This window comes from Mya arenaria, chromosome 16 (assembly GCF_026914265.1).
Source record: "Mya arenaria isolate MELC-2E11 chromosome 16, ASM2691426v1".
NCBI classification, from domain to species: domain Eukaryota; kingdom Metazoa; phylum Mollusca; class Bivalvia; order Myida; family Myidae; genus Mya; species Mya arenaria.
In genome coordinates, this window is record NC_069137.1 from 28,825,389 (window position 1) to 28,969,567 (window position 144,179).

Here is a 144,179-nt window from a genome sequence, read left to right on the forward strand (position 1 = left end):
ATAAAAAGCCATATGTGGCATTATATAGCAGGTACTGCAATTCGCAGTCAGATGTAGGTATTAGCAGAGTAAACATAGTAATATACAAGGAAATCCGTGTTCATACATGCCATATCCCCCGGCGGGGGGGGGGAAATCCCCCGGAATTTCGACCCATCCCCTGGTCCCCCGCCGGGGGATTCATATCCCCTGGAAGGACCATGATGACTAAGTCCAAAAATTATTGTAATTTGAGTGTATTTCTGTATTTATTCTTATATTATAAATGCAGATATTGCGCAAATTTTCGTCGCGTAAAAATCCCCTGGTGTATCATCAAAATCCCCTGGAATTCAGACCAAAATCCGCTGGGAAGCCTCTCAGAAATATGGCATGTATGCGTGTTTGTTACTCAACATTCTTTTGAATCTTGATTGTGCCCGTTGTAAACACATATATATTGGAGACAACTTTCCTGTGTTTTACCAGTACTCAAATATACACAGTACTATCCTCTATGCCGAGCGCCAGGCCAAGGAGCTACCGTTAACATTTTTAACGTCTTTCCGTATGACGCGGTCCGGGATTCAACCCGGGACCTCCTGACTCCTAGCGACTTACTACCATTGAGCTATTTGGGCGGTTATTTTATACGTGAGTTGAGGGGAGATAACTATGAACATTACAATGTTATTTAAACCAAAATTGTTAAACAATCTTAAATAATTAACATTATTTCATGTTTCTGATGCATTGTTCTTACAGGCATTAGTTTTAACGCCCCTGTTTTTGCTTATTGGATCGCTGTGTTCGCCTAGTACAACCTATATAACTTAATTATTATGTTCATGTTCAATCAGTTAACTCATGTCATACATTTATGACAGAATGAGCATATCAATTAACATATTATTCATATAAAGAGGCTTTGGAAACTAAACATTAAGCGTATACTTTTGTTAATATCATAGTCTTAAGAGGATTTCATTACATTTTAACTAGTTAACTTTGCTGACAATCATGAATTTACACAACATCACAAACATATTACATTCTGGATTCAATTTCATAGCACTCTTAAATGACAATGTACTTGATTGTATACATTAAAGATTTCACTGCACAGTCAAACAATTCATTCTTGTTTCGTATAAGCGATGTGAAAGGTTTGCTAGTTGCACCAAGTAACACTAAACCACATTCTCTTTGAGAACATTAGGTGCGCCAAATTTGACCTCATTTCGCGTTCAGTGACGTAACTTAGTGCGATAAAACCGCCACACCTTACTTTCACTTTAATAAATTATCCATTCAGAGCATCTTATATCAAAATGTTTCAAATTTTAAAACAATATTCTGTAAGCATTGTTATAACAATGGCGTGTTTCATTTTCGGTATGGATTGTACAGTGACTGAAAACGGTTGGTTGATGTTATATGATGATTTATTTGCCAATGTTCAATTTTAAATGGATATTTATTGTATTAATTGGAAATAGAAAATGTCAAATTTGTACTGAAAATTATTAAGCAATTTTTTTGAGTCCTTCAATGAACGCAATAAGTCATTCTACACCCGATTTGAGTTGAAATGCATAGTACATATATTTAATATAATATATATATATAGTTTAAATATATAGTTTATTTCAAATGCATAAAGGCCATAGGCCCATGAGCATACAAGAATTTTGCATGTATACATATATCATGACAATTCATCAGTGGTCAAATACAATTTCATAGATACATTATTGTTTATTTATTTTTTTACAATAACTAACACTATATTATTATATAATTCAAACTTTAATATATATATATATATAACACTATATTAATATATAATTCAAACTATTATATATATAATACTATAATATTATCGCAGTGAGGAGACAGTGGCTGTTATACAGATATAAACTTATTACATATGTTAGATATAAACAAATGTATTTCTTAATTCAAAAGCTTTATGTACATACATCGATAATTTTCTACATGTAGCTTTCCTATCACTAGCAATAAGTTCAACACATTTCAGTACATTTGGTCTTTTCCAATAATATTTACTGATGTATTGTTTTCTTAAATCATTATACAATGTACATTCTAACAAAAAATCATCTTCGAGGATATTGCAAATTTGACATTTTCGTTCACTAACAGGTATAGATTCAGGTTTATGCCATCTACCGGCCTCGATTTTTAGTCTATGTGATGAGAGTCTTAACCTCGTAAGGGCTTTCCGAAATTTTACAATATTTACATCACACAAGTAAGATTGTAACTTAAAATCTGCAAACAGCACATATGATTTTGCTCTGGATGAGTTATTAATTTCTGCAAACCAGTTTTGTACATAAACATCTTACAAAATACAAAATGTAGTAACTTTTATAGTTCAAATTTTACAAATTATAGTAATCATCCATCAAATACCTTTCAAATTAAGCATAAATTATATTGGGTCAGTAATCATCAAATTTCTTAATTTAACATTTAACATTAATGGACCTTTAATAGAGCGATGTCGGATGTCTTAAATTAGCAACTAAATCGGTAACTAGTGTTCAACTATATGTTAACACTAACAAAAGTTGTCCTTTGTTTTAGAAATTCACGTGGATAGCTTGGAATGCGTTTATATGATTTATTTGTTTGTTGTTTTCTAGTTTTATTTATTTTCCTCCTTTCTGAACGACGATTCAATGGTTATAAGATTAGTCCAAACCAATTTAATTTTATGTTTAGGTTCAGGTTCCAATTTCTAAATTAAAGTACCATTTGCAGAAACAAACAAATATCAAGAAAAAACAACTGCTTAATTCAACCTCATACCTATTTACAGACTTGTTTCATAATCATTGTGAAATAAATAAATTTGAACTAGACTGATATTATTTTTCTAAATAACTGAAGGTAACTCGATTTTATCATACTTCTAAATAACGGAAGGTAACTCGATTTTATCATACTGCTAAATAACGGAAGGTAACTCGATTTTATCATACTGCTAAATAACGGAAGGTAACTCGATTTTATCATACTGCTAAATAACGGAAGGTAACTCGATTTTATCATACTTCTAAATAACGGAAGGTAACTCGATTTTATCATACTGCTAAATAACGGAAGGTAACTTGATTTTATCAAATTTCTAAATAACGGAAGGTAACTCGATTTTATCATACTGCTAAATAACGGAAGGTAACTTGATTTTATCAAATTTCTAAATAACGGAAGGCAACTCAATAATATCAAAATTCTAAATAACGGAAGGTAACTCGATTTTATCAAATTTCTGAATAACGAAAAGTTACTCGATTTTATCAATTTTCTAAATAACGGAGGGTAACTCGATTTTATCAGAATGCTAAATAACAGAATATAATCGATTTTATCATACTTCTAAAACACGAAAGGTAATTCGTTTTAACATACTTCTTTATAACGGAGGGTAACTTGATTTTATCATACTTCTAAAAAACGGAAGGCAACTTGATTTTATATAAAAAAAAATCTGAATAACAGAAGGTAACTCGATTTTATCTAACTTCTTAATAACGGAAGGTAACTCAATTTTATCATACTTATAAATAAGGAAGGTAACTCAATTTCATAATACTTCTAAATAACGAAGGTAACTCGATTTTATCATACTACTAATTAACAGAAGGTAACTCGATTTTATCATACTGCTAAATAACGGAAGGTAACTCAATTTTATCATACTTATAAATAAGGAAGGTAACTCAATTTCATAATACTTCTAAATAACGAAGGTAACTCGATTTTATCATACTACTAATTAACAGAAGGTAACTCGATTTTATCATACTGCTAAATAACGGAACGTAACTTGATTTTATCAAATTTCTAAATAACGGAAGGTAACTCGATTTTATCATACTGCTAAATAACGGAAGGTAACTTGATTTTATCAAATTTCTAAATAACGGCAGGTAACTCAATAATATCAAAATTCTAAATAACGGAAGGTAACTCGATTTTATCAAATTTCTGAATAACGGAAAGTTACTCGATTTTATCAATTTTCTAAATAACGGAGGGTAACCCGATTTTATCAGAATGCTAAATAACAGAATATAATCGATTTTATCATACTTCTAAAACACGAAAGGTAATTCGTTTTAACATACTTCTTTATAACGGAGGGTAACTTGATTTTATCATACTTCTAAATAACGGAAGGTAACTTGATTTTATACTAAAAAAAATCTGAATAACGGAAGGTAACTTGATTTTATCATTAACATACTTGTTTCATTATCGTTGTAAAATAAATGAGTTTAAACTAGACCTATATTATTTTCTAAATAACAGAAGGTAACTCGATTTTATCTAACTTCTAAATTACGGAAGGTAACTCAATTTTATCAAATTTCTGAATGACGGAAGGTCAATCGATTTTATCATACTTCTAAATAACGGAAGGTAACACGATTTTATCATACTTATAAATAAGGAAGGTAACTCAATTTTATAATACTTCTAAATAACGAAGGTAACTCGATTTTATCATACTAATTAATAATGGAAGGTAACTCGATTTTATCATACTACTAAATAAGGGAAGGTAACTCGATTTTATCATATTTTTAATAACGGAAGGTAACTCGATTTTATCATACTTATAAATAACGGAAGGTGATTCTATTTTATCATACTTCTAAATAACAGAAGGTAACTCGATTTTATCATACTTATAAATAATGGAAGGTAACTCTATTTTATCATACTACTAATTAACGGAAGGTAATTCGATTTTATCATACTTCTAAATAACGGAAGGCAACTCGATTCTATCATACTTCTAAATAACGGAAGGTAACTCGATTTTATCATACTTCTAAATAACGGAAAGTAACTCGATTTTATCAAACTTCTAAACAACAAAGGGTAACTCGATTTTATGGTTGATATTCTTCTTCTTCCTTATAACTGATGCTTACTCGATTTTATGGTTAATGTTATCCTTTTTTACTTGTGTAACTATTATACAAGCTTCAATGATGCAGTTTCCTCAGCCATATACTATATACAAAACAAGATGACCCTGAACATATTATCAATTTGATATGGCCTCAAATAAGAGCATATTTTAAAACTTTTTGAAACTGTGTCAGCAGGATGATCGTATGTTTCCGTTTCGGGTTAGGGTCTTCGAAACACGGTTATGATACGAACATCACCAAACACATTTTTCTTCTATATGGTAGACAGCCTATATTCTGTTGCTCTATTTTGCGATTCCCAACACATTTTTCTCTATATTGTAGAAAGCCAAACCAAAACCAGACGATTCCTTTTAGACCAGTTTTGTGGAGTGTGTACACGGATATGTCCGAATGGTTACGTCTCATCAACTTCTGGTTGTCTACTATGTCAATGCGCATCCGTCACGGTTGAGCAAACAACGCAACAGGGTGTGAAGGTTACATGTAACTAAATTATAACAAATACTCAATCCATGTTTACACTTCTATAGTTTGCATAGCATAGATTTCCTTTCACGCTCTGGGCCCGCATTAGTTTGATCAGTGTTAACATTTGAACATTTATAACAAATTCCATTTTTACCTTATGTGAACCTTCACGGAATTTGCCTTCGAGAATTTTCTCTATATAAAATGATTTGAAAAGGTACGCGGTGAGCTTTACATATTTTCATTAGACAGAACATGTATGTATGTGTATATACGATATAAGAACAGAACAGAACAGAACAGAACATAATTTAATTGATTTAAACCATTACGGTTTCTCATCATAAAGGTATACGAAATAGATAAATACACATGTTAGACAATAAGCAATACACGAGTATGTGTTGCTACATATGACATATCAACAAAGTGATACTTAAATATTAAGCAATGCATGAGCTCATGAAAACAAATCCTGATATTTCATCACCTCATGGATATAATTGGTATAAAGTAGTGTGAATGTATATGTACCCAAACTGTTCATATCATTCTAACAAATGCGAGCCGTTTTAAAAACATTGATATGCTATCCGTTATGTTTTATGAAAAGGGCTTGATAAACTCTAAGTAACAGGATCTTTTTCTCCAATGAACTTTTTTACTTCCTGTCTACAAATGTGTTTAATGCTGTCACATGTGACTGTTGTAATTGGGTTTAGAAACACGTTCTTGATTCTCAACAGGTTATACAATATATATATATATATATATATATATATATATATATATATATATATATATATATATATATATATATATATATATATATATATACGTAATCAACCAAATGTCATTAAATAACAACGCACGTTAAAGACGGTAATCTACCTTTTGTTTACAGTTGTGAGTGGTGGGGTACTTCTGGATAAGCCCTGCAACCCGGCCATCCGCCATTGTAGAAACCAGTGTACTAATGGCTTTAAGCTGGGTACCAACGGTTGCCAGTATTGCGCATGCGCGGACAGTGCAATCAACTCTACACTTTCCCCAATGAATACTACAGCTGCTGCTTTAACTACCCAAGGTATTATTGTGTTACATGGATTGAACTTAAATACTACTGTTGTTTGCTTATGAACTTAGCGTTTCAATAATATGTAGCTTTCACTCCTCCTAAATTCACCAAATGCACATCAGACTGAATGCAAACATCAGTCATTTGATTGGCTCTGCTTATGAACGTCAACTCCGTTAGCGATTGGCGTATACGTATAACGATAACTTGACAACTGGAAAGACGCGTTAAGCGTCAATATATGTGCATTGATCATTGGTGTCACTTTAATCGATCGATTAAATCCTAGATTTAAAACGGTACGGTTATATAACAACCGCCTGTTCAAAGATGCTGCACTATACGTGTTTGGGCGGTACGGATTTAGGTTTTCTTCATTCTTGATTTGCTTAACTGATTGACGACAACGTTTCGATAAGGTGGTTTGCAAACAGTAGTAAGAACAAAGTGGCAGTCCTTTTTTAACCTTTAAGCGTATTTGATTCCTTTCTCGAGTCATTGGCATTTTATTTTTACAGAACGGAGGTTGTTCTTGTTAATGGAGTTTTATTCATGATAAAAAAAACTTACCATGTCAGGACCCAAGTTATCGGAATATCTTAATAGTCTCTTTTTCATGTATTTCATTTAGCCAATTTACTTACTTAAACTTTATTTTTCAAAATATATAAACTGCATTATAACGAGTATTTTAAATTCAATTGCATTATTTAGATATGTATAAAAACAATTGAAAGGAAAAAAAATCACTATTCATACCAAACAAACATGATACGTTACCATTACGTGCTGAGGTGAATCTTGTTGTAAGTAACCTCTTTATGTTGTGGCCATGTCCTAATGGGTATTTGATATGTTTATAGCAAAACTTAAATGATGTCGACAAAATTGATGCTTCATAAGCCCGAATTCATGCGCTTGTGTAAACTGTTTTACTTCAATACTTACACTTGATAAAAAAACTACTTTTTTTGCAAGGTCAGTCAACAGTTACCAACTTAGATACTACGAGTTCAACCCTATCGACATCTTCAACATCAACAACCACGGATACCTTCACAACACAGAAACTAACAACTACTGCGATATTTCCAACAACTTCACAAACACCTTTTATGACGTCAAATGTGACGTCATCAACTACCATGACGAACGCGAACACTTCCATTTCAACTACAAGTGATAAAAATAGTGCGTTTAACGATCCATGTATACCGTCACAAAAAACCTGCGCACAAGGTTGCGATGGAGAATATATCAAAGGTAACTTTTCATGTATAATTATTAATTCTTAGAGGGAAACATTAAACACATGCTAATATTTGCTTGACATATATAAATATGGCAGCTATGACGCCTATAATAATATATAAAACTTACCTACACTGAGAGCTGTGATAATATTATAAGCTTTACTAACACCGAAAGATGAAATGCTACGATACCTATACAAACTTGCAATACACGTCTTGATGCCTATAATCAATATATATTTATGTTTTATTTACGCTTAAACCTATGATGCGTTTATATCAACGCCTTGATGCCCTTATACAATTCTTATTTACACTTATAGCTTTAATGCCCATATATAGCAAGGGTGATTAATCACGTGACTTCAACGGGGTTCTCACATAGGTCACCAGGGGTCACAACCGATGCATTTTCTTCTGCACAAGTAAAATATTTTGGATTTGCTTGTACTTTAACGATGCATTTCTTTGCCAAAATTTCAACAAGCAAATCTAATATATTTACGAACTTTCCTGTTTGTTTACATTGGTTTTGACCCGTGGTGACCCATATGAGAACCACGTCGGGGTCACGTGATTCCTTACCCTCTATAGGCCTGATGCCTCAGTCACACATTCACGATTGCTATTGCCGTCAGAAGTAGTACCATTTTCAAATGAATTTGTCAAAGATGGAAACAAGATCCTGCGATTCGTGGCTGATAATTTAAAAACAGAGCTTTACACATACACCGTCAAGAGCTTTACATACAAGTTGTATATATCTTAAATACAACCAGTAAAGAGCTTTAGACACAGTCGTATGAATGTCCTTGACACAAGATATACAGGTTTTTACACACGAATTGTACAGGCTTAAAACACAAGATGTACAGAGCTTTACACACAAACTGTACAGAGCTTTACACACAAAATGTACAGAGCTTTACACACAAATTGTACAGAGCTTTACACACAGACTGTACAGAGCTTTACACACAAACTGTACAGAGCTTTACACACAAACTGTACAGAGCTTTACACACAAAATGTACAGAGCTTTACACACAAAATGTACAGAGCTTTAAACACAAGATGTACAGAGCTTTACACACAAACTGTACAGAGCTTTACACACAAACTGTACAGAGCTTTACACAAAGATGTACAGAGCTTTACACACAAACTGTACAGAGCTTTACACACAAACTGTACAGAGCTTTACACACAAGCTTTACAGAGCTTCACACACAAGCTTTACAGAGCTTTACACACAAGCTATACAGAGCTTTACACAAAAGCTATACAGAGCTTTACACATAAGATTTACACAGCTTTATGCACAATATGTACATAGTTTTGCACACAAGCTATACAGAGCTTTACACATACGATGTACAGAGCTTCACTCACAAACTGTACAAATCACAAGATGTACTGAGCTTTAAAACCCTATGTTTGAATTATCAAACTAAAATCCCAGTAGCTCTGAAGATTATGGATGCATTCTGCAATTTTCTGGTCTTAAACTCAACACAAGTTCTATGGATAGGTACTTCATAAAACAATCACATAAATAAAATGTACAATATCAGTTTCATGTCTAAATATATGAAATCCTCAAGTATTAATTTCGGAAACAACAAGCTAAACATTTCTTCATATACAACCTGTAAAGAGCTTCACATAAAGAGCTCCATTGGCATTGATATATATACAATGTATGCATAAGTTCCACAGGGATCTGAACATATACTCCATAGACTATGCACAAAAATAATCCACAACGAACTAAGTTTGTAATAATTTTAATTATGTTTGTCTACTTATATTGATAACCCTATTGCTTTTGGGAACGTTTATCGACATATTTACTGTTAAAGTTACTCGCTCACTAATTTTATGGTCGCAATATCTTTTTCAGAAGAATAATTTTATTTCAATTTTATGAAAAAACACACCAATTGACAACTGTCATAAAATCAATTGAACAGAATTTTGTAAATCCAAACATAATATCATTGAATTTCTAAAAGCGTTACTAACCCGCTTCCGGCAAAATTTAGCATATTTATCTCATTTTTCATTAATCATTACCAAAAGAGCCCCCATTTAAACTTCAAGTGATGTCTAAATTCATACAAGCATTTTGTTCCAATTTCGCACAAAATCAATCTTTTTGACGTCCGACCTTACAAGAAACGTTAAGCAGTCTCTTATGTTGTCAGTTACAACACAGTCATGAAGTACTTAATGCATTTTCACGACTGTAACAAATGTGATACAAGAATGTCTCATAATACAGTAAGTATGGTTATTGAATTACAAAATTGGACACAGTTATTCGCAAATACCAAAATTCTCTTTTATTTCCCCCCCCCCCCCCCCGAAAAATAGTAGTAGTACTTTTAGTATGTGAAAGCTATGTGCAAATCTCCACATTTTATTTTTTTAATTTTCCCTGGACTATATTAGATATTGAACAGTGTACGCACAAGCAAATTTCAACGTTCGCGTTATCTCCCTTTGACCTTTCAATGTATTAAAAACATTTGCATTTGGTAACTTGTAAATATTGGTAATAACGAGTATATCCTTTTAAAATTGCTAAGCAACACATGATGAAAATACTTATCTGTAAAATAAATTATAAAAAATGCTTTATAATTATATATAACCTTAACGTACTATTTCAAACGCAATGTTGATAAAAAAGCGTATTTGGTCAAACAATTGTCACCTAAAGCTGGTGATAATAAACAATATAAGTTTAACACTGAAATGTAAGGTAATGCACCGGTCAATTGTAGCCACGCCCCCCCTCCCCCCAGGTCCGGGGGTATACCGGGGAAAGCCGGGGAAATAGGCCGTTTTTACCTTTGAATGCGGTGGTTTTGTTTGTCTTCGTTTTAAATATAGTTGGGAATGGGCCTTACCTTGGGTCCCTGGGGTGCGGGGGCATTTGGCGGGGATTTAACTATCTGTTCGTCTCCGCAGGGCGGGGATTTTAGCCGGGGTTGGCTGGACCGAAAGCCAAAGTCCCCGCTATTCCCCGGACCTTGGGGTGTGTGGTTACAATTGACAGGTGCATAAGCTGACGTCATGGTCACGTCAACGTATGAACATTCTAGTTTCATCACGAATTTATTTAGCAGCTAGACACAGTGTGTGTATACGTGATAAATTACGTCATATATGCTACGTCGGAAGGTAACATTTTACATAAAATGAAGACTAAAATCAAAGATAACTTTTCTTAAACTACACCATTTTGAATAAAACAAAGGGCAGTCTTTGCCACTTAAAGAGCCCCGCCTTCGTTTTATTACAGAAGTTTGATTAGGTGATTAGTTTCATCAAACACTTCAACAAACCTGTTTCCATAATAATGTTTTGACAGTGCTCCGTCAGACGGCCGTATTGTGAAATGGTTTGTCGAAGTGTTTGAAAAAACTAAACTCTCAATCAAACTCTGGTAAAAGACCGAAGGTGGGGCTCTGTAAGAGGCGTAGACTGCGCTATATTTCATCGCAAATGGTGGAGAAATGGTGAAGTTATCTTGTTTTAAATCGTCATTCGAAGCAAAATATTGCCTTCCAACGTAGCATTTATGACGCAATTTATCACGTGGTATACACACACTGTAGACAGAAATGTGTATTGTCCTAAACATGTTAAAAGAAATATTGATAAAATATAATACTTATAAATATATATCAAAAATATTCATTACGGTCACAACAATACATGGCATAATAAAAGGAAAAGAGTTCTTAAGTTTCATAACTCTAACATTTTTCGTACTCTAAGTTGTAGTTGTTTTCTTATGCGATTGATATACATGTATGGCAATATATCTTGTCAACTTCTAGTACATAAAATTTACAGCATATTCCAAACATTGAAAAGCAGGTACGGTTTAACGCAGCAATATCCGACAAAAATCGCTTACTTACAAGTCCAGTGTGTGTATACCACGTGATAAATGACGTCATATATATGCTGCGTCGGACGGCAATATTTTGCTTAAAATGAAGTATAAAAATCAAAGATAACTTTTCTTTTACTACACCTTCTTAAATCAAATAAAGGGCAGTCCATGCCGCTTACAGAGCCCCGCCTTCGTTTTATTACAGAAGTTTGATAACTTCGTAAATAGTTTAATCAAACACTTCGACAAACCTGTATCCAAAAAAATGTTTTGACAGTGCTCCGTCAGACGGCCGTATTGTGAAAAGGTTTGTCGAAGAATTTGAAGAAACTAAACTCTCAATCAAACTCTGGTAAAAGACTGACGGTGGGGCTCCGTAAGCGGCGTAGACTGTGCTATGTTTCATCGCAAATGGTGAAGAAATAGTGAAGTTATTCTTGTTTTAAGTCTTCATTCGAAGCAAAATATTGCCTTCCGACGTAGCATTTATGACGTTAATTAACACGTGGTATACACACACTGAAGTCGGTCCTCCTGATGAAGGCATTTAATGTTCCGGTGCTGTGATGGAAGACTCAGAGCCGAAGACATGGGCGAAGGTCGGTGTGCACGCAGTTGTAACCCGGGGTAGGATTAATTCCATGCGTTGCGGGAACCATGAATAGAAGCGTTCCCTCGCTTTAAACTTTCCAGTTTTATTAAAATTCATTTGGAACTCCTCGACCATTTTATCAAAAACAAACTCTATGTATTTGGACGATTAACATACTATAAAAACGGTACGTTTTAAAAGTCCGCTGCAAGTAGATCGCGTATTAATTTTATTTAACAGTTCAACTTTATGACTTAACTCTTGATAATCTTAATAATGTTTTAAATACTATACTTCACTGGCAATCAATATAAACTTAGATAATAAATAAATACAACTCTAAAACACTACATTTAATTAATGATATAAATCAGACATTTACGAACTACTTCAACTGATGTACCGGCATACATCCGGGTATGTTTGCGATAAAAATGGCCGAGGAGTTCCGAATGATTAAAATGACGCTCGCCCCTAGTTATGTCCCTAATGTGCGTACCCTATAACGTAAACTCCAAGTTCCACCCTTGAGCTTTAACGTATACAAGCGTGTTTTAAACAATCGTGAAATCCACTTCGTAAACGTCTATTTCAGGTCCTGGTGGATGCCAGTATTGTATGTGTTTATCCTTAGTGCCAGTCGAGCTCCGACCAACGACAACTACACAGGGTAAAACATTTATTATGATTGATTTAATCTTGCTAAGTACTTGAACATCAATACAATTGGTCGGTCACTGATTGACTGATTTGATTATGTGTTAGTCTGTCCGCGCTCACTGGCTCTAATGCCGAGTATCAGGTAAGGATGCGTACCATTTTCCAGTGTTCCCCATATTTTCTGCACCCCATTATCTGTTTAGTATCTGCGGACGATTAATCTACTGTTGTACACCATTACTTTTTCAGCACACCTGGACGATTAATCTACTGGTGTACACCATTACTTTTTCAGCACCCCTGGACGAGTTATCTACTGGTGTACACCATTACTTTTTCAGCACCCCTGGACGAGTTATCTGCTGCTGTACACTATTACTTTTTAACACCCGCGAACGATTTATCTGCTTTTGTCTATACGTCTTAGAACACCTGGACGCGATATTTACTACTGTACACGAATACATTTTCAGCACCCGTGGACGAGTTATCTGCTGCTGTACACCATGCCTTTTTCAGCACTCTCGGACGGGTAATCGACTGATGTACACCATTACTTTTCAGCACCCTCGGACGAGTAATCGACTGATGTACACCATTACTTTTTCAGCACCCTCGGACGAGTAATCGACTGCTGTACACCATTACCTTTTCAGCACCTGTGGACGAGTAATCGACTGCTGTACACCATTTCTTTTTCAGCACCCTCGGACGAGTAATCACTTGCTGTACACCATTACTTTTTCAGCACCCTCGGACGAGTAATCGACTGCTGTACACCATTACCTTTTCAGCACCCGTGGACGAGTTATCTGCTGCTGTACACCATTACCTTTTCAGCACCCGTGGACGAGTAATCGACTGCTGTACACCATTACCTTTTCAGCACCCGTGGACGAGTAATCGACTGCTGTACACCATTACTCGGACGATTTATCTGTACACGAACACATTTTCTGCACCCGTGGACGAATTATCTGCTGCTGTACACCGTTACCTTTTCAGCACCCGTGGACGAATTATCTGCTGCTGTATACCGTTACCTTTTCAGCACCCGTGGACGAATTATATGAAACTGAACCCCATTAACTTTTCAGCACCCGTGAACGAGTTATCTACTACTGTTACTCATCACATTTTCAGCACCATTTGACGTGTCATCTACTATTGTAACCCAGTACATTGTCAGCACCTGCGGGTGATTTATCTTCAACATTGGCCCATTATATTGACGAGTTGTCTACTATTATAACCTATAACCTCTTCAGCACCTTTGGGCGAGTTACCTACTATTGTAACCTATTACCTTTTTCAGCACCCGTGGACGAGTTGTCTACCACAGTTCCCCATTACCTTGATATGACCGACACATCAGAGGCGTGCATCATGGCCAAAGTAAGAGTTCAGTTTAAAAAGAATCCTCCACAGATTTTTTGCTAGCAACGATTTTTGAAATGTGTATGAAATTGATTCGTTACATTCACTTTTTTTAATAAAATATGAATGATGCTTTATCATTTAATCAAGTATTTTATTCACATTTTACAAGGCACATCTCAAGTCCAGTACTTCAAAAAATGTATGGTTTTGTCTGATTCTAGGTATCGTGTAATACTACACTGTAAATGCAAGGGACAAACCCAGTACTTCAATAGGCAGTTACTTCTACAATAGGGCGAGAATCGAACTCGGAAAATAAATTATATAATTTGAGGTAAATGACCCGAATAGGTTACTGATGACGAGAGCTAGGATGTGAAGCATTATTTAAAGTATAAATGAGGCTGACCATAACTTGAAATTTCTTAAATCCTCTAGGTAATATGTAACGGAAAATGTCATCAGGGATTTATCAGCCAACCGGAAGACTGTCTTTACTGCGCATGCAGAAATGATACCTTAGGTAAGTAATTCAATTCAGTAAATGCATTGTTCAGTGTATAGATGATATTAACCCAATTGTCGTAATTATCCAGAATTGTTCATTTATCACATTTTAGAACATAACAGCTGAGAAATGAATGCTGAAGTAAATTGGAAAAAAATGTCTGAAAATTAAATAACTGCTTGATGTAGACAATGACTGATTTAGTTTCTACTACATGTTGTTCATTTCAGCTATAGTCAGTAGAAGCCAGATAAAACAACAACACAGGTTCCATTTTGGTAGTCTGAGAAAACGCGCCCCGCCTAAAATATCACGAAATACTCAAATCTCAATCACAACCTCCACGCATTCTATCACATAAAAGCATAGTATGATTAAAAATAATAGTGTGTTTCGACTCTTTTAAAAAAAAAAACCCCACATAATATAGATTATGAGGATAAAAATATGTTGTCAAGATTGTATTAAAAAATTAGTCTATAGGAAAATTTGCACTTGAGTCAAATTTATTATTTTGAGTTATTTCTTAAGAATATTTCGGCTTAAAAAATAAAAAATAAAATTAAATATTGGGAAATGATGTTCATCGACATAATATATTAGAGAAAGCGCATTTTAAAGAGTAAAACCATAGTAATTTTGAACCATTCCATGCTTTAATGCGAAAAAGAAGTTGAGTTTTAGTTTGAAAATGATTTCAGTATGTTCGTGTTATTGGTGCTCAAACCTCCGACCCCTTCTGTGAGAGACCAACACTTATACTCCTAGACCACGAACATTCTCAAATATCGATTTGTTTAGTACATATCTGAATTCGTTAAAATCTCTTCTTTAGAACTGGCAGACGACCTAGACCATTCCGTTCGATTGGAAACACCATGTGTAAACCATATCAACACTTGTCAACTGCATTGCACTTCCGGTTACGTCAAGGGACCACGTGATTGCAGTTTTTGCGCATGCGCTCAACTAACTCAGTTGTAAACACAAACATGTAATTTCAATAATATGTGTATTGGTGTGTGTGTATATTTCCGATTTTGATTTATTAATACTGTGTTAAACCCATTGTACATAACCGACAATAAAGATGTATTCATTACTTTTATAAGTATGATAATATAGTCATAAGTGTATCACATGCGCCAAGCTCTTTGCTGAAAAGCTAAGACATATTGCTAAAATACTCCCGGCACACGTTTAAGTATTACGGATCCGAGGAATCTTTGAATTGATTAATTTAAATCCGTTGTCAATTCTTATCAGGGCAACTAACAATGAAGCATATGCACATTTCCGACAACAGATTAGCAAGAAAGGTCATGTTCTTTATACATTCATCCAGAGAAAGGTGACAAGACTGCAACACTATAGTGCTATTATATGTCTCTGACTAATCTCAAATGTTCAAATATATGTTTGATGTTTTATACACAACTAATGATATTTTTGCATAAAACACTATTTAATATTTTTTTACGCATAACAGTGTTAGTATAATCCAGATTATTGTGTTTTTCGTTTTGTCGTATCAATCATATTGCCAAAAGCATTACACGAAAAAAAAACTATTTGTCATATGCTAATACGTATGACTAAAAGAAAGTTTCATTAACATAGTAGCTCATATTGAAAACACGAAGAAAGTTTCATAAAGCATTATACAACTGGAATTCCATAAACATGTCTGTCCTTATGCTGTAAGCATTAGACAATATGCTTCTTAGAAACGCATTGAGTGTTTTTGGATGCTTAAATTTCTTAGAAACATATTCCATTCGGCTTTTCTTTATGCTTTCAAATAGACGTGTTCAACGAAACGCAGTGGGCATTTTTGGATCCTTTCCAAAAGTTTTTTTAGAAACGTAGTGGGCAAGTTCGGAATGAAGAAGAGGATTTCTGGCGTTGTAGAATTGGTAAACCATCCACAAAAGGCTTCAAAGAAACTTTTTGTTGAATTGGTTATATGCTTTATTATATGTGGTATTATATGTGATATTATATGTGATATCCTCAAAAACGCATAGCCATTGGTCGTTGACGTGTGTCAATTTCAAAAGACGTATTGTACACATGGCAATATGCATTCAACGAACAATTATTCATTATACACATGTATAGGCCCTATAGTTATAGGAGTGTGTTTATTTCAAACGGGATGTAAGATTTTGGGGACATTAAGACTGTTCGTTGGTATGAGTTAAACCATAGAACAGGTAACGAATGTTTCATATCAGGAAGCTCCTACACATTGTAGACTTGTTGTATGAGTTAGCCAATAAAACTACTAAATGACAACAAAACTAAAAAAGGGAAAAAATATTTATTATAGCAGAAGCAATTTCTGAATTCCTTAATACATTAAAGTATTTTTGCTACATGTAAGAAGTAAGAAGACAGAGCGACACATGGCATTGTTAGCACAAAACTAGCAGCAAATATGAAAAATAAAGCAGAAGATATACTGATGATGTTGTTGTTGCTGTAGTTATTGTTCTTGCTTTTTTGTTGTTGTTTGTTGTTGCTGGTGTTGTTTGTTGTTGTTTTTGTTGCTTCTGTTGTTGTTGTTGTTGTTGTTGTTGTAACAGACCGAATATCCGTTAAGCTATAATAATATAGTTTCTAGACGACACAACGATTAATTGCATAAGTGGGAATAGTGTTGGCTGTTGTTTTTGTAAAGTCAACAAGTTTATTATCACAAATTGAAGCACTCAATTAGTTATTTAGTTAAGTCGTAGCAAGTTCAAAACTGAACTAAAAATAGTTCGTTGTTGCAAACGTGAAACAGACAATCTTTCAAACAAAATGGTGTCAGGCTTTACAGGTTAAAATATTAAAGAATTAACAGCGTGCGTTGTTGCAAGTGTAGATTTTGCAATTGCTATTCCAGACCTTGCAGCTGTCTAATGTTGCACATTCAGAGAGTGGAATAAATGTTATTTGTTACATGCACAAAAACATGCAATCACATTATAGTAATATTGTAAGACGTGTTAGTATTTGCAAGCTATTGTTAGTTGCCATAGCAACAAAAGTTAGTTGTTGCAAGAGCAGAACTGGCAATTCCTCGGTCCTGATCGGTAGCCTGACGAACAGAAAATCATGCACGTGTCATAACCCTGGATGCACGGTTTGGTAAGTCGTACGACCGGCTGTCTTTCCACGGGAATGTTAGCTGAAATGGAAAAGCAATCACGTCAAAATCAGGGATGTACAGGTTTTATTGTCCCTCTACGAGAATGGAGGCTGAAATAAAAAACCGTACATGTGTCATAACATTTAATGAATGGTTAAGTAAGTCGTACGACTGGTCATCTTTCAACGAGAACATAGGCTATCATAGAAAAGCATGCACGTGGAATAGACTTGGATAAAAGGGCAAAGATAAAAAAGTACCCGTATGTAAAAAGTGAAATACATTTTCCACTATATTTTATTTAACAAAGGTGGGAGAAAAAACATCTACTATGGCCGCTCGAGTAAGACAAGTTCATCCCACACCTCGCGTAAGGAAAACATCTGTGAAACCCAAAACACCCTTCGCTCGGGTTGGGATGAACCTATAGAACACTCTCGGCCATTGAAAATACATCTAATCTTGCCCACTTGCAGTGGTTAATAAAAAGTACCCGTATATAAAGAAATTAATAGAATACATTTTGACTTTTTTGTTTGTCTGAGGAAGGAGAAAAAGCATCCACCATGGCCGCTCGTGTACGCTAGGTTCATCCCAACCCTCGTTTCCGCAAAACACCCTACGCTCGGATTGGGATGAACCTTTCTGACACTCTCAGCCATGGAATATACTTAAAGTCTCAAATCCTGTTCAAAATCTGCAGATCATCGCGTTTTCATGGATCTCTCAGAACAGTAAAAGACAATGACGTTAACAACGTTATTGACTTTAACACCATTCTGAACAATCGCCGAGTGTTAATACAAGTGACTTACAGATTTTGTACACCTCGTCCTTATCCACGCACATCTCACATTTGTCGTCTGTCATGAAACCGAACGGGTGGCTCAGAGTACAGGTCAGCAGTTTGGTAAAACACTCTTCTTGCGTCAGTGGTTTAGTCGGCTTCGGAGTTGGAGTTGTCACCCCTGGAAATTGAAAAAAGTAAGGTAAACAAGTTATAACTTGGCTACCGTATGAAGGTTCGTACAACGGGAATATGTTTGACATTTCGAACGAATATTCTTCATGTGTTGGTTTTGTTTGTTGTGGTGGCACCGCAATCATTAGATCTGCCGCCAATCACACGTTAATTGTTTTACAAATAAGAATACAGAAGGGAAACAAAGCTTAAAATTCTTAAATTTTATGAATGCAGATACCTACAAGAGGTGTTGTTTTGTCCTTTTTAATTGATAAAGAGACCATTTTCGCAATGAAAGTAGAATTGATCAATTTACAGATTTGTTATTTTTTGTGGCGCACATTAAATTTTCATCACTTTAATAACTAATGGTTTGTGCTGGGTTTATCATAATGAAATATAAATAAATAAATTTTCATATTAGTCCTTTATTTAATTCCATAGTTGATTTCTTGTTGGCATGTATCCAGTAGTTTATGAATACTAAGTCAAAATTAACTATGTCTTCATATTTCATATTCTTATTTGTTTTAACTAGGATAAGTTGTTCACATGTGTATTTCGGCTTGTTTACTGTTTGAAATGATTCAATTGGTTGGAAATAGCCATTGGACAAACATTTACCAAACATATAACATGTTGGATAACTATGATTAAAATGAGAAGATACCCGGTTTTATAATATTAGCTACAGAACCACCACCAGTTATAAACCTGAAGATGCACTCTCACAGATTTACCATTTTGACAACCTTTTTTCGTTTTTTTCTTGGAATGAGCCAATTTTTGCGTAAATATCTGCAAACCATTGATATAACACTGCTAATAAAAGATCAGATCGTAGATTTTCATACTTCCATTCAAAAATTAATGTGTTATAGCTAAAAGCGTTACTTACGGTTTAAGAAAAATGCATGATACAACATTTTGAACTTAAATATGAAAATCTGCGATCTGATTTTTGTCAGCAGCCTTTATGACTGGTTTCCATGCATTTTCGCATTAATGGGTCGTTCCAAGACACAGAATTAAAACAGTCGTCGAAACGTTCAATCTGTGAAAGCTTTGAGAGAAAAAATAGTGTTGTTCTATATTAAAAATAAATTTGTATATTTAACTGTAAATAATGTATATATTGCACTCTAAACATGTATGTGTACAGAAAAAAGAAAGACCCGTTCGTGCTTCGTTAAGATATACAATATAGAACATATAGTTTTGCTGAGATCATGTCACCTGGCATGGCGCATTCACAGTATTGGCACCCGTCCTTCCCCGTTATAAACCCGTCCGTACAGTACGCGTCACACGTTTGCGCCGCTTCCGGGCATGGATTTGTATAACTCATCACTGAAATGAAATATAAAATGTTTTACTTATGCAGTTCGATGACGAGGGATCATCATTTAAATAAAATAAGTAATGTTTTACTTAAGCAGTTCGATGATGGGGAATCATAACCGAAATATAATGAATATAGGATATTATGTTTTTGTATTAGTAAAAGATAATATTTCATCGAGTGAGCTCCCAAAAGCTATAGTATACGAGTGGCGTAGTCACGATTAAAATATTTACTTTTGGTGTTCACGAGGTGTAATATATTGCAATCTCACATTGAAACATAGATTTTGTTATTATAACATGCCTAAAAAGGATATAAAATGACAGTAAATTGGTTTTATTTTCAGAAAAACGCACACAATTGTATGCGAACGTAACGTCATTTCAGAAATGACGTCGTTGAATTCGTGTCCTAGCCATATGCGCGCTGACGTTTGATTTGAATACGGGCCAAAATTTCAAAACAGTGAGAAATATCAAAATGTTATTTTACAGTTCGAAACATTGAAGTGACAATTTGATGTCACAGCTAAATCTCTAAAAAAGCACCGGAAAAATTATAATAAATATTTTTTTACTTATTCAGTTCGATGATGGGGAATGGATAAATATAATACACTAAACTATTCACTTAAACGAAATAAATATTGTTTTGTGTATGCAGTTCAACATAAGTGTTGTACAGTGGGTAAATGAATGCGTATAGTGTACACTGAAAGAGAATAAAATAACTATAAACGTTCATATCATCCTATTTCCTTAAAATACATACGTGCATTTGACCCGACAAGGTCTGCAATGGAACGTTCAGTTTTGATATATTAAATTAACTTTGATACGTCTGGAATTAGACAAAAAGTTTTGAGATATTTAATTAACATTGATAAGACAGTCGAAAATCATGATTAACAGGTATGGATAAAGCAAATAATATGAAAGTGGGCGCAAGTTTTGCTTACTTTAGTCTGAAAATGATACGTTCCGGGTACATTCAATGCATGCCAACTCTACCATAACCATGGGCATTAATTAAAAGCTCACATTGAAAACTGTCCAGGAAGCGCCTGATGCCCCCCACTAGCACCCTCAAGCGCCTGATGCCCCCCACTAGCACCCTCAAGGATCCGCTAGAGATTCGTGATTAAAATGTTCCTTTATACGCGGATAGCACGTAACGGAGATTAATATGGAGAACTTCCCCATTAATACATAGATGGTCGAGTTGAAAGTTTTCTTGATTAGTTTTGATATTCCCGTCATATGTCACATATTTGTTTTAAACTCAATACCGACAGTAACAATTGTAAACAAAGATTTGTCGCTGACTTACTGTTAAAAAAACATTTCAGTGAATTATTATTTGATTAGACGATGTACGTTATTATAACTCTTAATAAAATGTCTGTTCTGTTCTCATCTGTTCTGTTGAAGCTACATCTACACAAACACTGAAAATATATCCAAGTAAAAGTCTGATACTTATTAAATCGTTGAAATAATTTTAACTGTGTGCGTTCATATTGTATCATATTGTATCATATTATTGTATCATATTGTATCATATTGTATCATATTATATCATATTGTATGGCGTGAGGATGCCCTTTGTCAAATATAAGATAAGAAAACAAATCTGTTTTGCAATTGAAATAAAAAACATTTATAGACTAAAAATGTGTTATATAGAAAATATATATATGAAGAAAGAATGAATAATTATATCCCATGTAAAATTAAAATCAGGTCAATAAACGATTCATATGAAGTATAATTGTATTGGGTATAATAAGCATTATGGGATACTATCTATTTACATTTTGTAACAGCGGTTTTGGTAAGTTTGAGAACAAACATTATTGCAGCGTCCAATTTTCTATCTAGAAAATATTACGAGACTGTTTCTCCCAGATATCTCGGCCCAATTTCTCGAAACTTCTTAAGTCCCTTATAACAGGATCAAGCTAAGCTCGCTATTTTGGTCTTTCAATTACTTGCGTAATATTTACTTTTTTTAGAATTTTAACACTTAATATAGGAATTATCTTCAAGATAATTACAATAAACCATTTTTTACCAATCAAAATCCAATTTAAGTATGCATTTTGCCTTCTTGAAATAAGCAACTTCAGCCCGTTAAGCTTAAGAAGTTTCGATTAATTGGGGCCTGGTCTTATTACAAATGCTCACAATTATTGAAGTCAAGTATGAATAACGACTTAGGCAAACACCAGTACAACTTTTCTTTTTGCAATGTTGCCCGGCTTTAGTTGTCATGCCGTCAGTGTATTGGACAAGGGCTAAAAGCGGTATTGAATACCTTACTTATATGCATGTAATAATAGCAAAACATTGCTTCCGTCTTAACTGACCGATACATGGCATTGGTTCTTTGGCCATTAAAAATTGCCAAGCCACAAGCGTATACGCGTATTTAGTTCAATGATATAATAAAATAAATTGAAATGCATTAAAAACAAACTTGAGCAATGTAAAACTGTATTTTATATAATATTTAACTAATAAACAAATGGTATTATTATAAAGTTTGTATTCGTATGAACAATTCAAGAAAGAAATATTAAGATCCTCTTGGAATTTCATAGTTCCAGCAAAAATTAACATGACTCAAATGTGAGCCGCGTGCCTCCTGGTGAGTTGTCGGAGGTTGTTTGTCGGAGGTGGTCAAAGTAATCCATTGCATTAAAGAATTTTGATTGTCCTATAATATTATATAATGCCTGCATTGGTCAAATGTATGGCTAAATGACAATCAGCGCCGAACACTGTTATTAAACTTGAAGAGTCTCTGGGTTGTGGCAAGAATTTTACTAACGTCAGTTAGCCTTAATTTATTTTTAGCAAAAAGCTTTCCTATGATTTTTTTCATGAATAAAAACTACATTTGTTCTTATAACATTGTTTGTTTTAGTTGTAAATATATTTAAACGCTGAATTGTCACGTGAGCTTATTCGTACAACATACGGGTGACTGTACAGTGCCAGGCTGGCTGTGAGCATTCATCTTAAATAGTCATACTTAATACCATTCACAGAATATATTTTAATTAAAGTTTGCATGAAAACATATCAGAAATCTGTCTTTAAACTGAGTCTTATGTATGTTTATTTCTTTTTAAAATCTATTTTTTTGTACTTATTTTTACTATTTTATATTTGTTTTACTTTGCGTAAATTTCGCTAAATGTAGCTTTTAACTTTATCAATGTTTCTATCTAAATGCAATCACTCTTATATAATACATACTTTCTATAATTACAAACTATAAATACCTGGTGCGCTACTAACGAAGTCGTCCAGCAATATAATTCCGCTGAAGAGGCAGCCCAGAACTGCTTGGAAACTCACTTTCTTAAATTCCATCTTTTTATTTTTGTTTTATTTTGATTGATCAGTATTTCCTTTTTGCTTGTGGTTTTATATTTTCTTCCAGAATGCTTCCCCGTTTTGATATTTATAATGTAAATGATCGTTATAAATTTTAATTGCTTATTTCGTTTTTAATTGATTGTTTCACCCACGCGTTTTGGTACATTAAATTATGAGATGTTTAAAGAATGAACTGCACAAATAAACTGATGTATTTCGGGATGTCACCTTATATACAACAAGGCGTATACCAGCAAGATTGACGTGTTTTATCTCTTAAGTATTTACGAGATTTTGATTCACCCATTGACGTCACGGGTAGAATTCGCTTAAATGACAGATTCAAGATTTTCTTAATATCTTGGACACAAAATTAAATCTCTTTGCATTATGGGATCAGATTTATTACTATCTACATCAATCTTACGGTTTATTTTCAATAATGTATTGAGTCTGGCAAATTTGGATGTTATGTAATTGTGAAATTGGTTCTAGAAGAGAAATGATGATAAAAAAGCTGATCTTGTTACTTTGACTAGTTTTAAAATTGTGCGCATATCAATAGATAAATATCATCTCTAATATAATAATAAAGATGTTTTGTAACTTTTATGATTTAAAGCTACACTCTTACAGATTTACCGTTGGAACAACTTTTTTCTTGAACTGAGCCAATTTTTGCGTAAATATCTGCAGATAAGTGATTTAAAATTTATGTTTTATGCCTAAAAGTGGTTACTAACGGTTTAAGAAAAATGCATAAAACATAATTTTTAAATCACTCATCTGCAGAAAATCTGCGATCTGATTTGTTGACAGCAGTCTTATATCACTTGTTTCCATGATTTTTTCGCATAATTTGCTCGTTCCAAGAAAAATAAAAAAAAAGTCGTCGAAACGTCCAATCTGTGAGAGTGCAGCTTTAAAAGGACTCGTTCATGGTTGGTAAATGCACTTTTTATTACGAAGTAAAGAGATTGAGCTTTCCTGGTAGGGCAAAACACTTGCATTTTAATTATGATACTTTTTGATACCAGAAAACAGTATGATTAAAGTATAATAAAAATAACATCGTTATTGGGGAGCGAATCATAAAACGCCAAGAAAAAAAAGAAAACTGATACATATTCACTCGCTAACAGTTATAGATATCTAACGGACATTGTAATAAAAACAAATTCGTAAAAAAGTGCATGAACAAACCATGAAATAACATGACATAACCGATGTGCGTCGGTAACACTTTCGAAAATCTGATGACTCTACGAATATCTATCTACGCAATCTGGCGTGTATCGTCAATTATATATAAAAATCCAATTTGAACGCATTTTGAGAAAAAAATGTCAATTTTTTTTAATCTGTTGAGATATATTTCACTAAATTAATTATTCTTCCTTCAATAACGTAAATGTTCTCAGTTTATTACTGACATGTTTATTAAACTTTTTCAATTAATTTTAATATCTTAACATTTTTTACCAATAATTCGCTGACGTCATTAAACATAAAAAGTAGTGCCCAAGTAAGTCTCTAATACCGCTGTATATACTTACCGTCGAAAGGGTGATAGTGTACAAATTCTAAAAGTGCTTACTTAAGCGCTAAGATAATATTTAAAATTCCAACAGCCTTCACGGCATTAAAGAATGACATTTTATTCATATCCATGAATTCTTCTAAACACGTCATGACAGAAAACAATTTCAAACAGTCCATTCACATGTCAAAGAATCTATGTCAGTATAGACAACCTTTTTGTGAACAGTAATATGTACGTACGACAAATTACTTCAGACGCTTTGATTACAACGATGAGGAATACCCCTTTTTGTCAGAGTTGCATAAACGGTTGATATGCTTTTGAACGAAAATAAAACTTATTGTGTTTTAATCAGGAATGGAATGAGGCTTAAAGATGTTGGTGCATTCTGGTGAATATAAGTTGATAGGGTGCATTCTGGCGAATATAAGATGATAGGGTGCATTCTGGCAAATATAAGACGAAAGAGTGCATTCTGATGAATAGAAGATGATAGGATGCATTCTGGTGAATAAAAGATGATAGGGTGCATTATGGTGAATATAAGATGATAGGATGCATTCTGGTTGGTGCATTCTGGTGAATATTAGACGATAGAGTGCATTCTGTTGAATATTAGATGATAGGTTGCATTCTGGTGAATATAAGACGATCGGGTGCATTCTCATGAATATAAGACGATAGGGTGCATTCTAGTGAATATAAGATGATAGGGTGCATTATGGTGAATATTAGACGATAGGGTGCATTCTGGTGAATATATGATGATAGGGTGCATTCTGGTGAATATTAGATGATAGGGTGCATTCTTGAAAATATAAGACGATAGGGTGCATTCTGGGTAAATTCTGGTGAATATAAGATGATAGGGTGCATTCCGGTAGATATAAGATGATACGGATTATTCTGTTGAATATAAGATGATAGGGTGCATTCTGGTGAATATAAGGTGATAGGGTGCATTCTGGTGAATATAAGATGATAGGTGCATTCTGGGGAATATAAGGTGATAGGGTGCATTCTGGTGAATATAAGATGATAGGTGCATTCTGGGGAATATAAGATGATAGGGTGCATTCTGGTGATTATTAGACGATCGGGTGAATTCTGGTGAATATAAGATGATAGGTTGCATTCTGGTGAATATACGATGATAGGGTGCATTCTGATGCATATAAGGCGATAGGGTACATTCTGGTGAAGATAAGACGATAGGGTGCATTCTGGTAAATTCTGGTGAGATGATAGGGTGCATTCCGGTAGATAAAGACGATAGTGTGCATTCTGGTGAATATAAGATGATAGGGTGCAATCTGGTGAATATTAGACGATAGGGTGCATTCTGGTGATTATTAGACGATAGGGATCATTCTGGTGAATATAAGATGATAGGGTGCATTCTGATGAATATAAGATGATAGTGTGCATTCTGGTGATTATAAGACGATAGGGTGCATTCTGATGAATATAAGATGATAGGGTGCATTCTGGTGATTATTAGACGATATGGTGAATTCTGGTGAATATAAGATGATAGGGTGCATTCTGATGAATATAAGATGATAGGGTGCATTCCGGTAGATATAAGACGATAGGGATCATTCTGGTGAATATAAGATGATAGGGTGCATTCTGGTGATTATAAGACGATATGGTGCATTCCGATGAATATAAGATGATTGGGTGCATTCTGGTGATTATTAGACGATAGGGTGAATTCTGGTGAATATTAGATGATAGGGTGCATTCTGATGAATATAAGATGATAGGGTGCATTCTTGTGATTATTAGAAGATATGGTGAATTCTGATGAATATAAGATGATAGGGTGCATTCTGATGAATATAAGACGATAGGGTGCATTCTGATGAATTTTAGATGTTATGGTGCCTTCTGATAAATATAAGATGATATGGAGCATTCTGGTTAATATTAGACGATAGGGTGCATTCTGGCAAATATAAGACGAAAGAGTGCATTCTGGTGAATATAAGACGATAGGGTGCATTCTGGTGAATATAAGATGATAGGGTGCATTCTGATGAATATAAGATGATAGGGTGCAATCTGGTGAATATTAGACGATAGGGTGCATTCTGGTGAAGATAAGGCGATAGGGTACATTCTGGTGAAGATAAGACGATAGGGTGCATTCTGGGTAAATTCTGGTGAATATAAGATGATAGGGTGCATTCCGGTAGATATAAGATGATACGGATTATTCTGTTGAATATAAGATGATAGGGTGCATTCTGGTGAATATAAGGTGATAGGGTGCATTCTGGTGAATATAAGATGATAGGTGCATTCTGGGGAATATAAGATGATAGGGTGCATTCTGGTGAATATAAGACGATAGGGTGCATTCTGGTGATTATTAGACGATAGGGTGCATTCTGGTGAATATACGATGATAGATGCATTCTGGTGAACATACGACGATAGGGTAGATTCTGGTGAAGATAAGGCGATAGGGTACATTATGGTGCAGATAAGACGATAGGGTGCATTCTGGTGAAATTCTGGTGCATTTAAGATGATAGGGTGCATTCCGGTAGATATAAGACGATAGGGATCATTCTGGTGAATATAAGATGATAGGGTGCATTCTGGTGATTATTTGACGACAGGGTGCATTCTGGTGATTATTAGACGATAGGGATCATTCTGGTGAATATAAGATGATAGTGTGCATTCTGATGCATATAAGATGATAGGGTGCATTCTGGTGATTATAAGACGATAGGGTGCATTCTGATGAATATAAGATGATAGGGTGCATTCTGATGAATATAAGATGATAGGGTGCATTCTGGTGATTATAAGATGATAGGGTGCATTCTGATGAATATAAGATGATAGGGTGCATTCTTGTGATTATTAGACGATAGGGTGAATTCTGATGAATATAAGATGATAGGGTGCATTCTGATGAATTTTAGATGTTATGATGCATTCTGATAAATATAAGATGATATGGTGCATTCTGGTTAATATAAGACGATAGGGTGCATTCGGGCAAATATAAGACGAAAGAGTGCATTCTGGTGAATATAAGACGATAGGGTGCATTCTGGCGAATATAAGACGAAAGAGTGCATTCTGATGAATGTAAGACGATAGGGTGCATTCTGGTAAACATAAGATGATAGGGCGCATTCCGGTGAATATAAGATGATAGGGTGCATTCAGGTGAATATAAGACGAAAGAGTGCATTCTGGTGAATATAAGACGATAGGGTGCATTCTGGCAAATATAAGATGATAGGGCGCATTCCGGTGAATATAAGATGATAGGGTGCATTCTGGTGATTATTAGACGATAGGGTGCATTCTGGTGAATATAAGATGATAGGGTGCATTCTGATGAATATAAGATGATAGGGTGCATTCTTGTGATTATTAGACGATAGGGTGAATTCTGATGAATATAAGATGATAGGGTGCATTCTGATGAATTTTAGATGTTATGATGCATTCTGATAAATATAAGATGATATGGTGCATTCTGGTTAATATAAGACGATAGGGTGCATTCGGGCAAATATAAGACGAAAGAGTGCATTCTGGTGAATATAAGACGATAGGGTGCATTCTGGCGAATATAAGACGAAAGAGTGCATTCTGATGAATGTAAGACGATAGGGTGCATTCTGGTAAACATAAGATGATAGGGCGCATTCCGGTGAATATAAGATGATAGGGTGCATTCAGGTGAATATAAGACGAAAGAGTGCATTCTGGTGAATATAAGACGATAGGGTGCATTCTGGCAAATATAAGATGATAGGGCGCATTCCGGTGAATATAAGATGATAGGGTGCATTCTGGTGAATATAAGATGAAAGAGTGAATTCTGGTGAATATAAGATGATAGGGTGCATTCCGGTAGATATAAGATGATACGATTATTCTGTTGAATATAAGATGATAGGGTGCATTCTGGTGAATATAAGGTGATATGGTGCATTCTGGTGAATATAAGATGATAGGTGCATTCTGGGGAATATAAGATGATAGGGTGCATTCTGGTGAATATAAGACGATAGGGTGCATTCTGGTGATTATTAGACGATAGGGTGCATTCTGGTGAATATACGATGATAGATGCATTCTGGTGAACATACGACGATAGGGTAGATTCTGGTGAAGATAAGGCGATAGGGTACATTATGGTGCAGATAAGACGATAGGGTGCATTCTGGTGAAATTCTGGTGCATTTAAGATGATAGGGTGCATTCCGGTAGATATAAGACGATAGGGATCATTCTGGTGAATATAAGATGATAGGGTGCATTCTGGTGATTATTTGACGACAGGGTGCATTCTGGTGATTATTAGACGATAGGGATCATTCTGGTGAATATAAGATGATAGTGTGCATTCTGATGCATATAAGATGATAGGGTGCATTCTGGTGATTATAAGACGATAGGTTGCACTCTGATGTATATAAGATGATAGGGTGCATTCTGATGAATATAAGATGATAGGGTGCATTCTGGTGATTATAAGATGATAGGGTGCATTCTGATGTATATAAGATGATGGGGTGCATTCTTGTGATTATTAGACGATAGGGTGAATTCTGATGAATATAAGATGATAGGGTGCATTCTGATGAATTTTAGATGTTATGATGCATTCTGATAAATATAAGATGATATGGTGCATTCTGGTTAATATAAGACGATAGGGTGCATTCGGGCAAATATAAGACGAAAGAGTGCATTCTGGTGAATATAAGACGATAGGGTGCATTCTGGCGAATATAAGACGAAAGAGTGCATTCTGATGAATGTAAGACGATAGGGTGCATTCTGGTAAACATAAGATGATAGGGCGCATTCCGGTGAATATATGATGATAGGGTGCATTCAGGTGAATATAAGACGAAAGAGTGCATTCTGGTGAATATAAGACGATAGGGTGCATTCTGGTGAATATAAGATGATAGGGTGCATTCTGGTGAATATAAGATGATAGGGTGCATTCTGGTGATTATTAGACGATAGGGTGAATTCTGGTGAATATAAGATGATAGGGTGCATTCTGATGAATATAAGATGATAGGGTGCATTCTTGTGATTATTAGACGATAGGGTGAATTCTGATGAATATAAGATGATAGGGTGCATTCTGATGAATTTTAGATGTTATGATGCATTCTGATAAATATAAGATGATATGGTGCATTCTGGTTAATATAAGACGATAGGGTGCATTCGGGCAAATATAAGACGAAAGAGTGCATTCTGGTGAATATAAGACGATAGGGTGCATTCTGGCGAATATAAGACGAAAGAGTGCATTCTGATGAATGTAAGACGATAGGGTGCATTCTGGTAAACATAAGATGATAGGGCGCATTCCGGTGAATATAAGATGATAGGGTGCATTCTGGTGAATATAAGACGAAAGAGTGCATTCTGGTGAATATAAGACGATAGGGTGCATTCTGGCAAATATAAGATGATAGGGCGCATTCCGGTGAATATAAGATGATAGGGTGCATTCTGGTGAATATAAGATGATAGGATGCATTCTGGTGAATATAAGATGATAGGGTGCATTCTGGTGAATATAAGGCGATAGGGTACATTCTGGTGAAGATAAGACGATAGGGTGCATTCTGGTGAAATTATGGTGCATATAAGATGATAGGGTGCATTCTGGTGACTATTAGACGATAGGGTGCATTCTGGTGATTATTAGACGATATCGATCATTCTGGTGAATATAAGATGATAGGGTGCATTCTGATGCATATAAGATGATAGGGTGCATTCTGGTGATTATAAGACGATAGGGTGCATTCTGGTGAATATATGGTGCATTCTGGTAGATATAAGATGATAGGATGCATTCTGATGAATATCAGATGATAGGGTGCATTCTGGTGATTATTAGACGATAGGGTAAATTCTGGTGAATATAAGATGATATGGTGCATTCTGATGAATATAAGATGATAGGGTGCATTCTTGTGATTATTAGACGATAGGGTGAATTCTGGTGAATATAAGATGATAGGGTGTATTCTGATGAATATAAGACGACAGGGTGCATTCTGATGAATTTTAGATGTCATGGTGCATTCTGATAAATATAAGATGATATGGTGCATTCTTGTGATTATAAGACGATAGGGTGCATTCTGGCAAATATAAGACGAAATAGTGACTCTGATGAATATAAGACGATAGGGTGCATTCTGGTGAATATAAGATGATAGGGTGCATTCTGGTGAATATAAGATGATAGGATGCATTGTGGTGAATATAAGATGATAGGGTGCATTCCGGTGGATATAAGATGATAGGGTGCATTCTGGTGAATATAAGATGATAGGGTGCATTCCGGTGAATATAAGATGATAGGGTGCATTCTGGCGAATATAAGATGATAGGGCGCATTCCGGTGAATATAAGACGATAGGGTGCATTCTAGTGAATATAAGATGATAGGGTGCATTCTGGTGATTTTTAGACGATAGGGTGCATCTGATGAATATTAGACGATATGGTGCATTCTGGTGAAATTTAGATGATAGGGTGCATTCTGATGAATATAAGACGACTAACGATGTGATGCTGGTGCATATATGACGATATGGTGCATTATTGTCAATGTATAAGATTAAAGGGTGCATCCTGATAATTTAAGCATGCCAGTTTGTATTTTGGTGAACATAAGATGACTGTTTGCATTCTGGTGGATATCAAACAATTTGTTATAAGACAATTGGGTGCATTTAGGTAATCGTACAGTAGTGTTGGGTGCATACTATTGAAAGAAAGATGCATTCTGGTGAGAAAAAAATGATAGGGTGCATTCATGCCATTTTGCATGATTTATGCATTATGTTTTATATGATGATCAGGAAACAGTTAAGAAACAAGTATGTCCTCAGAGAATTAACCTCTGCTCCTTGAAAGGTAAAACTACGATTCATTTTATCGCCATGGGATATTTGTATTATTTAGAAAGCATTTTGGGAATGGTCAATGAAGCTTTCATTATCTCTCAGAGATCATGAAATCGTTTATTTCATGAATAGTTGGGTTTAAATAGAGCAAACTCGGATACAAATATAACCTCAAAGTAGTATGCACTGTGTTTTTTGCAATAGAAAACCAAAGCGTTTTAAATAAAACCAATACCAAATTTGTTTCACAAATAGGCAAAAGAAATATAAGAAATACCATCAAAGGTTTATATTTCGGTCCAACACTTGTTAAGTAATCTTACCGTCAGGAGGCGCACAAATACAATATTGACACATTTCCATTGGCCCGTTGTAATATCCCCGGTCACATGACAAGTCACATGATGTGCCGGGAAAGCATGGATTGGAGTATTTTTTTGAATAAGTCCCAGATGTTATCATAGATCCATCGCCAACGATTGGTCCTCCGCCAAACGAAATCGAGGCACCACCTTGAGGAAACGGATATCCGATAGTTCAAACATTCCCGAGTAATTGTTGGAACTTTTTAAGTACAATTTCAATGCCCAATAGTAGCTGCGAGAATTTACAAAAAAAGTCTTACAACGATTTATGGTCCTATATGTAAACGCGTTCATAATGGAATTGTTTCCTATTGTATACACGAAGCAAATATCATAATATAGATTAATATTACATACAACCGGAACGGCCCGAGCGAAGAAATACCAATTTTGTCCGTTAGGACAAACACAAATTAATATGTTTTCCTTCGTTATTCAACGACCGAACATTATTTTGTTACATAGTAATGTATCATAAATATCAAGTAAGAGATATTCCGGCGCTTTTGAACGAAATCCTTTGAGGATTGGGAACCCATATCAAGGGGTACGGAGATGCGCTGACCTGTAAATGCTGGTGCACTGTCGGTCCAGGTAGCTGTTGCACAAACTCGACACCCATTCTGATTGGTAGTATACCCGTTAGCACAAGGATATAGCGGATATGAGCAGTCTATTCCGGTCTGCACGGGGAACTGACATTGTGATACGGGAAGAACTGAAATATACGGGAAATAAATACAGTACGGGATACGGTAATATGCGGATATCATAAAAACGTACGGAATAATTGTGATACGCGAAGAACTAGAATGTACGGGGAAAATACAAAGTAAGGGGTACGGTATTTTATTGAAGTTTCTGTTAGCAGTAAAAGAATGCATTTTAATAGTTTGTTAAAGCCGTTCGATAAGTTTGGTGCTGCACTGTACGGGAATTAAGATAAAACACGCCGAATAATCAAGTACAACGCGATACGGAGTGAAATTCTGAAATTATATTAAGCCGCCCTTGGGCAAATTTTTTTTTATAACAATTAAAACTTTTTTTTCTAAATAAATATAAAATGTAAACATCGTATGGTTTGTTGTTGTACTTCTTTTATTGTTTTTACTTAATTTAATTTAATAAATTGCCAATTTCTTAAATGCTTTCTTAAGTTAAAGACAATTAAGATAACACCTGAATGTAATGACCTATAATATTTGAACCCGGCTTCTAGTTGCCAGATCGTTGTAGTGAGATGTTGAGTTGAATGTCATGATTTCTTGAACAAAAAAAAAAACAACAACAAAAAAATGCACGAGAACGTGCCTAGGTTTCTGTAATACATGATTTTGAGAGAAGCGAATTAATGATTGAAAGACCGCAGAGATGGGATGAATTTAAATGAAGGAGAAGGCAGAAAACACAAAGGAAGGGAAACAAGTGCTGTCCAATGAAAATGAAGGAGGAAAGAAGGAAATGCATTGAGGAAACAGGTAAACACATTCGCAACAATACATTTCTTAACAATTAAATTTAAATAACTATTGTATACATTGTCATCTCTATAATACTAAATATGGAACTAACATTTATCTTTGTTTAATTAGAAACTAATCTATAACACGTGCTTTATTATTTCCAAAGTAATACAATACAAATTTTAACTGTACGTAAAAAGAAGCCAAGTTTACTTACATACGCAGAAAACAAACCGGAGTGAATCGGTCAATATTGAAGTCATTTTAATCAACTCCAAATACTGATATCTATTAGGAAGTCAGTGCTAACGACTGCCTATATATGGTATATGATTGATCGAATATGGGACATCAGCACAGAAATGTGCAGTATGCATTTATCACTTGCTTCGATAACTCACGAAAGTTTACCCATTAAAGCTTAAAATAAACCTAGCCTTCCTTAAGGCACACTTATTTGTTTACTCAAATGGGTGTAGTAATCGAGGGCTTACCCAAATCTGTCATATTTGATAACTGGGTGATACCAGAATCTACATAGTTCATCATCTTCATCTTTGAAGAAGATAAAACGCTTTTTGAGCATTGCACTTTAAAGTGATACTAATAAATAAATCTGTTTTGCGGCGCATTTTTGTCGGAATGTTTTTTTTTTAAATTTATTTTAGTTATAGAATGTACACCAAACTACGAACAAATACTAAATACAGTATACATTGTACTTAGTAAAGGTAAGTGTTTATCTTTTGGTCTTCTCAACGATAAAATCGGCAACTCGGGCGACGCCAAGCGCCAAATACTCGTTAGAAGACGAACATTAAATGCCAGCATTTTTCGTGTTCAGCGCACATTGCCTATCGAATGCCTGGTCCACATTTCCTTATGTTAACTACCTATTAAATGGGCCAGCCACTGTATACATCTATCGCTTTTTAATAATTAACCCTATATAAATCAATAACGGCTGTCTGCAGACATACTGAAATAAATAGATATGAAAACTTGAGAAATTATGCCTTCTCAATGGATAAAATAAAATGTTGACCACTAAATGTAAGCGCAGTTTTAAGAACATCGTAGTAATATACGACACTCCTTATTTCGTCCCAAACATAAGCTCCACTCCACGTAAACTTAACTAATCTAAATGACCTTCACTTCCGAATACGTTAGTTTATTTTAGAATCAAGTCAACAAAATAATAGCAGGTGTGTTGAAGTTAAGTCACGAATGTAGATACTGGAACAATGTTAACGCATCGCTATCACAGTGATAAAACCTTGTTTTGTTTGTGAGTATATATGGCAGGACGACTTAGAACAGTAGTCAATTAACCACGATCGTTGTTAAGTTGAAATATTATGACATGGTGTACATATATGTGACGTCGTCAGCGAAAATGAGTCCTGTTGAGGTAATCACGTTACCGAGATAAAGCGAGAGTAAAAAACAACACGTTTTCTGAGCAATTATCGTTTTGTCAATCAACTATTTTGACATTATTTGTTCAAAGTATTTACAAAATCGAAGTGTATACACTCTATAAAGGAACATCACTCTGCTTCCAGTTGATTATTGTCGATAATATTCATGATGCCTGACCTTAAATCATGACTAATCGCCCTTGATCTGAAGGTGTCGCTCTCCGCAATTTTGATGAAAACATGTCGAAATCCGTACCAAAGATATGACGGTTTTGCCGGTTTATTCACTCGGCATTAGCATGTTTTTCGGATTAATTACACGGAAAAGATTATTTGGAAGGTAATGTATGCAATTATCAATGTTGTCATCCTTTATTTAAATTGGCATTTGATGTTTATTTTAAATAACCTTTTGACAGTTTGACCCGGAAGTATTTTTTTCGTAACAACAGACAGTTTACAGATATTATGGCGGAAAATTTGAAAAACACTTGAAACTTTTATGAAAATGTCCCAGTTTAGTCAAGCAAGTACCATCCCCTATGAATTAAGCCAAGACCATTTATTTCGCGAAGAATTATTAGAAGTTGATAGACTTTATTTTCATGAAGTTTTGTGTCCAGAGGGTGGTGCAAGTGAGATAGAATTTAGTCAGTCTGATTCAGAAAATGATTCTAGCCATGAAAGTAATTCTGTAAATGATGAATCAGATGATGATGAATGTAATACAGAGACTGTTCATTGTGAAAGTTTTGACCATGATTTAGAACCCACTGAAGAGGATTTAAGACAGAGAAAGAAAACAGATGATTTCTTTACTCAGACCTGCAAGTGTAAAAAACTCTATGGCAAACCATGCAGTCAAGTTGTGGATGGTAATGATATTTCTGACTTACGTATGTATTCAGCTGGTTTGCAAACAGATGAACTTGATCTTGTTATTAAATCAGCCATGTTGTGCCACAGAAAAAATGGCCAACAAACTGACAGTAGTAAACATAAACGGCAGGCGAGAGTTAGGCCCAGTCAGAAGTTTTATGTAAAGGGAGTTGAAGTTTGCCGTGAAGTATTCTGTTTTGCATACAACATCGGAAAGGAGAAACTAAAACGAATTGGTCGGTCTCTTGACAGTGATGGATTGATTGCTAGGACTCATGGTAATACCAAAAGACTACCTCATAATGCTATCACATTTGAGGAGAGAGAAAATATAAGAAAGTTCCTCATCTGCTATGCATCTGACAATGCAATGCCCCTTCCCGGAAGACTTCCAAACCACCGCAATAGTAAAGTGATGTTGTTGCCATCTGATAAGTCACAAGCAGACATTCATGTGGAATATGAAAAAATAGACGGTGCAAGAAGTATTAGTCTTAGTACTTTTACCAGAGTATGGCGGGAGTTGTGCCCACATATTGTCTTAGCGAAACCAAAAACAGACTTGTGTTTTAGATGCCAAACATTTTCTTGTAAAATTTCACAAAGTGGTGACCTTTCTGAAGATGATAAAATGACACTTCTTGATGAATATGAAAGTCATGTTGAAAGTGCTAGACATCAGAGGGAGCAATATAGAATGCAGTGTGATGACTCTAAAGTTACATGTAGTGAAAACATTACAGTTGAAGGTGTGCTTTGGTTAATAAATTTCTATGCGCTATAGTATTAGCTGTCTAATGGCATGCCTCAAGATTTTCTAGTCTTAAAATTAAAATAGAATATGTTAAATTCTTTATTTCATTTTAATTGACATGCTGGCCATTGAGTTATCATTTTTTAAAATGTCCATCTGCATCAATAATAGTGACTTTTACATTTTACAGAAGTTTTTTTTATGCCTGTTATGCTTGTATATATATACTGGACATGTAAACTTTGAGCGTATAAATATTTAAAACATGGATAAAATTTTGAAACAGAATGAAAAGATACCCATCAGATCATTTTATATTACTTATATATTTCCTTCTAGGCCAACAATATAAATTGTGAAAAATATATATTTTAGGTGCAGTATCATGTTCCTTAGATGCAACCGTCCACTACAGCTGGGACTTTGCACAGCAGGTTCATATTCCACACCATAGCCAACAGGTTAGTTTTTTTTCTATCAAGTACTGTACAAGGAAATTTTTTTTTTCACTGAACTTACCAATTTATTGCAAGAGATAATCTTTTTTATTGGATTTATTGTGCAGTAATTTGCATGATGTATCATACTTTTGAGTGCCTTAGGTTTACTGCAGTAAATGTATGTTTCAACTGAAATGGTTTCATATTGTATTTATTGAATGTAAATACTGTTGTCAAATTTATGTTGTCAAGCTTTTATCTATTACAGGTTGGACCCCTGTATTTCAAAACTGCCAGGAGATGTGAGGTATTTGGAGTTTGCTGTGAAGGATCTGGTAATTCCCTTTTTTACAGTTTAAAATTGCAAAATGTTCTCTGTCATTATAAGATGTCCTGATGTCAAATGTTAATAATTGAGAATTGAAGGAGCACTTCTTAGCAATAAATGTTTTACTTCATTCAAACAAACTGATTAAGAATGTAACATTTCCATTGGTCAAAAGCCATCATGTACATATCAAGATCTGGAATTGGATGTGTTTATGAACATTTATTTGGTATATATATGTTAGTTATGAGAAATGTTTTTTGTATTAATGTTGAATGCTGGTGCTGTTAAATTTTGCTTCTGTTGCTGATGGTGGTGATGATTACAGGGATGATAAAATTCCGGATTAATCCGGAATTCCGGATTTAAGGCCTCACTGATCGATTTTGAGATTAATGTAAATCCGTTGAGTTTTTTTCTAGGGGGGAGGGGTACTGGGAGCGAATCGAGCTCAGTTCGAACATATTGTACGAAAGGTGAGTTTTCCGGAAGTGTAAAGCCGGAAATTAACGAACCTATTTACGTCCTGGCAATCGAGCTATATGATTGGTTAAGATAGCATCCGGTGATTACGGAAATTACCGATGGGACTAGAAGACAGTATCCGGATGGTCGTATCCGGATATAACAGACGACGGAGACGAATAAACGGGTATTGGAAAAAAACGACCACCACCAACTTCTAAAAACATCGATTCGTCGATTTAAAGGGTATATTTGGCATTTATTTTTAAGAAAATTTCCCGAAACGTTTCTTTTTAAGTTAATAGAAAGTGATTAAACTAATAATGAATTTTGCGCATCTAGCATCATTTCGGACATCCCGATTCGGATTGTGTCATAATAATCGATTTTTATTTTACAAATTTGAATTGGCCGATTGAAGTTTACGCTGTAAACCGTTTCTTTATTATTCTCATAATGTTTGAAGCATTGTTCTCAATAAGAAGTGGCTTTTGACCAGTATGGGAGGTTCAAATGAAAGTTGGTTTAGAGTAAATTTAAAAAAAATAAATAAATATTTTGTAGTAGTAACACATATTACGTAGAGGCAGCCATTTTATTTTCTATTTGAGACAGTTCAACAAAACTTCTTGAGGACCCAGTTTGAGTGAGATTTAAATTCTATAGTTGTAATTTGTATTTCCAGGTATGTTGATGGTTACAAAAGTCGGGGATGAACAAACACCTCAGCCAGTGCATCCAGTTGTTCCTGTCAGTGACTGACAATTCAATCCAGAGGCCATGATACTTGGATTTATGACTGAACATGCTCCCTGGCACCACAGTAGTGTGTCTTACTTAAGACACTTGCCAAAGATACAAAAGCTCTCAGCGAATTAAAACTTCAAAGGTGTACAGCATCATACAAGATGACTTACGTAGTGGCTAGCCATTTCAATGATGAACATGTGGAGGAGTTAATGGATCTCGGTTTTGTTTCAACTAAGACAAGTCAACAAACACAATGAGAAAACTGTTGCAGCTATTTTTCTGCTATAGAGAAAGAAATAGTGTTGAGGCATTTGGCCTCCTTAAAAATCACAAGGGCTGATTCTGAATCAATTTTCATAGAATTTGAAAGCCAGTTTGAGAGACTTGGAACTGCCGTGGGACAATCTAGTTTGTGTGCTACTGGACTCATGTAACACCATGAGGGGAAAGAATCTGGCTTAGGGACCAGAATACGTCAAAGTCCACCATGTCCACAACAACTACGCTGCCAAAGCATTTAAGTCCCGTTTGGATATTACTTGGAATAATATATATAATAATTAATAACATTATATTCTCATCAAATGTGCAGAAAATGGAATACATACTCTTAATACGATACCTAAAAATTGAATAATTAACAATTTTACAATTAACATTTGCAAGCATGATAATCGATATGTAATCGATATGTTGTTCATTATTATAAATCAAACATCCCATAGTGTAGACTGTTCATACACAGGCATTTGATCATAGCCAGTTGAGTTTTATGGGAAGTGGACAACTGAACCAAAATGTCAGGTACATGTCTAATGCCTAGGTAAAAAAAAAGTAAATTTAACTTTGTTTAAAGACAAAGGTGTTAAACTTCACTCCTAAGATTCCTGATTATTGTTCTGATTGTGGATGTCTCGTGTTGAACATAATTATATCTACCAAACCGAAAGGTGTACTCCTTGAACACTGTTCTAAGGCAAAAAAGGGTATTAGAATCCCTGAAATACGGAAAGCTTCGGGGGGCTTCGCCCCCCTTGTCCCCCACCAGGGCTTTGCCCTGGACCCATCGGGGGCCTTCAGCGGCCCCCTGAACCCCACCCAGAAATTTTCAGGATTGGCAACTTAGCTCTGTTATCATCCCTGTGATTAAGAACAGTGATAAGACGATAAATATTTTTCAGAGAAACAGGTGTTTTACCTTGGTGATGAGGGTGTTGCCCCAGGCAAAGGAGCAAACACAGTTGTCAGCTACCTCCACCATTACTTTGAAAACTACGGCCTGGGTGAGGAACATGCCCAGTTCCATTTTGACAATTGCCAAGGACAGAACAAAAGTAATGCAGTTCTTGGTTATGCTGTGTGGAGAACATTGACGGGTGAGAGTTGTTGTGTTTTAGTGGAAAAAATAAAATATGTTTCATGATGTAAACTAAATTATGTTATTGCTTTTTAACTATCTCAAAAGGTTTCCAGTAACACTATAGATGAGTGAAACAGATGTATAGCTTTAGAAGTTTTCAATTTGTTGTACTTAAAAAATAAACAACAGATAAAATTCAGTGTTTAATTTGAAATAAAGAGACCTTATAACAATTAACACTTCTATTACAGGAGGGCATAAGACAATCCAATATTCATTGATGCTAGCCGGCCACACCAAATTCTCATGTGATTGGCATTTTGGAGTGTGGAAAAACAGATGGAGACACATGGATGCAGAGACAGTTGAGGTATTCAGGGAGTTAGATGTTTACCACACCAATATTTTAAAATAATAATAGACATAAATTACTTACACATGTTTCAAGATTTATTGATTTCCTTCTTTTTAATACAGTTATAAACTAATAAGAAGTGGCATGAAAAAAATGGGAATTTTTATAGTTAAGATTGAAAATAATAATATATGACTTGGGTTATATTAAATTGATAATTATATGAAATAAGTTCATGTATTATCATGTATATTTAGATATAATAGATCATTGATAAATTCACTGATGCTATATACTTCATGTAGGCATTTCATTGTGCAAGAGTACTGCTCAGTATGATCACCATAGAGCAATAACACAATAACTGCATATAGAAATAGTAGCAGATATTGAGTTCTTGCACTAAGGTGACACTATAATATGTCATATTGGATCAATTATGCCTGATATTCATTCATCATGTAATGCTTTTCTTCAAAACAGGAGGTGGCTTCCACAGTAGCAATGTCATCCCGTAATGGCCACAACATCCCCCATATTGTTGATGGCAACAGCAAACCAGTGTTGTTCTATGACTGGAGCACCTTCTTCAAAGGCATGTTCAAACCATTGAAGAACATTTCGAAATACCATTCATTTGAGGTGTCTTCTAACGAGCCTGGGGTTGTAAGAGTAAGGAAGTTTGTTGATGCCCCTGAGGAGAAAATTAACATACTGAAAACCTGCCAAGTGGATATTTGTGTTATGCCAGAGCAGATCTTTGGTGAGGGAATAAATGCTGAAAGGCAATGGTACTTGCATGATGTAATAAGAGACTTTTGCAGATCGGATCATGCTAAAAACACAACATGCCCTTTGCCATTAGTTGCAAAAGAAGGCTATTCAAAGGCCAAAAAACAAAAGTTGAAATAGGTAACTTTATTGAGAACACTTTCTGTGTGTGTTTCAGCAAAAGGTATAGTTTGTGTCTTGCTATAAACAGATTGGCATGTATAAGTTGAAGTTTAATGTTTTCATTTTCATTCAAAGAATATATTTCTTAGTGTAACATTGATAAAATATTTATGATTTTAGATAAAATATTTATGATTTTAGGAATGTATGGTTTCCATGGCAACCAAAAGTAACAAACTTGATTGATCATTGAATACCTATGCATAAACGTGTATTTCATTTATGGGAATATCATTGAACAGTTGGCCATCTATAAGTAAAGTATGATGGCACTCATATTTTCCATACATGACTGCAGTATAATATTCAAGTGTACATTATAAATCTACATGTTATAACTTTATAGTTATACATACATATAGTTTCAATGTTCCTTGCTTTATGTTTGTTCTCAATTTTGTCAAATAAGGCATGTGTCAATGCTTTCCTTGTAAATACATTTCAGTCTGTGTCATCTTACAACTCTAAACTAATGAAATGAGCAAAAATATGAACTATTCTAGGTATAAGTAAGTTTCTATGGCAACCAAATAAAACATGTCTTCCTATTGAAATAAAAAAAAAAATGATTTCACCAGACAAGTTACATCTTTTAAATAATTGCTTGTTTTAAAATAATGTGTTTGTGTTTTGATCAATACAATGATAAGCTCACTACTTTTGATCAATTTACCTTGTTTAAGAAAAGTGGCAGATTTTCTTCACAGGGTCTATTGTTAATTGCTGTAAACATTCTATTTTACTACATAGCTGGCTGAAAATTTAATGCTGTACTGAAATATTTCCTGCAAACATAACATATCAAATTCAAATGTGATTTTATGTATTTAAGCAGTTTTTTGCGTTTATTTGGATAAATTTCTCGTGAAAAAATTGTAGTCATGGCAACCGTTTTTTATGAAATGCACATGTAGTGTTACATTCTCCATAAATGATGTTATTGATGTTATGATAATGTTTCCACAAAAATAAAAAGTGTTGCATTCTATTTCAATGGAATACAGACTCTTAAAATCAAGGTAGTTGTATTTACTTATGTTTCCATTTCCTTCATTGTTTTCGCCATTTTATAACAAATAGTGGTATCGCGAAATTTGTCCTCAATCAGTCAATTTTAAAGATATCAGCTTAAAACTTCAGGACTTTATTTCTGAAACATAGCACATTCAGAAAATTTAAAAACCTGAAAATGTCATTTTTCCTCATTAGGACCCATTTTCGCAGACTTGGTCACATATCATCGTTAGGATTGAGGGGATAGCTGAAAGTTTATATTATACCTCTCTTCTTTGTTTGTGATTTTCAACCGGAATATTCGCATTAAAGGTAGTATTTTTGCATATCGTTAAAAACTGAGATTTTTCTAAATGGTTTTCAATTTTGTTGAGTTGTTCACATTGTTTGAATAAAATCAAGCGTCCATGTGTAGATAGTAACAGTAGTAGTAATAGTGGCGCTGTGGTAGCGTTGGTGGTAGTAGTAGTAGTAGTAGTAGTAGTAGTAGTAGTAGTAGTAGTAGTAGTAGTAGTAGTAGTAGTAGTAGTAGTAGTAGTAGTAGTAGTAGTAGTAGTAGTAGTAGTAGTAGTAGTAGTAGTAGTAGTAGTAGTAGTAGTAGTAGTAGTAGTAGCAGCAGCAGTAGTAGGTAGTAGGTAGTAGTAGAAGCGGCAGCAGTAGCAGTAGCAGCAGCAGCAGCAGCAGCAGCAGTAGCAGTAGCAGCAGCAGCAGCAGTAGCAGCAGCAGCAGCAGCAGTAGCAGTAGCAGCAGCAGCAGCAGCAGTAGCAGTAGTAGTAGTAGTAGTAGTAGTAGTAGTAGTAGTAGTAGTAGTAGTAGTAGTAGTAGTAGTAGAACTGGTAGTAGAAGTACTGGTAGTGGTGTTGGTGGTGGTGGTGGTGTTGGTGGTGGCAGTGACAGTGGTAGCAGTAGCAGTAGTAACAACAGTAGCAGTAGCAGTAGTTTTGGGTTGAAGTAGCAGTCGATGCAGTGGTGGTATTTACAGTAGCAGTAGCAGAAACAGTAGCAGAAGTAGTAACAGTAACAATAGAAGTAGCAAAAGCAGTAGCATTAGCGGTAGCAGAAGTTGTTATTGGATGCAGTAGCAGTCGGATTAGTGGTGATAATAGTGCTAACAAGTTAGCAGTAGCAGCAGCAGTAGCACTACCTCTACGGTCGCGGTTATTATCTTTAATGTAGTTCTCCTTTGTTATTTAACGGTTGGTGTATATTATTTGTGGGGATGGGTATACATTATTAGAGCAATTTAGTTTATAGTTTAGATTGGTTGAGAAACAGTTTCAGTTGAGCAAAAAATAAAACAATATTAACCTTAGTAATTAAAAACAATGAAGAACAATGACTCCAAATGAAGAAATGTCATTAGTATTCATAATGAAAATGAATTGAGCAATAAACTGGAAACCCAGTGTTGTGCTGTCATTATTTATGGATCTTTTATTCGGTTTATATAACTTTAGGCAATGTTACATCACAATTACATACATTTCATTGATTAGCCCTTCGGCGGTTTTGATTGATTCGATTTTCACCGAAACTTGCGTGCATTGAGTACTTGGTGGTCGGAAAATATATATGAGATATACATCTAAATCTCTATGTGTATTTGAATCTAAAATTTGGATAAAATCAATTTGCTGTTTATTTTACTTCTTCTTTTTGTTGGTAAGTGCAAACTTTTATTTCTATCATAATCTGTATGTATTCAGTGAGAAGATGCAATTTTTCTAGGTTTTGAAGCTGAACGATCGGAATTGAAACAAAAAGGATTGACGTTAAAACGGAATTAAACTTGGCAACTCAAGTATGGCAAATACGGCAACCATAAAGGGCATTTCGCAGAAGGTGTTCTTCGACATAATCAGTTTTAAAAGTCAAAGTAAGAAGACATACTATTCGGGGAAGCGGTGAGGAACGAATTCGTCATATGCTAAAACAAGACAGAAAACATGAAATAAATTGCTATATTCTGAGTTTAAACGTAAACGTCACACGTAGAATACAAATCAGCGAAATACGTCATTTATATGGTAAAAAGGCTAATCATAAGGACAGAACAGAACAGAACAGAACAGAATAGAATAGAATAGAATAGAATAGAATAGAATAGAATAGAATAGAATAGAATAGAATATTCAAGGTCCAAGGTTCAAACATACTTATTTAAAAGCGTAAACATACAAATGGTTTTGTTACATGATAAATTTAAAAAAAAGTTGATCACATGACTTGACAAACATTTCTAGATAACAAAAAAACCTTACAGATAAACGAGTATTTAAATTGTATGACCACACAGTTGAGGAAAATATTGAAATTTGTTATTCACTATGAGTAAATGTTATAACTTTCTTAGAGTTGCCAATGGTGATAATAATGTAACGTTTCTGACAAATAAGTGACAAGTCGGTATCGAGTGGTGTGATTATGTATCGATATGGGCAATAACTCTCAAAAATGTAGAATTGAGTCAGATAGCGTGTCTTTCATAAAAAAGATCAGCACGGTTCAACCATTGGTACTTTACCTTTTGTATGATGGGACCTGTCTGACGACCTGTCGGAAGAGACACAGCACGGGATTGCTATATATTTTAGGTTATAAAGCAACATTTATTCTAAAATAAATGAAAGTGCTTAAAGTTGTTGGCGCAACAAGCGGGAGTTTACCCTTTTTACAATTCTGTTCACAGGCAATAACAATCGTATCCCGAAAATCTTTTACCTCAAACAGTAACCGATATTGCCTGTCATTACCTAAAAATCGGTAATGTAAATTTACGAATGTTTAATGCAATTAGCTAGTTTCATAACAGGCACTGATCAACCTATAATTATATTTACTAGGATGTATGAATATTGCTCTCACCTCGCATGTGTATTGCTAGGGAAAAATGTTAATCAAAATAAAACCGGTATTGGCTGAGGATGCTTTGATTTTTTGTAGTGTGTAAAGTATTTCCCTCTCCTCTGTTCCTCGCAATTTTTTTTTTTTAAATTCTTCGGCTTGCTTTCAAACTCACATTTACGTTGCAATATTATGAACGTATCTAAATAAACTGGTCTTTTAATTCGCACTATTTTTTAACCGGATAACATCATACGTCCCATTTTGAAAAATAACCCGGCGCATTAATTAAAGTAGATCGGATGATTTGTGTTACTAGAATCTGTAGGTTCACAGCCTTAAAATCGTATATTAGACTGTTGTTTATTTTTCAACAAACAAGGCAATGATGAAACTGACCTTTGTTTTCTGTTGTTTCAGGCCATACTTATTAAGTTGCTGGATTATTTCATTTTTTGTCAAACGTTTCTACTGTTTTCTGATAGAATTAATACTTAAGCAAATATGATAATCCTGCACACTAGCCGTGACATTTGCAATTAGCGCAAGAAATCGGCCAATAAAATGAGAGCTTTAAATTTCGTAATCCTTCTCACATTATGGTTACATGGGTTACAGGCAAATATTCCTAGCATATTGAATATATTGAAAAAAAATCAAAGTTCAGCATCAAAAATCGAGTTTTCAGGTCTACATCTGATCAGAGTTATGTGGTTACAATAGTAAGATCGAGTTACAGCAAAGTTTTCTTAACGTTTGAAATAGTGTTGTCTTCTATGTCAATGATAGGGTTACGTGGTTACATTGGTTACAAGAGGTAACATCGTTTTCATTGAAAATTTCCAAAGTTCAACCGCAGAAATCGAGCTTTTGTGTCGACATCTAATCAGAGTTATGGGGTTACATTAGTTACAATGAGTTACAGGAAAGTATTCATACAGTTTTAAAAATTCTATGTCTAATACCGGGTTAAATTTGTTACATTGGTTACATCGAAAAATTGCCAATTTCCGACATTTGAGTTCGTATCCCTGCAAAAAGCCGTGCGAATATGGGACATTAACGAGGTTTTCACAAGCGTGTGAGGAAACCGCAAACATTAAACGTAAAAAATAAATAAAATATGCATTGTATATATTTAAACACAAAAGTACTATTGGAGGAGTGCGTTACGTTACCTTTCAACACTCTTCAAGAATTTACATAATTTTACGAGTTTGGTATTGTTATCATCAGGTTTAATCTTATTTCCTTGAATTTCAAAACGTGTGTGAAGGATTCTTTTGTGTGAAAAATAAGGCTCAACAAACCGCGAAATTGAGGGTGGGGGCTGATTAAGACACGGGTATCTATCGGAACTCCTTGGCCATTTTCCATCGAAAACAATCTCGGATGTATGAAAGTACATCAGCAAAAATAGTTCGTAATATTTTTAATAATAGTAATAATTACGTGATTTGGTGTTTTAACGTGTATTTTGTAATACTAAGTTTAAATTGATTGCAAGTGAAGTGTATTATTGCATAGATTATTAAATTTCCCAAGAGTAAAGTCATTAACTTTAACTGCTATATCGAAATTACTACGCGGTCTACTTCAGCGCAGTTAATTGTTATGAATTCCAATGGGAATGGTCGTTACTTAGGGGCATACCCTTTTGACTACCGCCCCTCCCTAGTTAGTGAATTCTGACATTATAAACCGTCCATATACATCCATGGTTGTTTTCGATATAAAATGGCCAAGGTGTTCCAAATGTATCTGGTATATGCCGATGTTCGTGTACCTTGAGCTGCTGTTAATCAAAACGTCTTAATCGGTGCATTTCTGTATCAAACACTTGTTTGCCAAAATGATAGGTGCACCATAACACTGGACCAACAGCCGAATACCATATTGTACATCTTCGCCCGAATAAATTAAATTTGTGGATATTGCGACGACTTTGAGATGCTTTTTTAAATGATCATGAGAATGCAATATGTCTGACGTGTTACATTTGGTCTATCAGATTTTACACTCGCAATCCCAGCTTTAGTAATATTGCAACCCCCTGTTCCATCAAATCTACCTGGAGCATTTGCAACCCCGTGTCCCATCAAATCTACCTGGAGCATTTGCAACCCCCTGTTCCATCAAATCTACCTGGAGCATTTGCAACCCCGTGTCCCATCAAATCTACCTGGAGCATTTGCAACCCCCTGTTCCATCAAATCTACCTGGAGCATTTGCAACCCCGTGTTCCATCAAATCTACCTGGAGCATTTGCAACCCCCTGTTCCATCAAATCTACCTGGAGCATTTGCAACCCCCTGTTCCATCAAATCTACCTGGACCATTTGCAACCCCCTGTTCCATCAAATCTACCTGGACCATTTGCAACCCCCTGTTCCATCAAATCTACCTGGAGCATTTGCAACCCCCTGTTCCATCAAATCTACCTGGAGCATTTGCAACCCCCTGTTCCATCAAATCTACCTGGAGCATTTGCAACCCCCTGTTCCATCAAATCTACCTGGAGCATTTGCAACCCCCTGTTCCATCAAATCAACCTGGAGCATTTGCAACCCCCTGTTCCATCAAATCTACCTGGAGCATTTGCAACCCCCTGTTCCATCAAATCAACCTGGAGCATTTGCAACTGCCTGTTCCATCAAATCAACCTGGAGCATTTGCAACCTCCTGTTCCATTAAATCTACCTGGAGCATTTGCAACCCCCTGTTCCATCAAATCTACCTGGAACATTTGCAACCCCCTGTTCCATCAAATCAACCTGGAGCATTTGCAACCCCCTGTTCCATCAAATCAACCTGGAGCATTTGCAACCCCCTGTTCCATCAAATCTACCTGGAGCATTTGCAACCCCCTGTTCCATCAAATCTACCTGGAGCATTTGCAACTGCTTGTTCCATCAAATCTACCTGGAGCATTTGCAACCCCCTGTTTTATCAAATATACCTGGAGCATTTTTGTACGCAAGCTTCACTGAATAACATGACTTATAGGCAGTATTGCAACCCCCTGCTCCATCAAATCTCCCTGGAGCATTGTTGTACGAAGCTGCACTGCATTACTTGACTTATAGGCACGATATCGCTTCTATGCGTCTTAATGAAGCCGCAACCACATATTTGGACTAAATCGTGATTGAAGCCCCCCCCCCCCCCAAAAAAAAAAAAACATTATGCAGGAAACGTAGTCTAGGTCATTATAGAACCCTTTAGAAAATTAATTAGTTTTGTTTAGCCTAAAGCACATTAAGCAAGGTGGAGATGCTCACAGATTTGAAAAATAAATGAAATATCTACTGCCGACAGCAAGGAAAATAAAACCTGCAACGATGGATGCATAATAAGTATACAAAGAATATAATTATCGTTTAACCATTATATATAGAATATGCCATATTCCATTTTATCTCATAAAAATGCAAACATGCACACTTATTAAAAAATACTCGTTTTTTGTTACCTTACATTAGTTTTCTAAGAGCAGGGCATAAGTTTGCATATAAAGTATCCCTTGAAGCCAGCATGAATAATATATAAGTCTCGCAGTTAATGCATGTACGATGGGTGTGGTGAAAGCTGTTCTTGGCGTCTCTTCATGGTAGATATATGAAATCAAAGTGATCATTTTGGACGGAAATGTTCAAGGTTTGTGATGATGGAAATTAAAAGAACGTAATGGTAAGAATTTTAGGAAATAATTCAAAGTTTCAAAGTTTATTGGCAATCGACATAATTTGCTTTTGGCCATTTACAATAAAATCAATTAATTCGTATAAAACACGAAATATTTCGAATAATAATACATGGCTTTAGACTGAATCCTATTATTGAATTCAATATAAAACATTTTGTCCACCATAAGTGAGTTTTAACATAAGTGTATCCTATTATTTTATGTATAGGAAATAGTATAATTACATGTAGGACATGCCTGGGCATGTATTAAGTGAAAAATAACCCGTTTTTCATTTCAGTATATTTTGTTGCTATGCTTGACTGCCTTAATCTCATTTGAAACTGTCAGTAATAGCTTACGTATCTTAGAATACAACTTAATTTTTAGCCAATGTAATGGCAGATAGGCAATCATCAACTATACGGCTAAAAAAGTAAGAATTTCAAATTTCGCGGGTGTTTAAAGCCACCTATCTGACATGACTTTATGTATGGATTACTTTAGACATTGCGGTCAAGGATAACCCGTGAAAGTGCAAGCACTTATTTCCAACGGGGGCCTTTGTTTTTGCTGAAGGGACAGCACGCTGAAGAGACAGTGGTGCGATACAAGGCTGAACCTAATATCATCCTGGTATCGTCTTGATATTTTTGCACTTTTAAACATCAGCATCATATTAAATGGTTACCGTCGTTTGAAGCATGTTTTAAACACGAGTCTTTGATATCATAAATCACTTCTGACTATAATTCATTGCAGGACAGGTAAACACAATCCGGAATCAGACGTCGTTGAGCCATCTGGGTCACAGCCTTTAACACGAAACTGGAGTACCCGTCAACACTGTTCCACCTAAAGTCATGCAGAACAAACCAAGACATTAATAGTGGATTTAAGTTTTCCCTAAAGGCCGACAATGGAAAAAGCAAAGAGCATTTTCGGTATGTTTACGTTGCATATTTTTCTTACAATAGATCGGTTGCGAAACTTAACATGTACTCGTATTTGTACGGGAACTTGTCCGTGTACCTACTAGTACATGTTCTAGTTGTAGTTGTTAAAACGCGTTTGTGCAGACTGTCTTGAAACTTATATTTGTAAGCTCACCGAAACTCGCATAAATCACGTTCCTCGTGCGCGGGTACACGGCACCCCAGTGTATCATAACCTATGTGATATAGGTTATATGATATAGGTCATGATACGCTGGGGTGCCATGACGGATAGGTGACGTTGTTTGCAAAAATGAGACTGCCCGTTGTCGTATTCACGTTAACAACAAAAACAACTTTTAAGAGTGGGAAAGGATTATAAAACACACTTAAACAATTTGTCAAATTGAATAAAAGAGCCTTTTTCGAAAATATGTAAGACTAGCCATGAGTGCCTCGTTATGATACACAAACCCTCGCAAAAAGGGAAACATCATTTATTTTCTTGACATGACTCATTTTCGCTGCCGACGTCACATAGTGTAAACGTTTTTCTTCCCTTGAGAGCAATATTTTAGAACGTTGACAGTGAACTTCTGACTTTAACAGTTGACAAGATGTATATGTAGTTTCCCATATGTCACACACACGTTAGCTGCCAATTATTATTGTTACTTATAGAAATTAGTTCAAAACACAGTATCTGGTTTTAGAGTGCCCGGATATCGAAGAAATATGGCGGGAACAAATCGTATTCAACGAGACGATTGATAGCGATTACGAGTTTATGCTCAGTCGCAGTGAAAATGGACCATACCTGCACGTCATGTGTCCTAAAGGATCGCACGTGATTGGACCATCTGTAATCACGTGTTTAAATGGCGGGATTTGGAGCGAGATCACGAAACCGACGTGCTCATGTAAGTTTTATTGGAATACAAATTCAATATGAAAAGTTCAGTGCTGCACCAGATTATTGTCCAATCATGTGTCTACATTTTCATAAATTATAATGTCTATTTCAATTACTTTTTGCCCAATAATATTGCCAAATATGTGGTTTAACATCTTTTGAATTAAGTTTGTTTTACATACTAGTATGTCTTTGATCTCTGCTTCTGATCTGACTTTATTCGGCCAATAAGCGAATCCTGCTTTCATTTAGGCTCATATCGTCTTATCCACGACAGAGGCCATATTCACGTACATTCCTGGCATAGTTAAAATCCAAATCTGTTCGGAGTGTTCTGTATTAGATTAGTAAAATTGTTCTATATATTCACATACTTTTAGATTCCAGCCTCACTCCGATCTGCATGTACATATTGGGTCATATTCAATATGATACCTATTCATGATACATTTTATTCGGTCAACTACGTTTACATTTCAAGCACAACACTGAGATTATATCATTAAATCTAAGTTAAATCTAAAAGTGTGATTGAAAAACGGGCCCTGGGTTTGGCATTCAATATACAACTTAAGTAAATTTTATGGTCATACATCATGGACTTCATTCACACTGTTGGTCAGCTATTAATAGCAAGTGATCCGATTAGCTACATCGTTCTTACATCGAATTAATATTGAATAACAGCCCAAATTGTTTAAACTGTTTTAACATATCCATTCCAGATTCCAGTTTGATCGGAATTCCTGACTCCGATCTACTACTGATCGGTGTGTTCGCTAGTTGCAGCCTCATTTTGGTCCTGGGATTAGCTGCAATAGTGGCACATATCGTATGTGTAAAGTGTAGACCTGAGCTCAAAAATCTGTAAGTATGCGAGGGCTAGTTTTTTTGCATATTTCATAGTGAATTGGTGGTGGTCAAGAAATTAAAAAAATGAGGCTTATACAGTGCAGGAATCACCAGTACAATTTTGTTGTGATATCATTTCATTTCGAAAATAAGAATATAAGGGGCTTTCATAAAACACGAAATCTTTAGAGAAATGAGTGTTTAAGTATTTTAAATTGAAACACTGCTGCTAACAAATGCGTCACCTGATGTAAACCAAACATGTTCTTTTTTGCCAACCAATAGAATGACTATAATTATTATCTGTAGCAGGTTCATGTGATGCCACATATCAATTTGCCTAATCAATGTTAGAGGAGGTGTTGAACCTGATATCTATCAATTTCGAGTCTAGTTTTTAGATGTGTGAGGTCGGTAGAAAAGGTTATTGGTGTTCCTCGAAATAAGGTGATAGGCGGACAACATACCACGACTACTCACACTGCTAACAATCGTACCTACCACTCCCACGCTACCACTATAGTGTAGTGTAGAAGGAACAATCGTACCTACCACTCCCACGCTACCACTATAGTGTAGTGTAGAAGGAACAATCGTACCTACCACTCCCACGCTACCACTATAGTGTAGTGTAGAAGGAATGTTTGTTTCAGTGTTATATCGGAATAAATCACATCGAAGGACATCGAAGTACCGTAGTTTTAAATGTCAAGTTATGCCCTTCTCGACTGAAAAGAGACGGGCTTTGGCGTTAGCTCTGGGGCGCTCTTGTTTATGCCAGGTTATGACAACTGATATTTCTATTTTATTTATCTAGGTCACTGAGCCCCATTGACCTTGACACGTTTCCGGCAACTTCCATGTACAATCTGGACGACCACATACTTACATCTGAGCTACTCGCCAAATCCGGAAGTCCTTCGATAAACTTCGGTTCGGAAGCTGACCACATACGCCCAGATTCTCGTTTCTCCAACACTAGCAACGGTCTCTTTGGAGATTTCAGTCGAAGCAATAGTTGCTATGACAACGTTTCATTTAAGAACTTTTCACTACCACGGGTTTATAAACAGAAACGCTCTGATGGGAGTAACGAGGATCATTCGAGGTCGCAAACCGGAAGTCACATTTCTACACCGTCACCGGTTTCGTTTAGACGTCAGACTCCGAGTATGGCGTCATCAAGACAAATGTTGATGACGTCACCGGATCCCAAGAGCGACAGTTTGAGCAGCAAAGATGGCGTTAAAAGATTTGTGAAATCCTACCCAAGAAATTACGGACAGAACTGGGACAATGAGTGAGTTTCATTATCGCCATGTTGGATTTTTTTTAATCTTTCCTTCGTAATTTAAAGAAGTACAAAGTCTGATGTTGCTAAAAAAGGTTTGCATTTAAATTAAAAACAGATACAGTGTGCGTATACCACGTGATAAATTGCGTCATAAATGCTACATGGGAAGGTAATATTTTGCTTCGAATGAAGACTTTAAACAGAGTTAACTTCCCTATTTCTTCACCATTTTAAATGAAATATAGCGCAGTCTACGCCGCTTTCGTATCCCCGCATTCCGTCTTTTACCAGAGTTTGATTGAGAGTTTAGTTTCTTAAAACACTTCGACAAACCTTTTCTCAGTCAAAACATTATTTTGAAAACAGGTTTGTCGAAGTGTTTGATAAAACCTTATCAAACTCCGGTAATAAAACGGGCGGGGCTTCCTTTGTTTCATTTAAAATGGTATAGTAAAAGAAAAGTTGTCTTTGTTTAAAAGTGTTCCTTTTAAGCATAATATTGCCTTCCGATGTAGCATATATGACGTAATTTATCACGTGGTATACACACACTGAGATATATGTAGACAAAAGTGAACATGTCGGTCCGAAGCTCGGTTGATTGGTATGTTGGTTTTGTCCAGACTATTACAACACTATAAGATAAAGTCCAAGTTCGATTTTGGTTGTAAACCACTAAATTTTGAAGGAGTTATGGCTCCTTTTCAACTTAGAATTTGTTAAAAAAATACGTTGTCCGGACAACAACTCAATAAAGCGTTAACGGATTTACATAATATCTGGTACATATGTTTAACGCCATTAAATACAGGCCAAGTTTGACTTTGTTTATAAACGTATTATCTTTGACGGAGTAAAGACCCCTTTTCAAGTAGAATTTTCCAAAACAATCGGTGTCCGGACTGGACAATAACTTTTGACCAAAAGTATTTTGGTACACTATTCAACCCCATATAGTACATATCAAGTTTGGCTTTGTTTTCAAACTACATTTTTAAGGAGTTGTTGCCATTTTCAAATTAATTATAATTGGGCCAAATTTACTGTACAGACGATAAATCATAACTGGTTCAAGGATTAAGATTACGTTTTTGTACACGTCCTAAACACTATACAAGTACAGGTCAGATTAGAATTATGCTACACTCCACCAATGTTGGACAGAGTTATGGTCCCTTTTTCAAAGAAATAAGTTATGATTCCTGTTTTCTGGCGGTATGTGAGGGAAAACGTCGCTCCTGTGATAACCTTAGTTTGTACATTTGGTGCGTAAATGTATTGATTGAATAATAACCTTAATAAATATAGTTAAGACATACATTGTATCAATTCACAAAGATACATGCACTATTTTCAGCGGCCTAGATGGACTTGCGAAGGACACAACTTTACCAGAATACGCATCGCTTCACAAGACAATGTTCTAGTCAAACTAGAACCGTTTACAACGCTTTATGGTGATAATAATGAAATTGGTAGAATTTTTTGGAGAAGAGCTGAACTGATTTTGCAGTTTCGACAGTCCGGCAGACCTTCAATCAGTTACCAAATCGAACGTTTTAAATGGCGATAAAATTTCTTTATTGAAAGTTGATGTATTTCCGGACTACTTTTAATAGAGACGGACTACGTTCTAAGGTACAGGGTGCAATAATGTTATTAAGGCCGGACTATTTCCAAAAGAAACATAAAAACCTGGTGCAACTTCTGTCGTACAGAGGTGGACATCTGTAGCGAGTTACGGTTTTTGAACAATGAAATTGAATGATTAAAAATGAAGTGTTTGCATTTTAATTAATCACGTGTCCACAAACGTCACGGTGATTTACTTGAAACGAGATGTAGAGTAATCAAATCTGAACGACCAAGCACTATTGTGTATTTTTATTTATTTATTCATTTAACTATACTATTTATTTGATTTCAGTACAGTGTTTATGTTCTGTAACATAGAATATCAAGTTAATAAATGCTTAACGATACGTAGTTTTTAATAATATATTGCTTTATATTACCCTGTTGGCAAGACGCCGAATTATAAAATCACATGAACTCCGCACATTGAAGCTCCCTGTCTTTAAGACTACAATTCAATGGTCATTACTCTTAAGCAAGCATTGCGATGCAGCTGTTTATCGAACTTGGCGAGATGTCATGCCAAAAGTGTGAATAAGTTTGGTAAAGACTCGAAAGAAAATCCTCATGCAAGGGAGCGGAATTAAAGTGTGACACCATAACGACGCCGTGCAACATGGTCCCTACGGCTTTATGTTTTCCATTCTAAGCTGGCGATGTGGTATACATAATTACCGTAAAACAAATGTAAGTTATGTAAAAGACCTAACAAACACTTGAATACGGTTTATATACACCAAATAACGTTATGAAACGAAGTAAGTTATAATAAGTAAGTAGAGTGGACATAATCAGATTCAAAGCGTGTTGTTAATTACTAGTATGGGAGAAATCAGACCACAAAATCACATCATTTGTTTTGTTACAATGTAACTGTTGTATTTGATAAATAAGAATCGAACACAGCATACAGCATTAAGGGTATTGGTGATCTACAATTCAAAATGTTTTATGGAGCTTTAGAAATAGTCTGAATGTGAAGATACATTTGGAAGTACATGTAGGGCAAATGTAACTAAGGGGTACAATTAACTTGCGATAACCTCTCGTGAACTCAATGCTCATCTGAAAACATGTATTAACATACGTTTTAATATGTAACAAATATGTTTTGCTTCGAGCAGAAAGTAATGACAGCTATTTTCATCGGAACATTTATAGACATTAATATAATCGCACTCATAACAAAGGTGATTAATAGGTTACTTAGTATGAGTGGTAATGCAATTAAAATAAAGGCTGTTTAAACAAGCCTGTGACACAGCACTTGAACATGTACGTCTTCTGTACGTGCACGTGTACTAGCCCTTGTTTACTTGAACATGTACCTTAAGTTTTAGTTGATTTTAAAACTTCTTCCTTACAAAGGCTATCGTGTATGTTTACACTTAAGCTTACTTAAACTCACAATTCCATTGTGCGTTTTAATACGCAATTTTGTATGCAAACATTATGATCAGTTATTATGTTGCACTAAATAAAGTGTTTCACACATGCATTTGCGTGTACAAGTAGCACCACGCAATCTTTCATGACATACCTTCAACGTATCAGTTAGCATTTTAGATGCCTGTTTTGCCACATACACGTTTCTTGCGGACTTAAGTTGGATGTACAACAACGTTATCCTCATAATGTTCTAAATAGACTGCGAAGTTTTCTTTCATGCACTCCGTTGTGTTGAAATAACGGTAGTGCCCGAATATGACGCAACTTGCTGATGCCGTATATGTATGCGTCTGCTAATATTGTTTCAATGTCTAAATTGCACTTGGTGTAGTCTTTTGCATATAAGTTCTTTCAACGTCTGGCATGGAACTCTGCATTCAAATCTACATATAATTGTTTCAACGTTTTATTTGCATATGTCATATGTCGTGAATACTTAAGCTTAATATACATTCAATTTAAGTGAAATCTTTGCATGACTTTGATAAAGATAGTCTAGCATGCCTTTTTACATCGAATCACATTGTCCAAGCTTAACACTGATTCGTGTAATTGTAGAGATAATTATGAATATCGCCGCTTGCGTATATGGTTACATATCAAAGATTCAACTATATATATATCACAACTTCCTTTATATCTTTGCACGAGGTCTCTGTTCAACCAAACAAAACTGCAGATCCTGAAAATAGAAAACAACAATATATATTGCACAACAGCTCATCTTCTACAAACGGATTGCAGATTTGATAAAACCGGTTTGGTGCATTGTTTTGAAGAGTATCCGACTTTTAAAACTCAAATTTATACCAAACAGTAAGTTTGCGTTTGCGCCTTTTGTTTCACAAAGATTCGAAGCTAACTTCTCAAAGTTGTTAAGATATATTTCAGTATTTTGTGGCACCAGTTATAATTCGTGCTGCTTCAAGTTGTTTTAAATGTCTCTGACGCATTGTCCCGGATCACGTCATCGTACTCGAGCAAGGCTCTGACGCATTGTCCCGGACCACGTCATCGTACTCGAGCAAGGCTCTGACGCATTGTCCCGGACCACGTCATCGTACTCGAGCAAGGCTCTGACGCATTGTCCCGGACCACGTCATCGTACTCGAGCAAGGCTCTGACGCATTGTCCCGGACCACGTCATCGTACTCGAGCAAGGCTCTGACGCATTGTCCCGGACCACGTCATCGTACTCGAGCAAGGCTCTGACGCATTGTCCCGGACCACGTCATCGTATTCGAGCAAGGCTCTGACGCATTGTCCCGGATCACGTCATCGTACTCGAGCAAGGCTCTGACGCATTGTTCCAGATCACGTCATCGTACTCGAGCAAGGGGGGAATGGTGGAGTTTTTGGAGACTGTCTTTATTAAAAAGATATTTACGTGTTCGAAGACAACCTAGCCGTTGCAAAGCTTTATTGATGTAATATGTGACTAGTATGGAAGGTGTATGTGTTCAGAAACGTGGTGGTTGTGTTTGTATCTTTCTCGAGAAGGTTAGTGTTTCCGTTTTGGTAGGGTTAAAGGGGACAAGCCACGACTAATCGCGCACGGCGTGGAGATCACGGTTTAAAATTCACACTCAGCAGGATCTTTAACAAATAATACACATGCTTGTTTTCATTGATATAGATTTAGGAACAATAAGCGTCCAAGGATGTATCCTTGGGGACCCCCCGATGAGATTTTAAACAAGCTTGAGTGCACGTTAGCGAGGACTTCCCTTTGTTTATGAGAAAACGAATATGAGTTAAACCAGTTAAGATGAGATGCTGTAGCTTGAAAAGAAGGCCAAAAAACAGCACGGACCTCTTACATTCGTCAATGGCCTTAAAGATGTAATTGTAGACGTAAATGAGTCCAAAGTCAAAGTTTCAAAGATTCAAAGTTGAGTCTCCGCGGATGAAGTCAAATAGACAGGATGTGAATCTTCTTAGCTGTGTCGGCACACTGATAGAACGATGTGTTCACAAACACCTTTATAGCCATGCCATCAATACTGTACGAGATGAGACCTTTGCCAAGATCATACGCGTGTAGAAGATGGTGGAAACCCGAACTTGATTTAACAAAACGGTGATGGCGAAACACATACTAGAAATGATGCCATAACATTTGCTGAAGATGTAGGACACACAAGTGTTTAGTAAGACAAAAGGAGAACAAGAATGATATACAATGAAGCATTTTAAATGAAAGATTGCATTTGAAAAAAAAGAAATACAAGTTGTCATTTAAGCCAATAACACCAGATTGATTGTGATTATATCTAAGGGGAACATGATTAAATATTAGGTTTGTATGAGTAATGTTTATTTCCCCTGAATCTAGAAGACAATTTTATGTACATAAAGCACATATAGTAACATTGAGAACACGAAGAAGGCTATACAGACTTGTATTCATGATTACATGCATGCTATTGCGTTACTTTACTGGTTTAAAAAAGTGTTGGCTTTTATTCCTGTTTGAAAACAAAATGGTAAAGAATTTAAGAAGTCAGGAGGATAAAAAGTCACAAAAATACGTGACAAAATGTAGAAGAGCAGTGACTCGTCAGTAATGTATCTAGTTTATATTCAGTAAAAAAATGAGCCAAATAATGTTTATCGACTAGCAATAACTTGGTACACGTCAGTAGGTTTAAACAGATACTTATATATTTTAAGCAATTTAGTAGTTGAGCGACAAGAGCACAATGCGACGTTAGAGGTCCTTGAGCGAGTCAGTGGTGTTAATGCGGCAGACCGTGAAGTCGTTCTCTCACGAGAATGTTACCGTCGGCGACTCAGACAGTAGAGACGTACTTGGACTTCAGAAGAATGCGGGCATGATTAAAGATTGAGCTGCGCTTCCTTGTTAAGTACGCATTGATGTAGACACCACCATGACCGGACGCTTTATGCTTGGTTTTATTCAAATACAGCTTCTTACGGGCTATGCACGTAGCGAAATTGACGATGATATCCCTTGGACGAGATTGACTTGGTCTTCCACCAGCAGCCTCAGACAAAATGACGCTGGTTTGCCAAGATCATTGGTTCATGTCTACACCATCAAGGGACAAGTCGACGTCAATACAATTTTTTTATGTCGGTGACCTAACTCGGGGTTGCGGGGGACACTCAGACAATTTCTGCGACAATACTGCTCAGCTGCGCCAGCCTTTTGCACGAGCTCGCTAACGTTTACCTTGAGCTTAGCATTGTCCTCTTCTAATGCTCTAATCTTTAGTAAAACCCGCACCATTACTTCATCAACAACACTGGACATTTACAATGTCGGTCTGGATTCAAGTGAAGAATTCAGCGTTTTTTCGTGCATGGTACCAATGAGAAGACCATTTGATAGGATAAATCGTTCTTTTCTGGCATTCACAACTAGATCTCACGCCTACTACTGATATACTACATGTATTTCTTAATTACATGACATTTAACACAAGCAACTTCATTCTTTATATAATCTATGTGGAGGAGGGGGGGTCGATTATGATTTGACAGATTTTCCAAACTTACGATATACTGACGTAAATTGGAAGACATCACTGTTTATTTAATTAAGCATTGTTACCAAAACAAGTACACTGTGTTCACTATACACTGATACATCAGCCTCAGTACATGTATGTGCATACGCGACCCTTGGCTCAAAAAAGCGTAATAAAATCAATAAATCATCGTAACCATGACAAGTACGATGTGTTCACTATACACTGATACATCAGCCTTAGTATATGCATACGTGACCATTGGCTCAAAAAGCGTAATAAATAAATAAATCATCGTTACCATGGCAATCACATTGTGTACATTTTGTGCCGCTTCTGTTGATTGCTACCTCAGTGCACTTCACAGGGCAAGTGCCATCAAGGGCAAGGTCACATGGGTCGCTGACTTTGTGGTACTCGATATTGTTTGCCTGATAGAGAAAGAGAATGCACGTGTTATTGTAAGATAATGTCATTGCAAAGGTTATAAAACATAGACGGCCTTTTACAGTACTACATTGTTTCCCTTGCTATGGATTCCTATGGAATAGTTTGCTCAAAATATGTTTGCTCTTTTCATCACATGATGGTGTGCTGGGGTGCTTGGTGTAGCATAGTTTTTACCCTGTTGAAAATTGACTTTATGTGCCACTTTTTCAACATATAAATTGAACCTGGCAAGATATCAACATTAACTTTTGATAGAAAAAATCGTTGAAAAATCTTTGTTCAAACAAACGTACAAGATCAACCGTCCTTAGAAGTAATACAAGCGCTGAAAGCATTCAAAGGCTGTAAGTGCGTGAAGCGTGATTTTAGGCATGGTCTTTTAGTCAACACATTTCCATTTCCTGCGTAATTATATATTCCCATCGTTTCCTCACCAAGATTCATTTAAGATTCTTCGGCTTGCTTTCAAAATCACATTAACGTTGCAATCTTATGAACGTATTTAAAAAAGTGGTAGTTTAATTCGCACTATCTTCAACCGCATAAAACCATACGTCCAATTTTTGTGATGCCCTGAAAAGAACCAGGACTTCCTCAAGCTCTTCTTGTTGTTTAAACAAGCAGTGCCTGCAAGCCAAAGCTCCCACCTACAACCTCTTAACGGTTCCGAATTATCTTAAGGGTCATTTAGAATAGGTGTAGAGTACAAGAATGGTAACTTTGAAGATACTGCTAGATACCACCTTTCTCATGCATGTTTAGTTTTATACCTTTGTTTATTTATCTGAGAACAATAAAACACCGATTAATTGTTCTTATGTATACTATTGTATAAAAAGGTACCATTACTTTATATTCATTCATTTTTGTGCGTGTTCTAGCCCCTTTGAGTCGAAATATAGGCTGAGTTATTACAACAAATATATATTAAAAAGTTTATAACCCACAGCAATTAGGTTTCAGACCATTTATACTGTTTATAGAATTAACTAAACAGTAATGTTTCAACGTGGTTTTTTTCTATTCTCCTTAGTACAGCCAAAAAATAAACAGCGCTACCTCTATATTAAAAGGTTTATTCGAAAAAAAGTAATTCAAGTCAGCAGTAAAATTGTATTGTTCTAACTAGTACCAGCAAATTTGTGGTTCTTGACTTGACCGTTTATTTTCAGTTTGTGACATACGTTACTCTAAAGGTTTATTAGTATCAGTCCAAAAAAAAGTTAAACAATGTGAAATGCGTACTGAGTGGTGACAAGTAACTTGTAACCATTGGGGTCAGTTTTCGACGTTGAAAAAAGACGAAGTTTGATATTGAATACCGACCTTGATCTGTTTTCAACGGGTCCATTTTCAAAAGAGGGGAATGTTAATGTTACACCGCCTTGATTACCACAAAATTGCAAGGCTTTACCTGACATTAGCCTGTTCGTGTAGGTCGCAAGATTTTCCGTTTGATATAATGTTTAACAGCTCACTGGCGAATTTTAGATTTTAAAGGTTTCTATATTGAGGAAACTTCCTTTACCTTGATGTGGTCAGGGGCGAGAGTTGTCGGTATTTGTGTTGACATCTGGCTTGCAGGGGTGGTGTCCCATTTTACTTCAACAGCAAGACAAACGATTATTATTTTTTTGTTCAGTTTACTATATCAACTTTCATTTTTTGTTTTTGTTTTTAGAAAAATATAACGTTCTCAGATAAAATCAAATTTGCTGATATTTAGAACTGTAAAACAAGCTTACAGACAAATGCACTAGCACTCGGGAAATTGATAAGGGTTTGCCAAATAGAGAAAATGAACAGATGAAAATGCAGAAAATATATATATTTACCATAGTTTTCCTTATCATTGCACACGCAAAAACTGCAGTTAAAGGTACCATGCAGCTTTAAGACGGTGCACTTGATAGAACAATATCGGTCCTGATCTCTGCACGGGTTGGTCGGTGCGGTGTAATCAGCAGGGCGTATAATGTATGTGCCGCAAGCTAAAAATAGATCGTGGCTTAAACACTCAAATACATATAGCATGTACATGTATATAAATTACTATGTTGTATATATTATATATTCAAGCAAGAGACGGCAGTACCATTAATAACCGTGAATTAGCACGTAGTGGTAGGAGGGGTGAGGTCAATAAGACTGCAGCTTTTAGGTAATTCCTAACTAACTAAAGGGCGGTAACTCAGGCGACAATGCTGGTTATGATATTATGCCATTACACATTTTGACCAAATCTTATGATGATTGGACAAAGGCTTCTCAATTAAATAATCGGCCAAGAGCGATTTTAGGTAATTTCTATAATTTAAGTTTGATTATGCTCGAGTGACTCGAGCGATATGGCTGGTTATCGAACTTGTCCGAGATATTATGCCCATACACATGGGACCACAGTTGGTGATGATTTGGCATGCTTCTAAAGTTATTGATCGGACAACATACTGGACGTCGCCCGTCCGCCCGCCCTTCCGCATGCCAGTACGCCACAGGTGGGACTATACGTCCCGTTCTTTGAACATGTGTATAAAATGAGTGTAAATGTGAAAGTATATGTGTAAAAGATGGGTTTTAACATATGCTCATTAGTACTTATTAATGTTTTTTGCTTGAATAAAGCAAACATAAAGTATACATATTACTTTATTAACAAACATGTCTTGAGCGTACTGTTATACAAATCCATTTCTGTTTCTTAATGGATTTTGAAAACTTGTTACAACTGGAAAATATATAACTTGTATTCTTAAAAACAAAATTGAGATCGTATATGAAGGCAAAAATAAAAATAATAAAGTTTTTTTTCTGGTTTTAGACTGATAAAAAAATCGGTACGACTCGGTATATTTCAAACGATATTATAAGTATTGATTCAGTAATAGTAAATGATAGATAGTCCATACATGTATATACAAAAATACATAGTTCAATGCGATACAGTGGTATAACAATTTATTTTGTGTAAGTACATATACATACTAAAAGTATTTTAGTTTTTAGTGGTAAACAGTATGTTGTGTAAACTGGGGGAGTCACTGTTTGCATTTACTACTTCACCTGATTAAATTCGATAACGACTGAATGCTGTTTTCCTGGATTAAAACGTAAAATACTTGAAAAATACTACCTTTTCATTGAACTATAATGTTGACCACTATTTTGATAAATGCTTAATATTTAACCAGCTTAGTATTGTAGACAACATTTTGTCTACAGGTTGTTTAAATATATTGATTCATCTAATTTAACTCATAAAAACTGACTGCTGACTTAACAAAATAAGTGTACTACAGATTTTGTAAAAAAAAAGCGCCATTTCATTGATCAAAGCATACGTTCGACCACTTGACCAATCGGTTCACCTTAATTAACTAATAATTAAACTGAATGCTGACTTACCAAAATAACTTTGAAAAACACTGCCATGCCTTGGACAAAATGTGATTTTGAACATTGACAGGATTAAAGACAATTTGTTTATACCACGTGATAAATTGCGTCATAAATGCTACGTCGGAAGGCAACATTTTGCTTCTAATGATCACTTTATACAAAGATAACTTCACTTGTTCTTCACCATTTTGAATGAAACATAGCGCAGTCTATGCGCTTACGGAGACCCGCCTTCGGTCTTTTACCAGAGTTTGATTGAGAGTTTAGTTTCTTAAAACACTTCGACAAACCTTTTCATAAAACGGCCGGAGCACTGTCAAAACATTAGTTTGGAAACAGGTTTGTCGAAGTGTTTGATGAAACTAATCACCTTATCAAACTCCGGGAATAAAACAAAGGCGGGGCGCTTTAAGCGGCATAGACTGCCCTTTGGTTCATTTAAAACGGTGTTGTTAACGAAAAGTTATCGTTGTTTTAAGTCTTCATTTTAAGCAAAATGTTTCCTTCCGACGTAGCATTTATGACGCAATTTATCACGTGGTATACACACACTGAAACAGTTTAGTGCATTAAACTAATTAAACAGTCCGCGTATGGCCTTTAATTGTGAATCGCGCATTGTACCATGTATTTATTAGTAACGGAAAAGCTACAGCTATCATTACATAGTAATATTATAACTACGATTATTACCTGCGCTTAATATCAACGACATAATACACAAATGTCTTGTTCGTAAATAACACAGAAATATATGTCTATACATGTATGTCCATAAGTCCTTCATTCTGTGAATCAAGTGTTCCTTTTTGATCGCTATTTTGTTCAAAACGAAAGGTCGTATGACCCCCGAAACAGAATTTCACAAAACACAGTGACACGATCACTTCAGAATGACCTAAAGTCCTTTGAAATCATTGTTGTTTAAGTTAGTCTTCACACTATATTGTTAGTGCACGTGAACAGGTGAAACTCGTGATCGATGCATTCTGTTTTAAGTTCTAAATCATTACTTGTTTGTCGTGCCAATTTTCACCTTCAAACCTTTCCGAAATCTAATTCATGACGTGAAATAAGAAAGTCCGAACTATGTCAGTGCCAAATCCATTGACGGCACTCCCAGAGCGCTGTGAGATAAGACATGATAACTTATTAGGGCATGGGAAAGTTTAACGACACTGCCTCATTATTGACTGTAACTATTGGGGTCAGTTTTCCACGTTGAAAAAAAGTTTGATATTGAATACCGACCTTGGTCAGTTTTCAACGGTTCCATTATACAACGGGGTGACATGTCAATGATACATCGGCTCAATTGCCACAGCATAGCAATGATTTATCATGCATGATCATGCATGATATGATATTTTCTGCATTTTCATCAGTTCAGTTCAGTTCAGTATGTTTTTCTATGACACTCATGAAATAGAATACGATCATACACTGAAATCAACAAATATTCTCGATCTATTGTTAAACTATAGATTACCGTTAGGCATTTGATAGTATTGAATACACTGCTTTATTGGTGAAATTATATAACAATGATTAGTATCGAGCAACAATGAAATTGATACCCAACATGTATAAAAAAACTGATTTTTTGTAAACATTTAATGGTATACTAAGAAACCCTTATGGTGCGGCGCATATCAGGGTGATTTTTTTCGCCAATACTTTCCTCATAATCCCTTATAATTCAGTTGTTGTTGAGGTTTTGCTGTGCTTCATGATCCCCAATACCACATATGGGGAGGAAGCTCCACTTTTGTACTAAACATTTAACAACGTTGAACAAAAGTAACGTTTCTTTTTAGAAAAAATAGAATTGGTTGAAGGTAGTCACTGTGTATTCGGTAAGATGACAATATCCGGTGTACGAGGACAAGCAATGCGGTGAAAATGTAAACAAATAAAAAAGTAGATCAAGTAGATCCAGCATGTTAAGCCTGTTTTTGAAATCACAAACCATTAGCTTCAAAACTTATAACTATGAAAGATAGCCAATGTTGAAAGATGGTATAACCATGCTTTGATTCACTGCCATGTGACAATTTAAAAAAAATATATGTAACAATGAGTAGGCACTTCCGAACTGGTGTAATTCGCCTAGGAATCTTAATAATTAATGCATTCACAAGGAATCAATTTAATCTTAGAAATAAGAATTACACGTTAAAACATCACAATTAATTAATATTTGTATAACTATTTTTACGAACTACTTTTATTAATGCAGCGGCATATACCCGCGGCTCTTCGTATGGCGGACATGACCGAGGTGTTCCGATTAGAGTACTTCAAAGTTCAAAGGCGTTGAACTACACCGCTTGAATGCGTGTGAAAGCAACAGCTTTGGACGTTACGATATACTACGGTGAATAGAGTGCTGAATGAGATACGTATTTTCCAGTGCTTGACTTCAACTGTTCGACTCGAGACGTGGGGAAAGATTGCAGAGTGTTAGTCTGCCCTTCCCGCGTTTCGTTTTAACAGGCTTGTCGCAAAACTAACGTAACTCGCGTTCTTTTTATACTAAGATACGACTGATTTGAAGTGGGCCTTCAATATATGGAAGGATAGATTGCTTGCAATGAAAGATAGAGTTGACATGACGCTGGCTGTTATTCCACTCTTCAATTAACCAATAACGGGTTATATTTAGTAAATAAGTGATAGCACGTTTTATAGTTCAATGTATAACTTTGAACCACCAATGACAAACAGCCTCCGCGGAGAAAGCGCCCATTCGCGTTATGTAAAGGGCCTCTTTACACAGTGCGAAAGTCGATGGGAAGGCCAAATATTAAATCTTTTTAAAACTTCATGGTTGTGGCTATATGTTTTAGTGTATAAGGAAATGATCAATGTTGAAAAATAAGATGTTGGGTTAAAACACATTTTTATTTGTTCTGAAACATATATTTGTTCGAAAACATATTCATGATTTTAAATCAAACTGCTTCAGACTATCCTATCATCAATGTCTTGTGTCTTCTTGATGATATATTTTTAAATAAGGAAGATATACAAGAAAATAATTTAAAATAGTTTATTAATTTTATTTTCTGGATACAAAAAATGCCAATAACTTTCTTGAAATAGCTGAAATCACCACAAAACCCTAAGACATTGTTAGAATTTGACAGAAAATCATATTCATTTTATAAAAAGACATTTCTGAAAATAATGTAATTGGTTTTTGATTGAAATTCTAATAAAATCTTATTTCATAAAAGTTATTTTACTCCCGATTAAAGCTACGCATGTTGCAACGCTTGTATGAATTATTCTTGCTAAACATTGAACCTCAACTGTAAATATTTAATGAATTTTGCAACAATGCAACAACTTTTGCACTTGTGAATGCTCTTAATTGTGTACAGGTAAAGTATTTCGAAGTACATGTATTTCAAAGAATCTCCATTATCTTGCTCAAATATGAAATTGACTTTTTGCCTTTGAATAATTGCATAGGAAGACACAGCTGTTCATCTCTACGCTCTTATAACTGCACATATCAATCAGCACTATATGAACTTGATGACAGTTAAAGAAAAGTGTCCGCACAGTTCAAAAATAGTGTCAAATATGTTCTCTTTAGATTTTGACAGTTAAAGAAAAGTGTCCGCACAGTTCAAAAATAGTGTCAAATATGTTCTCTTTAGATTTTGATCAAAGTTCTTTTAATGGCGAGGGCGGAGAGATTTTATTTCATGAGTGGTATATGAGATATTTTCCCGAATGTGTACAACTGTCACGGACTGCGATATTTTTCAACGGGGTTCGGACGAGGGCGGACGGAGTGCGAATCATATGGCCATCAGATTATTACTAAAAGGGAATTTAAGCAATGCTTTGTATGTGCAGACAAGCATCTTCAACATTACAACAATACAAGTCGGTCGGTATCAGTGGCGGGATTCAATCGTAAAAACTCGGCCATCTCCGGCAAGCTTCGGGATAGACCGAGGTGTTCCGATTGTAGGCCCAGGGCGCATCCTGTCTTGCTCTCACTCGGGATGTAAAAGAGCTGTTGAGCGTATTCACACGACCTGTTGTAACGTTACTCCACTATTTAGATAACGTGGTTTCGATCCCTTTATACTTTGCCGGCACGTTGGCGCTTCTTCTGCCCCGACGGCCAAGTGTGTCATATAAGTGTTCTATGGGAGAAAAGTCTGGACTATAAGCTGGCAGGTCATAGAGGCCGACGTTGTTTGTGGCAAAATACAGTTCACGACATACTCTGCCAACGTGATGTCTAGTGTTTAATATCCTGTTGTAAGACAACGCTGTGCCGTTAAAGGGATGGCGTAAGGCTGGAGAACCACGTCGCGCGGTCTTAATGCATTTAATTTGTTACCAAAGATCACAAGAACGGTCTTTAAATATGAGCATAACCGTCCCATACCATATCCGAACCGCCTCCAAACATATCACGCTCAAACATGCAAGGTTTAAAAAAGCGTCCATTCTTTCTTTTCCAGACCAGCTGACGCCCAAGAGAACCTATATTAGTCTGAAGGAAAAAAAACGTTGCCACCGTCGTCTTTGTGACTACTCGATTCAGTCCCAGCCAATTTAAGTAAATTTATGCGTACTTAGTTTCTTTGACGTGTAAACGGAAGTCCAGCGCAAGTTTGCATGTTTTATCCCGTCCTCAGGCGGATGATTCCTCACAGTATCGCCATAAGAACTGGTGTTCGTGTCTCCATTGCCTCTTCCGTCACCGATTGTTCATACTTTCCTTTACGTAGCCTTGGCATAACAATTATTCGGAATTAAATTGTACTAGCCGTCTGTTCATGTAAGGTGATTGCTACGGTACGATCTTCAACATGTAAAGCTGAATTGGACAATCAACAATTAAAATTGGACGTGGTAAACGTGTTTTCATAGGATACGAATATGCATACAGTAATCATGGTGCCTAGTATAACTCACAAACAACATTTATATAGTGTTTCCATTACAGAACTTATACACGTGCTACTAGATGTAAATCAAGTCAATTATGATTGCATTCTATCTAGGAAATGGCTGTAACCGATTGATTTCGTGTCGGTGTATATTATAGAACAGTCTTGTCATTCAAACATGTATTACGTACGTAAACAACATTTTAACCATTAAAGTTCATCGTCACAAGGTAGTCAATACCAACAAGGGAATATGGAGAATGTTTATCTATGGCAATACTGTGATTAACAATTAGAATATGAAAAGCTCTATATAATGAATGAAAACGATGTAATGTAATGCAAATTCGGGTAGATAATGGTTATAACTCGTTGTAACCGTTACCTCCATTGCTGTCACGTGCATCACCACCACGTGCCCTGAACAAAATGAAAACCATGAGATCCACTATTGAATTATAGTGAACGTGTTATGACCAATGTTAAAGATTTTGCCTGCCGCCGCCGAAGCCTACAGCGACAACAACAAAGCTATGCTCACATGTCTTCGCTGATTAACAGGCGAGCTTAGAAAATATTATTTTTGTTTTGTTTTTAAATGGGTAAATAAGAATTGTTTTTATAAGACATGTTAAAATGCAGTTATAAAACGTGGCATGTGTAATTAGCAATAAAAGCGATATGTTTAAACAGTTCATTGACTCGAAACAAGATTTTGTGACAGACCAGAAGCTATTTTGCGAGACTCACGAAGTCGAATGACATTTATTTCCAACTCGGCGTCATTCATAATCAAATCGATTGCATTTTTGTACAAATTGAACTATTAACGATAATAGCATTAGGTGTTAATGTTCACATTTCCGCCATAACGATTGCCGGATGAATTCCGATTTAGTTTTTTTTTTTAAATATTCTGACGGGAACGACCACAAAGTTCCATTTAATCTGACATTTATTGGTTTATTACGTGGGATTTTAGCGATCCACGCATGCGCTCTGAATGCTATTACAGAGACATTCGCCCCATCATTAAGAAAGTGTCCGACTGCCGATTTAATTCTTCAGAAAAGCAAAGATAAACCATAGCTAAATATAAAACATTTTGTCCGTGGATACTATTAAATAAATATTATGTTCGGTAAAATAGCATACCTGCTTATTAAATACATTTATCAAAGTAGATCTTAGCTAAAACATTGTTCGCGGCATAAGAAGCTAGATTGGTGCGACACAGCAAGCTTGGTCACGACTTACTAAGTCGTCCCCGGACACGACTTACTTACTCGCCCCGGACACGACTTACTAACACGTCCCCATAAACGACTTACTTACTTGCCCCCATACACGACTTACTTACTCGTCCCCATACACGACTTACTTACTCGTCCCCATACACGACTTACTTACTCGTCCCCATACACGACTTACTAACTCATCCCCATACACAACTTACTAACACGTCCCAATACACGATTTACTAACTTGTCCCCATACACGATTTACTAACTTGTCCCCATACACGACTTACTTACTCGTCCCCGGACACGACTTACTTACTCGTCCCCATACACGACTTACTTACTTATCCCCATACACAACTTACTAACACGTCCCCATTCACGACTTACTAACTCGTCCCCGGACACGACTTAATAACTCGCCCCAGACATACACGACTAACTTACTCGTCCCCATACATGACTTACTAACTCGTCCCCATACACGACTTACTTACTCGTCCCCATACACGACTGACTTACTCGTCCCCATACACGACTTACTTACTCATCCCCATACACGACTTCCCCAGACACGACTTACTTACTCGTCCCCTTACACGACTTACTTACTCGTCCCCTTACACGTTTTACTTACGCGTCCCCAGACAAAGTTACTTACTCGTCCCCATATACGACTTACTTACTCATCCTCGGACACGACTTACTTACTCGATCCCGGACACGACTTACTTACTCGTCCCCGGACACGACTTACTAACTCGTCCCCAGACACGACTTACTTACTCGCCCCAGGCATACACGACTTACTTACTCGTCCCCAGACACGACTTACTTACTCTTCCCCAGACACGACTTACTTACTCGTCCCCAGACATGACTTACTAACTCGTCCCCAAACAGGACTTACTTACTCATCCCCGGACACGACTTACTTACTCGTCCCCGGACACGACTTACTTACTCGTCCCCAGACACGACTTACTTATTCGCCCCGGGCATACACGACTTACTTACTCGTCCCCGGACACGACTTACTTTCTCGTCCCCAGACATGACTTACTAACTCGTCCCCAAACAGGACTTACTTACTCATCCCCGGACACGACTTACTTACTCGTCCCCGGACACGACTTACTTACTCGTCCCCAGACACGACTTACTTACTCGCCCCGGGCATACACGACTTACTTACTCGTCCCCGGACACGACTTACTTACTCGTCCCCAGACACGACTTACTAACTCGTCCCCAGACATGACTTACTAACTCGTCCCCAAACAGGACTTACTTACTCATCCCCGGACACGACTTACTTACTCGTCCCCAGACATGACTTTCTTTCTCATCCCCATACACGACTTACTTACTCACCCCCACACACGACTTACTTACTCGTCCCCATACAAAACTTACTTACTCGTCCCTAGACACGACTTACTTACTCGTCCACAGACACGACTTACTTACTCGTCCCCATACACGACTTACTTACTCGTCCCCATACACGACTTACTTACTCGTCCCCATACACGACTTACTTACTCGTCCCCATACACGACTTACTTACTCGTCCCCATACACGACTTACTTACTCGTCCCCATACACGACTTACTTACTCGTCCCCATACACGACTTACTTACTCGCACCCATACACGACTTACTTACTCGTCCCCATACACGACTTACTTACTCGTCCCCATACACGACTTACTTACTCGTCCCCATACACGACTTACTTACTCGTCCCCATACACGACTTACTTACTCGTCCCCATACACGACTTACTTACTCGTCCCCGGACACGACTTACTTACTCGTCCCCAGACACGACTTACTAACTCGTCCCCAGACATGACTTACTAACTCGTCCCCAAACAGGACTTACTTACTCATCCCCGGACACGACTTACTTACTCGTCCCCAGACATGACTTTCTTTCTCATCCCCATACACGACTTACTTACTCACCCCCACACACGACTTACTTACTCGTCCCCATACAAAACTTACTTACTCGTCCCTAGACACGACTTACTTACTCGTCCACAGACACGACTTACTTACTCGTCCCCATACACGACTTACTTACTCGTCCCCGGACACGACTTACTTACTCGTCCCCATACACGACTTACTTACTCGTCCCCAGACACGGTTACTTACTCGTCCCCATACACGACTTACTTACTCGTCCCCATACACGACTTACTTACTCGTCCCCAGACACGATTTACTTACTCGTCCCCATACTCGGCTTACTTACTCGTCCCAATACACGACTTACTAACCCGGACGACACCTGCTCGAGTTGTCTTCCATGTGAAAACGAGATTGTTCTGTTAAATTCGAATTTAAGCAACATCGGTATTGATCTGTGTACGACACTCTTTCGACAACCATAGAGATTTCTACGAGTTCTGCCGATATGTGCACGATATCATGACGAGTTATTGAGAGTGAGCTACGAAAATGTACGAGAAAGGACGACATGTGGCGGACTAGGTATAAATACAGATGGTGCTGCACTTCAGGACCAAATCCCAGTTGATCAGCGTAGGTGACGCTTCGTAGCAATGGCAGATAGGCTTAGAAACCTTGAACGTCTTGCCCAGATGGAAGAAGGTGGTGCAGAAGATGACCTTGCGATTGCTCAGCTTCTACAGTACAAGCAAACCAGATGAAGGAGAGCCGGCAGAAGAGCTTGGGTGATATGATATGATTTTTATATGATCATATTGAACTCGCCGGAAATCACAACAAACTCGGGGACATGTCGAAGGGGTACGTACAAACTCACAACAACTCGAACGAATCTCGAGCAGAGATCGTAATTATGTCGCTGCTGAACTCGTAGATTGTCGGGCGACTTTTGAAGCGGCGAAAAGCGGCGACAGATGTCTACCACAAGTGTTCGACTTTGTTCGACATCCCTTCAACATGTCTTCGATATGTGAACGAGACGAAAACTCGCACGACAACTTGAAACCGTTTAAAGTTCTCGCCACGGCTTGCCGAGTACTTTCTTTATGAGGAGACATGTCTTCGACATACAGCGACAAGGCTTCCAGTCCAACACGACACCTGAAGAGTTTAGGCGAGTTGAAACTCGCAACAACTCGTAGCCGAAACTCGCTACAGTGTGACACGGGATTTAAAGAAGTTTTGAAATAACTGAAAAAGTATCCTTTAAACGAACGTACTTAGGTCATAGAGCAAGGAATTAATGTCCAGTTGAAACTCAACGACTTATAAATAACAATGATCATTAATGACAAAATCAATAGGATATATAATGGTAACTAAATACTAATCAACTTCATTTTTCAGCTTTTATTTAGATGTATTTGATCAACGACCTTATTCAGACCTCGTATTCAACGGTTTTCAATAATTGCCATCAATAGATATGTCGTTCAACCCTTCACTAATTGTGTGTGTATTATTCAAATAATGAATTGTTATGAGAATTATATAACATTGTGGTTAATTCGAAGGAAAAGACAAAAACAAGACATAATAAAAAAAGTATGCAAAAAACCCAGTTCATTTAGATTGATTAACTTTACAGATTTTCTTGTTGTATAGAAATGTCAAAATTCAATATAATGTTAAAATAGTTAAATAAACATCATTTTCTTCTGTCAATATTAAAGTGCCACTCTTATTCAAAATCAATACATACACATGTATAACAAACATAATGTTGAGTGATAATCCTTTAACTACTGACTAAAATATGCGTTTAAGGAAATAATTAATTACTGATAACAAAACTGTAACCGTCTATTTAATAGCTGAAAACGACATTTTTTTAAATGATTGGTGAATGCTAAAAGATTTACTTTGATCTATTATCATCTCGTAAGGTAGAAATACCGTCTTTTCTGCACCTTTCTTTCAAATTAAACTCGGTATCCTTCATAAGAACCATTGCTTTCGACAACTATTCATCCTTTTTGGTATATTAAAACAATTTTATTAATTGTGGTAAATCTTATTTGGGATTAGGAGTGCATCATTAAAGTATTCGATGTACAATGATGCGAATTGTGGATGCGTGGTGACCCCATATTACATGTATGTTGCTATCAGTTGAAAAGGTTTAAACGGGTAGAGAGGGGATACGTAAAAGCACTTGCAAAATGGGTATTTTCATGCCCGAGTTCATTCGACATGATCAAATAATAACATTATAGTCAATGTTTCGATCATGACAAGCTTATGACAATCAGATGCATTTTAGTCATATCCTTCGGAAATATATAATTACCACTTCTCGTATCTGACTAATTACATTTCAAACACGGCGGCTCTTACGTAAATCTTCATAACGTTTTATGACTAAATGCACATACTATGCCGAATTTGTCAATTGCGGTTACCATAGTAACATATTAAACAGAAATAAATCCGTCAAGGAAATCGTAACTCATAATTATAATGGAAAGAAAACATTCCCTAGTTTTTGTCGGAACGATGCATACAGTCACTTTTTTCACTGATACGACCATAAGTAATAATTAATTAACAGTAAATGTCAATACAACTAAAGGTCGCAAGTTTCATGTCAATGTTCGAGCAGCTCGTTTGACACCTACAATACTAAAATAATATATAATGCTTTGTATGGACTGAATGGCTCGCTTACAAACAAATTTCCTGAACTCGTTGAGGTAAAAAAAAAATAGAGTGATTTGGGTTAAGATATTCAAGTGTTCGATCTGCATAGTTTGGAATAAATCTTCAAGGTAAGACCCATACTCTGTCTTGAAGAAATCAAGTTTTTTTTTTCTTTTTCTTTTCTTTTTACGTATATGAACTCGATATTTTTTTCGGTAGAAATCGATAGACTTACCAGAACTATTCATCTTGTATTGATAGTGATAATGAAGTTAATTCTTAAATAGAAAATACATTGAATTATACAGTCAAGCGAAATTGTAATTAAATAATAAAGGTTTATATCAACATGTGAAGATAAAAATAACAACAAAGTGAATAGCTTAAACGAACATCTACTAGTATATGTGTTTTTAAGTTTTTACACGGCAAATTAAAATAAGTACTAAACAATTTTTAGCTGGATTTTTTTTTTTATCGAAAAATGCATGGACATAGATTGACGAATACCGGGCGGGCGGGCTCTTGGGTGTCGCTTTCAAGTTTTCGTTAACATTTTATGACGTGTCATAGATACAACAGTTTTCATTCGATCTTCGTGGAACTTGGTATGATTATTTGTCTTCAAGACTTTTAAGACCCTGAATATTGGTCATATCTGGTCATAAGGTCTTACCAGTGTGAACATGAGTTAGCATCATGTACTTCATTTTCTCTATATACATATATCCTTTGCAAAATCGCTCTTGTCGCAATGAAAAATTTGGCTTTAATATCAACTGAAGGGGAGTTTTTATCCGAATTTCTGCACAAGCAGAACGTTGTTTAACGAAAATAGTTCACGGATGTAAAGAAATCAAATCACTGGACATGAAAATGGGCAGTTTATTACGTATGTGGCCAATCAGTCGTAATATAGTTCCTTCACGAAAAGCAGTGAGAAAAAAAACATTTATACAATAAGCATGCATGCAACAGAACATCTATTAAAAATCTAGTATGAGGTAAGGCAATACACTTTGAACATGTGGCAATCACTAGCGAAATCAGTGGAGGCACAAACCCATTGTTTAAACCCCTTCCCTTAAAATCTCCAAGAATATTTTTCATGATAAAAATTCTCCAAGAATGCGCTTTAATTAATTTTTCAGAGTAGGATTTACATTTAAGGATAAGGTTACATTTATTTATATTGTTGAACTCAAGCTACATATACCTTAATTTTAAGTATTATGTGTGTTTCAAGTTTCCCAACCTACCCTAATATTTTCACCCGACCCTATTGTTTTATAACTAGCATCTTGACCGTTAATTCTTCTCCTTTTAGGTTATATTTTTTCGGCAGCTACTTGCATGCACGAGGAAGACGAAATGGTGACAGTTATATGTATGAGTAAATACCACCTCTCTAAAAGAAAAAAGTTTCAGTTTCGACAACAATATTTTCAGCCTTGGTGCAATAGTTCCTTTGACGCTGCAGTTAACGTTCGTAGTAAGACAGGTTTTCGAACTGATATGACAAATATAGTAAACTGTGTCAATTGGCGAACTTTCTTACACCACAAAAAATGTTCTGAGACAGTACTAATACAATGAATATATTATGAAACAATTAATTCATCTTTGGTCTTATTGGAGGCAGTAAAATAAATCACATGAACTTCAAATTCAATAAAACCATATTCAGTCTTTGTGTGATAGTTCATTTAAAGAACGTCTGTTTCCCCCTTCCTTTGTTATCACATCCAATTTAGAAAAGGTATCAAAGGTTTGTTTTAATTAGTGCATATTAATATAATTGGTAAATAAAGAATTTACGTCAATTCGTCCATGCCATATTTCCCGCCACGAATGACATATTATATCATTGCCTAGACAATTTAAAACCTTCAAATTTGAAACATATCAAGGAAAGTTTTTACTTGTTTGCGGGTTATAACACTTTAGCATGAGATATTTACCAGATCACTCAGTTAATAAGCTTTAGGAACGACATATCCATTATAATTGGGGAGAAGAATAAAAACAATACACATTTTTATAAGACTGAGTCTGTCTTTTTTTCAGAATAAAGTATGGCGGCCATCTTTCTCCTCCTCATCATATATTTCTGCGCTCATGCGCTTTCTACATCCGGGTACTACAAGGCACGTGACTTCAAATATGGCCGACGGAGCTGGAAACCTGGCTTAAACAGAAATCAGTTTGTAAGATTTTTTTCATAATTTCCAAAAATAAATTTGGTATGGTACCTTTATGTATATTTTTTACATCCTTATTTCAACCGTTCTCAGAATATTTTTTTTTATTGAACTTAAAATTAATAGTTATTCGAACTTATTCTAAAAACACTGCAGCGTAATGTCATACGCAGTGGCTGATATATCGTTAAAATATGTAGGAACATTACTGTTGTAATAATCATTAAGTTTGGGGCAGCTAGTACAAATTATATGCACCAATTTGAAACTTTTAATTTGTACAACCACATACTCTTTGCATACATCGCGGAATTCAAAACGTTTAATCCAATGTACTATTGTTTTTGTTTTCTTCAGATTTACCCTTTTGATTTGGCCTTTATGGGAGGCATTCATCCAGAAAAATCGGTTGCAAGTTTTAGATCACTGAACGATTGGGGGTTCGAACAAAGCCGCTATCCATATATTTTGCAAGATAACGAAAAACCAGTGTATTCATACTATAAAACAATCGACAGAGATTTGTGGAAACCTTTTGTTGGTTTGAAATATGGTCCAAGTGGTGCGTCTATACACAATGCAATGTTACCGATAAATAAAGAGAATGGAAACGGAGCAAGAGAAGATCCCTGGCCTGTTCCATTTCAAGAAAAAAATGCCAACGATAAATTCCTTTACCGACCGTTGCATCTCAAAATGAAGAAGCGAATTGGTGACTTTGTACAGATAGCAGAAGGGAAGGTCATTCCCTTGGGAACAGATTTTAAGATCAGGGCTGATATGAGACGACCATTGGACCACAATGTACAAGTACATCCAACAGAGATAAACTTATTAAAGACTTCTTCACCAAGAAAATCGAGATTAGATAAGTTTAAAATCATGGAGTTACATTTTAGTTCCGTAGATGACCCAGCGCCAAGGATAAAACTAAGGGAAACGCTGGGACCTGAGTTCCATTTCAACACAAGTGGAGTCCTTCCACACAACCCAAATGTGGATACATCAACACTGTTATTAATAAATAGTCATCTTCCTCCAACTAATGGAGATACCAGTCATGATACTATTACTGGTTCGAACAATGATATGTCAAGTGGTATTCCTTTAAATGATTTACCGAATACAAGAGACCCGGCCTCAGTTGTTACAATAAATGGGCCAGCATTTATGAACGACAATGGCACATTTGTGAGCATTCAAGGAGGTGGTACTGACCTAAGCATCCCTAGAGTTTCCAACATACCCGTGGACACACACGATGTGTCTAACCACGTTTCAAATACCGGCACTGGGTTGTCAGAAACTCCACCAGAACTTATACCAAGCTCTCATGATTTGCAAATAGGATTAACAAGTATTGGTGTAGAACCAGGTGTTGATCCGCCTGTGGTAGATTTAGGGTCCAATTCAACACATCGATTAACGGATCCGCTCGCTATAGACGTAGTCGCCCATTCAGAGCATGGATCTAATGGCGTGGGGTTAGGTTCACAATCAGATACCGGAATAACGGTAATAGATTTGCTTTCAGGAAGTATTGGAGGTATTGATCAAATTAACTTTGAACATAACGATGGTTTTACCCCAGTCCAAGGTAAAAACAGTATAGGAACGCTTTCTGAAGACTCTGGGAATTTAGCTGTAGCGCCGCCAATCGCAGGAGTACAGTTCGCGAGTGCAATGCTACCCTCGTCTTTAACAGGCTCCGGTACACATTTTACTTCTTTAAACGGAAATGATAATAGCGATACCACTGGATTAGGCGTGGGTAGTCAAGTTCTACTGCTAGAATCAAATGGTGGTAACCCACGTGCTCCATTGGTTCACCCTGGTGATTCGAACATTTTGGTTTCATTTCCTGTTGTTGATGCAAGTAAGTTTCTGGCAATAGATAATTATTTTGACGGCGTTAGTGTCGAATCTAACAGAGATGCTTTAACAAACATTGGTAGTGTGAAACCACTCCAATCAATACACCAAACAGAACTGAACGATTTGGGTCTAACTGTTGGTGGCGGAATCGGCGGGAAGTTGCCGAATATTACAATTCGACTAAATGCAGATGTTGGAGTTGCAGACCATGTTAAACCGTCAGAGGATGACCATGAGTCGGATATACATAGTTCTCCACTTCCTTACATGAAATACTTGGAGTCCTTCGGACCGGGTCCTTACGGAAATTGCCGAGTACCGGCGAGAGTGGTCTGCGGTGCTCGGTACGAATGGAATCAGGTGTTCGGAATGAATGATTGGTGTCGTAGAAACTGTGTTGTGTACATGTACAGCACATATTGTGATGACCAAAGATGCATTTGCGTATGCACCGCAACATAAGGCATTCATTAAACGGATTCCAAGCGTACGGAATGAGAGAACTACAGCAACCTGTAATACTTAAACATTGGATTTCACGTTCGATTACGTAGGGAATACATCATGCCGAAGTTTTTAATATATTTAGGATATATAATCATATATCTTTTTCACGACCATTGACCGTAACTTCCACATAGGGTGTTCATTTTGAATATAATAACAATAAAACTGTCTTAGGACTTTTCCAAAGCATGTTAAAATGAAAAATACCTCAATCCAGTACAGCTATAAAAATATCATTTTTATATACATTGTTGTACTTCAAAGTCATCTATAAAGTCCTTGTTTGACTATCGGTAGAAAGAGTATTTCATTTATATAATAGTACAAAGTCATTAAAAGTCCATGTTTGACTATCAGTAAAAAGAGGAAATTCATTTCCATATCATTCATAGTCATTAAAAGTCCATGTTTGACGACCAGGAAGACGAGGACCGACAAGTCCTGATATCTCGAGGAGCAAGTCCATTATCATTTTATTTATTGATTGATCAATTTGTATGTCTGTTATTTTGTTAATAAAAGTGTAGAAGTATAGTATTTTTAACATAACTATCACAGTCGGGGTTCGCTCGCTTTCGTCAATTGTTATTCTCTGCAAAACGAGAACATATTCATACAATATTATAATAGTTAAAGAGGCCCGTCCGTACCTTTCCACGACCAGGAACTCTTTATCATATTTTACGGAATAACTTCAGAATGAAGTGACAAGCAAAGTTAACGAACAATGCGTTTTAAGTTGACGTTGACCCTTGTATCTACTCTTTGCGCATACTTTACTACTCTTTGCGCATACTATACTACTCTTTGCGCATACTATACTACTCTTTGCGCATACTATACTACTCTTTGCGCATACTATACTACTCTTTGCGCATACTATACTACTCTTTGCGCATACTATACTACTCTTTGCGCATACTATACGCGCATACTATACTACTCTTTGCGCATACTATACTACTCTTTGCGCATACTAAACTACTCTTTGCGCATACTATACTACTCTTTGCGCATACTATACTACTCTTTGCGCATACTATACTACCCTTTGCGCATACTATACTACTCTTTGCGCATACTATACGCGCATACTATACTACTCTTTGCGCATACTATACTACTCTTTGCGCATACTATACTACTCTTTGCGCATACTATACTACTCTTTGCGCATACTATACTACTCTTTGCGCATACTATACACGCATACTATACTACTCTTTGCGCATACTATACTACTCTTTGCGCATACTATACTACTCTCTGCGCATACTATACTACTCTTTGCGCATACTATACGCGCATACTATGCTACTCTTTGCGCATACTATACTACTCTTTGCGCATACTATACTACTCTTTGCGCATACTATACTACTCTTTGCGCATACTATACTACTCTGCGCATACTATAAGCGCATACTATACAACTCTTTGCGCATACTATACTACTCTTTGCGCATACTAAACTACTCTTTGCGCATACTATACTACTCTTTGCGCATACTATACGCGCATACTATGCTACTCTTTGCGCATACTATACTACTCTTTGCGCATACTATACTACTCTTTGCGCATACTATACTACTCTTTGCGCATACTATACGCGCATACTATACTACTCTTTGCGCATACTATACTACTCTTTGCGCATACTATACTACTCTTTGCGCATACTATACTACCCTTTGCGCATACTATACTACTCTTTGCGCATTCTATACTACTCTTTGCGCATACTATACGCGCATACTATACTACTCTTTACGCATACTATACTACCCTTTGCGCATACTATACTACTCTTTGCGCATACTATACTACCCTTTTCGCATACTATACTACTCTTTGCGCATACTATACTACTCTTTGTGCATACTATACTACTCTTTGCGCATACTATACTACTCTTTGCGCATACTATACTACCCTTTGTGCATACTATACGCGCATACTATACTACTCTTTGCGCATACTATACTACTCTTTGCGCATACTATACTATCCTTTGCGCATACTATACTACTCTTTGCGCATACTATACTACTCTTTGCGCATACTATACTACTCTTTGCGCATACTATACTACCGTTTGTGCATACTATACTACTCTTTGCGCATACTATACTACTCTTTGCGCATACTATACAACTCTTTGCGCATACTATACTACTCTTTGCGCATACTATACTACTCTTTGCGCATACTATACTACTCTTTGCGCATACTATACTGCTCTTTGCGCATACTATACTACTCTTTGCGCATACTATACTACTCTTTGCGCATACTATACTACTCTTTGCGCAAACTATACTACTCTTTGCGCATACTATACTACTCTTTGCGCAAACTATACTACTCTTTGCGCATACTATACGCGCATACTATACTACTCTTTGCGCATACTATACTGCTCTTTGCGCATACTATACTACTCTTTGCGCATACTATACTACTCTTTGCGCATACTATACTACTCTTTGCGCAAACTATACTACTCTTTGCGCATACTATATTACTCTTTGCGCATACTATACTACTCTTTGCGCATACTATACTACCCTTTGCGCATACTATACTACCCTTTGCGCATACTATACTACTCTTTGCGCATACTATACTACCCTTTGCGCATACTATACTACTCTTTGCGCATACTATACTGCTCTTTGCGCATACTATACTACTCTTTGCGCATACTATACTACTCTTAGCGCATACTATACTACTCTTTGCGCATACTATACTACTCTTTGCGCATACTATACTACCCTTTGCGCATACTATACTACCCTTTGCGCATACTATACTACTCTTTGCGCATACTATACTACCCTTTGCGCATACTATACTACTCTTTGCGCATACTATACTGCTCTTTGCGCATACTATACTACTCTTTGCGCATACTATACTACTCTTAGCGCATACTATACTACTCTTTGCGCATACTATACTACTCTTTGCGCATACTATACGCGCATACTATACTACTCTTTGCGCAAACTATACTACTCTTTGCGCATACTATACGCGCATACTATACTACTCTTTGCGCATACTATACTACTCTTTGCGCATACTATACTACCCTTTGCGCATACTATACTACCCTTTGCGCATACTATACTACTCTTTGCGCATACTATACTACCCTTTGCACATACTATACGCGCATACTATACTACTCTTTGCGCATACTATACTACTCTTTGCGCAAACTATACTACTCTTTGCGCATACTATACTACTCTTTGCGCAAACTATACTACTCTTTGCGCATACTATACGCGCATACTATACTACTCTTTGCGCATACTATACTACTCTTTGCGCATACTATACTACCCTTTGCGCATACTATACTACTCTTTGCGCATACTATACTACCCTTTGCGCATACTATACGCGCATACTATACTACTCTTTGCGCATACTATACTACTCTTTGCGCAAACTATACTACTCTTTGCGCATACTATACGCGCATACTATACTACTCTTTGCGCATACTATACTACTCTTTGCGCATACTATACTACCCTTTGCGCATACTATACTACCCTTTGCGCATACTATACTACTCTTTGCGCATACTATACTACTCTTTGCGCATACTATACTACTCAAGTGTTGCTAATTCTGCAACTATTTTGATAAACTACTTTAAATATGAATACGTTAATGAAACTTAACAATGCTGTTATAGACGTTACTGAACATAATCAGACAATCTTTGGCTCGAGTGTTTGGCGTGAGGGCTGCGCGAACTGCGGCCCTAAGAACCACTGAACGAGGGAAAGCCGATGGTTTCCGGCGCATTTGGCTAATGCTACGTTTACACTATGTTCCCGGTAGCCACGGCAGCCCCGTTTGCCCGAAACGTATTGCGCCGTGTGATTGTGGCCATTTTTGACTTCATAAACAAAGTGTGTTAGCTTGTGCTAAGTTTCCTCACGTTTTATCAAGGTAACCGTGACAAGCCGTAGGGGCGAAAAAGTGGTTCGTCCAAGGCGCACTAATGTTCGGGCGCGGTCTACCAGGGATGCATGTACGTTGCGTCCCGGTCCAATACGTTCTGATGGGATCCGGCACGTTGTCTTCATCCATGCGTTTTCCACGTTTTGTCAAGGCTTCCTATGCATCGAACGCGAACACCGCAGAACCTTGGATTACGTTTGTCCACGGTATAAATAAAATCCCCCAAACAACAGCAATCACTGTATCACTGTATCAGAATACTTCGACATGTAATGAATTCCCAAGATTTTGTGTAACGAAACGGCTATCGTTCACCCTAGCTTGCCGTGAAAACCGTGACAAAACGAAGCACAACGTGACAAAACTGGAAAGGGACTTCAGATGCCGGCGATTACATATGATTCCCCCCCCCCCCTACGGACGATTTATAAGTTGTGTAACGGCCTATTACGTACTGTCACGTGTCATTACGTTTACCCCGTTTTAATACGACCTACTACGTGTATCATCCTCACCGTGGCTGCCGTGGCAAATTTTTTGACAGTTTAAAATTTTGGCCCGGCATGCACGGCAATAACGGTCTGTCACGTTTGCATATCTCGTTCCCCCGCGCTGTCTCACGTTTATCCCGTTTTCTCCACGGTGGTCTGAAACGGGGCTGCCGTGGCCACCGGGAACATAGTGTAAACGTAGCATAACGCAGAAGACTACTCACATGATTGAACATAAGACAATATATCACATTGGGAATACAATCAGAGACAAAACTAGGAACTCGAAATTCGGAATGCTAACAACAGTTTCATCCACTATTTCCAAACAGAACCATATTTAAACATTCTAAAATCATCGTCTATGGGTTCGTCTAGTTTACCACTTCAAGAAATATCAAGCATAAATTCATAAAACATATTTCATGAAAAAAAATAAAAATTGCCTCAAATGTTCTTATATTCAGTATTAATTTGAACAAAGCTTTCAACACTTCTGCCTTTGTTTTTATGAAGTTCTTTATTTTTAAGTCTAAGAATCAGACTTTTTTGGGGCACAAGCTATTAAATAAGTTAAATTGCAAAAAAGTGAGTCGACCATACGGGATGTTTTGATGCAAGTTAGTATGATTCTTAGGACGCTTTATCCAAAAACAGACACATTCGTCTTGGATCAGTATCGATAGCCCTTAATATATCCCGGTTAGGCTCTGGAAGTAATAGTTTTAGGTGATCCTCTGGAAATTTTGAGTAGCATATTTAAGCACTGCGGGCGACAACTTTGTAACTTCAAACTACTTTTACAGTTGTGCTGGACTGTCATTTTAAAACACCAATTTATTTAGAATGTTTGATCATGTATATATGCAAGACCATGTGTTGTTCATGATGGTATATATTAAGTATTTGACATGCAGTACATGTACTATTTAAGCATTTGGGTGACGTGATGTCTATGCCACAGTACTGACTTCCAAATGTCACAGACTCTGAGTATGCAATACAGCCAGTAGTTGGCCGAGCTTTTGACTTGTATCAGCTTACATGCAAAACATTAATCAGATTGTACAAGGATAAAATTCAATTATTTGCATAATGCTTTAGACAGAGTCGTGTCCCTTAATTAATCTAGTAGATTGGACGGTTGTCGATTTAAATTCCTAAGCAATCCTTGAAGTACTTGCTGAAGTATCGACTTACATATGCTTACATGCAAAACCTTAACCACGGTGGGACGCGGACGACAGAGGTATAAATTCTCCTTATTTTTTTCCAATACTAAGTCGAGTATAAAACGAAGAAAACCACTATTAAGCATCCGGGTTCTGTTAATGTTGTTTTACAAGGCAGTCCACAGGACGGCTTTATCCACCGCCATTGTTTTTTTAATCAAGGTCAAGGTCACTGCACATCGTCTCAATGAGGATAACATTTGTACCAAGTAATATGGTAATCCATCAATGCATAAGAAAGTTATAGCGCGGACACGAAATGTTATGGACAGACAGACAGAGACTGACAGACGGACGAAGTGCATTCCTATAACCCTCTCCCCACTCCGTCCCCTCCACACTCCGTGGTGGGGGGTTACAAAGAAGGAACAAGCAAACAATCATGTGGAGGAAATAATTCTTTTATTTTCCGACCATTTTCACTGCCAAAAAAGTGCAAGGTGCGCAAACAAGTAGGTGAAAAAGTGCAAAACAGAAAACATGGTGTATATAGTAAGGTATAGAAAAGAAAACAAAAACACACAATAATGATAATAACAGTGTATAAAGTTGAGATGGAAAACGAGAAAAGCATAGTGAAGCACTAGAGTCACAAATGGAAAGAAAGATTGAGATGGGAGAAATATATTTACAGTTTTGTACAACATTTTGTATAATGAAAGAAAATGCACCAGTTTAGGATCAAGGTCTTATGATATAAGGCTGCACAATTTATACTTTTTGTGAACATGGTAAATGTTGATGTGCAGTAGAGCTAACATTTTGTACATGAGCAGAAGCATATATGGTGTATTTGACAAAAATGTGCACTGACAAAAAATGCAGATATATATATATAGATTAACTAGTTTAGGTAGTAAAAAAACATATTTTTGTACATCAATAATGGTAAAATTGAAAACACTACCTGTGTTTTATATGATTCAACCAAGGAATATAATTTTAACTGAAATATAAAACTGCCATTTGGGGAAACTACTAAAAGCTACTTAGAACAGTCTGTCAAACTACAATAAAAACTGGAAAAAAATGGCTGAAATACTCATATTCATAACTTTAAAATAAAACTGAGAACCATCAAGGTTTTGTTATCTTATTAAAAACGCACTTTCTGTCCAAAACTACGGCACAATTTACAGATTTAATAATGCATAAAATTGAAACAGTTTGGCCCTTTATGAAAACCAGTTATGAACTCAAGAAAAAAAGCCAAACTAGAAGAAAAATAGCAATGAGACCATTGTTATAAATCAATTATGAAGGATTTTTACAATTAAATTACACTTGTGAAAATTTACATAATTTTGTATGGTTTTTGCTTATAATAAGTTCATAAAGGGTCAAGTTTAATAAATACTTAAAAAGGCTTATCAGTTCGTTATAAAAGAAAAGGTTAAAACAGGAAAACATGACAAAAGGCATGTGCTGACACTGATCCTAAATTTGATATTAGATCACTTTACAAGGAATATAACTACCTTCGTACAATCCTATTCATATTACAAGTTATAGTCCACTTATACAAATGATTATGGAATCATAATTTAATGCCAATTCTCACATTTTGTCCCAGTTTGTAATAAATACTTCCTATTTACCAACAATAAAATACCATAAAGTGATGAACTAAAAAAGTAAAATTCAGATATCCTTTTATTTCCGGAAAAAATGATTTTGACTTGATAAAAAAATTCAGAATCTATCCGGCACTATAAAAGCTCTGTATATGAAACATTGCAATTATTGATAAAAATTTATAGTAAGATAACTTATTGAATGAATCAACATTTAATCAGTGCATTGAATCAAAGATTTACAGATAATTGCTTTAATTGCATTATGATTTGAAATAAAACAGAAGAACATTAAAACCCAACTTTGATCCACAAACGTTGTATATTACAGACGTTGAACGCCCGTTGAATATTACAGACGTTAAACGCCCGTTGTATTAAATCATCTTCAACATGGTACGACAACATAAATTAATCCAACAGTTACCTATAAAACTAATTCTCATGGACAAGATACAATGTCCCCGTACTAGATATACAAATAAGTTTGTTCGATAATGTGGTACCTTGATATCATTAGAAAATCCATAGATATGTGCAATAAAACAAAACCATGGTGCATTATATAGGAACAATAAATCTGTTTAGTGATACGTTATTTCACAATCACATATTAATTCCTACTAAACTTGATTTTGATATTACTGCAGATGTTTTTAATTTCACGAGGGTTTCACTCATTTTTACCATACAGACTACTAACGAATTAAAATCTTTGCTAAATACCATGAGAAAACTTACAAAGTTCTATTTCCTCATGGCATCCAAAATACTAACCCTCACAAATGAAAGAACCAAGCAAGGTTTAGGCAACCCACAGTAAACCATTCAGATCCACAATGTAGCACACTTTTTTAAGCTGTTTAATAAATGTATAGAATAAGGTAAGCATTATATATTCCAAATTGTTACAACCTATATATTTACATTACATACACAGTACAGCAATTTCAATTACTGGTAACTAGCAATAAAGAAACAAATAGAGGAAGAAAAACACAAAGAAAGAAACAAAAGAATAGGAAAAAAGAAAGAGAAAGAAAGACCAATAGAGAAAGAAGACACAAATGACACACACAAAAATCAAAGAAACTGTTTTCAAACAATCATATTTGTTGTTGTTTTTTTCCCACTTCACAAAAATTCAAATATTTACAAACAATCATAACAATGTAACACTTTTGAATTAGCGAAACTATATTTGACCTTATTATGCAACAAAATCAATAAAGTAAGTTCTTTGAGGAAATTTTTATAGATAAAAGAATAAACAATGAAACGCACAATAACTTTTATAGAAAGAAACACATGTAACATACATAGAGTAATTTAGAATCAAGTCGATATAAATTAAACTCAAAGAGGTTTTACAAATATAAATTTCAGTCAATTGTAAGAATAGACTTCATAATTTACAAAACTACTTGAATCAACTGTGGTCAAGTACAAGGACCCGACACATTTGCACTAATTTTTAACCTGTACCATTTTTACAAACTCAAGTAAAAGCCAGTAGAATAGACAAAATAAGAAAAGTAAATCAACCATAATAATTTAAGAAATAAACGATAAACAAACAAACACATGAAAGACAAAAACGCAATTTGAAAGACAAGAATTCAAGACAAAATATTTTAGCAAATTATAATAAATGCACACTTACCGCGTATATTTGAACACATTTTTCATTTCTGTCAGTTTTTATTCAGCTAAAAAAGGTAACGGCGTTTAAAAGAACAACAGTGCCAGTCAAACATGTGTACCAAGTTGCATTTGAATATCTTGAAAGCTTTTGGGGGTTTAGTATGATAGACAAATCATTGTGTGATATACTCCTTGGTTAAACTAAATGTTGATAAATTATATTTATATGGATAATGATGATACAATCTACTTCAAATCAAATTTCAAATGGAAAAAAATGGGGCAAGCTGAACAGCAAAACTGTCCATAATTATGTTAAAAAACTGTCAGAAATGAACAATGCATGTAAATAACAACATCAACCTTCCAATGACAGCCAAATGGCTTATCAGGTTAGGTTTGAAAAATGATAAGCAATTTAGTTCTCACAGGATGACAAGTATAACAACACTCAAGCAAATATGTGTTTCCACTTTCTGTGGAATTTCAAGCACCAAATTTACAAAGCGAAATATTGATTGAAGTGAAACTGACCTATTTCACATTAAATACAAAATTAATTAGGCGAGCTTTGCACCAATAACATGTTAGAGTGAACTGTTGACAGAATAAGATTAAATTCAGTTTACTAATGGGTAGAGAAGTGTATGAACTTTATTTAATGATAAAATATTTAGCCAACTTTGTTCAATTTTATGCAATGCCAACATTTCCAACAATGTTGAATATTTTGACAATTATAACAAAATTCAATACTCAGTAATTCAAATTCAAATGTTTTTTTAGATGGTCAACTAAGCTCCTTATGACCATCAATGTTCTATAAAAATCCTTAAATTGTTTCCTTTAAGTTACTATTTCTTGTAAGAAGCCGACAATTCACTCATCTTTCAGTTGTTGTATAGTCATTAATGTTACAAAGAGCCAGCTAATTTCCTCTTTCAAAGTCCTTAATCAGTCGCTTTCATGATGAACAGAGCTGGCAAAGTCAGCTGTTTTCAACTCAGCGACAGCCAAAGCACTGTCTGTCTGTTAAACTGTCTGTTATCTGAAACAAAGTAAAGTTTTGTACAATAGTTATAATAAATATGGGAGAGCTTCTGAAACACTTTTTGTATTTATGTGAGCAATTTAAGTCCAAATATGAACAATTTATTCTTCAGAGTATACAAGTTGGATTACACACCTACCCTACAGTAAGCCCAGGTTCGCCTGAACCTTTGTGTTTCTGCTCAGGGGTTTGTGAGATCGCATGGAGTCTGCATCATGCTTCCAGTACCAGCACGGGCGACAGAAGTACTTGAAACACTGAAAACATGGAGTTAATAAATACTTGCAATTTCTTGAAAAAAAGTTGAACATATGATAGAAGATTCTTAAAGCACAGAAATTATTGGACAAAATGCACTTCAGATACTGAAAATAGGTTAAAATGTTAAGTTGTATGGAAAACATGAAAATATGGGACATGCATTCTTGAATCAATTGTAACAGGTACTTAAGGCACATTTCACAAACATTGGTCTTCATTCACGAAAAAGGTTGGAAATGCCAAGGTCACCTAGAAAATTGGCTGGTGAATGTCAAGGTCAACAATCTAAGGGTCAACTAAAACCTAGAAAAATTGGCTGGAGATGTCAAGGTCAACAATAAATAGAATATTGGCTCCTGAATGTCAATGAAAAGTGTTCTGTTATTTTAAACTTTAAGAAATGGTTTGGTGAATGAAGGTGAGGGTCACCTACCAGAAGATCTCTGCAAAAGTAAGGCCCAGGCTGGAGGCCGCACACAGTGCAGATACTGTCCTCAAGGTAAGGATCTATCTGGATCTACAAGTAAATAGTCCATTTTTATATTATGGTCTTTCATATAAATTAATACAACGCATCAGAAGCTTATACATTGCTGTATTCAACCACATTAATAATCATAGGCTTAACCATATTTTTGTCTGCATATTGTCACTAGTATTAAACATGCATATAAAATGTTACATTGTATACATTAGTCTTTATCTGTTCTTGAGCATTCAAACAACAACAAAATTGACAACACTTAAGACTCTTATTTGTAAAACAGATGAGCTAAGAATGAACACATGTTACCTTCTTAGTGAACTTTGGTGTCTTAATCTCCACAAAGGCAGCCTGTACAGCCTTCATATAGCTCCTTCTACTGCTAAACGTAACTCTGCCACTGCCTGGAACAAACATACATTGTTTATATGTTAAGTTTCAGCAGACTTTAAAGAAGCAATTTTGCAGGAATCAATAGGGTAGCAAAATTAAGACAAATGAGGGTGTCAGGCGTTTTAACTTTGCAAAATAAATAAAATGTAAAAAAAAAAAAAAATATTGCAAAAGTAACAATCTACTGACTATCAATGTCTACAACAAAACTGTGCAAAAACTATGTTGTATTTTACAGAAGTGTTTTCAAACAATATTAAGATAATGGCAGAGGGATGCCAGTGGAAATCTGACAGTGTCAACAGTAGTTTTCATGGGGTATCCATTTTCACAGCTTTCAGAATTCAACAAAGAACAGAGTACTGGGGCTTGCTACAAATTTATGTGCATTGTATCTGAATAATATGTGATCCAAGTTGCATGATTGTGTAGCAACATTTTGTTTTTGTTCGGCACCCCAATAAACGCAAAGTCCATGTTCCATGTTCCCTGAATCGATAATTTAAAACCAACCTACCGATGGGATACTTGTGTTTATCACAGTCAATGCCAGAATAGACCACATTTCCGAACAGATCATTCATGATATTGGAGAGGATTTCCGCGGAGATCATCCCATGTAACGCCCCCACAAACACGGTCTTGTTTGCATCCAGGCGCTGGGACGGTTGACGCACAAAGTTGCTATCTGACAACATCCAGGGGATGACTTGAACCTGTTATGTTTGAAGAGATCTCATCATTTAGTTGTATCTATTTGGGAATAGTTTAATTCAATTCATTTTCAATTTTAAATTGCCATCAGAGAAATGGTTATCAAAAACACATATACAATAATCTTATATATCTAGTCCTTTCGTCACATCTAAAGTTCACTCAAAATGTGTTATCATGATTCTCTCAAACAATAGTTAAAGGCAGATATGGGAACAGTGAAAGGGAGATAACTTCTCCAGTATAAAATGTACCAACCTCCTTAGATCTCATCCTTCTGCTGGAGATATTGTAGTAGTATTCTCCCGTACTGTAGTCATGGGTGCATTCCTGAAGCAGCATTTTCACAGCCTTTTCCGACTCAAACAGAAGGTACACATAGCCTGAAAGTACATCATATATTTAAACTTAATAGAAACATTTTCTCTAAAACTGTTACAAGGTGGAAAAAAAACGAAGTTTAATTCTTTGAATACCGTCAATCAAGGGTCATAGTTTGTTTTTAGGTTAATATGGAGTTATGTAACCTTATTGTGTAATGGCCTTGAACAACTTTGTGGAGTATGCAGTCCACTGAATGAACAGTTGTTGAAATCTCAGAGTTAAAATCCCAAGTTGCCCTAAAAACTTGAACCAAACTTTCCAAGTCGATCAAAGGCGATAACTTGTATTAAAGGATTACACGGAGATCTGTAACCTAATTGTATGATGGCTGTCAACAATTGTATGAAGTAAATTGAATGAAGGGTATAGAAGTTATTAGTAAAAATCTCGAATTGCCCTCAGTGTTTTTTTCCACTTTCAAATAAATGGTGGCGGGCCCTTTTGATAGAGAAAAAAATGGTGTTGTTTTGGCAAAAAATGGAAAAATACTAACATGATTCATACAATGTTCAACTTGTTTTTAAACTTTTTTATCAACATTTTCAGGAATGGCACACAAAAAAAAGATGGTCCTGAACAACTGAGTATGAAGCATGAAATGAAATTGAGTTATCAATGAAAATGCCAATTTGCTCTTAAACTTAAACCGGACACAGATGCTGGAGCAAGTAATATAGCCCTCCTTATTCTTTGAATAGTCAATCTTAATGTCTTTAAACAAGAGCTATTTATATATGAGATACATTACCCCATTATATACCTTTATGATGTAGGCCAGTGTTTATATGAAGGTAACAACAGGTAAATGTGTATCATTTAGATAGGCTTAAAGTGTATCTAGCATCTGTCAATTATTGTAACTAGAAATGTGTCCATAGGACACGGATGCCCCCACTTCGATTTTTTGTCACAGAAAATAAGCCATAATGATTATTCAGGATAATCTGCACATATAGGATAAGTTGAGTTGAGTTGGGTTTTACGGCATCGCAAGACTGTATAGGTTATATGGCGCCATTCAGGCAGGAAAAAACTTGTTGGATCCACATTGGACACATACTTTTCAAGAATTAGATTGGAAACATATATTTTTGAAGTATTTTTGGCAAAAAAGGGCCGTAACTCCTAAATGACTAAAGCGATTTCCATGACTATCGAACTTGATCAAGATATTATGGTCACAAACATGTGTTTAAAGTTTGGTGAGGATTGGACAAACAGTTTTCAAGAATTAGATTGGAATATATTTTTGAAGTATTTTTGGCAAAAAAGGGCCGTAACTCCTAAATGACTAAAGCGATTTCCATGACTATCGAACTTGATCAAGATATTATGGTCACAAACATGTGTTTAAAGTTTGGTGAGGATTGGACAAACGGTTTTCAAGAATTAGATCGGAAACAATCTTCGGGACGTACGTACGTACAGACAGACAGACAGACAGACGTACGTACGGACAAGGGCAACCCTATATGCCGCCACTTTGTGGGGGCATAAAAAGAGGAGTTTATAATAAATTATCCGTAAGAGAGTCCGTGATATAGATCATACCGTCCCTGCCTGGCCACTCAATCTTGAAACTGCCAAACTTGTTGAAGGCTTGCTGGAGTCCGGCTGAAATAGCAAGTGATTGTTTGCATTCATAAGGTACTGAATGCTGCTTACAGTCAAGAACTGTTCTTTCCATATAAATAATTCACAATATGTGTACCAAAACTAATGTAAATATCCCATATGCAGAGATTAAGAGTTTAACACAAGATGATAGATTCTAAAATGAAAGACAACAAAGCCTGGACCTCAACTTTTCACCTGCAAAAAACCTTACCTTCAGTGATATCCCAGGGTACACCACCGAGAAACACCTTACACGAGAAGGATGCCGGGCTTCTGTAGTTCTTGGGTGGGATTTTACCAGACCATGTACAACTCGCCTCGCTCATTGCTGAATTGGATAAAAAGTTGAAAATAAATATTTATTAAGTGTGATTAAAGCACAAGGAGTATGTATATTGGCTGAAAGAATTTGAAACATTTCATGGTAAAATCTACGCAAGTATGAATTTGTCTCACACAGGCACTACCCACCATTGCCAGCAGCACTTCTATGCAGCCTAGCCGCCCTGTCTATGGCATACGGGTCCAAGTTAGCAATCACATATGGACGCATGATTTGTCCAGAAATCCGGTTTCCTGAAATAGGAAGAGCTTTTAGTTTGGATGTACATTTTGATATCATTGGCAAAATGGCAGATAATTATATGGACACAATATTTTTTTCTAATTTTTCTATTGTTTTCTGATATCATTTTGTTCGAAGATAATGTCCTGATTTAGACCATGTACTCCCATGCTTTGTATTTATAAAGTACTCTGAAAGTCTTCTTAATGTATTTATGTAAAATTTTGAATGAACCGAGTTGTTAAAGTCTTCTTTTCACGTTCTTAAAATTCAAGGACCATAACTCAGGATGTGAACAGTAAGATCTATTTGTTTATCACACATGGCAAAGATATAATGCCCTTAAACATTGAGTTTTGTAAAGGTCTCATAAGAGATGCTTCATTAAACAACATACAACATAAGAAATTGGTCGGATTTATCAATGAAAATCCCTCTTACCAATTACTGTGGCATCAGAGGCAGGTAGAGCGAGGGCACTGTTTGTTGTCTGTTTTTGGGGTTGGTAAATCTGTAACTGGGCTGAGGCCTGTTGGTACTGCTGGAACAACTGCTGCTGCTGTTGTTGCTGCTGCTGTTGTTGTTGCTGCTGCTGAGTCAACTGGTGCTGGTGTTGCTGCTGCAGTACAGCCTGAGAAAATTCAAAAGTCCATAATACTCCATGGCATCATCATAAACATCACCGCTAACCACCATTTCCCGTTGTTGTATTTACCACCACTACCACCACCAACACAATCATCATTACCTGTTGTTGTATAAGCAACACCACTATCACCACCACTACCACAATCACTATTACCTTTTGTTGTATAAACACCACCACCACCACCACTACCATAACCTGTTGACGTATAAACAACACCACTATCACCAACACCACATTCACCAATACCTGTTGTATAAAAAAACACAACCATCACAATCACCAAAACATGTTGTATAAACAACACCACAAACATCATCATCACAATCACTATTACCTGTTGTTGGTGTTGTTGTTGCTGCTGCTGGGCATGATACAGCTGCTTGGACAGATCATTCACTGGAGATTTTGCCTCTCTGTTGCCAATTTTTAGGGAGTTCTGAAAAGAAACCGTATTTACAGTTGAGCATTATATACTGCGAAATCATTAATGTTCGTGGGCATGAAATTTCGTGGTTTGCCGAAAAAAAACAATTTCGTGGGTACTTAAATTCGTGGATTTTCATTTTTGAAAATAAAATCGAAGATGCGATCGTCCTAGATCGTCTGCATAATATCCACGCGCTGGCCCGTGATTTCCGTCTTCTACGTCACTCGGTTTATGACACTCGCTAATGTGGTACGACATGCCAATTAGTGCATATATACCCATGTCACTTATCGATTTAATTGGGAATAAAGGTAATAAAAGAAGATGTACCCTGATCATAAGTACAGATAGGGGAAGCCATTTAATGCCAATTAAGAATTTTGCAAACTGTGAAAACACCAAAAAGGTGCGTATATTGTCACGTTCGGTGCTTAGTAACCTTCAATGTACTAGTAATCGATTAATTATTTCATTAAATAAAAAAATCGAGTACAGACACTCATCACGCACAACTTGTAAACTTGGAGATTTTCATTAACAGCACACGTTTAAACACGTGCTTCTAACTGTCATTTGCTGCATAAAACACATTTAATTGATTTGGTTCATTATTTGTTAAAGGCAGTTATAATATATTAACAGAATAATGATCGTAAGTTATACAGTGAGACAGGTTTTAACACTGTATACTGCGACCTCTGTAAATAATATACTAGAGTATGTACGTAACAAGGCAATTGAAAAAGTGAATAAAGGGTTTATATTTCGTGGGATCTTGAATTCGTGGATCACCTAACCCACGAAAACCACGAACATTAATGCCCCACGAACATTAATGATTTCACAGTAATTCTGAATATTAACCAACATTATTTTAATCCTTATTCAACAATGTTAAACATTTAAACACAAATGCTCTACAATGCAAAATAGTTCAGTCTTAAAGCTTACCAGTACCATGAAATATTGTGGCCTTTTTTTATAATCATATGAAAAACAATGCTTGTCTAATCTCAAGATACATATTGTGCTCGATTGATGTTACCAAGCAATTATTATCCATCCCAGTTTTATGTGTTTAGTTTTGGCCTCTTTGTCACGTTAGGTTGACCCCTAGAATTCAGTGCCCACCTTAACCCCCAGAGACCAGTGTCCTCCTTAACCCAAAGAATTCAGTGTCCACCTTAACCCCCAGAATTCAGTGTCCACTTTAACCCCCAGAATCCAATGTCCACCTTAACCCCCAGAATCCAATGTTCACCTTAACCCCCAGAATTCAGTGCCAACCTTAACCCCCAATATTCAGTGTCCACCTTAACCCCCAGATCTCAGTGCCCACTTTAACCCCCAGATTTCAGTGCCCACTTTAACCCCCAGATTTCAGTGCCTACCTTAACCCCCAGATTTCAGTGCCCACTTTAACCCCCAGATTTCAGTGCCTACCTTAACCCCCAGATTTCAGTGCCCACTTTAACCCCCAGATTTCAGTGCCCACTTTAACCCCCAGATTTCAGTGCCTACCTTAACCCCCCAGATTTCAGTGCCTTACCATCATATCAAGGAGAGCAGCCTCAGATCCCTCACTGCTGAATCCACTGGTGTCTGAGTCGTATGGAGAATTGCTGCGTGAAGACGCTGCCTGGCCTCGATTGTCCCTGGACATGAGGCCGAATATCTGTTCCATCGGGGAGAGGGTCTCATTAAGGGGGGTTGTTGGAGTGGCCGGAGATCCAGTACTCGAGTCATAGTCACTGTGAATACATAACATGTGTAACATGAAACAGTAAGCCCATAATCATAGTGAAGTTATTGTTTTTAGAATTTTACCTTTACGCCCATGGTTACTATGTTTGTCAGTTCTTGCTGTTTTAAGTGTGATGCTAACTCAAAGAGTTGAATTCCGTTGAAGGATATACATGAGCTACCAGACAGCATATTTTGATAGGAAAGGCAAAATATTTCACTGCTTTTTCATTTCTATGTAAACTTAAAGAAAACAAATCATCACAAGCATATATCATCACAAAAAGTTTTATCTGTATTTCCCTTTTGGCATAAAACAAAATATTTCAGTGATTCACAGTGAACAAACATCGTCTGTTTATATATGTACAGTGTTCAAGTAATGTCTCTTGTTATCAATGTTTTTGTATGTCACTGAAAATGACGACTACAGCTATGAGTGAATGTGATTAACACCCTCACATTACCACCTTCTTGTAATAAGAAGTGTCACTAGTGGTGATGTATGCTCATTGAATGGCCTATGTAGATTAAGTTATTACTCCTACTATAAGAAAAAACGTCTATAGCATCTAGGGAATAGGGTATGAAATTTTAGTTTTTTATAATACAAGCATAAAAAAGTGAAGAGTGCCACAGAGCAAACGCCAACATTTCTTGTTGGAGTGAAGAGCTAAACTCAGTCAAGAGTTATAGGCCTTAGCTATACATGTGCATGTCTTTGGCAAGATGGTTAAGAAGTTTTCATATCTTTAAAGGTATTTGTGCAACAGCCAAGATAAGTTATTTTATGACAACGCCACTATGGCTTTTTATAAGAATATTTTCCTGAGAAAAGATAAGCTAACAAGAGCTGTCATAAGACAGGGCGCTCGACAACGCCGCTTTGACTTAGAGTTGAATACAATAACAATGTAATATGTGCCTGTCAAAAGCAACAAAACAGTCAAATTAAAAAGAATCACGATGTGACAAAACCGGTTTTTTAATGATTGGCAGAAGGGATTTAGTTTCAACTGCTTTCTTCTATTGTTTGTAACAGTGACCTTGACCCTAAGGGCCCCAAACACAATCCCATGGAAGTCTTCCATAAACTCTTCCTACATATCAAGTTTGGTCATAGTATGTCAACCATAACTTGAACAGTAATCTATTTTAAGTAACAGTGACCTTGACCCTAGCGGGCCGAAAGGCAATCCAATGAAAGCTCTGCATAAACTTGTCCTATATACCAAGTTTGGTCACACTATGTCAACCCTTACTTGAGTTATTTAGTACTAACCATATTTTTTTTTTAGCAACAGTGATCTTGACCTAGACAATAACTCTCGGGGCCCAAAACACAATCTCAGGAAAGGTCTCTATAAACTCTTCCTATATACCAAGTTTGGTCACAATATGTGAACCCTTACTTAACTTATTCAATACCAACCCTTTATCTATTAATAGTAACCTTGACCTTGATCCTAGGGGCCTTAAATGCATTCCCATAAAAGGTCTCCATAAACTCTTTGTATGTACCAAGTCTCTTTATGTCAAACCTAGCTAAAATTATTCGATACATAAGGTGACTTTGACGCTGCCCTCCCACCAGCCCGCCTGAACAATGACACAAGTCATTCAAATAACTTGTTTTCCCTTTATAAAAATGTGCCTGTCAAAAGAAACAAGAGATGTTTGTCAAACATTATGCCCCCCTTAGCGTCATGTTGTCAGGATTATATGGACAATTGAATGAAATATGCATGGACCGAAATGACAGCTGATTTGTCGCTAACATTGTATGCCGTTGAGGCAGTTTTAAGATTAGGACCATTCAAAGTTTGAGGATAGAGTGTGTTATGACCATGACCTTTGACTCTATGACCTCAAAATCCATAGTAGTCATCAGCTGGTCACCAAAAATCTAAATGTTAAGTTTGAGGGCCATGGGTGCAGGCATTGACAAGTTATCACACAGACAAGCATTTTTTGTTCAAGGTCACTGTAACCTTGACCTTTGATCCAATGACCCCTTAAATCATAAGGGGTCATCTACCGGTCAGACACAACTTGGAGTCTGAGGGCCATGGGTGCAGGCATTGTCCAATTATCACTTGAAACATTTTCGCATTCAACGTCACTGTGAACCTGACCTTTGCCCCAATGACTCCTAAAATCAATAAGAGTCATCTCCTGGTCAGGCCCAACTTACATGTCAAGATTGATGATCATAGATTCAGGCATTGTTGAGATATCACTGGGAGAAGATTTGTTAACTTTTTTTGCGTTAAAGGTTACTGTGACCTTGGCCTGATGACCCCCAAAGTCAAGAGGGGTCATCTACTGGTCAGGCCCAACCTTCATGTCAAGTTTGATGACCATAGGTCAAGGAATTGTCGAGTTTGCTTTCAAGGTCACTGTGACCTTGACCTTTGACCCCTTAAATCAATAGTGGTCATCTACTGGTCAGGCCCAACCTCAAAGTCAAGTTTGAGGGCCATGGGGGCAGGCATTGTTCAGTTATCACTCGGGCAACCTTTTATCGTTCCAAGTCACTGTTACCTTGACCTTTGGCCCAATGACCCCTAAAATCAATATGGCCATCTACTGGTCAGGCCCAACTTCCAATTCAAGTTTGATGGCCGTGGGTGCAGGCATTGTCGAGTTATCACTCAGACAACCTTTTACCATTCAAGGTCACTGTGACCTTGACCTTTGGCCCGATGACCCCCCAAAACAATAGGGTTCATCTACTGGTCAGGCCCAACCTCCAAGTCAATTATGAGGGCCAAGTGTGCAGGCATTGTTGAGTTATCACTCGGACAACCTTTTACCATTTAATGTCACTATGACCTTGATCTTTGACCCGATGACCCCAAAAACAATAGGAGTCAGCTACTGGTCAGGCCCAACCTCCTAGTCAAGAATGAGGGCCAAGGGTGCAGGCATTGTCGAGTTCTCACTCGAACATCCTTTTACCATTCAAGGTCACTGTGACCTTGACCTTTGGCCCGATGACCCCCAAAACCAATAGGGGTCATCTACTGATCAGGCCCAACCTCCAAGTCAAGTTTGAGGGCCATGGGTGTAGGCATTGTCGAGTTATCACATGGACAACCTTTTACCATTCAAGGTCACTGTGACCTTGACCTTTGGCCTGATGACCCCCAAAAACAATAGGGTTCATCTACTGGTCAGGCCCAACCTCCAAGTCAATAATGAGGGCCATGGGTGCAGGCATTGTTGAGTTATCACTCGGACAACCTTTTACCATTCAATGTCACTATGACCTTGATCTTTGACCCGATGACCCCAAAAACAATAGGGGTCATCTAATGGTCAGGCCCAACTTCCATGTCAAGTTTGATGACTATAGGTCTAGGCATTGTTGCGTTATCACTCGGACAAGCTTTTAAATTATTTTACCATTAAAGGTCACTGTGACCTTGACCTTTGACCTGATGAGCCCTAAAATCAATAGGGGTCATCTACTGGTCAGGCCCAACCTTCATGTCAAGTTTGATGACCATACGTCCAGGAATTGTTGAGTTATCACTCGGACAAGCTTTGGTCTACCGAAGGACCGACCGACCGACCGACATGCCTGTGCAAAGCAATATACCCCTCTTCTTCGAAGGGGGGCATAATTAAAAGAACAAGAGATGTTTGTCAAACATTATGCCCCCTGAGCGCCAAGTTGCCAGAAATATTTGGACAATTGAATGAAATATGCATGGACTGAAATGACAGCTGATTTGTCATTGGATGCATATGAGGCAGGTCATCTACTGGTCATACCTAATCTTCATGTCAAGTTTGATGACCATAGGTCCGGGAATTGTTGAGTTATCACTCGGACAAGCTTTGGTCTTCCAACAGACCGACCGACATGTGCAAAGCAATTATATAACCCCTCTGCTTCGAAGGGGGGCATAATTAAACTAGATGTTCACTGAAAACTGATACTTCAACTCATGCATTTAGTGACATATAAATTTCTACTGTCTACTATATAAGAAAATAAAATATGGACAATCAGAAAACCTTTTTTCAGCTTACAGTCACACTGACCTTGACCTTTGACCCACTGACCTCAAAATCAATAGGGTTCATCTGCTGGTCATGACCAATAAGCCTACCTAGTATGAGGTCCCTGGGTCAAAGCGTTCTCAAGTTATTGATCGGAAACCGTTTTTCATGTTAAGGTCACACTGACCTTGACCTTTGACCTCAAAATCAATAGGGTTCATCTGCTGGTCATGACCAATACACCTACCAAGTATGAGGTTCCTGGGTCAAAGCGTTCTCAAGTTATTGATCGGAAACCGTTTTTCATGTAAAGGTCACACTGACCTTGACCTTTGACCCACTGACCTCAAAATCAATAGGGTTCATCTGCTGGTCATGACCAATAAGCCTACCTAGTATGAGGTCCCTGGGTCAAAGCGTTCTCAAGTTATTGATCGGAAACCGTTTTTCATGTTAAGGTCACACTGACCTTGACCTTTGACCCACTGACCTCAAAATCAATAGGGTTCATCTGCTGGTCATGACCAATACACCTACCAAGTATGAGGTTCCTGGGTCAAAGCGTTCTCAAGTTATTGATCGGAAACCGTTTTTCATGTAAAGGTCACACTGACCTTGACCTTTGACCCACTGATCTCAAAATCAATAGGGTTCATCTGCCTGTCATGACCAATAAGCCTACCTAGTATGAGGTCCCTGGGTCAAAGCGTTCTCAAGTTATTGATCGGAAACCGTTTTTCATGTTAAGGTCACACTGACCTTGACCTTTGACCCACTGACCTCAAAATCAATAGGGTTCATCTGCTGGTCATGACCAATACACCTACCAAGTATGAGGTTCCTGGGTCAAAGCGTTCTCAAGTTATTGATCGGAAACCATTTGGTATTCCGACCGACCGACCGACCGACAGACAGACAGACCGACCGACCGACCGACCGACATGTGCAAAACAATATACCCCACTTTTTTCAAAAGGGGGCATAAAAATTAAAAACAACAACAAAAAACAATATATCAAGGGCCATAATTTGTATTTAGGGTTAAAATAGAGTTATGTGACCTTATTGTAAGATGTTCATAATTAATTGTGCAAAGTATTAAGTGCATTGAATGAAGGGTATAGAAGTATTAAAATCCAAACTTGCCCTAAAACTTTAACCTGCCCTAAAACTTTAACCTTAGTCAATCAGGGGCCATAACTTGTATTAAGGATAATAAGGAGTTATGTACACTCTTTGTGTGATGTTCTTGAACAATTGTGTGAAGTATTAAGTCAATTGAATGAATGGTAAAGAAGTTATCAATAAATATCCCAACCTGCCCTAAAACTTAAACGTAAGTTCCATAGTCAATCAGGGGCCATAATTTGTGTAAAGGATAATATGGAGTTATCTAACCTCATTATGGGATGGCCCTGAACAACTGTGTGAAGTATTAAGTCAATTGAATGAAGGGTATTGGACTTATAAGTGAAAATCCCAACTTGCCCTAAAACTTTAACCTGCCCTAAAACTTAAAACATAAGTCAATAAGGGGCCATAATTTGTATAAAGGATAATATGGAGTTATCTAACCTCATTATGTGATGGCCCTGAACAAATATGTGAAGTATTAAGTCAATTGAATGAAGGGTATTGGACTTATAAGTGAAATTCCCAACTTGCCCTAAAACTTTAAACGGACGCCGACTCTGGGGTGAGTAGTATAGCCTCCATATTCTTCGAATAGTCGATCTAAAAACCTTAACAAATGTCGAGCAAACACCAACCTATACCCTGGAGATCCTCTAATTGCCCGTGTGTGTTTCTGTGGAGTTTCAGTTCTGCTCTGTTTAGTGGGCTGGTCCAACTTATAGCTACTCGTAGTGTCAGAGGGGTGTTTACTGAACGGATGGGGTTGAGAGTTGTAGATCTCCTGTGCTTGTGGCAAGTACGCTGAATAAAATGCACATTACAATATTTAATCTATACTGCTTGGTTAAGACATTAAATTTTGTAATAATGTGTCTACAAATGCTAACAGGCTAACGCTTATTTTTCTTGAGTCTCCGGTTTTACAGGTAGTGAGAAAGCATCTCCACAACTGAGCAAGATAGAACCATTATAATCAGCGCCATAGAGAAAACACTCGAATGAATGCTTGAATATTTTTATTTAGCAATATTTGTGGCATGGAACAAGAACAAAGTTTCTTATCAATAACATTCTGTGCTGATTAAAACAGGGCTAGTAGTATGACAAAACCTTGATATTTTTCTTCTTAAAGCAGACAAGTTAAAACTACTGACACTGATATGTGTGTTCACTGCTGTAGTGGGACGACAGGGGCTGGTACTGATTGGCACTGGTACTTTGGTAAAACAGCTGGTATCCTGAAAAGAAGACACATCTTTCTTAAACATGTCCATCAGAAGGATTCACATTGACACATGGTAAATAATTATAATGAAATATGCCAGTCCAAGTCTCAAATGGATTCAAGCAGATTTGAAATTCAATCACTGTGCAGGTTTATGAATTCTTTTTCTTCCATTCCTGGATGACTAGCATTACCAAGCTTTTTATTCTGAAAATATTACGAATTTATTCTGAATTTCTATCATATCCATTTGAGTGAATCATTTCCCAACTGATATGAAATTAAAATAATGGGACATCGGGACATCTGCTATACAAGTAATGAAAGAAATTCCTCAATGATTTTGTTTTAATAAGTCACATTACCTGGGTATGGTGCAGAATGATTGCTTGTGAACTGGTTGTCATGGTAACCAGTTGTTGTGGGTCCCTGTATGTTGAGTCCCTGTTGGCTGTGGGGCCCTTGTATCAGGTGAGGTACCTGGTTCATTGCTGCATGCTCTATGAGAGAAAACATTGCATGTAAATAAATTATTCATTGGAATATCTTAAAATGTTTTTTTTAGTTATGGCATGCTACTGCTGCCATTGATGACACGAAGCCGTTTACATTATAGTGCAACGTTTTTTCTTTGAAAACAAATACCAATAATGATAATCCATCCTATATTTTTAATAAGAATGAAGTTCAAGGAGGGTTTTCTCTTAGACATAACAAACAAATTCGTTAAATTGATATCCCCTGCCTGGTAAGGCAAAGTAGATGCAATGGAAATCAAGTGTTGGTGAAATTATTCCAACCGAAACATGCAATTCTAATGCAGAGTTATAAGACTCTTATGAACCTTGAAGATGAGATTTGAGTTTGTATGCAATTGTTTGTTATAAAAGAGTATTGTATATAGTGTAAAATTTAGATTTAACCCTAAAGTTTTTGAACCAACATTTCAAACTTAAAATATTTCATCAATGCAGACATTCTGGTTAAGTTTCATGAAGATTGGACCAGAAATATTGTAAAAAAAAAATATAGTCTCTTATTCGAGTGTTCACATGTTTTTTTCTAAGATTTGACCTTGAGACCTAGCTTTTGACCTCATGCGATCCCCTTTTTGAAGCAGTTGAGGTTTAATCAAGGGGAACATTCTATCAAGCTTGATATTACCAATCCCTACCAAAACATGGTTCTGATGATATTGTTCCGGACCAACCATTTCTAAGATTTTACCTAGTGACATATTTTTATCACCTGTAATGCACCAGTCAATTGTAACCACGCCCCCCCCCCAGTCCGGGGAATAGCGGGGACTTTGACTTTCGGGTCAAGCCAATCCCGGGTAAAATCCTCTGAACTGATGGTCAAATCCCCGCCAAATGCCCCCGCCCCCATTCCCCGCTATATCCTGCTCGAAGCCAAAACCACTGCATTCACCCAGCTCTGCGGGTCCACCTGAATGGTAAAAACCTGGCCCATTTCCCCGGCTATCCCTGGTATACCCCCAGACCTGGCGGGGGCGTGGTTACAATTGAATGGTGCATAACCCCATGTTAAATTTGTTGAAGAATTAATCCAGAGAAACTTTTGATAAAGTTTGATGAACATTGAAAAAAGCAATACCTCTAGCTTGTTCCAAAGACTTTTCTAAAATTTGACCTATTTTTTTTACTAGTTTTTACTCCATGTGAACCACCCATACAAGCCATCGAGATTTCATTAAGGGGAGCATGCTTACTCAAGTTTTATCATTAACTGACCAATCCCTACCAAGACAGAATAAAACAGTGAGGGATGGAAGGAAAACGCCAAAATAATATCCCCTGTCCTAACTTTTACATGCTGACAAAATAACAGGCTAGGTAGGTAGCGAAAATATTTTATTTTGAAAAAAATTATATAGTGTACAAAGTATGTATAATGTTGTATTGTTTACATACATACACATTCTGACATTAATTTTGCTGAGGCGGTAAAACAATACAAAGGAACTGTATCACCTTGTACAAATAGTAAACCACATGGTTTTAATTTCAAATAGAAATCATTTTAAGCATTATATGGCTTAGGTCATGAAACACAGTAATATATTGAAAGCTTACGTTTAGCCTGATCATTGTTGATAGCACCAAGATTTGTGATGTCGAGGGTATTTTCCAGCATGGCGTTGATTCTCTGCACTATATCACTTGTGCTGCTCATGTTGCCAGAACTCAGAGTCTGTTCATAATCTTCAGCCTGAAATACATGTGGTTTAAACTAGAGGTATCACAGAACATGGTCATAATGAACATGAGATACTGCATGAATAAAACAATTAAAGAAATCAAGTGGAATGTGTTTCACCAGACACAAAATTTTATCAGTAAGGCTTATAAAGCAAAATATACATTTTCAGGAAGTTGATGTGACCTTGACCTCAAAGGTAGGGACATGGGTCTTGTGCTAGACATGAAATCATACTATGATGGTCCCTTCTATCAAATAATTATAAAATCTGACTTTGTATGACGACAAAGATATGGTCTGGACACAAACTAACATCAGTAAGGCTTATTTGGCAAAAGTGAAAAAGGTTGCTGTACTTTAACCTTGATGGGTGGGACACGTGCAGTGTGTGACAGGTCCTTATACTTTGGTCACTTCTGCCAAATACTTTTCAAATTCAACATTATATGACAAAGGAATGGACCAGAAACACAATTTTTTTTTTAGTAGGGCTCATAAAAGTAAAACATGCCACAAAGTACAAATGTAAGTTCAGAAGGTGGCTCTGACCTTGACCTCAATCTCAAAGTTTTGCAACATCCACCACTCAACTTGTGACTTTGGGATGAATCCCTCACATTAAAGTGTTTCTGTTGTCGTTTTGAGCTTGCAGTGCCATTTGAAATTCCTTATACCAGTGCTATAATAAACAGTTACAATACAAAGAACCCAGCTTGCATGCATTTTCAGACTGGACTTCTCTGCTCAAAAAGTGAGTGGATGCCAAGGGGGACTAGACACAAAGACACAAAATACAACAGTAACACCGGAGTTGCCACTACTAATGCTTATTATTGATTTTTAAATCATAACTTCACAAGAAGAAGGGGGGTTACACTGTCTGTGTATTTAGACAAATTATCTGAAAATAAATTTGGAACTACACGGCTGTGCCCTAATTAAGTCAACTTTTTTAATAGTTGACAAAACAGAAAAATTATCATACTTGGTGATGCTATCCTTCTAAACATGGACTTCACAAATTGTTACGTCAATGTGAAATAAAGTCCCTGAACATACATACATACTTAGGATTTAATTCCAAGTGGTCATCGGGTACTGTTCTAGGTCACTGAGGGTCACATTATGAATGGTGTGGAGGTGGGATTTTTATTTTCGTTTTCATCAGAAGCCATTTGAGTGTTTTAAGAGGCTTATATATCTGAGAACAGTGCAGGCAAGAACAAGTAAGGAATGTTATCATGCTACTATTCATTTGCCTTTCTCAAAACTTTTAGCTGTTTTTCAAGATTTAATTTAATTGTCATTTCATGGTGAAAATTGCATTGTTTTGAAGCAGACTACACTCTTCCTTCTGTTGACAGTGGAGTTGTTCCGGGTCGTCTTTCTTACAGCTTGCCTCTTGTAGCCCAGAGTATGCAAATTTTGCAGCCAATTCTCACAGAAAATTTTCAATGTTGGGATTATTGTTAAAAGCAATGATTTTCTGCAGAGGTTGACACCTTTCCTGTTTAAAAATCAGAGATTTTTTTCACATCCCCAATTCACAGTACAACTTTAAACAGTAAATGTATGTTCAATTTAAGCTTAAAGTCATCCATCCATCAATGCTTTAACTGAGTTACTGAGCAGAAACATTTTTTTCTATATTTTTTCCATTTTAAGTAAGAAAGACCTTGACCATGGCCAATCATTTGGAGACCACTTCTTTGACGCCCGCCCGACCAAATCTCTACGCAAATCAAATAATCAGGTAGGGTTTTTTTCTCAAAGAAACCTGGTTAAGCAAACCATATAATAGTTAAAGAAATGCATAAATGAGTTAAAGAAGGGCCCTAATGGTTATGCACCAGTCAAATGTAACCACGGCCTCCCAAGGTCACGAGGTAAACCGGGGATAGCCGGGGATTGGGCCATGTTTTAACCTTCCAGGTGGCCCCGCAGTGCCAGGTGAACGTAGTGCTTTTGTCTTCGCGCCAAAAATAGCGGGGCCGTGGTGCATTGTGTGACATTTTTGTTCATGCTATGGAATAACAACCAAAACAGGTGTCAAACAAATCATCAAATACGTCTTCCAACGTCTATGGAATATTGCATGACAACTGATTAAACCAGTTGCATTTAACATCATGGTCTGGACCAACCCTGAAAAACTATTAACTATACTGCCTGTAGATCCCTAGTATTTTTCATGTATAGCCAAAAATAAGCACAACTTTGTTTGATACATAACAAGTGTTTTTGTTGGTGTATATAACAAAGTAGAAGTAAGTTTCAATACAAAAGACCGCTACCATATGGGCACAGTTTAAATTCTACTTTCAGTTTCCTCTCTAAATGAAAATGCACGAGTTTGCGTGCATTTCTTTGAATTTTACAAATTTTAAGACATGAACGTTTTTACCTATGCAGCCGCAATGCGTGACAAAAATGAATTTCAAGATTAATTTAATCGACTAGCTTACCAGTTGAAAATTGGCATGACATTCTAAGAATGAATATAATTTTAGGATTTGGTTTCTTACCATTGTAGCCATGTTCGACATCCGCGTACTAATTTACAGCGCGCAATTCTTTCTATTGAGCTTTCCTTGTATTAAATTGTCAATTCAATAAAATTTCAGCTGAATGTTGTGTTGGTGTTCTTCTAAAGTCCTACTGAATGTTTTCGGCTGTGTTGACAGTAATATGCTCAGTCCTTCTGTCATTCGGAAATCGTGCAGAATGACGTCACGGTTTCCGGTGTAGTATATTCCCAAATTTGGGACTTGATACAAATATCTTTGTATCGCAAAACAATTGAAAACCTTCTTTTGGAATATTTTTTATTTCAAATCATATAATAATTGCGCTGCAAAATTAAAATGGGTATCAGTTTCATTTTAAATCATCGCCATCGCATTCTGTACATAAGAAGTGGATGTGGATTTACCTATATCAACAGTAGACCGTTCCAAGTTGCAGTTGAGCCAACCAGGAGATAATTGACATGTAAATTAGTCGCTGCGGTTAAAAAACCCCGAGAGTAACCGTATAGTTTCATGACGGGAATGCACGAAGAACATATTTCAGAAGACAAACACGATGAATGGGACAAAGCCACTGTCTCCCGTTTTACATATATTTCAATTCAATAAAAGAATTTAAAATATTAGCATTATTTCACTGGAAGCACTTATACATGTTTGAGTGTACACACGCATAACAAAAGCGAGCTACTTTTGCGAAAACAATCCATGAAAACAAGTCGAATTGCGTTTTCAAGCTTTCATGAAATGTTGCACCTCATGTCCAATTATAAGACCCTGAAATTTTCAAATCGAGCAATGTAGCAGACCCCACAGACCCTCTCAAGATCGAACAATACGGCAGCTTGTCTCCTGATCTTAACCAAGCCTGTATCCATGTTTCCTGACATATATCTCTTTTTTCATGTCTCCTGATCTTGGAGACGCTATCTTCTAGTCTTCTGACCCCGGGTAAGCTTTCTTCCTGTCTCCTGTTCCTGGACAAGCTACGTGTATCGTCCTTTCTCTTGTTCCTGGACAAGCCATCTGTATATCTCGTGGACATGGGCAAGCTATTGTTATTTCTCCTCATTCTGGGCAAGCTATCTCCATGTCTCCTGACCATGGGCAAGCTATCTTAATGTCTCCTCATCCTGGGCAAGCTATCTCCATGTCTCCTGACCATGGGCAAGCTACATGTATCTCCACGTCTCTGACAATGGGCAAGCAATCTTAATGTCTCCTCATATTTGGCAAGCTATCTTCATGTCTCCTCATATTTGGCAAGCTATCTTCATGTCTCCTCATATTTGGCAAGCTATCTTCATGTCTCCACATCCTGTGCAAGCTATGTTTATGTCTCCTCAATTTGGGCAAGCTTTCTTTATGTCTTCTGGTCCCGAGAAAGTTTTATTCATGTCTCTTCATCCTGGGCAAGCTATCTTAATGTCTCCTCATCCTGGGCAAGCTATCTTAATGTCTTCACATCCTGGGTAAGCTGTCTTTATGTCTCCTCACCCTAGGCAAGCTATCTTTATGTATCCTGACCATGGGCAAGCTATCCTAATGTCTCCACATACTGGGCAAGCTACCTTCATGTCTCCTTATCTTGGGCAAGCTATCTTCATGTCTCCACGTCCTGGGCAAGTTACCTTCATGTCTACTCATCCTGGGCAAGTTATCATAATGTCTCCTTGTCTTGGGCAAGCTACCTTCATGTCTCCTCGTCTTGGGCAAGCTATCTTAATGTCTCCTCGTCTTGGGCAAGCTATCTTAATGTCTCCTCTCCACGTCCTGGGCAAGCTACCTTCATGTCTACTCATCCTGGGCAAGTTATCCTAATGTCTCCTTGTCTTGGGCAAGCTACATTCATGTCTCCTCGTCTTGGGCAAGCTATTTTAATGTCTCCTCGTCTTGGGCAAGCTATCTTAATGTGTCCTCGTCTTGGGCAAGCTATCTTAATGTCTCCTCGTCTTGGGCAAGCTATCTTAATGTCTCCTCGTCTTGGGCAAGCTATCTTAATGTCTCCTCGTCTTGGGCAAGCTATCTTAATGTCTCCTCGTCTTGGGCAAGCTATCTTAATGTCTCCTCGTCTTGGGCAAGCTACCTTCATGTCTCCTCGTCTTGGGCAAGCTACCTTCATGTCTCCTCGTCTTGGGCAAGCTACCTTCATGTCTCCTCGTCTTGGGCAAGCTACCTTCATGTCTCCTCGTCTTGGGCAAGCTACCTTCATGTCTCCTCGTCTTGGGCAAGCTACCTTCATGTCTCCTCGTCTTTGGCAAACTACCTTCCATGTCTCCTCGTCTTGGGCAAGCTACCTTCATGTCTCCTCGTCTTGGGCAAGCTACCTTCATGTCTCCTCGTCTTTGGCAAACTACCTTCAGGTCTCCTCGTCTTGGGCAAGCTACCTTCATGTCTCCTCATTTTGGGCAAGCTACCTTCATGTCTACTCGTCTTGGGCAAGCTACCTTCATGTCTACTCATCCTGGGCAAGTAAGCTTTATGTCTCCTGACCATGGGCGAGCTATCTCCATGTCTCCCCATCCTGGGCAAGCTATCTTTATGTCTCCTCATCCTTGGCAAGTTAGCTTTATGTCTCCTCATCCTGAGCAAGTTATCTGTATGTCTCCTTATCCTGGGCAAGTAAGCTTTATGTCTTCTGGTCTTATATATTCATGTCTACTGATCATGGACAAGCTATCTTCATGTCTTCTTTGGCAAGCTTCAAATTCATCGTTTGGGGTATGTTGCTGTCATTGGCAGATACATCTCAATGAGGGGAAGTGCAGTGCACAGGAACCATAACGCTGGCTGCAGTATTCTTTGAGTTATTGCCCTTAGTTGTTTTCATTCTTATTTTTTGTCATAAGCATAACTTAAAAAAAAATATTTGAGGTATTCACATCATATGTCAAATACAGATACATCTCGTTGAGGAGAGGTGTAGCACACAGGAACTTTTTATCAGTTATTGCCCTTTGTTAATTTCCATAGTTATTTGTGCCCGGACCATTACTTGAAGTCTTTCAGGTATTGACTTCAATCTTCATATTCAGATATATCTCATTGAAGATAAGTGCAGTGCACAAGAGCCATAACTCTTGGTGCAGAAATAATAATGTGTACAATAAAAAACAGACCAGGATGATAGTGTAATACTTTATTTCAAATCACAGAGTGTCCCAGTAAAAACAATAAATAAAATTAGGTTCATAAATATAAATTTTATAATAAACAAAAGTCGAAATATCTCCTTCATTAAACTTTGAAAGTAAAGTTTGGAATGGACGGAACCAGCTATGTGCAAATACTTCAATACATTTCATGGTTATAAGAAAAACCAATAAAAAGGACGGATTTGCACGTAAGTTCAGCAGTATTATTATCACTTCATTAATAAACATTCAAAGAAAAACACTCAATTTATATTAGAATGCATTGTTTAATATAGGGCATGTTTTTTGTTCAAACTTTAACAAGTGCATTTAAAATGATATAAAATTTTGTATTCTCAGTGGACGTCTTAAATTTGTATCACAAAATATGTATATATTATCTTATTATATTCTTACACAAGTCCAGATTGACGGTAGGAATTTTGTAATAACATGTATTCTACACATCATTACACTATGTATGATGCATCTATAAAGGTCAATGTATATACACAGTTTTATGCTTGTTTAATAAATCAATGAAAAAAATAATATTCATATCACAGGAAGAAATAACAACCATCACATTAGCAAAATGTCAACAAAGTAAAAAAAATAACAACAAAACACAAATCAAGTTCAAATGCATCCACAGTTTAGTACACAAAATGTCAGCACAGTATAATAAGGTAATATTTAAATTAGCAATGTCTCTGTTGTCCAAAACAACCTCACTATTTACACACAATATTCATTATAAGCCACTCAGCAGGTTGAATATATTCAATTAATTTAAGGTTTCAAAAAACAACAACTTAAGAGTACTTTTTCATTTGAATAAACAGCACACATCACAAACTGAATGATCAAAGTAAAGTTATTCCATAATGTTATATTAAAACTCTGGTTGATTTTAGTTTTCTTTATTTTGATTTCATCTTCTTGATTTTCATCTGCTTTATCTTTATTTAATCCCTTATATCTGGAATCAGTATGCTGTATTTTTCATCCTTTTTTAATCGAGTGTTCTTGGTTTTATTCTGCTTTATTCACTAAGCTGGCAGAGACAGGCAGCTCCCTTAGCGATCCAGTAGTCTTGTGGGCGTGTTGATGGGAGGTACACAGCCACTACATAGTTTGTGGAATGACCTGTAAAGGGAAAACAATTAGTTATCAAAATTCTGATTGGTCGAGAAATGTCACATGATGAGAATCCTTAATAATGATTGGTACTGTGACAATAAACCAAATATTACATTACCCTAAAATCTTGATAAACAAATTTTTTAACAGTGGAACAATCTATAAAATCAACCGTATGTTTCACATATTGAAAAGTACATGTAAATAAACCAGTAGTTAACAAAGTCCAAGCCATAGTTTACATTTTGTACCCTTAACCTAATAAATATTAGATAACTCCTAATACATAAGTCACCATAAATTGTCCCCAGCTGATATTTTATACTGTAAACCAAATATAAGATCAGGCCTAAATGTTTCACCATAAATTACACCAGTACCAGTAGTTACCCTAGAAAGATTTTTGACCAATGGAGACAAATACAAGACCACCCTGGTTTTAGGATTACCACCATTAATTGTCCCCAGCATATATTCAGTACTATGAAACAACATGGTGATCACCCCAAAGTCTCCGAACCTAACCTCCACCTACCAGTGGTTGAGAGTGTGCCTGCTCTGAGAGCAGTCTTGTACAGAGGAGCCATATAGTTTGCAGGGTCTGGTTCAAAGTCCATCTCCGGCTGCATGTGGAGCATGGGGAGCTCTCCTTGCATCTCGCCCTTCAGAGAGTCCACCATGGTCATTGCCTCCATATCCCAGCGGCACGCATCCATATACATGCCATGGACTAGTACACCATCTTCGGGCACTTTAAGCTGGAACACCAAGTGATATACGTTAACACAGATATAACCTCATAAACATGATGTAGACTATGCCTGTTGCTTATAGCAATCTGAAAATCCCCAAAGTTGCTTAGTTAGCTCAGTGGTATGTGCACTTGCTTCTCATTAAGGCATCCAAGGTTTGAGCACATGCAAGTTTCTTTAGTGGTCACCAAGCCCGACAAGTGGAATTTTCATTTGGGGGCTCCGGTTTCCACCACTTTCTCACTTAACTCCATTGCAATGGGCATGATTAATGTAATGTTGTATTAAAATAATTAAGTTCAAACAATTAAGAGTCCCCCAAAACAACTGTTAGTTACAAGATTAAAGAGTGGACTTTCAGAGATGAGAGTAAAGGAATTCTATCTTCTTCTATTCCTTATGTCCATTATAACATTCTTTCTCTAATACTTCACTCACGTCTTTATCCATCTCCAATTCCTCGCCAAATTTGAGTTCCCCCATCTGTCTGTGCACTTCCTTCTGGTCGCGGATGACCGGGTACACAATGTACTTGAAGCTCAGGTGATCAATGGCCAGGTTGTACTTTCTCGCATAGTTCTGCAGAGTTCCCGTCAGGAAACCTGGGAATTACATTACAAACATATTTAAGTCGTACATTTATGACTGGGAACACAGTATTACAGCAGAAGTTAATTTGACCAATAGGTAGGCTATGCTTTTTCACACTTTTGTAGGCATTCTTGTACACCAGACTGATGATGCTCTGCTTACATCGTTAGATTTATAATTGTCAAACCTCTGATGAATAAGAATGCTCTGTAGAGTATGTGTAAGGAAACCTGATGGATGTTTAAAGGATCTATATATAAAGGTAATCTTTTACATGGTGCAAACTTTAAATCATTTTTAACAAAATGTATTTCCTACAGTATTGTGTCAACTGAGTTCTTAAGTTATGCTCACTTTTAATTAAGCATGTTACATAATACCAAATTTCCTATTAAGTGCACACATGATTTAATTAGGGCTCTAAAGAAATACATGTTAACCAGAAGTTTGTAACTTTTAAACCATGAAAAGAGTGTTTGTTAAAACATTATCCAAGAACTAACAAGTGTTACATGTGAACACAGCGCCGTGGAGCCAACTCCAACACTTGTCTGTTTTGTTCAGTCAAAGAAGGGGCATAAACCAGATTGTATAAAGCCAGAGTCATTAATAAGCCTTCATTGGCAAACATGTGTTTTTTCAATTGTGTGTACCAAGATCCATTCCAATATCTTGATTTTTTTTTAGTTATTGATTGGGCCTGCTGATGAAGCAGACGTCAACAATGAAACCACTGTTATCACAATACCAGCTGAATACTTCAACAATGAAACCACTGTTATCACAATACCAGCTGAATACTTCAACAATGAAACCACTGTTATCACAATACCAGCTGAATACTTCAACAATGAAACCACTGTTATCACAATACCAGCTGAATACTTCAACAATGAAACCACTGTTATCACAATACCAGCTGAATGCTTCAACAATGAAACCACTGTTATCACAATACCAGCTGAATACTTCAACAATGAAACCACTGTTATCACAATACCAGCTGAATACTTCAACAATGAAACCACTGTTATCACAATACCAGCTGAATGCTTCAACAATGAAACCACTGTTATCACAATACCAGCTGAATACTTCAACAATGAAACCACTGTTATCACAATACCAGCTGAATACTTCAACAATGAACAGATAGCGTAATGAACAAGGGGACAATATTTCACTAGTCAATACAGATAGCGTAATGAACAAGGGGACAATATTTCACTTGTCAATACAGATAGGCGTAATGAACAAGGGGACAATATTTCACTAGTCAATACAGAAGCGTAATAATGCGTAATGAACAAGGGGACAATATTTCACTTGTCAATACAGATAGGCGTAATGAACAAGGGGACAATATTTCACTAGTCAATACAGATAGGCGTAATGCACAAGGGACAATATTTCACTAGTCAATACAGATAGGCGTAATGCACAAGGGACAATATTTCACTAGTCAATACAGATAGGCGTAATGCACAAGGGACAATATTTCACTAGTCAATACAGATAGGCGTAATGAACAAGGGGACAATATTTCACAAGTCAATACAGATAGGCGTAATGAACAACGGGACAATATTTCACTAGTCAATACAGATAGGCGTAATGAACAAGGGACAATATTTCACTAGTCAATACAGATAGGCGTAATGAACAAGGGGACAATATTTCACTTGTCAATACAGATAGGCGTAATGAACACGGGACAATATTTCACTAGTCAATAAGATATGCGTAATGAACAAGGGGACAATATTTCATAGTCAATACAGATAGGCGTAATGAACAACGGGACAATATTTCACTAGTCAATAAGATATGCGTAATGAACAAGGGGACAATATTTCACTAGTCAATACAGAGGCGTAATGAACAAGGGACAATATTTCACTAGTCAATACAGATAGGCGTAATGAACAAGGGGACAATATTTCACTAGTCAATACAGATAGGCGTAATGAACACGGGACAATATTTCACTAGTCAATACAGATATCCGTAATGAACAACGGGACAATATTTCACTAGTCAATAAAGATATGCGTAATGAACAAGGGGACATATTTCACTAGTCAATACAGATAGGCGTAATGAACAAGGGGACAATATTTCACTAGTCAATACAGATGGCGTAATGAACAAGGGGACAATATTTAACTAGTCAATACAGATATGGCGTAATGAACAAGGGGACAATATTTCACTAGTCAATACAGATAGGCGTAATGAACAAGGGGACAATATTCATAGTCAATACAGATAGGCGTAATGAACAAGGGGACAATATTTCACTAGTCAATACAGGATGGCGTAATGAACAAGGGGACAATATTTCACTAGTCAATACAGATAGGCGTAATGAACAAGGGGACAATATTTCACTAATCAATACAGACAGGCGTAATGAACAAGGGGACAATATTTCACTATGTCAATACAGATAGGCGTAATGAACAAGGGGACAATATTTCACTAGTCAATACAGATAGGCGTAATGAACAAGGGGACAATATTCACTGTCAATACAGATAGGCGTAATGAAACAAGGGGACAATATTTCACTAGTCAATACAGATAGGCGTAATGAACAAGGGGACAATATTTCACTAGTCAATACAGATAGGCGTAATGAACAAGCGGACAATATTTCACTTGTCAATACAGATAGGCGTAATGCACAAGGGACAATATTTCACTAGTCAATACAGAGGCGTAATGAACAAGGGGACAATATTCACAAGTCAATACAGATAGGCGTAATGAACAACGGGACAATATTTCACTAGTCAATACAGATAGGCGTAATGAACAACGGGACAATATTTCACTAGTCAACAGATAGGCGTAATGAAAAAAGGGGACAATTTTCACTTGTCAATACAGATAGCGTAATGAACAACGGGACAATATTTCACTAGTCAATAAAGATATGCGTTAATGAACAATGGGGACAATATTTCACTAGTCAATACAGATAGGCGTAATGAACAACGGGACAATATTTCACTAGTCAATAAAGATATGCGTAATGAACAAGGGGACAATATTTCACTAGTCAATACAGATAGGCGTAATGAACAAGGGGACAATATTTCACTAGTCAATACAGATAGGCGTAATGAACAAGGGGACAATATTTCACTAGTCAATACAGATAGGCGTAATGAACAACGGGACATATTTCACTAGTCAATACAGAATCCGTAATGAACAACGGGACAATATTTCACTAGTCAATAAGATAGGCGTAATGAACAAGGGGACAATATTTCACTAGTCAATACAGATAGGCGTAATGAACAAGGGGACAATATTTCACTAGTCAATACGATAGGCGTAATGAACAAGGGGACAATATTTCACTAGTCAATACAGATATGCGTAATGAACAAGGGGGGACAATATTTCACTAGTCAATACAGATAGGCGTAATGAACAAGGGGACAATATTTCACTAGTCAATACAGATAGGCGTAATGAACAAGGGGACAAATATTTCACTAGTCAATACAGATATCGTAATGAACAAGGGGACAATATTTCACTAGTCAATACAGATAGGCGTAATGAACAAGGGGACAATATTTCACTATCAATACAGACAGGCGTAATGAACAAGAGGACAATATTTCACTAGTCAATACAGATATCCGTAATGAACAACGGGACAATATTTCACTAGTCAATAAAGATATGCGTAATGAACAAGGGGACAATATTTCACTAGTCAATACAGACAGGCGTAATGAACAAGGGGACAATATTTCACTAGTCAATACAGATAGGCGTAATGAACAAGGCGACAATATTTCACTAGTCAATACAGACAGGCGTAATGAACAAGGGGACAATATTTCACTAGTCAATACAGATAGGCGTAATGAACAAGGGGGACAATATTTCACTAGTCAATACAAATAGGCGTAATGAACAAGGGGACAATATTTCACTAGTCAATACAGATATGCGTAATGAACAAGGGGACAATATTTCACTAGTCAATACAGATATGCGTAATGAACAAGGGGACAATATTTCACTAGTCAATACAGATAGGCGTAATGAACAAGGGGACAATATTTCACTAGTCAATACAGATAGGCGTAATGAACAAGGGGACAATATTTCACTAGTCAATACAGATAGGCGTAATGAACAAGGGGACAATATTTCACTAGTCAATACAGATAGGCGTAATGAACAAGGGGACAATATTTCACTAGTCAATACAGATAGGCGTAATGAACAAGGGGACAATATTTCACTAGTCAATACAGATATGCGTAATGAACAAGGGGACAATATTTCACTAGTCAATACAGACAGGCGTAATGAACAAGGGGACAATATTTCACTAGTCAATACAGACAGGCGTAATGAACAAGGGGACAATATTTCACTAGTCAATACAGATAGGCGTAATGAACAAGGGGACAATATTTCACTAGTCAATACAGATAGGCGTAATGAACAAGGGGACAATATTTCACTAGTCAATACAGATAGGCGTAATGAACAAGGGGACAATATTTCACTAGTCAATACAGATAGGCGTAATGAACAAGGGGACAATATTTCACTAGTCAATACAGATAGGCGTAATGAACAAGGGGACAATATTTCACTAGTCAATACAGATAATACAGATGGGAGCAATGTACAAGGGGACAATATTTCACTTGTCAATACAGACATGCGTAATGACAAGGGGATAATATTTCACTAGTCAATACAGACATGCGTAATGAACAAGGGGACAATATTTCACTAGTCAATACAGATATCCGTAATGAACAAGGGGACAATATTTCACTAGTCAATACAGATAGGCGTAATGAACAAGGGGACAATATTTCACTAGTCAATACAGATATGCGTAATGAACAAGGGGACAATATTTCACTAGTCAATACAGACATGCGTAATGAACAAGGGGACAATATTTCACTAGTCAATACAGACATGCGTAATGAACAAGGGGACAATATTTCACTAATCAATACAGACAGGCGTAATGAACAAGGGGACAATATTTCACTAGTCAATACAGACATGCGTAATGAACAAGGGGACAATATTTCACTAGTCAATACAGATATGCGTAATGAACAAGGGGACAATATTCCACTAGTCAATACAGACATGCGTAATGAACAAGGGGACAATATTTCACTAGTCAATACAGACATGCGTAATGAACAAGGGGACAATATTTCACTAGTCAATACAGACAGGCGTAATCAACAAGGGGACAATATTTCACTAGTCAATACAGATAGGCGTAATAAACAAGGGGACAATATTTCACTAGTCAATACAGATAGGCGTAATGAACAAGGGGACAATATTTCACTAGTCAATACAGACAGGCGTAATGAACAAGGGGACAATATTTCACTAGTCAATACAGACATGCGTAATGAACAAGGGGACAATATTTCACTAGTCAATACAGACATGCGTAATGAACAAGGGGACAATATTTCACTATTCAATACAGATAGGCGTAATGAACAAGGGGACAATATTTCACTAGTCAATACAGACATGCGTAATGAACAAGGGGACAATATTTCACTAGTCAATACAGATAGGCGTAATAAACAAGGGGACAATATTTCACTAGTCAATACAGATATGCGTAATTGTCACTAGTCAATACAGACATGTGTAATGAACAAGGGGACAATATTTCACTAGTCAATACAGATAGGCGTAATGAACAAGGGGACAATATTTCACTAGTCAATACAGATAGGCGTAATGAACAAGGGGACAATATTTCACTAGTCAATACAGATAGGCGTAATAAACAAGGGGACAATATTTCACTAGTCAATACAGACATGCGTAATGAACAAGGGGACAATATTTCACTAGTCAATACAGATAGGCGTAATGAACAAGGGGACAATATTTCACTAGTCAATACAGATAGGCGTAATGAACAAGGGGACAATATTTCACTAGTCAATACAGATAATACAGATGGGAGCAATGTACAAGGGGACAATATTTCACTTGTCAATACAGACATGCGTAATGACAAGGGGATAATATTTCACTAGTCAATACAGACATGCGTAATGAACAAGGGGACAATATTTCACTAGTCAATACAGATATCCGTAATGAACAAGGGGACAATATTTCACTAGTCAATACAGATAGGCGTAATGAACAAGGGGACAATATTTCACTAGTCAATACAGATATGCGTAATGAACAAGGGGACAATATTTCACTAGTCAATACAGACATGCGTAATGAACAAGGGGACAATATTTCACTAGTCAATACAGACATGCGTAATGAACATGGGGACAATATTTCACTAATCAATACAGACAGGCGTAATGAACAAGGGGACAATATTTCACTAGTCAATACAGACATGCGTAATGAACAAGGGGACAATATTTCACTAGTCAATACAGATATGCGTAATGAACAAGGGGACAATATTCCACTAGTCATACAGACATGCGTAATGAACAAGGGGACAATATTTCACTAGTCAATACAGACATGCGTAATGAACAAGGGGACAATATTTCACTAGTCAATACAGACAGGCGTAATCAACAAGGGGACAATATTTCACTAGTCAATACAGATAGGCGTAATAAACAAGGGGACAATATTTCACTAGTCAATACAGATAGGCGTAATGAACAAGGGGACAATATTTCACTAGTCAATACAGACAGGCGTAATGAACAAGGGGACAATATTTCACTAGTCAATACAGACATGCGTAATGAACAAGGGGACAATATTTCACTAGTCAATACAGACATGCGTAATGAACAAGGGGACAATATTTCACTAGTCAATACAGATAGGCGTAATGAACAAGGGGACAATATTTCACTAGTCAATACAGACATGCGTAATGAACAAGGGGACAATATTTCACTAGTCAATACAGATAGGCGTAATGAACAACGGGACAATATTTCACTAGTCAATACAGATATGCGTAATTGTCACTAGTCAATACAGACATGTGTAATGAACAAGGGGACAATATTTCACTAGTCAATACAGATAGGCGTAATGAACAAGGGGACAATATTTCACTAGTCAATACAGATAGGCGTAATGAACAAGGGGACAATATTTCACTAGTCAATACAGATAGGCGTAATGAACAAGGGGACAATATTTCACTTGTCAATACAGATAGGCGTAATGAACAAGGGGACAATATTTCACTAGTCAATACAGATAGGCGTAATGAACAAGGGGACAATATTTCACTAGTCAATACAGATAGGCGTAATGAACAAGGGGACAATATTTCACTAGTCAATACAGATAATACAGATGGGAGCAATGTACAAGGGGACAATATTTCACTTGTCAATACAGACATGCGTAATGACAAGGGGATAATATTTCACTAGTCAATACAGACATGCGTAATGAACAAGGGGACAATATTTCACTAGTCAATACAGATATCCGTAATGAACAAGGGGACAATATTTCACTAGTCAATACAGATAGGCGTAATGAACAAGGGGACAATATTTCACTAGTCAATACAGATATGCGTAATGAACAAGGGGACAATATTTCACTAGTCAATACAGACATGCGTAATGAACAAGGGGACAATATTTCACTAGTCAATACAGACATGCGTAATGAACAAGGGGACAATATTTCACTAATCAATACAGACAGGCGTAATGAACAAGGGGACAATATTTCACTAGTCAATACAGACATGCGTAATGAACAAGGGGACAATATTTCACTAGTCAATACAGATATGCGTAATGAACAAGGGGACAATATTCCACTAGTCAATACAGACATGCGTAATGAACAAGGGGACAATATTTCACTAGTCAATACAGACATGCGTAATGAACAAGGGGACAATATTTCACTAGTCAATACAGACAGGCGTAATCAACAAGGGGACAATATTTCACTAGTCAATACAGATAGGCGTAATAAACAAGGGGACAATATTTCACTAGTCAATACAGATAGGCGTAATGAACAAGGGGACAATATTTCACTAGTCAATACAGACAGGCGTAATGAACAAGGGGACAATATTTCACTAGTCAATACAGACATGCGTAATGAACAAGGGGACAATATTTCACTAGTCAATACAGATAGGCGTAATGAACAAGGGGACAATATTTCACTAGTCAATACAGATAGGCGTAATGAACAAGGGGACAATATTTCACTAGTCAATACAGACATGCGTAATGAACAAGGGGACAATATTTCACTAGTCAATACAGATAGGCGTAATGAACAAGGGGACAATATTTCACTAGTCAATACAGATATGCGTAATTGTCACTAGTCAATACAGACATGTGTAATGAACAAGGGGACAATATTTCACTAGTCAATACAGATAGGCGTAATGAACAAGGGGACAATATTTCACTAGTCAATACAGATAGGCGTAATGAACAAGGGGACAATATTTCACTAGTCAATACAGATAGGCGTAATGAACAAGGGGACAATATTTCACTTGTCAATACAGATAGGCGTAATGAACAAGGGGACAATATTTCACTAGTCAATAGAGATAGGCGTAATGAACAAGGGGACAATATTTCACTAGTCAATACAGATAGGCGTAATGAACAAGGGGACAATATTTCACTTGTCAATACAGATAGGCGTAATGAACAAGGGGACAATATTTCACTAGTCAATACAGATAGGCGTAATGAACAAGGGGACAATATTTCACTTGTCAATACAGATAGGCGTAATGAACAAGGGGACAATATTTCACTAGTCAATACAGATAGGCGTAATGCACAAGGGACAATATTTCACTAGTCAATACAGATAGGCGTAATGAACAAGCGGACAATATTTCACTTGTCAATACAGATAGGCGTAATGCACAAGGGACAATATTTCACTAGTCAATACAGATAGGCGTAATGAACAACGGGACAATATTTCACTAGTCAATACAGATAGGCGTAATGAACAACGGGACAATATTTCACTAGTCAATACAGATAGGCGTAATGAACAACGGGACAATATTTCACTAGTCAATACAGATAGGCGTAATGAACAAGGGGACAATATTTCACTAGTCAATACAGATAGGCGTAATGAACAACGGGACAATATTTCACTAGTCAATAAAGATATGCGTAATGAACAAGGGGACAATATTTCACTAGTCAATACAGATAGGCGTAATGAACAAGGGGACAATATTTCACTAGTCAATAAAGATATGCGTAATGAACAAGGGGACAATATTTCACTAGTCAATACAGATAGGCGTAATGAACAAGGGGACAATATTTCACTAGTCAATACAGATAGGCGTAATGAACAAGGGGACAATATTTCACTAGTCAATACAGATAGGCGTAATGAACAACGGGACAATATTTCACTAGTCAATACAGATATCCGTAATGAACAACGGGACAATATTTCACTAGTCAATACAGATAGGCGTAATGAACAAGGGGACAATATTTCACTAGTCAATACAGATAGGCGTAATGAACAAGGGGACAATATTTCACTAGTCAATACAGATAGGCGTAATGAACAAGGGGACAATATTTCACTAGTCAATACAGATAGGCGTAATGAACAAGGGGACAATATTTCACTAGTCAATACAGATAGGCGTAATGAACAAGGGGACAATATTTCACTAGTCAATACAGATAGGCGTAATAAACAAGGGGACAATATTTCACTAGTCAATACAGATAGGCGTAATAAACAAGGGGACAATATTTCACTAGTCAATACAATATTTCACTAGTCAATACAGATAGGCGTAATGAACAAGGGGACAATATTTCACTAGTCAATACAGATAGGCGTAATGAACAAGGGGACAATATTTCACTTGTCAATACAGATAGGCGTAATGAACAAGGGACAATATTTCACTAGTCAATACAGATAGGCGTAATGAACAAGGGACAATATTTCACTAGTCAATACAGATAGGCGTAATGAACAACGGGACAATATTTCACTAGTCAATACAGATAGGCGTAATGAACAAGGGGACAATATTTCACTAGTCAATACAGATAGGCGTAATGAACAAGGGGACAATATTTCACTAGTCAATACAGATAGGCGTAATGAACAACGGGACAATATTTCACTAGTCAATACAGATAGGCGTAATGAACAACGGGACAATATTTCACTAGTCAATAAAGATATGCGTAATGAACAAGGGGACAATATTTCACTAGTCAATACAGATAGGCGTAATGAACAACGGGACAATATTTCACTAGTCAATAAAGATATGCGTAATGAACAACGGGACAATATTTCACTAGTCAATACAGATAGGCGTAATGAACAACGGGACAATATTTCACTAGTCAATACAGATAGGCGTAATGAACAACGGGACAATATTTCACTAGTCAATACAGATAGGCGTAATGAACAACGGGACAATATTTCACTAGTCAATACAGATATCCGTAATGAACAACGGGACAATATTTCACTAGTCAATACAGATAGGCGTAATGAACAAGGGGACAATATTTCACTAGTCAATACAGATAGGCGTAATGAACAAGGGGACAATATTTCACTAGTCAATACAGATAGGCGTAATGAACAAGGGGACAATATTTCACTAGTCAATACAGATATGCGTAATGAACAAGGGGACAATATTTCACTAGTCAATACAGATATGCGTAATGAACAAGGGGACAATATTTCACTAGTCAATACAGATAGGCGTAATGAACAAGGGGACAATATTTCACTAGTCAATACAGATAGGCGTAATGAACAAGGGGACAATATTTCACTAATCAATACAGACAGGCGTAATGAACAAGAGGACAATATTTCACTAGTCAATACAGATATCCGTAATGAACAACGGGACAATATTTCACTAGTCAATAAAGATATGCGTAATGAACAACGGGACAATATTTCACTAGTCAATACAGATAGGCGTAATGAACAAGGGGACAATATTTCACTAGTCAATACAGACAGGCGTAATGAACAAGGGGACAATATTTCACTAGTCAATACAGACAGGCGTAATGAACAAGGGGACAATATTTCACTAGTCAATACAGATAGGCGTAATGAACAAGGGGACAATATTTCACTAGTCAATACAGATAGGCGTAATGAACAAGGGGACAATATTTCACTAGTCAATACAGATAGGCGTAATGAACAAGGGGACAATATTTCACTAGTCAATACAGATAGGCGTAATGAACAAGGGGACAATATTTCACTAGTCAATACAGATAGGCGTAATGAACAAGGGGACAATATTTCACTAGTCAATACAGATAGGCGTAATGAACAAGGGGACAATATTTCACTAGTCAATACAGATAGGCGTAATGAACAAGGGGACAATATTTCACTAGTCAATACAGATAGGCGTAATGAACAAGGGGACAATATTTCACTAGTCAATACAGATAGGCGTAATGAACAAGGGGACAATATTTCACTAGTCAATACAGATAGGCGTAATGAACAAGGGGACAATATTTCACTAGTCAATACAGATAGGCGTAATGAACAAGGGGACAATATTTCACTAGTCAATACAGATAGGCGTAATGAACAAGGGGACAATATTTCACTAGTCAATACAGACAGGCGTAATGAACAAGGGGACAATATTTCACTAGTCAATACAGATAGGCGTAATGAACAAGGGGACAATATTTCACTAGTCAATACAGATAGGCGTAATGAACAAGGGGACAATATTTCACTAGTCAATACAGATAGGCGTAATGAACAAGGGGACAATATTTCACTAGTCAATACAGATAGGCGTAATGAACAAGGGGACAATATTTCACTAGTCAATACAGATAGGCGTAATGAACAAGGGGACAATATTTCACTAGTCAATACAGATATCCGTAATGAACAACGGGACAATATTTCACTAGTCAATACAGATATCCGTAATGAACAAGGGGACAATATTTCACTAGTCAATACAGATAGGCGTAATGAACAAGGGGACAATATTTCACTAGTCAATACAGATAGGCGTAATGAACAAGGGGACAATATTTCACTAGTCAATACAGATAGGCGTAATGAACAAGGGGACAATATTTCACTAGTCAATACAGATAGGCGTAATGAACAAGGGGACAATATTTCACTAGTCAATACAGATAGGCGTAATGAACAAGGGGACAATATTTCACTAGTCAATACAGATAGGCGTAATGAACAAGGGGACAATATTTCACTTGTCAATACAGATAGGCGTAATGAACAAGGGGACAATATTTCACTAGTCAATACAGACAGGCGTAATGAACAAGAGGACAATATTTTACTAGTCAATACAGATATCCGTAATGAACAACGGGACAATATTTCACTAGTCAATAAAGATAGGCGTAATGAACAAGGGGACAATATTTCACTAGTCAATACAGATAGGCGTAATGAACAAGGGGACAATATTTCACTAGTCAATACAGACAGGCGTAATGAACAAGGGGACAATATTTCACTAGTCAATACAGACAGGCGTAATGAACAAGGGGACAATATTTCACTAGTCAATACAGATAGGCGTAATGAACAAGGGGACAATATTTCACTAGTCAATACAGACAGGCGTAATGAACAAAGGGACAATATTTCACTAGTCAATACAGATAGGCGTAATGAACAAGGGGACAATATTTCACTAGTCAATACAGATAGGCGTAATGAACAAGGGGACAATATTTCACTAGTCAATACAGATAGGCGTAATGAACAACGGGACAATATTTCACTAGTCAATACAGATAGGCGTAATGAACAAGGGGACAATATTTCACTAGTCAATACAGATAGGCGTAATGAACAAGGGGACAATATTTCACTAGTCAATACAGATAGGCGTAATGAACAAGGGGACAATATTTCACTAGTCAATACAGATAGGCGTAATGAACAAGGGGACAATATTTCACTAGTCAATACAGATAGGCGTAATGAACAAGGGGACAATATTTCACTAGTCAATACAGATAGGCGTAATGAACAAGGGGACAATATTTCACTAGTCAATACAGATATGCGTAATGAACAAGGGGACAATATTTCACTAGTCAATACAGACATGCGTAATGAACAAGGGGACAATATTTCACTAGACAATACAGATAGGCGTAATGAACAAGGGGACAATATTTCACTAGTCAATACAGATAGGCGTAATGAACAAGGGGACAATATTTCACTAGTCAATACAGATAGGCGTAATGAACAAGGGGACAATATTTCACTAGTCAATACAGATAGGCGTAATGAACAAGGGGACAATATTTCTCTAGTCAATACAGATAGGCGTAATGAACAAGGGGACAATATTTCACTAGTCAATACAGATAGGCGTAATGAACAAGGGGACAATATTTCACTAGTCAATACAGATAATACAGATGGGAGCAATGTACAAGGGGACAATATTTCACTTGTCAATACAGACATGCGTAATGACAAGGGATAATATTTCACTAGTCAATACAGACATGCGTAATGAACAAGGGGACAATATTTCACTAGTCAATACAGATATCCGTAATGAACAAGGGGACAATATTTCACTAGTCAATACAGATAGGCGTAATGAACAAGGGGACAATATTTCACTAGTCAATACAGATATGCGTAATGAACAAGGGGACAATATTTCACTAGTCAATACAGACATGCGTAATGAACAAGGGGACAATATTTCACTAGTCAATACAGACATGCGTAATGAACAAGGGGACAATATTTCACTAATCAATACAGACAGGCGTAATGAACAAGGGGACAATATTTCACTAGTCAATACAGACATGCGTAATGAACAAGGGGACAATATTTCACTAGTCAATACAGATATGCGTAATGAACAAGGGGACAATATTCCACTAGTCAATACAGACATGCGTAATGAACAAGGGGACAATATTTCACTAGTCAATACAGACATGCGTAATGAACAAGGGGACAATATTTCACTAGTCAATACAGACAGGCGTAATGAACAAGGGGACAATATTTCACTAGTCAATACAGATAGGCGTAATAAACAAGGGGACAATATTTCACTAGTCAATACAGATCGGCGTAATGAACAAGGGGACAATATTTCACTAGTCAATACAGACAGGCGTAATGAACAAGGGGACAATATTTCACTAGTCAATACAGACATGCGTAATGAACAAGGGGACAATATTTCACTAGTCAATACAGACATGCGTAATGAACAAGGGGACAATATTTCACTAGTCAATACAGATAGGCGTAATGAACAAGGGGACAATATTTCACTAGTCAATACAGACATGCGTAATGAACAAGGGGACAATATTTCACTAGTCAATACAGATAGGCGTAATGAACAAGGGGACAATATTTCACTAGTCAATACAGATATGCGTAATTGTCACTAGTCAATACAGACATGTGTAATGAACAAGGGGACAATATTTCACTAGTCAATACAGATAGGCGTAATGAACAAGGGGACAATATTTCACTAGTCAATACAGATATGCGTAATGAACAAGGGGACAATATTTCACTAGTCAATACAGACATGCGTAATGAACAAGGGGACAATATTTCACTAGTCAATACAGACAGGCGTAATGAACAAGGGGACAATATTTCACTAGTCAATACAGACAGGCGTAATGAACAAGGGGACAATATTTCACTAGTCAATACAGATATGCGTAATGAACAAGGGGACAATATTTCACTAGTCAATACAGACATGCGTAGTGAACAAGGGGACAATATTTCACTAGTCAATACAGACATGCGTAATGAACAAGGGGACAATATTTCACTTGTCAATACAGACATGCGTAATGAACAAGGGGACAATATTTCACTAGTCAATACAGACATGCGTAATGAACAAGGGGACAATATTTCACTAGTCAATACAGACATGCGTAATGAACAAGGGGACAATATTTCACTAGTCAATACAGACATGCGTAGTGAACAAGGGGACAATATTTCACTAGTCAATACAGACATGCGTAATGAACAAGGGGACAATATTTCACTTGTCAATACAGACATGCGTAATGAACAAGGGGACAATATTTCACTAGTCAATACAGACATGCGTAATGAACAAGGGGACAATATTTCACTAGTCAATACAGACAGGCGTAATGAACAAGGGGACAATATTTCACTAGTCAATACAGACAGGCGTAATGAACAAGGGGACAATATTTCACTAGTCAATACAGACAGGCGTAATCAACAAGGGGACAATATTTCACTAGTCAATACAGATATGCGTAATGAACAAGGGGACAATATTTCACTAGTCAATACAGACATGCGTAATGAACAAGGGGACAATATTTCACTAGTGAATACAGATATGCGTGATTGTCAATCATCTATGTTTACAACAATCTCTAAATGTGATTTTTAATGCTGGGGTCCAACACAGCACCAGTCATTCAATTTGTTAATTGCTTATTTTCAATGATTACTTGACCGAATAGTTTCCTAATTGTTCGGTAGGTAGGGAATTTGTATTTAATTCATCATTCAAGAGAACAATATTCTATGACGTTCAATTTAGCTTTCTCCATGCATTATAGCAATTCACAGAGCACCTCTATGAGCCAGTCAGCAGCCGCAAGAATGGAATGAATTCCTGCTATTACATTTAGTGTCGTATGACCTGTAATATCTACTGGCATGTGATCTAACTTTTCATTAGACAACAACTATCTATCATGAAATAAGCATGAAATATACCATTTTAAGAATGTCAGAAATATCGAAGGGCGTAGAAAGGTTATAATTTTTACAAGATCTTACAGGTCATGCGTCACTTAACGAAGCGGGAGTTCACCGCCTTGTTGCAAATGTGTGATGTTCGGTCCATCACAGGAAATTTCTTATCCAAGAATTCTTTGCGTGTTCTCACAAGTTAACACATTATGTCAAAATTTGAAATATTGATGCCACAATTAACGAAGGTAAAGTTCTTTAACCATGCATACATATGCAAATACGCACAAACATACATGGTCAACGTCCGAAACGATAGCAGATCTTACCCCTGATAAACCAAGCCTCTATCAGGGGTCATCAGTTTATCCAAATTCTAAAGGAATCCATGCGGAAATTTCGCCCTGGAACCAAATACGTTCGATTAGAGTCAACGTGCAAATGAATCAGAGCGACAGGACAAGGTGTGTTTGTTAAAACTGAAGACAAATTTGGAACTAGATAAGTTCAATTATAGTCAAAATATCATTTACATCGTGTTACGTGGGCATTATTTTGCTTCAATTGAAAATTCCGAAGACAGCACTTAACTACTATGTGGTGCACAGGGATGGATTGTCGGCACAGCTTGTCGTGTAAGTTACTTTAAAATATTTCTCTAAGTTTGAAACATTTTGGATATTATAAATAAAAATATATCTACTCCATTTATTAAAAACAAAACAGGCGTATTTAAACAATATAATTGATTAAATAAAAGCTATTAAATTATTCATTCGTGCAATCATTCATGGTTCGTTCGTTCGTTCGTTTGTTTGTTCCGTCCGTCCTTCCGTCCGTCCGTCTATCGGTCGGTCCGTCCGTCCGTTCATCAATTTATGCATCCATCTAATTCAGTCCATCCATTATCATCCATCCATCCATCCTTCTGTCCATCGTTAATGTGCTTATATCATGGTACCCCTTATCATCAAGTTAGCGCTTTTCTACATTTCAGTTTTTCTCCTCGCAGTTTTGATGGTAATCCCGATCCCGGTACATTGTAATTCCGGTAAGTTTATCTGTAATGTGTTTCTCCTCCGTTTCCTTACTTCCATATACCATGATCGTAATGGTAACTCGATATTTTTTGCATCGTTTAAAGGGGTTTGTTTGCAGGCTAATGACCAGTCAATTGTTACCACGCCCCCCACCCTCCCCAGGTCCGGGGAATAGCGGGGACTTTGACTTTCGGTCAAGCCAAGCCCAGGTAAATTCCCGGCCCTACGGTGGCGAACTGCTGGTAAAATCCCCGCCAAATGGTCCCGCACCCTACGGTTCTTAGGTAAGGTCCATTCCTCGCTATTTTGGCGGGAAGGCAAAACCTACGCATTCACCCGGCACTGCGGGGTCACCCTGAAGGTAAAAACACGGCCCATTTCCCCGGCTATCCCCGGCAAACCCCCGGACTGGGGTACCGTGGTTACCATTGACTGGTACAATTCCTCTGCTTTTTTACCTTTTTATTGACATTGAAGTAGCCAGTGTTGTAAAATTTCACAGCTAAACCAGTTCGCTTTTTCCATTTAACAATTTTGGGGAAAATTTAATTATCATTATTATTATTTAGGGACGTAATCGTTGCTACCCTCCTATATTTTACGATTATTTATTCGTTAATTAATTAAATCTGGAGCGAATGTTCGTTTTAATCAAATTCCTTATTTATTTGTAGCCATACAGAATTGTTTCCTTACGCGTGATTTTTTGTGTGTGGATAAAACTAATTTTATTTGGAGTTTCTAGACCTATTATGATGTGTGGAATTTATCACCAAAACCCGTACAAGTGATCTTTTTCAAAACACGAAATACAGGCAAATGGGAAGATTTTACTAGTTGTCAAGATAAATCAAGATTTTCGACCACTTTTCACAAAAGCCGAACTTTTATAACACTGTGCTTTTAATATAAACAGGGGGTTCATTTGGGACGGTATGGCTGAAAATCTAATTTAAATATACGTCCCCGGTCAAAACTAAAAAAAAAGCAATGTATGTTGTCAGAATGCAGCAAACCGGCCGACCTGTTTTTCATCTTAGACGGCTCAGACAGTGTGTCCGACCAGGACTTCAGCAACATGAAAGTGTTTGTCGTCGATGTGAGTGGTTTTCTATATCAATTTATTTTGGCAATAGTGTTAACGCGCATGTCTCCGCCAGTAGCAACGCTGGATCTGATTCACGTCAACACTATGATACTTAAAACTTAAGATACACTTACAGTTCCTATTTCACTTGTGAATACGGCTCTTTATTCATTTGACTACTAAACCTATAGGGATTTAACAAGTCCGTGTGATAAAATCATCGCCTAATTCTACGTTCTACGACAATAGGTATTGAAGAATTTCGACGTGAAAACCGGAAGTGTGCACGTCGGTGCCAATACGTTCGGAACGACTGTATATGACCGAATGAAGCTGGCTGGACCATCGGAAGCCATGAGATTCTTCTTTGAAATCCGACTGAAGTCGTTGCGCCGGACTAACGACACTCTTTGCCGGTACGCTGGTTTAGCACTTATTTAACTACTGGACGCAGTGTAAGATTAAGGCAGATAAGAAATACAGAATTTATGAGGGTCATAAAGTTGACCCGTCCTTTTATTATAAGTTGCGATAGAAAACTTCAGTATTGGACGATTTAAGATTTAGCCATAATTTGGTAGAGCTGTTCTTTAGGGGAAACGTTAGTTGATAAAGTACTGAAATATCAAATCATTCCTGATAAACTTACCTCTTTTACATATTATATTCCGTGTCTTTTTGTTGAAGTCTATAATTGATCTTTTATCAACACATTTAATTGAGGCCAATTACACACCTTTATTTTAACAGTTTTTTTTTCTAATATCAGTGTAACACAAAATTGGGTGTGAAATTTCGGAAAGGAACAGCTAAAATGAAATATTAACTGCAGTTGCTATCATTTAGTACCGGTCTTTAACGATTCAAATTAAAATGACATTAATGTTGTACTGACAATAAGACAGGTCACGATATCCTTTTATTCCATAACAACACGTTGATTTAATGGCATTTTGACACGTTATGAAAACCTAATGCACTCGTTACTAAAAATATGTCGACAAAATTCCATGTAACACATTTCTTGCCTAATCAAAATAATTATATTTACGCTGAATTTATGAGCATGTTTGCTTGAATGCAAAATGGTAGACTAAAATGTTTACCATGAAGAATAAGAACTTAAGCATTACTAATGAACATGTTGACGATGTAGATATATAAATTATTATTTTTGAATATCCTTATTTATTATGTTTCATAGCCCATATGTATTACAAAATTGCCAATGAAACTTGAAACATTAATATTTTATAAGAAAAGAGTTACGTTTCAACTGTCTGTAATAGTGATTGCGATTAAAAATGAAAATGATGTTTGCTTAATATATGACTTTCTTTTTTTACACAAAAACAATATATGACATTTCTTAACTTCTAATGTAAATGAATAATCGAGTATCATATATAATTTCAAATATTTACTAATGATAAAAGGAAAAATCCGAAATAGTTATGGAATAATTTTATTGCTAAAAATGACAAACTTCGTTGCACATGTCATTCCCAGTGTCATAACCTTGCCGATGGATTATTTCTATCCTGCTGTGAATACGCCGCGGGTGGGCCATAAAACAATTATCGTACAGTTGAATACACAATTAATAGGCTTGGATTTCCTACAAATTTTACATAAATGTTCAAAATTTAGGACCAAAAGATATTTAAAAAGTCATCATTTCGAAAAGTGCATTTGAAAGAGAAAAAAAAATCTGCATCGTAATCCGATGGAAGCTTAAGCGATCGGACGTCTATAATAACTTTAAATAGCAAAACAATTTTAGCTCCTTCTTATTTCAATGTAACTTTTAATGACCAACAAAACCCTTAAAAAGGACCAAAATGTAAAAATCATACAATCAATACAAAACCATCATCTTCAAGGGCAAGAATTATCCTAACGTATATGTAGGAAGAAAATTGATGTGTTGAAAGACTAAGTCGTGAGAACTGTTTTACCATATTTTCCCTATATAACTCTATAGGCACTTTCGCTTCAGCGGATTTTTCCAAAGTGAGCAATGTCTCCCCAAGACAGCCACATACCTGGCCCTCGACGAGATGAGGAGGGACTTTACCACTGAAGGTATACTGTTACTGACTTCAAGTCATTGCGTCCATCACCTGTGATGCTGTAGATTTATAGTCCGTAGAACTCGTACACTTTTGGACAGTGTTGTTGTTGTTTTTGTTTACGCATTGAATCTCATATGAAACATTTCCCGGAGAGCAAAGCTCGTATCGTGCATAGGTAGCCACAATAATGCGCGTTTAGAGAACTTATTTAACATTTGGATATTCATTTTGTTCCCTAAACGCCACAAGTCGAATGATTCATACAGATGTAAAATATATTCTTCAACGGTAACTCCACAATACTAAACACTTCACTGTTAAATAAAACCACAAAAGTTATACTTTAATTAGTTTAGCCAATACCTTTTTACTTATTACACTTAAGTGTTTAATGAAACACAAATAATTAGTTTAAAGCAACGCCATTTTGAAACCATCTAGCAGGTACCCGTTATCTTTCCGCTCAATATACTTAGCGCTGGGATCTGTCATTCTTCGCTAGGAAAACAACAAGGGGAATGTGGACGCGTAGAGTAGCCAAATCAAAAATCGCCAAAGACTCTGAACCGTCTGTTTAATTATGGCCTAGTTTATATGGACTACGTGCATAGCGAGCCCGGCCCACACGAATGTGAGAGAGTCCGAAGCACACAAATGTGAAATTAGGATGCCTGGTGACCCAATATCAGTATAGTACCATTCGAAAGGGTTTTGTCATTCTGAGCTTCTCGGTCATTTAATCGAAAACAACCTCGGATGTATGCCGATACATCAGTTGAAGTAGTTCGTATTTTTTTTTATTATATCATTAATTAAATGTAGTGTTTTAGAGTTATATTTATTGATCTAAGTTTAAATTGATTGACAGCGAAGTGTATTATTGCAAATATAATGAAGTTTCCAAGAGTTAAGTCAATAATTTTAACTGCTAAGTAAATTTTCTACGCGATCTACTTGCAGCGGACTTAAACGCACCGCTTTTTGAGTATGCAAACCGTCCAAATACATCCGAGTTTGTTTTCGCTAAAAATGAGGGTATTGTGTGAAAAAATGAAAAATGTTAATAAGAAGACGCAGTATACAGTATGGCTGGAGTAACATCCCTTCACCGTTTTAAACGATTAACATGTCGGCCATGTGCTTATTGGTGTTACTTGATAGGAGTTCGGTACCTGATGAAGTATGTCCGAATTTACAATCAAAACAATTAAATATTTGACGATGAGGTCTATTTTATTCTGTAGAGTTCTTTTCATACCGAAAAGAGCCAATTTTGCAATAATGTAAAGCCAGATAAAAATTTCGTACAGTTATTTTGAGCCCGTCGCTTCAAATACTTGTTTTCAAATGATACCAAATGAACACGCAATGTTTGAGAACATGGGAAGCTTGGATATATGGCTTACAAATAAATCCTAATTTATCTTGAACATGATGCTGCTTCATTTCACAAGTTTCACATACAGATGTCCCTGCATCACGAAATATTGCATCGCAAACAATGGTGTGCGAGTATTATTACACAGGTCGTGACGTCACAAAAGTGGGTGTCGTCATCACTGATGGGAAATCTAGTAATGTGTCAAGGACGGCAAACGAAGCGAGAATGGCGCGACAGGAGGGTGTCCACGTGCTTGCCATAGGAGTAGGCAGCCAGTACTTCCAGTAAGTCTTATAGTCGAGCGATATGTCCCCCAAATTTCATTCCTTGGTCCGATTTGCCTTTGACAACGCTGTGATAAATATAATTTCCCATAGGTTATCTGTTTTGCACAAAACAAGTGCGCGTCTCCATATAAAAATACATCGCATGACACGTGGTTCAAATAAACGCTGCTAATTGGCGTTGATGTATCTTTTACATGAAAGTAAAACAAAATTAACTCTACATATATACCTATTTGGCCTTGGTTTTCAGACAAGAGCTAAATAATATTGCCAGTTCTGCTGCATCAGTTTTCACAGCCCAGAACATAACAGACCTTACAGACAACATCACTGCAGCCATACATAACGTCATATGTCCGTCTGGTAAGTCTATAAATACATCAGTTTTTACTGCCCAGAATATATCAGACCTTACAGACACCATCACTGCAGCCATATATGACGTCATATGTCCGTCTGGTAAGTCTATAGTTACATCAGTTTTTACTGCCCAGAATATATCAGACCTTATAGACACCATCACTGCAGCCATATATGACGTCATATGTCCGCCTGGTAGGTCTATAAATACATCAGTTTTTACTGCCCAGAACATATCAGACCTTACAGACACCATCACTGTAGCCATATATGACGTCATATGTCCGCCTGGTAAGTCTATAAATACATCAGTTTTTACTGCCCAGAATATATCCGACCTTACAGACACCATCACTGCAGTCATATATGACGTCATATGTCCGTCTGGTAAGTCTATAAATACATCAGTTTTTACTGCCCAGAATATATCAGACCTTACAGACACCATCACTGCAGCCATATATGACGTCATATGTCCGTCTGATTAGTCTATAGTAACATCAGTTTTTACTGCCCAGAATATATCAGATCTTACAGACACCATCACTGCAGCCATACATGACGTCATATGTCCGTCTGGTAAGTCTATAGTTACATCAGTTTTCTCTGCCAAGAATATCACAGACCTGACAGACACCATCACTGCAGCCATATTTGACATCATATGTCCGTCTGGTAAATGTTACTGCCCAGAATATTTCAGACCTAACAAACAGTTGGGTCACATGTTCTTCTAAGGCAATGTACAGAACCTTTTTCTCCGCCGGTTCAAGGTCAAGGTCGAAATATTTGAGCCAGCTGTGTATTTCGTGCGCGCATTATCTGTCCGCTGTTCATTGTTCTTTTTTATAAACTTATATGACATGTAATTCTACCCATCAAGCGGATATTCATGACCCATTTTTGAACTGCGCTGGTTCAAGGTCAAGGTCATTGCACAAAGTCTATATTTTTGACAGGATCTTGTGAATCTTAGGTTATATGTTCCACCTATCAAGGCGAGATGCAGAAACCGTGTTAAAACTACGTTTACTCGAGGTCAATGTCAATATGGTAGGTCGTGTAGTTGAGTATTACATGTACTTGTCCGTTTTATATCTCCTATATTTATGAGAGGAGCGTTATGCATTTTAACGAAGGTACTTGATTGCTTTACGGCCAACTATTAAATTAATAGCTGTGTGAAGTTAGCTAAACATTCGACATTGGACATTGGACATTCAAAATCGAATATTGTGCTGGAACGACATTGGACATTAGACATTCAAAAATGAATGTCGTGCCAGCACGACATTGGACATTGGGATTTCAAAAAATGAATGTCGTGCTAGCACGACATTGGACATGGGACATTCAAAATCGAATGTTGTGCTGGCACGACATTGGACATTGGATATTCAAAATCGAATGTTGTGCTGGCATTTTTGAATGTCCAAAGTCCAATATCGTATGTTTAGCTAACTTTACACAGCTGAAATTAATGGCCTGGACAAACATGATAAACTCCCGAAGGAGAAACCACTACTTCGTTTGTCGGTTTAAAATGTATCGTAACACTCGTGCGATAATATATATATATATATACCCGATAAAATAGCTAAGGTTGCATTTCAAGTTTATTATGTCTGTAGATATGTCTAATCAAGTTATATATGTGAATGACTTTTTGCTTCAATATCAATCCGAAGATAATATTAAAAACAAGATTGTTAATCACAATTGTCCCTGCTAACGATAGTCCGTGTATTTTGTTGACAGACATTACTTTAAATAGAACTTGTATGATTTCAGCACAAAATATCTGGCGAACTATATATCGTTTACTTGCCATAAGTCATTTGTAGTGCATATATACACTGTATTTTAAATCAAAGCGCTGCAAGACTGTCGGTGATGTAACTGATGCAAGCAAACGTTACCGCTAAGTTCTTTCAAATGAAACGTGAAATGATTTCATACAATTGATGAACACTCTTTGAAGTAGATGAAGAAGGATAAATGTGATTATAATAAGCACAAATATATTGGCCCTACTTAATCATGTATCCAATGGCCTACAAGGTTCTTAAATCAAGTTTCCTAAGTTTGAACCGCTTTAAATCAATTAAATGCATATTTATTATGTTAGAAATGCTTCAATGTATGCTACTTGATGTCGCTTATAACAGTTTCAGTAAGCAATTACATGCCTTCAAAACTAATGTCCTGAACTTCAAACCTGCAGCATCAATTAGCGCCATGTTGTTAAGAATATCTGGACAGTTGAAGAAATATGCATGGACCGAAATGACAGCTGGTTTTTCATTGACAAAAGATGCCTTTGAGGCAGTTTTAAGATTATGACCATTCAAAGTATGAGGGTAGTTGGTACAGTTTTCAATGATATTCAGATGATGGCTGATATTTGCTGATAAACATGTATCATCTTAGCAGAAGGGAATAAGTAAATGACATAGTTTTAATGACCATTATTGGAGTTGTGACCATATATCAGCAAATACCTGCATTTATGTGTTTCTTGTGCAATCTGTCAGCTTTGGTAGGCTCAGGTTTCATTTTATCCCTCAATACTTATAATCTTCGATTTTTAAGTCAGGTCAGGCAGCCATTTAAGCTTTGTTCCAGTTGATTGTATCAGATGATGTTAACAATACTAGCCTTGTAGCTAGGCACTTCTCAATCTGAAAGTTTACAAAAGAACATGGCCTGTAATATCTAATAAAAAAATGATAATTGTCAACCCCTGGATGATGGGTTCTAGAGTAAACATGTGAGAAAAGGTGCTTCTGGTATGGTGCTTGAACTCACATCCATGTGAACACTGCATGGAAATCTATCAAACTGAGCTAACCGGGTAACTGTTTTTAGGCAGTTCCCAGCTTGGCTCTACAATTGACTGGTGCATTATGCATTATAAAGACAATAAATCAAACACTTAAAGCACTAGTCAAAATAAAAGTAACTCGACTGATCTTTTTACAAATTTTGAAATGGCATATCCTTAACATACATTTTTTTTTTGTACCAAAGGTGGGTAGTTATTCCGATCGGGATTCCGGGTTATAGCAACTTGCTACTATAAAATGTCATTAAAACAAGCAGGGCTTCTAAAAGTTTGGAACCTAAAATGGTCCGGTACCGGCGACAATCCCCCGACTCCAACAAAAAAAATGCCCCCCTTACCCAAAAAGACGTGTTCAACAAGTCTGATTATATAGAAATATCACACATTTTCGCGATGTGTAGTCTGTCAATATATTTTCGCAATGTGGCCAACGAATTTTTCATTACAGTGTATTAAAATGACGTAAACGGCGCACTCAGCTTTCAGACTATGTAGTTAATCAAGCGTGTCGCTTTTGGTATCCTATAGGACTAGGTTAATTAATTCGGAATTTTAATGCTTTCTCAGATTAACAATGACAATTTTATTTATCTTTAAAACCATTTTTAACCACCAATGCTACTTTAATACAATTTAAATTTACAGTTTGGTAATCAACAAACGGATATGAGATTCAAGATTCAAGATTCATCACATTTATTAAGTAATTTGAACACAATCGTATTCCTCATTACATGATCAAAATATAATTCAATTATATATATACAATGACAACACAATAGGTTTGAATGTGAGACACGACAGATATAATATGATCACTATTAATAATCAGTATTTTGCACATTAGATATTTACTAAATAGTGTTAAAATTGACATAGAGAATGGAGAAACAAGCGTTAAGCAAAATATTTAAATTCTATTTGTCACGAAGAGTGGCATATCATATAACAATCAGGTACTTTGTAAACAATCAAATTTTAGGAAGAAATATTATAAGTATATATATATAAATCAAGTAGAGTTAAATTCTGAACGTAAGCCTTACCTAGGTGATAGTGGTTACGAAACAATATTTACAATGTTATGACGTCGTTCGAATCCTTTAGAAATAAATTTGCACAAATTAAGTTGAATGGTATGGTTCCTGTTTTGCAAAAGTTAAATGAATTTAATCATGCTAGGCCTAACAAAGTATTTTCGTTTTAAATGTAGTCTAAGTAAATCAGTAAATACCTTACAAACACAAACAAAGTGAAACTCATCTTCAATATCGCCACTATTACATATGGTGCAATAGCGTTGATTATGAGGAATTCTATTGTTGCCATAACGCCCAGTTTCAATACGTAACTGATGAGACGAAAGTCGTAATCTAGTAAAAGGAATTCGATATTTAGAAGCAAATCTATCGAGATACTCAGCACGTTCGAAAGATATTTTAAAATGTTTATAAGTACACAAAACGGGGCTGTTACTAATAGCATTGTACCAAGATTGTTTAAACTGACCAATAAGTCGTTCCCTATAAACTAAATAAAAAGATTTCATATCGACACAGCTGGGATTAATCCAAACATTTGAAAAACCAGCAATATTTTTACATGACTTGCCCAATTGGACTTTCCTTTCATAGAGTCTGATACAAGATCATTATACATTGTGCGAACTATGATATTATTGTTATTGAGTGTTTTACACCAAAATTTTATAATTCTTGTATACCTTGTTATATACAATGGAAATCTACCAAGTTCTCCATATACTAACATTGTTGATGTTGACTGTTTTACATGTAATAATAATTTACAAAACTTAAGATGAACCCTTTCAATCTCTTTGTTTTTTTCCAAACCCCCAAATTTCACACCCATAATTTAAAACTGTATGTCATGTAATGATCGACGAGCTATAGCAGATTGCTATGTGAAAATATGGACCGATTTAACACCTAATCAGGATAGCTGCAAGCACATAATTAACACATAATTTGTTTAATTGCGTCTTCTGCGACCTACCATTGCACGTGATTGGACCGACTGCAAGCGTCTGCTAATTAACAGATATCGAGTGTTCATCGTAGCAGAAAAAGCAGCTGTTCGCATTGGTCTGATGGTAACTAGGATATTCTTATTTGGGGTAATTTTGAATGTATGATTTTATAGTTTATTTACGTCTCATCAATGTACATCAAGTATACAGTTCATATTACTAATAATATACATATCCACGAGTACATTGCCACTCAGATTAGAGTTATAGGAGACTTAATACAATATTTAAAAACTAAAATGTTTTTATGTCACAAATGTTAATATAATAAAACGAATACATAAAACTTATCACTAAACCTAAGAACAATTATTAAAGCTGTTTTTGTTACCTAAAAGTCTATAAAAGTTGCATATGCGAATTGTTTTATAGTTTCTGATTAATCCAACGCAGTACTTAAAATGTTAGGCATACTCACATATTTAATATTTATGGATATTTAAAATATAAAAAGACAACATATTACAGATCATATTATTTTCAAATTAAAAAGGTAGTACCTGTACAGTTAAAAACAGATAAGGATATAAGATCCATTAATGGCACTCAAATTTCTAATCTAGTAATATAAAATATTGCTTCTAAGTTTTAACACATATAGGCAGGATTTGGCAGTATATTTTACAATTCTCTCATCAGATAAGAGGAAGCAAACCTTTTCAGTATCATTATAGGAGTTAACCATTGTGTTAACACTACTAGCTTTTTGAAGCAGTAACTGACGAATTTAAGCATATGTCGAACAGTTAAGCATCACGTGTATTTCATCTTCTATTTCAATATTACAAATTGGACAGATCCTATCATTAACATCTAGCCTTTTATATCTACCGGTCTCTAACCTTATTGGTGCAACGCCACTTCTGAACTTTGCAAGTGCTGATCTATGACTATATGGCATTAATGTATTAACATAGTGTTCAGTTTCACAGTCAAGTTTAAATTTCTGGTACAACCTTAATTTGTTTGTACCGTGGCCAGTTTTAGCCATAATACAATTTACTGATACAAGCCACTCATCTACACAGACATCCATTGCGGCATTTAACAGTGTTTTTAATAGTATATTCTTGTTCAAAGGGTTAGTGACGTCTACACAGAATACTATTTACTCTAAAATGCCAGTTTTTACAATTTTTTTCCTATTGGCAGATGAAAGACAATATTCAGAAATCTTGAAATTTAGTCTTGACTGATCCATTACTGATATCCTACACCAAAAAATTGCAATACATTTTAACTGTTTAACAAACACTGGCTCCCAGCCCATATCCCCAGCAACAGCAGAGTTTGGAGTGTATTTTCCTGTTCCTAGAAAGAAACGCATAGCTCGGTTTTCGATGGCTTCAATACATGAAAATTTTTGAGAACCCCAAATGGCTGCCCCATATGCTATTACTGGCCAGACCATGGAGTCATATAGTTTTTTATAAACATGATGAGGCATACCACCAAGGAGTTTGAACTTTGCAATCAATACTCTCAAAGCTCTGCTTGCTGCCTGTGATACAAACTTGGCAGTAACGTTAAAGTACAGATGTTCATCAAGAACTAGGCCAAGATACACATATCTTTCAACAATATCAAGTGACATATTACCACATAAGAAGTTAAAATCTGTTTTACACATATTATTATTTCTAAAGTGTACAATTTTACTTTTCTTATCATTCACAACCATGCTATTTAATTTACACCAATCTGATAAAGCATTTAACATCTGTTGCAGATCATTTTCATTAGAGGCTAATAATACAATATCATCAGCATAAAGCAATATGGACAGTTTTTCGCTGTTGCCAACGTCTATTCCTACGTCTAGAGCTTTTATTTTTATAGCTAAATCATTGATAAAGCAATAAAATAAAATTGGGGACAAAATACATCCCTGTCTTAAACCTAGTTTTATGTTGAACCATTCTGACAGCATGCCATTTACCTTGACGCAGCAAGTCACATTTTTATAAACTGCCTGTATTGCATGATACATTTTTCCATTTATACCTAGGTTTTTCAGCTTACTAAATAATAAAGATAGATTAACATAGTCGTACGCCTTACTAAAGTCTATAAATGCTGCAAAAGTTGATTGTTTTTTCCTAATCCTGGACTCTACTACAGAACTAAGTGATGATAAATGATCAACTGTGCTTCGCTTCTTACGGAAGCCATTTTGTTCATCTACAATTTTACTACTATTATTTAACCATTGAGAAAGTCTCTCATTGAGAACAGAACAATACAACTTATACATGGTTGGAGCAAGATTTAGACCCCTATAATTCAGTGGTTCCCTTGGGTCAGCCATACCTGGATTAGGTATTGGGTTCAGAACCCCCTTGCCCCAATCTGACGGAGTTTTGCCCGTTTGGTAGCAAACATTAAAGAAAATGTGTAGAAATGATATTGCAATATCGTTTTTAAAAACCTCATATGGAATGCTATCAAACCCCGGAGCTTTTTGCTGCCGTGCCTTTTCAACGGCTTTACGGACTTCAAATATACAAATATTATTTTCAAAATCTCCACCATTTAAACCATTTATAAGTGTATCATTACAACTCTCAACTGAGGACTCATTATTTAGCAAGTTACTAAATTTACATTTCCAGTGATCTAAAACTCTTAAAGCATCATATTCAGATCCATCATTATTAACAAACTCCATAGGTATTCTATGCATCTTTTTACTTGCCACACCAGTTTTTCCAATAGTTTTCCAAAATGTATTTGAATCGTTTTCAACAGATTCAAGCAACTCACACTGCATTTTATACCAATATCTACGTTTACTTTTTTGTACTTCCTTGTCAAATAATTTTCGTTTACTACAGTACAAAATTTTCATGGTCGTCTTTCTAGATCTATCGGTGGCTTTGAGCCAATATTTTTCATGTACACATACATCATTCCATAACTCAGTTAAAAATTCACTCCACCAAGGTTTGTATAATTTCCTTTTCCTATTATTAACAAAGCTCAGAGACTTTGTTTTCCTATGAGGCACTCTATCAAACAATTTACCCTTTATCAGTGAGCACAGTGATGTTTAGGATTGGTCAATGTTTTCTTGAGTTTGAAGGCTTTGTTCTAAAGAGTTTACAGTTTCACCAAAAAGTAAATCATTTGGAATACTGTTTGCCCGAAAAATGACATTATCTGCATCAGGCTGACCTGAAATTGGCACACCAGATTCCCTAACATAGGTATTATCAAAATTATATTCCCAAGTTAGAAATGAGTGATCTGGAATACCTATAAACCCGTGCATTTCTGCCTTTTGTACCAGTACCCTGGCCCGCATTACTGAAAAATTACTGAAGAGGTGTAGCGTTTCATGGCTCACCAAACAGTAATCCACTACAGAACATCACTGAGGCCGAACACATGTAATATCATCTTTCAGGCAGTCCCTTCCATTTAACATGGCAAAGTTTACATCAAATAAGAATTCTAAAAGCATTTCACCATAGCTGTTGCAAGTATAATCTATTATATCTCTTTGTACGATTTTTATCCTCGAGACTATTGCATTTTGCAACTACCACCCCAGGGGTGCTATCTGACAAAGCTTTTTTCCGCTCCACCTTGACTAGATTTACGTCTTGAATTTTCAGCCCATTTCTAAGCAAATCTGATAACTTTCTGTCAATATCTTCTGGTTCATTAAATGGAAGGTTACGTATGACTATATTAAATTAAATGTCTTCTGTATTAGGATTATTTGGAGGGGTTTTGGCTATTTCCTCCATTTTTCCATTTAATCCTTCCATTTCACTTGATATTTCTTTACGTAAATCTCCAATTTTATTATCCATATCTTTTCTCATTCTTGACATTTCGGAACTCATACGCTTATCAAAGACCTTTGTGATATTGTTAGACACTTGTTCAGTTATACGTTTTTCTGAGTCTGAGATCTTCTCTTCTAACATGTCTATTCTATGATTGATTGTTTCTGCAACTAACTTCACATCTCTAGAAAGTTGTAGTAACAGTGCATTGGTATCAAACGACTCGACAGTTATGGCATCACACTGAATAGTTTTGGTTTTGATTTTCTTACTTTGTTCCTCACTTTCATCTTCATTAGCACCAGAGAGAGATCGTTTACGACAGCATGGATTGTCTGGGTGTTTAGCTGGGGTCCAGTCGACCTTTTCTGCGATGTTTGTGGTTAGCACTGATCCCACATACTGAGAGGCCTCTTCCTCCATCATGTACAATACTTTCTTACTCAAAAATCTACTCAATTGAGTCAGTGGAAGGAGATATACGCGATTTTCAGTACCGCGAAATTATATTACGAAGTA

At 36.5% G+C, this 144,179-nt stretch overlaps 7 protein-coding genes across 10 annotated transcripts; 3 read left to right on the forward strand and 4 right to left on the reverse strand.

Annotated features, from left to right (window-relative positions):
- The first annotated feature begins 1,302 nt into the window (after window positions 1–1,302).
- LOC128222167 (uncharacterized) lies at window positions 1,303–15,838 on the forward strand. Of its 2 annotated transcripts, none has more exons than XM_052931048.1 (8): window positions 1,303–1,401; window positions 5,280–5,441; window positions 6,331–6,513; window positions 7,483–7,767; window positions 12,855–12,929; window positions 14,235–14,314; window positions 14,738–14,822; window positions 15,643–15,838. In XM_052931048.1, the coding sequence occupies exons 1-8, from the start codon at window positions 1,311–1,313 to the stop codon at window positions 15,789–15,791; spliced, it is 1,110 nt and encodes a 369-aa protein (XP_052787008.1). In that variant the 5' UTR covers window positions 1,303–1,310; the 3' UTR covers window positions 15,792–15,838. The 2 variants fall into 2 exon arrangements, with proteins under 2 accessions (XP_052787008.1, XP_052787009.1); XM_052931049.1 differs by having other exon boundaries at window positions 5,280–5,426.
- A 1,277-nt stretch (window positions 15,839–17,115) lies between these two features.
- Window positions 17,116–34,263, reverse strand: LOC128222169 (antistasin-like). Of its 2 annotated transcripts, XM_052931051.1 has the most exons (6): window positions 34,162–34,263; window positions 33,044–33,196; window positions 32,437–32,625; window positions 20,147–20,260; window positions 18,762–18,914; window positions 17,116–17,985 (listed from the first exon to the last, which is right to left on the reverse strand). In XM_052931051.1, exons 1-6 carry the CDS (start codon window positions 34,205–34,207, stop codon window positions 17,846–17,848), a joined length of 795 nt encoding a protein of 264 aa, XP_052787011.1. In that variant the 5' UTR covers window positions 34,208–34,263; the 3' UTR covers window positions 17,116–17,845. The 2 variants fall into 2 exon arrangements, with proteins under 2 accessions (XP_052787011.1, XP_052787012.1); XM_052931052.1 differs by lacking the exons at window positions 32,437–32,625; window positions 33,044–33,196; window positions 34,162–34,263 and adding an exon at window positions 23,545–23,793.
- Window positions 34,264–38,734: 4,471 nt separating this feature from the next.
- Window positions 38,735–42,186, forward strand: LOC128221538 (uncharacterized). Its single transcript, XM_052930144.1, has 4 exons — window positions 38,735–38,753; window positions 40,166–40,360; window positions 40,596–40,714; window positions 41,183–42,186. The coding sequence occupies exons 1-4, from the start codon at window positions 38,735–38,737 to the stop codon at window positions 41,609–41,611; spliced, it is 762 nt and encodes a 253-aa protein (XP_052786104.1). The 3' UTR covers window positions 41,612–42,186.
- A 773-nt stretch (window positions 42,187–42,959) lies between these two features.
- On the forward strand, window positions 42,960–55,023 carry LOC128222168 (uncharacterized). Its single transcript, XM_052931050.1, has 6 exons — window positions 42,960–42,979; window positions 49,959–50,140; window positions 50,845–51,051; window positions 51,770–51,911; window positions 52,714–53,196; window positions 54,548–55,023. Exons 2-6 carry the CDS (start codon window positions 50,116–50,118, stop codon window positions 54,615–54,617), a joined length of 927 nt encoding a protein of 308 aa, XP_052787010.1. The 5' UTR covers window positions 42,960–42,979; window positions 49,959–50,115; the 3' UTR covers window positions 54,618–55,023.
- A 1,278-nt stretch (window positions 55,024–56,301) lies between these two features.
- LOC128222170 (uncharacterized) lies at window positions 56,302–64,549 on the reverse strand. Of its 2 annotated transcripts, none has more exons than XM_052931053.1 (5): window positions 64,311–64,549; window positions 62,054–62,209; window positions 61,747–61,820; window positions 60,070–60,199; window positions 56,302–56,956 (listed from the first exon to the last, which is right to left on the reverse strand). In XM_052931053.1, the coding sequence occupies exons 1-5, from the start codon at window positions 64,402–64,404 to the stop codon at window positions 56,934–56,936; spliced, it is 477 nt and encodes a 158-aa protein (XP_052787013.1). In that variant the 5' UTR covers window positions 64,405–64,549; the 3' UTR covers window positions 56,302–56,933. The 2 variants fall into 2 exon arrangements, with proteins under 2 accessions (XP_052787013.1, XP_052787014.1); XM_052931054.1 differs by lacking the exon at window positions 64,311–64,549 and adding an exon at window positions 63,624–63,685.
- Window positions 64,550–88,856: 24,307 nt separating this feature from the next.
- On the reverse strand, window positions 88,857–109,571 carry LOC128221539 (cytoplasmic polyadenylation element-binding protein-like). Its single transcript, XM_052930145.1, has 17 exons — window positions 109,416–109,571; window positions 104,675–104,810; window positions 102,944–103,078; window positions 102,508–102,591; window positions 101,989–102,154; window positions 96,015–96,216; window positions 94,367–94,474; window positions 93,831–94,008; window positions 93,302–93,400; window positions 93,036–93,152; window positions 92,759–92,821; window positions 91,082–91,206; window positions 90,627–90,825; window positions 90,026–90,120; window positions 89,666–89,749; window positions 89,111–89,228; window positions 88,857–88,968 (listed from the first exon to the last, which is right to left on the reverse strand). Exons 1-16 carry the CDS (start codon window positions 109,569–109,571, stop codon window positions 89,112–89,114), a joined length of 2,064 nt encoding a protein of 687 aa, XP_052786105.1. The 3' UTR covers window positions 88,857–88,968; window position 89,111.
- An 882-nt stretch (window positions 109,572–110,453) lies between these two features.
- On the reverse strand, window positions 110,454–113,354 carry LOC128221540 (dynein axonemal heavy chain 6-like). Its single transcript, XM_052930146.1, has 4 exons — window positions 113,330–113,354; window positions 112,797–112,960; window positions 112,142–112,364; window positions 110,454–111,612 (listed from the first exon to the last, which is right to left on the reverse strand). The coding sequence occupies exons 1-4, from the start codon at window positions 113,352–113,354 to the stop codon at window positions 111,509–111,511; spliced, it is 516 nt and encodes a 171-aa protein (XP_052786106.1). The 3' UTR covers window positions 110,454–111,508.
- Window positions 113,355–144,179: the final 30,825 nt, after the last annotated feature.

Excerpts from the sequence above, each read along its gene's own strand:
- LOC128221538 (XM_052930144.1), top strand. Across the intron at positions 40,361-40,595 it reads TGTGTGGAGAACATTGACGG|GAGGGCATAAGACAATCCAA; the intron begins GTGAGAGTTGTT and ends CTTCTATTACAG. Across the intron at positions 40,715-41,182 it reads TGGATGCAGAGACAGTTGAG|GAGGTGGCTTCCACAGTAGC; the intron begins GTATTCAGGGAG and ends TCTTCAAAACAG.
- LOC128221540 (XM_052930146.1), bottom strand. The coding sequence starts at position 113,354 with ATGTGTGCACTTAATAGGAAATTTG. Across the intron at positions 112,365-112,796 it reads AATTGGAGATGGATAAAGAC|CTTAAAGTGCCCGAAGATGG; the intron begins GTGAGTGAAGTA and ends TTGGTGTTCCAG. Across the intron at positions 111,613-112,141 it reads AGGCACACTCTCAACCACTG|GTCATTCCACAAACTATGTA; the intron begins GTAGGTGGAGGT and ends TTCCCTTTACAG.
- LOC128222168 (XM_052931050.1), top strand. The coding sequence starts at position 50,116 with ATGGAAAAAGCAAAGAGCATTTTCG. Across the intron at positions 51,052-51,769 it reads CACGAAACCGACGTGCTCAT|ATTCCAGTTTGATCGGAATT; the intron begins GTAAGTTTTATT and ends TATCCATTCCAG. Across the intron at positions 51,912-52,713 it reads AGACCTGAGCTCAAAAATCT|GTCACTGAGCCCCATTGACC; the intron begins GTAAGTATGCGA and ends TTATTTATCTAG.
- LOC128221539 (XM_052930145.1), bottom strand. The coding sequence starts at position 109,571 with ATGAAGGTAGCTTGCCCAAGACGAGGAGACATGAAGGTAGCTTGCCCA. Across the intron at positions 94,475-96,014 it reads CTGCTCTCCTTGATATGATG|AACTCCCTAAAAATTGGCAA; the intron begins GTAAGGCACTGA and ends GTTTCTTTTCAG. Across the intron at positions 93,153-93,301 it reads GCTGCATAGAAGTGCTGCTG|CAATGAGCGAGGCGAGTTGT; the intron begins GCAATGGTGGGT and ends TATCCAATTCAG.
- LOC128222170 (XM_052931053.1), bottom strand. The coding sequence starts at position 64,404 with ATGAAGGACTTATGGACATACATGTATAGACATATATTTCTGTGTTAT. Across the intron at positions 62,210-64,310 it reads GTCGTTGATATTAAGCGCAG|CTTGCGGCACATACATTATA; the intron begins GTAATAATCGTA and ends ATCTATTTTTAG. Across the intron at positions 60,200-61,746 it reads TCGCCCCTGACCACATCAAG|GCAAACAATATCGAGTACCA; the intron begins GTAAAGGAAGTT and ends TTTCTCTATCAG.
- LOC128222167 (XM_052931048.1), top strand. The coding sequence starts at position 1,311 with ATGTTTCAAATTTTAAAACAATATTCTGTAAGCATTGTTATAACAATG. Across the intron at positions 1,402-5,279 it reads TTGTACAGTGACTGAAAACG|AAAGCCAAACCAAAACCAGA; the intron begins GTTGGTTGATGT and ends TCTATATTGTAG. Across the intron at positions 6,514-7,482 it reads TGCTGCTTTAACTACCCAAG|GTCAGTCAACAGTTACCAAC; the intron begins GTATTATTGTGT and ends TTTTTTTGCAAG.
- LOC128222169 (XM_052931051.1), bottom strand. The coding sequence starts at position 34,207 with ATGACTTCAATATTGACCGATTCACTCCGGTTTGTTTTCTGCGTAT. Across the intron at positions 32,626-33,043 it reads CAGTGCACCAGCATTTACAG|GTGGTGCCTCGATTTCGTTT; the intron begins GTCAGCGCATCT and ends CGTTTCCTCAAG. Across the intron at positions 20,261-32,436 it reads TATTTGTGCGCCTCCTGACG|TGATGAGTTATACAAATCCA; the intron begins GTAAGATTACTT and ends ATTTCATTTCAG.